The sequence below is a fragment of the Spinacia oleracea genome, chromosome 4 (assembly GCF_020520425.1).
Source record: "Spinacia oleracea cultivar Varoflay chromosome 4, BTI_SOV_V1, whole genome shotgun sequence".
Lineage (NCBI taxonomy): Eukaryota > Viridiplantae > Streptophyta > Magnoliopsida > Caryophyllales > Amaranthaceae > Spinacia > Spinacia oleracea.
In genome coordinates this window covers 16316787-16460965 of record NC_079490.1, presented here as the reverse complement: position 1 = coordinate 16460965, position 144179 = coordinate 16316787, and the positions used below count along the sequence as shown (strand labels likewise).

General features: G+C 38.7%; 5 protein-coding genes, 2 long non-coding RNA genes, 3 other non-coding genes and 1 pseudogene across 12 annotated transcripts in view; 7 read left to right on the top strand and 4 right to left on the bottom strand.

The window, feature by feature from the left end:
* Positions 1–32941: 32941 nt before the first annotated feature.
* LOC130460357 (small nucleolar RNA R71) lies at positions 32942–33048 on the top strand. Its single transcript, XR_008920244.1, has one exon. It is a non-coding gene; the product is annotated as a small nucleolar RNA R71 (small nucleolar RNA).
* Positions 33049–70103: 37055 nt separating this feature from the next.
* Positions 70104–74577, top strand: LOC110787175 (uncharacterized). 2 transcript variants are annotated; one of them, XR_008919730.1, is made up of 6 exons: positions 70104–70507; positions 70579–70638; positions 71125–71331; positions 72992–73137; positions 73989–74169; positions 74311–74577. It is a non-coding gene; the product is annotated as an uncharacterized lncRNA (long non-coding RNA). The 2 variants fall into 2 exon arrangements; XR_008919729.1 differs by having other exon boundaries at positions 70105–70638.
* Positions 74578–76877: 2300 nt separating this feature from the next.
* On the bottom strand, positions 76878–82677 carry LOC130471357 (uncharacterized; annotated as a pseudogene).
* Positions 82678–84608: 1931 nt separating this feature from the next.
* LOC130460553 (small nucleolar RNA SNOR75) lies at positions 84609–84692 on the bottom strand. The gene has a single exon (XR_008920409.1). It is a non-coding gene; the product is annotated as a small nucleolar RNA SNOR75 (small nucleolar RNA).
* An 825-nt stretch (positions 84693–85517) lies between these two features.
* Positions 85518–86793, top strand: LOC130471356 (uncharacterized). The gene is made up of 5 exons (XM_056841419.1): positions 85518–85962; positions 86045–86095; positions 86247–86345; positions 86455–86514; positions 86683–86793. The coding sequence occupies exons 1-5, from the start codon at positions 85708–85710 to the stop codon at positions 86791–86793; spliced, it is 576 nt and encodes a 191-aa protein (XP_056697397.1). The 5' UTR covers positions 85518–85707.
* Positions 86794–107047: 20254 nt separating this feature from the next.
* On the top strand, positions 107048–107153 carry LOC130460460 (small nucleolar RNA R71). Its single transcript, XR_008920325.1, has one exon. It is a non-coding gene; the product is annotated as a small nucleolar RNA R71 (small nucleolar RNA).
* Positions 107154–117762: 10609 nt separating this feature from the next.
* LOC130472525 (uncharacterized) lies at positions 117763–121727 on the top strand. Its single transcript, XR_008933015.1, has 3 exons — positions 117763–118216; positions 121123–121173; positions 121259–121727. It is a non-coding gene; the product is annotated as an uncharacterized lncRNA (long non-coding RNA).
* Positions 121728–122312: 585 nt separating this feature from the next.
* LOC110799510 (uncharacterized) lies at positions 122313–123210 on the top strand. The gene is made up of 3 exons (XM_022004776.2): positions 122313–122334; positions 122448–122869; positions 122938–123210. Exons 1-3 carry the CDS (start codon positions 122313–122315, stop codon positions 123208–123210), a joined length of 717 nt encoding a protein of 238 aa, XP_021860468.2.
* Positions 123211–123458: 248 nt separating this feature from the next.
* Positions 123459–124116, top strand: LOC130471355 (uncharacterized). Its single transcript, XM_056841418.1, has 2 exons — positions 123459–123681; positions 123824–124116. The coding sequence occupies exons 1-2, from the start codon at positions 123459–123461 to the stop codon at positions 124114–124116; spliced, it is 516 nt and encodes a 171-aa protein (XP_056697396.1).
* A 4441-nt stretch (positions 124117–128557) lies between these two features.
* On the bottom strand, positions 128558–133808 carry LOC110799517 (calmodulin-binding protein 60 B). Its single transcript, XM_022004786.2, has 6 exons — positions 133597–133808; positions 132260–132329; positions 130977–131029; positions 129734–130227; positions 129363–129523; positions 128558–129249 (listed from the first exon to the last, which is right to left on the bottom strand). The coding sequence occupies exons 1-6, from the start codon at positions 133692–133694 to the stop codon at positions 128887–128889; spliced, it is 1239 nt and encodes a 412-aa protein (XP_021860478.2). The 5' UTR covers positions 133695–133808; the 3' UTR covers positions 128558–128886.
* Positions 133809–141087: 7279 nt separating this feature from the next.
* LOC110799516 (calmodulin-binding protein 60 B) overlaps positions 141088–144179 on the bottom strand; it is a 6731-nt gene continuing 3639 nt past the window's right edge. For both annotated transcript variants that reach the window (XM_056827082.1, XM_022004785.2), the window contains 5 exons: positions 143175–143671; positions 142922–143082; positions 142631–142834; positions 142371–142539; positions 141088–141803 (listed from right to left, as the gene is read on the bottom strand). In XM_056827082.1, the coding sequence (XP_056683060.1) occupies positions 141310–141803; positions 142371–142539; positions 142631–142834; positions 142922–143082; positions 143175–143671 (1525 nt within the window). In that variant the 3' untranslated portion in view covers positions 141088–141309. The remainder of the gene's footprint in view (positions 141804–142370; positions 142540–142630; positions 142835–142921; positions 143083–143174; positions 143672–144179) is intronic.

The window sequence follows — 144179 nt, the reverse complement described above, 5'->3', positions numbered from 1 at the left end:
CCTCGATAAGACCATGGACTCCTTGACGATTCTTGTTGATGATGTGGACATTGATACGGTCTGTCCTCCACATCAGGAGAATGCCACCAGCAGTTCCCTCCGGCTCGACCAAATACCAAGAGTCAAACGGCAGGTTGCCCATAATCCTATCGGTTTTTGCTCGACCATCTTGGGTTTCAGAAATGATAACTAGGTCTGGTTTGTGGGTTGATCAGGTGGCGGAAGTTTGGGTTGAAGGACTTCCTCCCTATCCCTCTAGCGTTCCAGTAGATGACTGACATGTTATACGGCAGTTGGGGTTGGCGTTTCATCGCCTTGACTTTTGCCGTTTGAGCCTCCCACCTTGGATCGATCTCTTCGTGAGTTATTAGACATACCCACTTGTCCCTTTGAGGAATCACCCGAATCGTTGTAACCCTTAGGTTTATTTTTCCTCTTACCTCTTCCCAGTTCACTTGGAGAGTGATTTGTTTTAGCATCGGTAAGATTGACATGGCCATCAGGGAATTGGTGTTGCATGCAGCCATCACCTTGATCGGAGCGTTTCTCAGTTGAGCAAATTGCCTCCACTTTGGGAGGAGAGGGTAAGGGTCGATCCAAGGTCCCAGGTTGTGAAGGAGATCGATTTCCTCTCGTTCTACTTCGACCTCTTTCTTGAGCAGCCACTCCATAAAGATTCCCATCACCGGAGGTAGGTGATCTCGTCGTAGAGTTGAGGGAGGTGAGCCACTTCGAAGTCTTCCTCCCCTGTATACATTAGAAGGTCGTCCACTTCCGGCGGAGCACTTTTCGGGTTGAGGATCAACTGCTTGACTTCTTGTAGTGATAGTTCTTGGAGTTGGAATTGGCATGGTAGTAGGTAGAAAGTTTTGTGGAGGTTGATTTCTGGTTTCAGAGGTAAGGCCGGACGACGGAGGAGCACTAGTGGTTCCGACCCCATTCTTGGTGGTTTTGGTGGTGAGGCTGACAATGTGGTGGAGGATGTGCTCCCGGTTGAGGATTGTGGTGATGTGGTTTGGTGGGATTTCATGGTGTTGATTTATGTTTTTGAGAGTGTCTTGGGAAGCTAAGGTTATTTGAGTGTGGTTTGAATTTGTGGTTGGGTTCCGTGTATTATCATCATTACGGGGTAGTGTAAAGGTTGGTTTTAGAGGTAAGGTTGTATCAGTGGTAGTGTTGGGTTTCGAGGGTGGTTGTGGGTTGCGTGTCATGGATTGGGTGGGAGAAAGCATTTCAATCTGCTGTTCATCTTCCAACTCCCTAGATTCTAGGGATTCAAGGACAGAAAAGGGGTTAAAGGTAGGTTCTTGTTAGGTTATGATACATATGACAATTCATAAATCATGCGGAAAAACCATAAAGCCATGAAAGCATATTATTTACACATAATCATTTAGCATAGTTTAGATGCATACACTTTGTTGCATGCCTTCCCTAGCTGCGCCCGAACCGAACAAGAACAAGTCTTTAGGACTCCAAGTGTCGTCCCTCCGTAGATAGTCCACAGCACGTCCGGATCCGCCTTAAGCTTGACCAACTAGGATCGCCCTTAAGGTACTTAGAATTTTCGGCACATATAGGCAATTGTATGACTGAATTTTTGCTCTCAAAAATCACTTTGAATACTTGAATACTCGATTTAAATTGTGAGCATTGATCACCTATTTCTAGGGCATGGGTATCGGATATTAGAATCCTACTAGGAAACGATTTAGTGAATCTGAATTAATCTAAAATTCAATCACTTAATTTATCTAGTAGATTTAGGAAATCAAACTTATACGAATCCTAACCGATCAAGGTTTCGTACGCAAGCACAAACACACACGCAGGCGCAGCAGCCCACGAGGGGCGCCATGCGCGCGCGCGCGCTGAGCCCAGGCCCAGCAAGTGCTCGCAGCCCACGAGGGGCGCGCGCCTGCTGGCCTTGCTCTCGCGTTTGGGCTTTGCTTGCTTTGGTCGCGCGCGGGCTTTGCTAGGCGTTGGGCCTAGCTTCGTGCTAGGCCTTGCGTCTAGCAAGCTCGTCCGATGTTTATTCGTACGATACGCTTCCGATTAAATTCCCGGTTCCGGAATTCATTTCCGATACGAACAATATTTAATATTTCCGATTCCGGAATCAATTTCCGTTTCAAACAAATATTTAATATTTCCGTTTCCGGAATTATTTTCCGATTCCGATAATATTTCCGATTCTGACAATATTTCCGTTTTCGGCAATATTTCCGATTCCGGCAATATTTCCATTTCCGATAATATTTTCCGATACGTACCATGTTTCCGTTTCCGGCAACATCTACGACTTGGATAATATTTATATTTCCGATACGATCCATATTTCCGTTTCCGGCAATATCATCGTTTCCGGAGTATTCATTTCTTGCCTGTGACGATCTCAGCTCCCACTGAAACCAAGATCCGTCGATTCCGAATATCCATAGATGGAGTATTTAATGCCATTAAATACTTGATCCGTTTACGTACTATTTGTGTGACCCTACGGGTTCAGTCAAGAGTAAGCTGTGGATTAATATAATTAATTCCACTTGAACTGAAGCGGCCTCTAGTCAGGCATTCAGTTCACTTGATCTCACTGAATTATTAACTTGTTAATTAATACTGAACCGCATTTATTAGACTTAACATTGAATGCATACTTGGCCCAATGGCATTATTTCCTTCAGTCTCCCACTTGTCCTTAGGGACAAGTGTGCATTTCCGAATTCCTTTGTCGCTCGATGCTTGCTCTTGAACATAAGGTAAGAGTTGTCATCCTTATTATGTTCAGAGGTGTTCCTCGGTTTCAGAGTTCAACTTATCAAATAAACAGATAATCATAGCCTATGATTCATCCGAGCACGGCCATGCATTTCACAGTTTCTAGCTCTCCGAGTGGCCTTGTACAACTTTTAAGCATCTCATCCCGATTTATGGGAGGACAATCCCAATCTTGCGATCTTGAGATTAGACTTCGTTTGATAGGTGATTACCTGAGCGTTGCCTTTATAGCCTCCTTTTACGATGCGACGGTTGGTCAACGTCAAAGCAACCAGTTCTCAAACATGTAATCTCAAATCACTCAGGTATTGAGGATTTAGTGTCTAATAATTTTAATGAAATTTACTTATGACAGATTTTCATCTCTTACAGTAAAGTTTCATAGGTCTTGTCCGATACTAGTCTTCCCAAAGTAAGTATCTATGCAAATGATTATGACATTGCCATGTCCACATAGTTCAAGAAACAGAACTACTAGTCATCTTGCATTCTAGTCGTCTAACGTTTTCTATGCGTCCAATTTTATAGAAAACTCCGACTAGGGACCATTTTCAACCTTTGACATTCAAGTTCACTTGATAGACATTTCTTAGTCACAGGACTGGTCCTGACAGTCTATCTTGAATACATCGTCAAATTGAAGGGACTCATCATTTAATAAACCACAAATTAAATGGAAAAAATGAATTCTTTTCATTTATTGTGAATGATTAACAAATAATGTTTTACAAAGATTTAAACTCTAAAACTTTAAAACATTAAACAGGGATATCAAAGCCATTCTCCAATATGCTTGATTCCCATAGCTGCAGTGTGCGAGTTGTGCTTCGCCTGCGGCAGAGGTTTAGTCAATGGATCTGATATGTTGTCATCAGTTCCAATCTTGTTTATCTCGACTTCTTTTCTTTCAACGAACTCTCGTAGAAGGTGAAATCTACGAAGTACATGCTTGACTCTCTGGTGGTGTCTAGGCTCCTTTGCCTGTGCAATAGCTCCGTTATTATCACAATACAGGGCTATTGGTCCTTTAATGGAGGGGACAACACCAAGTTCACCTATGAACTTCCTTAGCCATATAGCTTCCTTTGCTGCTTCATATGCAGCAATGTACTCCGCTTCAGTTGTAGAATCCGCAATGGTGCTTTGCTTAGCACTTTTCCAGCTTACTGCACCCCCGTTGAGGCAGAAGACAAACCCAGACTGTGATCTGAAATCATCTTTGTCGGTTTGGAAACTTGCGTCCGTATAGCCTTTAACAATTAATTCATCATCTCCACCATAGACCAGGAAGTCATCTTTGTGCCTTTTCAGGTACTTCAGAATATTCTTGGCAGAAGTCCAATGCGCCTCTCCTAGGTCTGACTGGTATCTGCTCGTAGCACTGAGTGCGTACGCAACATCCGGGCGTGTACATATCATAGCATACATTATTGAACCAATCAATGATGCATGTGGAATCCCATTCATTCGTCTACGCTCATCAAGTGTTTTTGGGCACTGAGTCTTGCTTAGAGTTATTCCATGAGACATGGGTAGGTAGCCTCGCTTGGAGTCTGCCATCTTGAACCTATCAAGCACCTTATTGATATAAGTGCTTTGACTAAGTCCAATCATCTTTTTAGATCTATCTCTGTAAATCTTGATGCCCAATATGTACTGTGCTTCTCCTAGATCTTTCATCGAAAAACATTTCCCAAGCCAAATCTTGACAGAGTTCAACATAGGAATGTCATTTCCGATAAGTAATATGTCGTCGACATATAATACTAGGAAAGCAATTTTGCTCCCACTGACCTTCTTGTATACACAAGATTCGTCTGCGTTCTTGATGAAACCAAAGTCACTTACTGCTTCATCAAAACGTATATTCCAGCTCCTGGATGCCTGCTTCAATCCGTAGATTGACTTCTTTAGCTTGCATACCTTTTTAGCATTCTTTGGATCCTCAAAACCTTCAGGCTGTGTCATAAACACAGTTTCTGTTAAAACGCCGTTTAAGAAAGCAGTTTTGACATCCATCTGCCATATTTCGTAATCGTAATATGCAGCGATTGCTAACATTATCCGAATAGACTTTAGCATTGCAACTGGTGAAAAGGTTTCATCGTAATCCACACCGTGGACTTGCCTGTAACCTTTTACAACCAATCTAGCTTTGAAAACTTCAAGTTTCCCATCCTTGTCTTTTTTCAGTTTGAAAACCCATTTGCTTCCAATGGCTTGGTAGCCATCTGGCAAATCGACCAAATCCCATACTTGGTTTTCAGACATGGAGTCTAATTCAGATTGCATGGCTTCTTGCCATTGCTTGGAGCTAGGGCTCGTCATAGCTTGTTTGTAAGTCGCAGGTTCATCACTTTCAAGTAATAGGACGTCATAGCTCTCGTTCGTCAAAATACCTAAGTACCTTTCCGGTTGAGATCTATATCTTTGCGACCTACGCGGGGTAACATTTCTATTTTGACCATGATTCTCACCAGATTCTTCTAAAGATCTCTGAGTTTCATCCTGAATGTCATCTTGAGCATTTTCTAGAGTTTGTTGTTTGACTCGAATTTCTTCGAGGTCTACTTTTCTCCCACTTGTCATTTTGGAAATGTGATCTTTCTCCAAAAAGACACCATCTCGAGCAACAAACACCTTGTTCTCAGATGTATTGTAGAAGTAATACCCCTTTGTTTCCTTTGGATAGCCCACAAGGATACATTTGTCTGATTTTGGATGAAGTTTGTCTGAAATTAATCGTTTGACGTATACTTCACATCCCCAAATCTTAAGAAAAGACACATTTGGAGGCTTTCCAAACCATAATTCATATGGAGTCTTTTCGACAGCTTTAGACGGAGCTCTATTTATAGTGAGTGCAGCTGTATTTAGTGCATGTCCCCAAAATTCTAATGGAAGTTTGGCCTGACCCATCATTGACCTGACCATGTCTAGCAAGGTTCTGTTCCTCCGTTCCGACACACCGTTCCATTGTGGTGTTCCAGGAGGAGTCAATTCTGATAGAATTCCACATTCTTTCAGATGGTCATCAAATTCATAGCTCAGATATTCACCGCCTCTATCAGACCGCAGTGCCTTAATCTTCTTGCCTAATTGATTCCCTACTTCACTCTGAAATTCCTTGAATTTGTCAAAGAATTCAGACTTATGCTTCATTAGGTAGACATAACCATATCTACTGAAGTCATCAGTGAAAGTGATAAAGTAGCTGAAACCACCTCTAGCATTTGTACTCATTGGTCCACATACATCTGTATGGATTAAACCCAATAGTTCATTTGCTCTTTCTCCAACTTTAGAGAAAGGTTGCTTTGTCATTTTGCCAAGTAAACATGATTCGCATTTACCATAATCCTCTAAGTCAAATGGTTCTAGAATTCCTTCCTTTTGAAGTCTTTCTAAGCGTTTCAAGTTTATATGGCCTAATCGACAATGCCACAGATAGGTGAGATCTGAATCATCCTTTTTGGCCTTTTTGGTATTTATGTTATATACTTGTTTGTCGTGATCTAATAAATAAAGTCCATTGACTAATCTAGCAGATCCATAAAACATCTCTTTAAAATAAAACGAACAACTATTGTCTTTTATTAAAAAGGAAAATCCCTTAGCATCTAAGCAAGAAACTGAAATGATGTTTTTAGTAAGACTTGGAACATGGAAACATTCTTCCAGTTCCAAAACTAGCCCGGAGGGCAACGACAAATAATAAGTTCCTACAGCTAATGCAACAATCCGTGCTCCATTTCCCACTCGTAGGTCGACTTCACCCTTGCTTAACTTTCTACTTCTTCTTAGTCCCTGTGGATTGGAACATAAGTGTGAGCCACAACCTGTATCTAATACCCAAGAAGTTGAATTAGCAAGTATACAGTCTATAACGAAAATACCTGAAGATGGAACGACTGTTCCGTTCTTCTGATCTTCCTTTAGCTTTGGACATTCTCTTTTGTAATGGCCTATTCCATCACAATAAAGACAGCTTGATGTGGACTTGTCCTGCTTTGATTTAGCATCGCCCTTGGACTTTCCACTTTTCTTGAACGGTCTCCTTCTAGCCTTGAGTAAATCTTTGGCTTCACAGTCCAGTATTATTTCAGCCTTTCTGACAAGGTGAACAAATTCTGCAACTGTTTCTTCTCTTGGTTCACTTAGGTATAGTTGCTTGAAGCGACCAAACCCACTGTGTAGTGAATTGAGCAAGATAGAGACTGCCATCCTTTCGCTTATTGGTGTTCCTAGTAGACTTAGGCGATCAAAGTATGAACGCATAAGATCCACATGGAACCTCAGTGGGACGCCTACCCTCTGTTTAGTGCGAAGGAGCTGAACATGTGTTTCTTGGACTTCCATCCTATAACACATGTTGGGAGAACTAACCTTTAGACCAGACATTGATTCAATCAACTCATGGACGTTCAGGTCCCTGTCCTCCGTGCTTCCACGATAGATATCCCTCAGATTCTTGATGAGCGTAAAAGGTTCATAGGCTACAAACCTTCTAGCCCAATCATCAGGGATATTGTTCAGCATGAGACTCATAACCTTTTTGAGATCCGCATCCCAGGCGTAAAATCTCTCAGGGGTCATGTCTCTGGCGTAGTAGCTTGGCATGGGATGTGATAGTACATACTCAAGTCCATTGAGTTTGACTATTCCAACTAGCTTAGCTTCCCATTCAAGAAAATTTGCCAGGTTCAGCTTGACCATAAGCTCAGAACCCATGATGATGTTTTGATTGTTGTTTGCCATATTTAAAACTACAATTGAAAAGAATAAACAAATAAATAACCATTCACAGTTTCTCTTAATAAACTTAAATTCTAGCATACATGCATAATTCAATGTTCATTAAGCATTTTATTCAAGTTATGTGTTCCGGCAGGTGTGAATAAAATGATTCCAAGATCCTAAAATCATTGAAGAACTAAGCACAGTTTGTCGACTTAATCCTAAAACATCTTAGGTAAGCAAAAGCCTTTTGCTAATAGTCTAGAAACTACTCTTGGTTGATAGGTACGTCTAAGAACTTATTAGGTAAACCTATCGATTTTGCCACGACATAAAAGGACTCCTTACTTATATCGTTGAGTTTCACCAAAACTAACATGTACTCACAATTATTTGTGTACCTTGCCCCTTTAGGACCAATAAGTAACACCTCGCTGAGCGAAAACTATTACTAGATTGATGTAAAGGATATCCAAGCAAGTGTATATTTTGGCATGGCACCTTTTAACTCAATTTTTAAGTTTGGAACTTAAGGCTCTTACTATGTTGGTTAGATTTTAAGTGAACTAAAATCCTTAATCATGCAACATAATCAAGCTTTGATCTCATGCATTTTAAGACATATTTAAAAGCAATAAATAACTTAAAACATGCATAAGATAAATGTGATCTAGTATGGCCCGACTTCATCTTGAAGCTTTAACTTCAAAGTCCGTCTTGAAAATCTCCGTGGGAGGCACCATTTTCTTCAAATAGGATAAGCTATAATTAAAACTAATTACAACTATTTGATGGTACGCAGACCATATTTGAATTGAAAAACAACTTTGGTACTTTAGACCAATTACATTCAAATTAATGGTACGCAGACCATATTTTCTATCCTATTTGGGCCATACTAGTCACTTCATAACCTGCAAAACAGTACATATACAATATATACCATTCACCCATTCATTATCATGAATGACCCACATAGCTGGTTAGTAAAACACATTATGCATCATATAAACATTTGCAGCAATTAATCAAGGGCACCAATAATCTACAAATTATTCAGTCCTTATTAATTCTAATCAAGTTGTTTTAACCTTAAGGATTTGTAGACCTAATCAAGAGTTTATGACTAAAAAGGGCTCCCACTTAAACCAATAAATTCATATGCTTTACTAATTTTAAACATAAAAATGTATTTCTAGTCTAACCGGAAACATACAAATTTAATTAAAATTTAAAGCTCATATAAATTTATAATTGAATCCAAAATTTTAATTTAATTTCAGTCGTATTTAAATTAATTCATGATTTTAATTTTAGTAAAATAATTAGAATAAAATTTATTCTAATTACAATATTCAAAATTAAAATCCAAGAAAATAATTTAAATTATCAATTTTAAAATTAATTAAAATTACGTAAACTGAAAATTTCAAATTAAAAATTTCAAAATGATCTAATCGCAACGCAACAATCCCACGCATCGCACGCCCATGGGCCACACGCACACAGCCATCGCTAGCCATGTGCGCGCAGCCCATGCGCTGCGTCGCATCGCTGCTGCTCACCATCGCAAGGCATCACGCGAGCTGGTGCTCGCTGCGCGCACCAGCGCTCGACGCACGAGCATGCTGCCGCAGCCCATCGCTGGGCGCAGCGCTCGTCGCACGTCGCAACAAGCAAGCTGCTTGCCATCGCTGGCCGCAGTGCTCGTCGCACGTCGCAACAAGCACGCTGCACGCCATCGCTGGGCGCAGCGCTTGTCGCACGCACAATAGCGCTCGCTGCGCGCGAGCGATCGATGCGAGGCAGTGCGCGCTGTGGCGCAGCTCGCTTGCTGCCCACACGCGACTGCTCGTTCCTTGCTCTCGCCCTCGCCCATTCGCCCATCGCACACAGCCCACGACACAAGGCAGAGCTGCTGCCTTGTGCTCGTGCACCATGGCCTTGCTCATTGCATTCGTACCGCATGGGCGACGAGCTCCCTTGGTCGTCGTCACATGCCCGCACTATACAACACCCCTTAAGGGTAACACGTAGCGTCCATTGCTTTGTGCGTGCAAGTTATATGAGCGAATCGCATAAAATTTAAAATTTATATTCAAAATTAATGACAAATTATTAAATAATATTAATTTCATAATTTTAGGGCGAAAAATCGAAAATTTATTATTCAATTGATTTCCGATTAACATGGATTCAAGTCTAGGTCATAAAAATTTAAAATTTAACATAAATTTACAATTTTTATGGTGGTTTTTAATCATAGGTATCTAATTAAATTATAACTAATTATGAAAATCAAATTAATTCTAAATTATTCCAATTTTCAACAAATTAATCATAATTACAAATTAGATTGCATAATTAACAAGGCTAGGCATTCAAACTTGTTAAACATATACAGTAGGTCAATCAAAAATTCAAGATTTATCAACAAGAATCGCAAATATTAAATTTAACATCTTAAATTTACGAAATTTTGCATTCGAAAAACTAAAACCTCCGAAAAGTCATAGTTAGGCTTCGAATTTGAGAATTCTGGGTTCGGCCGAAAAATAATAATTTTGTCAAAATTTTAGAATGCCTTTTACATGCGGAATTTACACAAAAATCACTCGATTTGGATGAGTAACGAAGAAACTGCCGAAAAACTGCGTACGTATAATTAAATAAACGCAATTTGCAATTAATTAACAATTACGAAAATTAATCACCCCTTTTAATTCTTGCAAATTTGTAATATTTAACCATGTTCATGCAATTTAGATTATGAAAATAATAAGAGGCTCGTGATACCACTGTTAGGTTATGATACATATGACAATTCATAAATCATGCGGAAAAACCATAAAGCCAGGAAAGCATATTATTTACACATAATCATTTAGCATAGTTTAGACGCATACACTTTCTTGCGTGCCTTCCCTAGCTGTGCCCGAACCGAACAAGAACAAGTCTTTAGGACTCCAAGTGTCGTCCCTCCGTAGATAGTCCACAGCACGTCCGGATCCGCCTTAAGCTTGACCAACTAGGATCGCCCTTAAGGTACTTAGAATTTTCGGCACATATAGGCAATTGTATGACTGAATTTTTACTCTCAAAAATCACTTTGAATACTTGAATACTCGATTTAAATTGTGAGAATTGATCACCTATTTATAGGGCATGGGTATCGGATATTAGAATCCTACTAGGAAACGATTTAGTGAATCTGAATTAATCTAAAATTCAATCACTTAATTTATCTAGTAGATTTAGGAAATCAATCTTATACGAATCCTAACCGATCAAGGTTTCGTACGCAAGCACAAACACACACGCAGGCGCAGCAGCCCACGAGGGGCGCCATGCGCGCGCGCGCTCTAAGCCCAGGCCCAGCAAGTGCTCGCAGCCCACGAGGGGCGCGCGCCTGCTGGCCTTGCTCTCGCGTTTGGGCTTTGCTTGCTTTGGTCGCGCGCGGGCTTTGCTAGGCGTTGGGCCTAGCTTCGTGCTAGGCCTTGCGTCTAGCAAGCTCGTCCGATGTTTATTCGTATGATACGCTTCCGATTAAATTCCCGGTTCCGGAATTCATTTCCGATACGAACAATATTTAATATTTCCGATTCCGGAATCAATTTCCGTTTCGAACAAATATTTAATATTTCCGTTTCCGGAATTATTTTCCGATTCCGATAATATTTCCGATTCTGACAATATTTCCGTTTCCCGGAACCAAGTCACTTTTTGTAGAAAGAGATGATTTCACTCTTAATATGATCAGGATCCTCACCCACAACCTGTCTTGTTTCAAAGCAAGAGAGCTATTAGGGCTTCCCTTGAGACTGCTCACAACCCCCTCTTTCCTTTGACCAAGGGGTTCTCTAACCAACCTGTCAAGATAGCTGTCTTCCAGATGCAATATTTCCGATTCCGGCAATATTTCCATTTCCGATAATATTTTCCGATACGTACCATGTTTCCGTTTCCGGCAACATCTACGACTTGGATAATATTTATATTTCCGATACGATCCATATTTCCGTTTCCGGCAATATCATCGTTTCCGGAGTATTCATTTCTTGCCTGTGACGATCTCAGCTCCCACTGAAACAAAGATCCGTCGATTCCGAATATCCATAGATGGAGTATTTAATGCCATTAAATACTTGATCCGTTTACGTACTATTTGTGTGACCCTACGGGTTCAGTCAAGAGTAAGCTGTGGATTAATATAATTAATTCCACTTGAACTGAAGCGGCCTCTAGTCAGGCATTCAGCTCACTTGATCTCACTGAATTATTAACTTGTTAATTAATACTGAACCGCATTTATTAGACTTAACATTGAATGCATACTTGGACCTAGGGCATTATTTCCTTCAGTTCCATGGGTAATCCTTCTTTTTGCACGTTTCTTGATGACTCTTTAGGTTCCCCATAGCTTTCTTTTTCTGCAAATGACGGCTCATGGGTTTTCTTTGGGGTCCACCTATGATTAATCATATTTTTGCTCTGCCCTCCCCTAATTACTTCTTGATTATTGCTAAACCGTCTTCCCTTTTTCCCAATCATCTCCCATGATTCATCTTCATTTCTCAATCCATGTTTGTCATAGTTGATTTTTTGAGTTTGCACTTTTTGGTTGACTCCTTCGTTGTTTTTTGAACACGTGTCGTTTGCATGACCAAACACATTGCATTTTTGACAGAACCAAGCCCCTGTTGAATAAACAAAGGGTTGATAAGTTCCTCCTAGCCAGATCCCCTTTGCTGGTGGTGTATTGATGAATTAAAAAGTGATACCGCAAGTGCACGGTGTCTGTTGTTAGCAGATACTTAGCAAATACGGGTCGATCCCACAGGGAGACAAGTTCTATTAGTTTTTGCCCAATTATACGAACTATTTCAATAACGAAAGTTGATTTTGGATATTATTAACTAATGAAACTAAAGCAATAATGTAAATGAGAATTTATCGATGAATTAAAGGTCTAGGGCGTCTGTTCGGTTCACCATGCTTATACCAATCCAAGAACACAAATCAATTCGGAAATGACTAAACTAAGCCGAGTAATTAAAGTACATGCTAATCCTACGGTCGGGTCTTAACACTTTCAATTCAACATATGCAGTACGGTCGCTAACATAATCAGAATTGCCAATTGCACTAAGCCTCTAAAAATACGATCTTTCGATTCTAATTCCTATTGGCTAGATAATCAACTCATGAAATTGGCCGATAACATGAATCAACAATTAAAACAAATCAATTGGAATTACTCAAGCAATTATCTATAAATTAACAAACTTTAATGCATAACAATCATGGTATAAACATGGCTTCCCTTACTTAGCCCTAGAATAAAACTACTCGCTCATAATTGAATTAACAAGCATGAAATAAATAATAAAAACGAGATTCATAATCAAAGAACGAATTAATCTAAGAAACGAAAATAATAAGAAAGAATTAAATCAAAAGAAATTATGAAAAATACCTTAGATTGATGAATTGAATTATGGAAAAACTAGGGTTCAACAATGGAAAACGAGAGAATAGAAAATAACGTGAAAAGCGTTCTCAGGATTGAAAAAACGTTCATGAGATAAAGCATAAGGGAATACATTAATTCCCTTAAGGTATTTTAGTGCTTCCTAAATTCTAAACAAAAAAGGAAAAAAGTAATAATTACATAAGTTATCATTTAATTGAACGATCACGAGAAACGACGCAAAGAACCCGCGTGGAAGTAGCTGGGCGGAGAAACCAGCGGGCCCGCTGGTGGGTCGCTGGTTTTCGCGCCCAAGGGGAAGATTGGGCCATCATTTTGGGCTTCGGGCGAATCGGATAGTCGAGCCATCTTGTTTATGTCATAACTCTTGTTCTACAATGCCTATAAGGACGTGTGACCTGTCGTTGGAAAGCCCTTGAAGTCTACTTTCTAGGCCAATAAAAATCGCCTCATTTCGACACGTAGAACTTGAGATATCATCAAAAGAGTGAACGCTTGTCCGTTTTGATGCTTAGAAAAATAGCGTTAGCTTCGTTGTTGACTCAAAATTATCCCTAGAGATATGCAATGATCCTCGAGTCAACATTCCATCCGTTCATCATCTAAATCAACTCATAACACTCCGAAAGCATCCAAATGACCGTAAAATCGCCTGAAACATTAAGAAAACACAAACGGGGCGTAATTGAGTACGACAACGATAACTTATGCAAATGTGATCCTAAATGCAACTAAAATGATATAAATGCCTAATAATGCAACCTAAATACGCCTAAAATACCCTATATAAATATGACTCATCAAATTCCCCCAAGCTAGACTGTTGCTTGTCCCCAAGCAACACTAAACCAAAGATAGAGAAACGAGATGCACATGACTTTCATAAGACCATGGTAAGACCAACCCAACTCTCGAGCAAACAATCAAACAGAGTTATTGAGACAGAAAACTAGCTCGGATACAAATAGAACCACAAAGCATCATTATCCACAATTGAAACAACCAAGCTTAGCCACAAACTATTCTCAATCAAGTTAGTCGTCGCCGCATAACTTGTAGAATATAAATATATGATGCAACATGGGGTAAGATGACAATAGCAAGAAAGGATTTTCATTCAATCACAAAACAAACATGCCGATCAAGAGGTCTTTATAATAAGCTTGTAATGGGGCTAGGTGAAAAGGAAGGGTAGGGTATAATTTGGGAAAAAGTGAGAGTAAGGTCCAACTTGGGGAGCAAATGTGAACTATATGCGTCGGCGTGATAATGCCGAAAATCCAACTCCATCGAACCATGAAACCCGAACAATCAACCAAGTTATATATAACCAAGGGGAAAAACATAATATAATGTCAATGATCTTTGTTCAATCCCCTTTCCTTGCCTTCAAACTATATACAAAATCGAAAAACATATTTTTGATTTTTCTTTGATTTTTATATTTTTTTTTTCCTTTTTTTTCTTTTTTTTTTTTTGAAAATGAATCTAAAGAATGAAATCGAAAGTACATAAATAAATCTAATGCTAACTGTTACAAGCTTGGGTGCCAACAATAATATACACCATTTCCGAACCACAAATCCAAACATAGCCTCGAACCACGAACTATTGGCTTAGTGTGCCAATCAATCAACATCAATGAAACCATTACGAACACCAAAGCTCCCCCAAGCTAGACTCGGGACAAGTAACCAACGGGGCTAATAGGGCTCAATTTTGTGGAGTTAAAACAATAAACGGACAAGGCTACAACTGTTAGGTTATGATACATATGACAAAACATAAATCATACGGAAAAACCATAAAGCCAGGAAACATATTATTTACACATAATCATTTAGCATAGTTTAGATGCATACACTTTGTAGCGTGCCTTCCCTAGCTGCGCCCGAACCGAACAAGAACAAGTCTTTAGGACTCCAAGTGTCGTCCCTCCGTAGATAGTCCACAGCACGTCCGGATCCGCCTTAAGCTTGACCAACTAGAATCGCCCTTAAGGTTACTAGGAATTTCGGCTATTTTTGGGTTGCAAGTGTTTGGCTAATTTTGCTTAAAAACCTTACCTTTGAATACTTCAATTGTGTCTATAACTTGTGACCCTAGGCACCTATTTATAGAGATATGGAAAAGGAATTATAATCCTACTAGGATGTGGATTTATTAATTAGAATCCTATTTGAACTCTAAATAATAAATTTAATCTATTAGGATTAGGATTTAATCAATGCACGAATTCCGATAGGATTAGGATTCGTTACGAACACGAGCGTCGCATGACCACGAGCATCGCACCACCCGCGCAGGCCTTGCGGCCCACACGAGCAGTCGCTATTCGCAGCCCACGAGCACGCTCAGCGCGCGCGCCAACGGCCTTGCTGGGCCTGGCGAGGCTGTGCCAGCTCCGTGTTGGGCGCTCGGCTTGCTGGGCGCGGGCCTGGCTTCGTGCTGGGCCTTCGTCTAGCAAGCCTCGTCCGATGCTAATTCGTACGATGCGCTTCCGATTAAATTCCCGGTTCCGGAATTCATTTCCGATACGAACAACATTTAATATTTCCGATTCCGGAATTAATTTCCGTTTCGAACAAATATTTAATATTTCCGTTTCCGGAATTATTTTCCGATTCCGATAATATTTCCGATTCTGACAATATTTCCGTTTCCGGCAATATTTCCGATTCCGGCAATATTTCCATTTCCGATAATATTTTCCGATACGTACCATGTTTCCGTTTCCGGCAACATCTACGACTTGGATAATATTTATATTTCCGATACGATCCATATTTCCGTTTCCGGCAATATCATCGTTTCCGGAGTATTCATTTCTTGCTTGTGACGATCTCAGCTCCCACTGAAACCAAGATCCGTCGATTCCGAATATCCATAGATGGAATATTTAATGCCATTAAATACTTGATCCGTTTACGTACTATTTGTGTGACCCTACGGGTTCAGTCAAGAGTAAGCTGTGGATTAATATCATTAATTCCACTTGAACTGAAGCGGCCTCTAGCTAGGCATTCAGCTCACTTGATCTCACTGAATTATTAACTTGTCAATTAATACTGAACCGCATTTATTAGACTTAATATTAAATGCATACTTGGACCAAGGGGCACTATTTCCTTCAACAACATGGGTATGAAAGGCAGCAACTGATGTTTCTAAATTCGTCTGAAGGCTTCCAAAGAGAATGGCCTCTGTCATACGCGGCATGCGTGAGTTGCAACTAAACTACTAATGAATCTCAAGCCAAAATCATACGATAACAAGTCACATCAATCACACAAACACATAGTAAGGTGACCTACAAGATAATTGGCTAGCTATTCTTGACACGAGACCAACATCTTACCGCATACCATTCAATTGGTTCACACAATGCCAAGCAGTTATCAATGTATAGCATGCCCGACTGAATTTCAGAATCATAACTAAGTTCAAAAGAAGCTCAAGAGAGTCAAATAAAGCACGAACATAGTTTGAAAGTCAATTGCACAATGCAGGGTATAAAGACATATGAATGCAAGTAAAAATGCAACTAAATTGAACAATAACAATAGGAAAGCAGTACATTTTTTTCTTTGCACGTAAACTCCCATCCCTAATGGATGGTACAAAGCGTACAACACCTAAAAAAAACAATAAAACTATACTAGAAAGCAATAAAGATAGATATCCCTCCCCCAAGCTAAACAAAACACAGTGCCCTCACTGTGAAAATAGCAACAATATAACTCAAACATGGGAGAGAGATGGAAAGTGCTCACTCGTGATGAGCCTCGTTTGCCGAGTACCACTCGATAGGACTGTCGATAGTAGAAGCGGTGTGGCCAGAAGCTTCAAACTGACGACGCAAAGAGCCAATCTCTAGGATGTGGTGGATTTGGGTGAGAGCTGGTTGGTTTAGTTGCTTTCATGATGCAACAACCACGATTTAAAGTACTCCAATCAACCAAGACGGTGCATACTTCAAGATTCAACGATCAATCCCAATGAGCAATCCAATCAATAACAATATTCGCTCAATGCTAATAATTCAAACTCAACAACCAACGAGCGTTAACCAATCACAACAAATAATTCATATAATATTCACCAACAACGAAACAATTCGAGTTCAACAACCAATATTGATATCAAATTCCAATTTTTCTTTTCAAAATATGATTCAAGTGAATAAAGTTTAGGAAAATTGAAATTTTAATACCTCTTTGTGTACCACCAAACCAGAATTTGCAAACTCACTTGAATGGGCCCAATATTACATAATTTGCCAAAGTCCAAAAGAATCAAGAATCCCAAATTGATTTCAAAAGTGAAGGTTTGTGAGGGGGTCGAAAAAGCACGAGGCTAATGCGTGACCTTGTCCCTCGTGGGTGTGACGTTTCTTTTTGTCAAATCAAGTGTAATTGGATTTCCTGTGAGTTTACACCCAATTGACTAGTAATATAGGAGTCGCCATTCAGTTTTTAACGATAATGAGAAAAACTGACAAAACCCGGTTATCGTGACATAAAGGGAGTGCAATTATGTTTGACCACGACGGCCGTAGGTTCCCTTGTGATCCCTGGTGTGGGGATCTCTCAACATACACCCGCAAGGTAGAGATTGAGGGTTCGGGGGACTGTAACTACCGAGAGGAGTACTCGCTCTTCGATAACTCCAGAGGCAGGATATCTTTACTAGCTCAGCATAAATAATTGAAGGGACATGCGTTAGCTATTAAACTAATCTGAGTTGATTTTAACAATATGCAACATATAGTACTAGATCGAACGCGATTATCTGATTTAGATTGTTTTAAGGGACCTAGCATGATAATCCAATTTCCCAACATATTATCTTTGTTAGGCGTGATAGAACAATCAGATTTAATTAGTTTAACAGTTCATAAAAAGGGTGAGGAAAGCAATTAAATCATGGAAAAGGGACACATTACGACGCACCCTTGAGAGGTGCGTCACGGTTCTCTGAAAACTAACCACTTTGACTTTGCTATTTCTCCTTTTATTTAACGAATCTCAGGTTATGGGACAGGATACGTTCTGTTCGATTTATGGATCGATTGCGACAGAACGCGTGATCAGTTTTTGCAGCGTGAGGCTTAGGCTTAGGGGTTTAGAGTCAATACTCAGAATAATAATTGTGTGTTGTCCTTTTTTCACGTCGAACTTGGGCTATATTTATAGAAAAAAGTTCGTGGAAAGATAGAATTTGTAGAGCTCTAATCCACAAGGAATTAGGAAAGAATACGTCCCAGGTAATTTCAGCGCCCAGGCCTGGGCGCCGAAGATTTCGGCGCCCAGAGCCAGGCGTTGAAAATAGGATCTGGGCTGTTTTCTTAGTCAGATTCGGATTCCTAGAATCCGGAGTGTTTGAGACTTAATCGAGTCTTTTAGTACGTATTAACCTTGTGACGGAATGCGTCTGGGCCCGTTACGAACTCTAGGCTCGTTAGGATTTTAATTAATACGTGACTCTTATTTTCGAATCATACTAAGAATAGGATTCTCTCGTAATCTCTATCTCATTTAGGATTTATGTTGGAGTGCCACACCTAATTCTGACAGGTTTCTATCTTTTATGACTTGCCACTTTTAACAACTACCCATTACGGCAGTTACTATTTTTAGCAGGTTTCCATAAATAGTAGGTTTCTATAAATAGCAGGTTTCGGGTGAAATGAAAAGGGGTGATCGAGATTCGTTATTTTATAGGAGATGCGTTGTCAAGTGGAGATTTATGCTCTCATCATCGAACCTTCCCTTTCGGGAATGGGGACAAAAGTAGGTGTCTACAGTTAGCCCCCACTTTGACTGAGTCTTGGAGTAAGACGATGGTCAAAGTATTAGACGGAGTGCGCCACACAAGTCATGGTGACCCGCTTTTGCGAGGGTCTCACGAGCCCCCGAGTGATAACATTTGATTTAAGGGTCATCACTTGAAGTGTCGACATATCCCTCACGTGTCATTGGGATTTGTCAACGGATAGTATAGAAACTTCCTCACTTTGTCATTGGAAGGATCTAAAGGTGCGTAGAAACTCCCTCACTTTGTCATTGGGAGTAGCTACAGATGTTTTCGAAATCAAAGCTATAGAGTGTAATTGGGCCTGGCCAAGCCCAATCACGAGGTAAAAATGTTTTTAAAGATTCTCATTTTCAGGGTTAGCTAAACGAGAAAACCCCCTTGTTTTTATGGGACGTAAAACGAAGGAAAATCCAGCACATCGTTCTTTCTTGGAAAAAACGGAAAACCATTCTTTTAAATTTTGGAAAAAGGGAAAGCTACTCACATCGTTCTTTTTTGGAAAAAACGGAAAAGAAAAAGTTATCGCTGCAGCGACTAAGGACCTGCGCGGTTAGTGACGCAGACCCCGCCGGCTAAAGATGGCGAGCCTGTCCGCTAAGGGTGGACACCCCGTCCGATAGAAGTGGACGAATCTGTTTTTGAAATTTGAAAATAAGGACCTACGCGGTTTGTGACGTAGACCCCGCCGGCTGAAGATGGCGAACCTGTCCGCTAAGGGTGGACACCCCGTCCGATAGAAGTGGACGAATCTGTTTTGAAATTTGTTTTGTGTTTATTTTTTGAAAATAAGGACCTACGTGGTTTGCGCCGTAGACCCCGCCGGCTGAAGATGGCGAGCCTGTTTCATTTTTTTTTTTTTTTTTTTGAAGACTCTATTTTTCGAAAACAGAGGATCTGCACGGCTAGTGACGCAGACCCCGCCCGCTGAGGGTGGGCGAACCCTGTCCGCTGAGGGTGGATGTCCCCGAATTCGTTTTTCGTTTTGGAACTCGCGTGGTTCGTGACGTGATCTTGCCAACTGAGATGGGCAAGTTTCCTATTTTTTCATCGTGATTTCTTTTTTGAGAACTTCCTTTGTTCATTCTTGCAAGAGCGAATTCTTTCGAGGGATGCTCGAATTTAGTTGTAACCTGAACGTGGGTTGACAACGAGTTTAGACGGACCTTTGTCTTGTGACCGTCTGCTTTCGTGGTTTTTGAGCTAGTCTCTACGGCTCGATTTTTGCCACCACTTGGTCTTTGATCAGAGGACCATGTACAAGTGTCAATGACGACCCTTTTTCTGAGGTCGAACCTGTTCTTTTGAGATCATCCAAACATGGGACGGCGTATAGCGTAGTCCGGGAATGTGATTTCGATTGCGCACTCTTTGTTGGAGTATACTTTTCGCGAGCCCCCAAGCACTTGGGCTTTGTTGGTCATTTTTCGCATATTTCATAACGTCTTTTAATCATGTTTGGGGTCGTGCTCGTATCTGCGAGCGACCTTTCATAGTGGTGTGCTATTTTGGCGAAGTCATGGCGTGCGACTTCAGTCTTCGGGCGACAAGGTTTAATATCATCCGGTTTAGCTTGGCCCGGATTAATCTTTTGACAGACAAACATTTTTTATTTGAGAAACCAACGACTCAACAACATTTTTTGGTGTTTAGAAGAATGACCTAGATATTTCATATTTGTTTTGAAAAGTGTACATATATGTTCCTTGAGACAAGTCTAAGTTTCGACCAAGTTTTACCATTCATTTTTGCTATTTGGGAGCTTAAAGGTGCTTTTGGGCTTGATCTTAATTGCAATAGGGCCTCGTGTCTAGCAACACGGTTTTAAGTCTTTTCCTGTTCCGCGTTTTGTGAAATCTGGGCCTTGGGCTGCGTTTTCGGCGCCCAAGGCTGGGCGTTAATTATTTCGGCGCCCAGCTTCGGGCGCTGAAAGTCCTTTCCTGGCGAATTTTGACTTTCGGATTTCTTAACGCGTTTCCGAATGGGATCAGGATGTCACTTGATGCGTTCAGCTATATATAGGGGCTAGATACGTCCCTATTTTCCATCACTCTCAATTCCCTTCTTTCTTTGCTGTGTTTTAGTTACTCCTTGTTTTCGTCATGTCGATTCCTACTTTCTCACTCCAACGGGCTGTTAGGCGTTGGCTACGGGCCCTTACTCCTACAGAAAAGGCTTTGTTGAAAGAATACCACTTAGAGGCACTTTTAGGCTTACAACAAATTAATATTGACTATAATTTTCTGCATGCAGCCCTAAGCTTTTGGGATTCCGATCATCATGTTTTTGTCTTTCGGAGCAACGAAATATGTCCTTTTCCAGATGAATTTGCTGCGATCCTTGGTTATCCTACTAATGCTACCCCTGCCACTCCTGGCACTATTAAAGAGGGTAAAACAACCATAGGGGCTTTCCTAGGACTAGATGCTAACATGCTTGCTGAAATTGTTGTAGGTGATGAGGTTAATTTGGCAAAACTTGTAAAACATCACTTTAGGCCTAGTAAGAATATGACCAAACAGAAATTGAATATTCGATCCCTTGTATTTTGCTTGTTGAATCATTATTTGCTGCCGAATAACAATGGTGAGTTCGGTGACATAAGGTTGATCCCCTTGATTAGCCAGATGGAAAGTTGCTATTCTATTATGCCGTTGGTTGTTGCCGAGACTTTGCTGAGTGCGGATGAGCTGAAGAAGGATGCCAAATCTGAATATTTTAAGGGAAGCCCCCTATTACTGCAGGTAATCGATTTTTTTTCTTTGCGCGCGTATATGTTTTTTTTGCATATATATTTTTTATTCGTCCTGCCCTGAGGCTGAGTTTCAGCGCCCAGGGCTGGGCGCTGGAATTTTCGGCGCCTGGTCCTGGGCGTTGAAACCGCGCCCCAGGAACCGTTTTCTTTTTATTATTTTTTTTTGATCGTACCCGTTTTTTGCAGATTTGGCTCGTGGAACGGCTTAGGATCTTGGAAACTCCTGCCGATCCTAAACATTATCGCCCTATAGCCTTGGGTAACCGAAAATATTTGCACCGAGGCCAGGACGAGGCCGAGTGGGCCTCCTTTTTTACTCATGGTATCTGTTCTATTAAGTGGGTGGTACCGTGGTGGGGTTTGACTACTATGACGGGGGGTTCTGATGTATCGGTTTATGTTTCCTTGTTGGGGCTATCTCGGCCCATTTATATTTTCCCTTACCGAGTCATGCGTCAATACGGTTTAAGGCAGACTATCCCCTTTTCTGATACGGTACCACCTAAAGTAGCGGCCTTTTCACAAGCACGGGTTCAAGCGTGGGCTAAGTATTATGATGGTCTCCCGCGTTGGGCCGTAGCTACAAATGACTTTGTGGGTCTTTCTGAAAACTACAAGTTGTGGATGAGCTCCGATGACAAGGCTGTGAGGACCGAGGCTCGAAATGGGGAGCCGGCTGAGCTTTTGATACCTCGCATTCCGGTCAGATATGAGGGCCGTGATTCTGCCAATCCTCGCACCCATGGTATTAAGACTGTGAAAGCTCGTCTTGATCGAAAGAGAAAGGAAGTTCCTCCCCGTCCCAGTTTTAGGCCTAAAAAGGTGCCTAACATGAAGGGGCCTGCTGTTGTTAAAAGAAGTGCAGGCTCTCGCGGAGATCGTCGCCGGAACAATGTATGGGTTAGGAAGGCTCAGCCGCCTGTAGAAACAGTGGCTAGTCTAGTTGATGATAATAATTCTTCTCCCACCATTGTCTGTGCCCTTGAGGCTGAGCGGGCTATAACTGAGAATGTTTCTGAAGCCTTGGCATCTTTGGAAGTTAGTGTCCAGGAGCCGGTTCTTATGGAGATTGATATAGGGGCAGCGTAGAAGACTTTGGGGGTGGATCCTGCGAACATTGCCCTCTACAAGACTTTATTTGATGATCCGGAAGAACTAGAGTAGTGTAGTTCTTGCTACGGTGTAGGTGCCCTTTATTTATTTCAGTTGTGTTTGTTTTTTCATTTCTTAGCACTTTGTTTTCCTTCTTATTATTTTTCAATAAAGGCGTATTTTATTTTTCATTTTCATTTTTTGTTTCTCCTCTTTTTTATATTTTTATATGTCTAACACTTTTTGCACAATTTATATATGTTTTTTTTTATTGGACCGAATCCTTGGTAAGGATTGCCTACGTATCTTGTCAGAATCAGGTCGCGCGTAGTTCTAGCTAGAATAAATTCTAAGATGCCGGATTTTAATAGATATGCCCTGAGGTGGAAGCATATTACTTAACCGGTCAAATGAGTGAAGTATTATCATTATTTTCGTCTGCCGTTTTTTTTTTTTGCCGTAAGTCGCGTAAAAAATGAAATTCGACTATTTTTTGTATGGCTATATTTTTTTGGTGAGCCTATTTGGATACATGCTGTACCCCCCAAGTGTTCGTTATTTTTCCGTTATGTGCGGATAAAATGACGAGCACTTCTAAAAAAGTTTAGGCAGGCAGAGAGTTTCAACGCCCAGGCTGGGGCGTCAAAGATTTCGGCGCCCAGCCCTGGGCGCTGAAAATGATTTATGGCGGTCGTTTTTGACGTTTTGCTTCACGTGTTCTTGCATTTATTTCTTTTTCTTCGTTTTAGTGCTTTGCTTTTCACTTGTATAAAAATTGATTTTGAGGCTGTTTCGGAGGCTTTTTGGACTGTTAGCGTGAGACGCATTTTTGTCCGGATTAATTTTTTCTATTCGTGACTTGAAACGGCTTTGAAAATGGAGTTAGGGTGCGGGAGTTATGAAGATCTTTGTGTAGACTTTTGGGTGGGTTGAGGTGCGTGTCGTTTTTGAAGGGTATGGTGGGGTTACATTTTATTAATTCCCTTTTTAAGCAACATTTGCATTTGTTTTGGATTTTGTTTTCCTTCGATTTCTTCGGGTTGCATGGATTGACTTTTATGACCTTTATGTTTTGGGGATATGAAGGGGATGGTATGGTTCATTTTGTGGGTTTTGGGAATTGGTTCCCATGGCACGATTTCAAGACCGAGTGGGCCTCGTTTGTTGGGCCTAGAGTGGGCCGCCTCTTTATTTTTGTATTTTGCAAGTACATTTGGTGCTTACTTAGTGTTAGAATAAAATTTTTAGGAGAAATATTACGCCTTTATTAATTTGGAAAGTAAGGAAAACACACTGAAATAAAATTGACCTATATTCTAAGGGGTCTTAAGACTATCTAAAGTCTTTATTATTTTTTTCTACCAATCTAAAGAACTACTAGGCGCTTTTTACTAAGGTGCTCTATGTGGCTCAAGCCTTGGGTTTAGTCTCGTAAAACATTGGTCCTTCACCGGTACTCATCTTGAATTCTATTCCTTTTGCATTGACCCATTGATATGTCTTCACCCATCCGTTCTCGATCTCTTCTAGTGTTGATGCAGGAGCGATTAACCGGGTTGGATCGAAACCTTCATCTTGTAAAGCTAGGGTAGTCATCACAGTCTCGTCCTCCATAGGCCTCGATTTGTTAAACAATGTCCATAGAGCCTGGTTGTCCAATATTTCAGCTGTTTTAGTCTTGGTGAGGTGGGGTGCCTCATCCAAGGTGTGGCAGTCATGGAAGATTTCAAACCCTGGTTTTAGCAAGCCATCCTGAACGAAGGGTTCAGGGAAATCACAGCATGGGTGTCCTTCTCCTTCCCGAACGAACATCCCGTTAAGGGTTCTTTGATACGGGGGAAGGAGGGTGGTTTGTTTGGCCTTGTTAAGGCGTAGCCCAGACAGGCGGTCAGCAATATCTTCCTCCGTTGGTTCATAGCCTAAGCCAAAGGGAGTAGATTTGTTGGGTAAAGGATGGAATGTGCATTCCTTCTTCCTTATGCCCAATGGGGTCCCAGGGAAATAACCTTGAGCTAACAGCATTCTAGGGATGACTCGGGATGCGTGCGGGTCTAGGAATGCTGGATCATAGTCTTCGATGAACTGGATTGCTTCTTCCATTTGAAACTCGTAAAGGTCGTCTGCAGTTTCGGCCGTTCCAACCATAGTACAACTGACATCGAGAGGAGGGGCGCGGATTTCTAGTATTACCCCCGTTATGGTTAAGTTTAACCATTTGGTGCAAGGTAGAAGCCACACCTCCTAAGTCATGAAGCCAAGGTCGCCCCAAGAGGAGGTTGAAAGTGGGCTTGTTGTCGATTATTTGAAACTCCGTGGTGCGTGCCACAGGCCCGGTTTGTATGGTAAGGTTGATTTTTCCCAACACAGGCCTTCGGGAGTTATCATAAGCTCGTACCCCTTGCGTGGAGGTTTGGAAGTCATCGTTTCCTAGCCCCAAGCAATGGGCGGTTCGCAATGGGCAAACATTAACCGCCGAACCGTTATCTACGAGCGTTAGGGGGATGTTTTGTCCTTTGCATCCAACTACTAGATAGAGGGCTTTATTGTGAGCACCCCCCTCTTTGGGCAAGTCTTTGTCAGTGAAAACTATGGCCTTTTCTCCGGCATCTCTCGTGACGTGGTTAACCAATGAGTCAGGTGTGATATCTGTAGGTACTGAAATGAGGTCGAGTGAGCAAATAAGCTTTTCGCGATGTTCCTTTGAAGTACACATGAGATCCCAGATGGTAATTTCGGCTTTGGTTGTTTTTAGTTGTTTCAAGAGAGGATTTTCAATGACTTCCGCGACGGTGGTGTGCCGTCCATTCTCAGGAGTTTGCCTAACTGGGATATCTTCCATAGGAGGTGGGCGAATATCCGGTTGGTATATCCTTCCGGATCGGGTGAGGTTGTCGACCTCGGGCTCCTGAGGGGTGGTGTCAATGAGAGCATACCCGGGCCAAGTTTCAGTAAAGAGGTCCTGGCCCGACACTTGAGATAGGTAAATATCTTCAGCATCATCATCCCACACACCGCACACTTCTCTCTCGATTCGATCCATAGGGAACACAGCGAGTGGTGCACCTTGAGGTGTAATGTACACCGTAGGGTCGAAGTTCTCATTTTCTGGTTGGTCGAGAGAGATGTGACAAGAGCCGAGTGGGCTCTTGTTTTTGTTGGGTTTGCCAGCGTTAGGGAGAGGTATAACTTCATCCTCTATCATGTCCTGGATTGTATTTTTTAGGTTCCAGCAGTTTTCGGTGTCATACCCATTTCCTTGATGGAATTTGCAATAAGTACCTTCGACCCAATATTTTCTCTTTACAGGAGGGTCACGGGTGGGGCCTATAGGTCTCAACTTTCCTTGATTGTTTAGTCTTTCGAAGGCTTGTACCAAAGTCGACCCGAGTGGGGCAAACTTTCGGTCTCAGACCCATCTTCCAGGGCTTCTTCGGGCGGGAGTCTCCTCTACGGCATGGACTTCTTGGGCTTGGGATGTGTTGCCCCTGTTGTAGGTGTTGCTTTTGTATGCGGGTTTACTTTGTATTGTTTTTGCGAGATCATCCTCGATCTTTATTCCCACATCATAAACTCTTTTGAAAGTGTCAAGTCCCAGGTACCTAAGGTGTTGTCTGTAAGCCGGGTCCAGGTTGTCAATGAATTTTTGGACCAATTCTGTTTCGGGAGGCCTATTGATTAGTTGGGCCGCCTGATCCCTCCATCTAGCAAAGTAGGTTGTGAAACCCTCATTTTTCTTTTAAAAGAGAACTTCCAGCTCGCGCATGGTGACTCGAAAATCCATGTTCGACGAGTATTGCTTGATGAAGACATTGACAAAGTCTTCCCAAGTGGGGAAGAGCTTAGGGTCCTGGTGATAGTACCATTTGAGCGGCACAGGTTCCAAGGACAAAGGAAAGCCAGGTAAATACATGGACTTGTCCACGCCTTTCAAGTTCATGGCATTCACAAAGCTCAATAGATGATCACGGGGATTGTCCGTGGCTTTAAACTTTGGTAAGTCAGATGAACTAAACTTTTCTGGTAGTTTTCCAGGAAAAGGTTCAGGATCGAGGGAGAAGTACTTGCTCCCCATGGTTTGCTGTAGGACCATTTTTTCAATCCTCTTCTCGTTATCGAGGTCATTTTTGGCTTGTGCAGCCGCTAAGGCTTCGTTTTCCATTTTCAGTTGGCCCATGAGTTGGGTCATTTGAGCCATCTGGTCTCGGAATTCTTCGATGGACATGTTTGAGGGTGCGAATCGAGGTTGGGGAAGCGGAGATCCTTGAAATGAGGGATGACGGACGGAGCTTAGAGTCACTAAACCTGGTGTTGGCGATGTATCTTTGAGACGTACTAACCTTTGATTTCCCGATCGGCACCAAGTGGCAGGACCAGTCCTATGCATAAGATAAGCTAAAGTTTAGGCCCCAAAGTTTCAAGCATTACTTAGTCTAGACTTTGACTCTCTCTATTGGTTTTTCGCTCTTTCTTTTGTTGGTACACTTTTAGTTCTTTCTTTTGGTCATTCTTTGGATTTTCGAAACACTTGCCCATTTTGACATTCATAGTTATTGGCATGTTCGGTTTTGGTGCCGAGCATTGTCGTCGTAGGAGGCCTAACAACGACACAAAGAGTTATTTATTTTTTACGAGTCGCTTTTAGAAACGAGTGCTTTTTCTTACGCCCTCGTAGAATTTTTTTTTTTTACGAACGGTTTTTTGGGCTACGTATTATCCTTTTGCGCGGGGACCGAGGCTGCTGCGCCTGACCAGAAGGCCAAGCAGCAACTTCAGCGCCCAGCGTAGGGCGTGAGAAATTCTGGCGCCCAACCAGGGGCATTGAAAATGCGTCCCTGGCTGGTTCTCGTTTTCTGTTTGCGTCTACTTTTGTTTATGCGACTTGGCTGGTGCTTGCCTAATAACGTCCTTTACGCGTTGTGCAGCGTTTGTGGGATTCGTTACTGGCCATCCCGGGCGTCGCTTATTTTTGTGGTGATCGTTCGGGTTTGCGGAACACGTATCTTGGTATAACTCTTTGGCCAGTTTGGTTTATGAATGTTTGGGCAATTTTTTAAGGTCGTTGGTTTGCTAACTTTGTTTTTCACACACAATCACATATTTCGCTACACATAACTAACATTACATCATGAAGCAATAATAATATGTCACGTAGTTTATGATAGGCTTCTATGGGTAGTTTTTGCGCCTGGCTTGGTACCGCTTCTATCGCAGATCCAACACATGCCCCGGTCGAGGTAGTGTCTTCAACAGACGAATTTCGCCCAAGAGGCCAATCACGATGTAAGCCAAGGGGGCATGCACCAATGAGAGGGACCTAATGGGCGAGCGATTGGGTTTGGGACGGGTGTACTACTAGCGAAAAGTGCTGAGTGGACAACATTCGAAGCATATGCACCCCCCGGTTGGCGATGGGTATCCTTAGTCCCAACTCCCGAGATGAAACATCCAAGGGAGCCAAGATTCGTTATGCGGTTCTGTCCGTTCACATTAATATGCTGATTTTCAGGTCGTCCCAACTTGATGGGGAAATAAACGCGGGATAGGATCGTTTCACCCTTCGGCTATTTTGATTACCTACAAGCACGAGTATTTCCTTCACTATCCCCAGTGAAGTCGCCACTGTGAGGGGGTCGAAAAAGCACGAGGCTAATGCGTGGCCTTGTCCCTCGTGGGTGTGACGTTTCTTTTTGTCAAATCAAGTGTAATTGGATTTCCTGTGAGTTTACACCCAATTGACTAGTAATATAGGAGTCGCCATTCAGTTTTTAACGACAATGAGAAAAACTGACAAAACCCGGTTATCGTGACATAAAGGGAGTGCAATTATGTTTGACCACGACGGCCGTAGGTTCCCTTGTGATCTCTGGTGTGGGGATCTCTCAACATACACCCGCAAGGTAGAGATTGAGGGTTCGGGGGACTGTAACTACCGAGAGGAGTACTCGCTGTTCGATAACTCCAGAGGCAGGATATCCTTACTAGCTCAGCATAAATAATTGAAGGGACATGCGTTAGCTATTAAACTAATCTGAGTTGATTTTAACAATATGCAACATATAGTACTAGATCGAACGCGATTATCTGATTTAGATTGTTTTAAGGGACCTAGCATGATAATCCAATTTCCCAACATATTATCTTTGTTAGGCGTGATAGAACAATCAGATTTAATTAGTTTAACAGTTCATAAAAAGGGCGAGGAAAGCAATTAAATCATGGAAAAGGGACACATTACGACGCACCCTTGAGAGGTGCGTCACGGTTCTCTGAAAACTAACCACTTTGACTTTGCTATTTCTCCTTTTATTTAACGAATCTCAGGTTATGGGACAGGATACGTTCTGTTCGATTTATGGATCGATTGCGACAGAACGCGTGATCAGTTTTTGCAGCGTGAGGCTTAGGCTTAGGGGTTTAGAGTCAATACTCAGAATAATAATTGTGTGTTGTCCTTTTTTCACGTCGAACTTGGGCTATATTTATAGAAAAGAGTTCGTGGAAAGATAGAATTTGTAGAGCTCTAATCCACGAGGAATTAGGAAAGAATACGTCCCAGGTAATTTCAGCGCCCAGGCCTGGGCGCCGAAGATTTCGGCGCCCAGAGCCAGGCGTTGAAAATAGGATCTGGGCTGTTTTCTTAGTCAGATTCGGATTCCTAGAATCCGGAGTGTTTGAGACTTAATCGAGTCTTTTAGTGCGTATTAACCTTGTGACGGAATGCGTCTAGGACCGTTACGAACTCTAGGCTCGTTAGGATTTTAATTAATACGTGACTCTTATTTTCGAATCATACTAGGAATAGGATTCTCTCGTAATCTCTATCTCATTTAGGATTTATGTTGGAGTGCAACACCTAATTCTGACAGGTTTCTATCTTTTATGACTTGCCACTTTTAACAACTACCCATTACGGCAGTTACTATTTTTACCAGGTTTCCATAAATAGCAGGTTTCGGGTGAAATGAAAAGGGGTGATCGAGATTCGTTATTTTATAGGAGATGCGTTGTCAAGTGGAGATTTATGCTCTCATCATCGAACCTTCCCTTTCGGGAATGGGGACAAAAGTAGGTGTCTACAAGGTTTCAAATTATTGGACAAAAGAATGGTGAAGGATGGAGATTGGAGAGGTGAAGAGGGGGGTGGTGGTGCGCTGACCGCCAGTACAGAGCCGGCGGCCGTCGATGGCGGTTCGCGCGGGTGTACTGGGCGTGAGTGGAGGGCGTGCAGTGGTTGTTGCGCGGGTGAGAGAGATTGGAGGGAGGGTGTTGTTGCAGGTGGAGGGCCGCCGTTCTCCAGTGGTGCAGTTGGCGCGCCGGCGGTTGGTGAAGGAAGAGGCGAGGGATGGTGGCAGGAGGGAGATGGCTGGCGTCGGTGGGGGCTGGTGTTGGATGTGGAGGCTGCAGTGGGAGATTGCGAGGGAGAAGAGTGGTGCTGCAGCGTGAGTGAGGTAGAGCCTAACACGAGGGGGGGGGGGGGTAGGGCGGCGGTGGGGGTTCGGTGCCGGCGGAACTTCCGGTGAGGTAATGGGTCGACTGTGGTGGCTGGACGACGGTAGGGGGAAGTTTGAAGGAGGGTGTCAGTAGGTTGTTTGCGAAGGAACGCTGAGAGGAACTTCTTCTTTTTTCTTTTTTTTTTAAATTTGAAAAAGCTATGGGCGGTAAATCCAGCGTGACCGCTGGAAGGCCAGCGGGCAAGGCAGAGACATCAGCTTGCGAGGGGAAAACGTCCAGCGAGCCCGCTGGCTGGGCGTTGGATTATGCATTGGGTGCAAAGCAAGCGTGAGAGCTGGCCAACGCAATTGCTGGCCCATCGCTGGAATTCGCTTGCTCACGAGCTTCTCGCTGTATGGATGATGCAATTTGCAAGCTCACAAGATTTGTTTATGCATCGGGATTTCCGGAATTAAAATAAAAATTGAATTCAAGTGAACTCGAAAATAAAATATTTTTGTGCTTTTTTTTCCCAATAAATTAACCAAATGAAAAATAATAAATTAAAATAGAAAAAAGATAAAGTGAAATAGAAAAAAATGAAAAAAAATTGAAATGAGAAAGAGTTAGAAATCGGGTTGCCTCCCGATAAGCGCTCGTTTTAAGTCATTAGCTTGACTCCAAACCTCAAAAATCAAGCGTCGATGGGTGGATCGGAGAGATAGATCGTCTCCAATTTTCCGATGAACGTTTTTTCAGTGTATAGCTTCAACCGTTGGTCGTTCACTTTGAACTTTGTGCCATGGAGTACCGAACTTCTTGCTCCAACTGTTGGACTAGCATCAACTACATCACCAGGGTCATCATCACCTGCAAACCCTTTCAAACCAAGTGCATTATTTGAAGAGTTTCTAGAATAAGAATGAGGCAACTTAGCATTAGGGGCAATCAAAGAACAAGACACTTCTTGCATTGGACTTTTCATCTCATGAGACAAGCTAAAGGTCACCTTGTCATCCCCTACAGTCAAGGTTAGCTTCCTTTTCTTAACATCAATAACTGCCCCCGCAGTATGAAGGAATGGCCTACCTAAGATTATTGGAATCTGATTTTCCTCTGCTATGTCAAGCACAACAAAGTCTACGGGAATATAGAATTTACCTACTCTCACGGGGACGTCTTCTAAAACACCTAAGGGGTATTTAATAGAATGGTCGGCCATTTGCAGAGTAATGGTGGTACATTTCAATTCTCCCATGTTCAACTTTTTATAAATAGAGAGGGGAATGACGGACACACTAGCGCCTAAATCACATAGAGCCTTATCAATAAATAAAGCACCTATATGACAAGGGATGGAGAAACTATCGGGGTCCTTTAATTTAGGGGGAGACTTGTTTTGTAACATAGCACTACACTCCTCAGTTAGAGCCACTCTCTCTACACCACCAAGATCCCTTTTCTTAGTGATTAATTCCTTCAAATATTTTGCATACATAGGAATCCGAGATATTAAATCAATGAAAGGAATCGTTACCTCAAGATTCTTAATCATAGCCAAGAACTTACCGAACTGTTGATCAACTTTCGTTTTCTGCATTCTGTGAGGATATGGTAGTGTAGGTGCAAAAGGGGGAGAATCAGTAACCTTCTCCTTGCCGCTTTCCATCTTTTCTATTTCATTCTCAACACCCGGGGTTTCAACCCCTACATCCACAGTCTTAATTTCAACATATGCCTCTTCACCAGACTGATGATCACCCTTTGACTTATATTGTCGATGTGGAAATGGCAGTCGAGGAACAAAAGGGCGAGAATCATCAATAACCTTCTCCTTGACTCTTTCCTTAGTCCTTCTAGCCTCCTCTCTCCCCTTTTCAATATCTACAAAATCAGTAGGTACCAAGGGGGCATCATATGTAGTACCACTCCGAAGAACTATGGCACAAGCACTCTCTCTAGTGTGATTTTGAGATGAAGTAGATTGCCTTGGAAGTTTTCCCGGTTGCCTTTTTGACAAAGTATCAGCGAGTTGAGCAACTTGGTTCTCCAACATTCTATTTTGATTCTTCAACTCCTTTATGCTTTCATCGTGGTTCTTTTGAGCAATCTATGAGGTCTTCTGCATATTCGCTATGAGCTTATACAGATCACCCATGTTAGGCTCTAGAGTAGCATTGATCTGAGGAGGTTGTTGTTGATAGCCTTGGTGTGGAGGTCTATTAAACCCTGGGGGAGCATTATGTGAGGCTCCTTGTGGGAATGGAGGCCTAGCAACATGTGGATGAGGTGGATGGAACTGTGGTTGTGACCATTGTTGCTGGGGTTGAGGCTTTTGAACATTGTTGCTCCGATATGAGGAATTTGGATGATTCCTCCAACCTGGATTGTATGAGTTAGAATATGGGTCATCAGGTTGCCTCTGTTGAAAAGCATTCACTTGTTCCATTTGCGTGGTATCTTGCGGACTATAAGAGCACTCATGACCAAAGTGACCTTGGATGCCACAAACTTCGCAGTAAGAAGTTGTCACTGGAGCTACACTAGACATAGCATTGATACTCATTGGGGGAGTACCAGACAGAGGGGACTTCAAAGCATCGATCTTTAGGTTCAAGGTTGCCACTTGTGAGGACAATAGAGCATAAGCATCAACGTCTATCTTGCCCCTTTTAGATGTGGTTCTGGTGGTGCTATAGTGATTGGCAGCAAGATTGGCAAGGAAATCATAACCTGCATCCACTTCTTTGTGAAGAAAAACACCCCCAGCAGCAGAATCAACCGTGTTCTTTGTTTCATCTTGAAAACCATGGTAGAAAATCTGAACCAAGAACCATTTTTCAATGTTATGGTGCGGACACGACCGCTGCAAATCCTTGAATCTATCCCATGCTTCTCGAAGTGACTCTCCATGTTCTTGCGTGAATGTAGTCAACTTGTGTCTTATTTCAGCAGTCTTGGTGGGGGGAAAGAATTCTTCTAGAAAGGCTTGTGAAATAGCACTCCACTCTGTCTCCTTGACATCGTTCAACCATGTTTGAGCCTTATCACGAAGGCTAAAACCAAACAACATTACTTTCAATTGGTCTTGAGTGACCCCTTGATGCTTGATAGTGCCACATAGTTGGTTGAACCTCAACAGATGGTTGGTGGGTTCCTTAGATTGATGGCCACCATATTGATTTTGTGAGACCATGGAGATTAGAGTTGGCTTGATCTCAAAGTTGACTGCTTCGATAGTTGGCATCGTAAGCCCAGTCGGAACACTGCTTGAGGAAGGAACCCCATATGATTTCAAGGATTTAGACATCGTGTGACTCGGTGGAGTTTGTGAGTCTTGAACCCCTGACTGCTTCTTCTTTTGTTGTTTCTTTTTGAGTTGTCGAAGAGTCTTACCAAGATCGTGATCGGGTGGAACTAAGGTACCCGTTCTAGCAGACCTGGGCATAAACAACAGACAAGAAAACGCAGTGAAATTTGCCTCAATTGGAACTAAAAGTTCCAATGAGACAATGGAAACAGTTCAAGTAATCAAACTAAAACTAATAGAATCTAGCCGTCTCCCCGGCAACGGCGCCAAAAACTTGATGAATTAAAAAGTGATACCGCAAGTGCACGGTGTCCGTTGTTAGCAGATACTTAGCAAATACGGGTCGATCCCACAGGGAGACAAGTTCTATTAGTTTTTGCCCAATTATACGAACTATTTCAATAACGAAAGTTGATTTTGGATATTATTAACTAATGAAACTAAAGCAATAATGTAAATGAGAATTTATCGATGAATTAAAGGTCTAGGGCGTCTGTTCGGTTCACCATGCTTATACCAATCCAAGAACACAAATCAATTCGGAAATGAATAAACTAAGCCGAGTAATTAAAGTACATGCTAATCCTACGGTCGGGTCTTAACACTTTCAATTCAACATATCCAGTACGGTCGCTAACATAATCAGAATTGCCAATTGCACTAAGCCTCTAAAAATACGATCTTTCGATTCTAATTCCTATTAGCTAGATAATCAACTCATGAAATTGGCCTATAACATGAATCAACAATTAAAACAAATCAATTGGAATTACTCAAGCAATGATCTATAAATTAACAAACTTTAATGCATAACAATCATGGTATAAACATGGCTTCCCTTACTTAGCCCTAGAATAAAACTACTTGCTCATAATTGAATTAACAAGCATGAAATAAATAATAAAAACGAGATTCATAATCAAAGAACGAATTAATCTAAGAAACGAAAATAATAAGAAAGAATTAAATCAAAAGAAATTATGAAAAATACCTTAGATTGATGAATTGAATTATGGAAAAACTAGGGTTCAACAATGGAAAACGAGAGAATAGAAAATAACGTGAAAAGCGTTCTCTGGATTGAAAAAACGTTCACGAAAGATAAAGCATAAGGGAATACATTAATTCCCTTGAGGTATTTTAGTGCTTCCTGAATTCTAAACAAAAAAGGAAAAAAAATAATAATTACATAAGTTATCATTTAATTGAACGATCACGAGAAACGACGCAACGAACCAGCGTGGAAGTAGCTGGGCGGAGAAACCAGCGGGCCCGCTGGTGGGTCGCTGGTTTTCGCGCCCAAGGGGAAGATTGGGCCATCATTTTGGGCTTCGGGCGAATCGGATAGTCGAGCCATCTTGTTTATGTCATAACTCTTGTTCTACAATGCCTATAAGGACGTGTGACCTGTCGTTGGAAAGCTCTTGAAGTCTATTTTCTAGGCCAATAAAAATCGCCTCATTTTGACATGTAGAACTTGAGATATCATCAAAAGAGTGAACGCTTGTCCGTTTTGATGCTTAGAAAAATAACGTTTAGCTTCGTTGTTGACTCAAAATTATCCCTAGAGATATGCAATATTCCTCGAGTCAACATTCCATCCGTTCATCATCCAAATCAACTCATAACACTCCGAAAGCATCCAAATGACCGTAAAATCACCTGAAACATTAAGAAAACACAAGCGGGGCGTAATAGAGTACGACAACGATAATTTATGCAAATGTGATCCTAAATGCAACTAAAATGATATAAATGCCTAATAATGCAACCTAAATGCGCCTAAAATACCCTATACAAATATGACTCATCATGTATCCTTCAATACAAGCACACACAAGCTTGCAAATCTTCGAGCTTCACCTCTAAGCGAGTGTGTGTCCACCGGCCTTAATTAGGGTACCCAGTTGTTGATCAATGTCTTCTAACATTTCCTTTGTATAGAATTCCAGTGGTAGCTCTGGTAAGGTGACCCAAATTGGTCCCATGTTGACTTTGGCCAAGGATGGTCTAAAGGACGGTTCCCATGTTCTCGTCCATAGGAGGGCCCCCATAACGAATCATGGACCATTTGCGAGAACATTACTCCTAGTTTCTGCTGATAATCCATGCATTGCGTAGAAGCCCTTCCCTAGTGCGAGAAGTTCCACTTTTGACTGTATTTTCCAAATTCTCTGCATTTCCTTACGTGGGAACTCCTTTTCGAAGGACTTCCCTATCACTTTGACAACGACTGAACTTACCCATGGTTTGGATATCTCCTCATATTTCTCTTTTGAAACTGGCAAGAATAGGTCATCCCCTAGGGTTGTTGGTGGAGTAAGGTAATGATGGTGAGTGATTTGGTGGTTGTGTAAGGGCTAGGGTAAGGGGGTGCTCCAGAGAAACAATGTCTCTAAAGCTCTTCTTTGCACCATTGTTAGGAAGAGGGTTTTGAGGGGTTGAAGGTGAGGCTAGTCGGCTACTATGGGGTGCATTGGTGGGGGGTTTTGGTTGAGTGAGGTTTGTGGACAGCGTTGGCGGTTAACTCTTTCCCCTTGGTCGTGCCGGTTGATGCTGCTGGACAGAGTGCAAGGTCCCTGTCAATATGGCCTTGAGGGCGGTGTTGGTTTGAGTTGGAGAGAATTTCTCTCCAACCTCTCTCTCTGACATCTCTCATATTTTCAATTTATCATATCCCATATTAACATAGTTAGGGTAAGAAAAAAGGGTCTTTATTAGGTCTCTACTTGGGTTTGTTATTTACTTATTTTACTTGAAGTCTTGAACCCCCCTAACAACATTCTTTGTTTTTTGTGGATGGAAGATTGGAAGCTAATGAACCCTCTTAATATTTGTTTTTGGTTTTAATGGAAGTTAATGACCCCCTAACTTTGTTTTCACTATTTGCCTTGTTTTAACAACCAGATGTGTTAATCGAGTTGAGCAAATCCTACTCGACTCGAGTTGACTTTGACGTGGCAAGATTTTAACTCGAACTTGACTAGTTGACTTGAGGTCGATCTTAACAAGTACCTTCAGCTTAATTTGATAAGCTCTTATCTTGTGAACGGCTCATTAATTAGTTCCTTTTATAATTTGATAATTTCTCAAGTTTTTGTTTCTGTGTAGTTATTGAAATTAATTTGGTACTCCTACATGGTAACTTAAAGAGTCTAAGGTCTTCTAATAAATCTATTCGACATAAAGGACACAAAAAACATACACAGATGCAAATATTCTTGGGGACAATCTCATTTCATGGCGCTAGCGGTCATACTCAATTACTCATCACAGCCAAAAACTGAGTTAGGGCGCTCGCTTTAGATAGTGGGTATTTTGAAGTAATAACCCAAATGGTCATCATGACCAAATGGAAAGGATATTGCTTATAATCACCCTATCCTTCAGAACTAATCCTAACAAGAAGAACATAAGTTCCAATAAGACCCAAACCATGACCTAACCTAAGTAGGTTAAGGGCCAAAAGAACAAGATCAAATCCCCAAAAGCTTGTACTTCGTATATACTAGCAAACACTTGTTAACATCGGGAAACATAGAGCATATTTGTTTCATGTATCAAAACATACCGAGTCTTATACAATACAACAACAACAACAACAACAACAACAACAACAAAGCCTTAGTCCCAGAATATTTTGGGGTCGGCTAACATGAATCATCGTAGAAGATCGTCATTGTCACCAATCGAGTCTTATACAATCATTAAAAAAAAAGTTAGTAGGAAAATAACTGAACAGAAAAGGAAAGGTCGATTTCAACTCCTCTCTTCCCTGCCTCCTGTCCTTCTAAATATTCAAGGCCAGGGTAACACGCTGAAACTTTTGCTTTTTGATAGCAGTTTCATCATGCTTAAACAACATCCTCTACACCATTTTTGGATGTGTGATCTCTGAAGCATTAACACTCACACCAGGGATTGAGGAGAGCATCCCTGTGCCTTCTTCCCTCATTAGTTGGTCAGGAATCCAACTTGAGGTCTGCCCGTTGAGCGTAGTGGAGGAAGATGATGGCATAGAGTAACCTATATAAGGAAGGTGGACATCATTAGGTAAGCTTGTATATGTGTCTTCGAGCAAGGAATTGTCGAAAGCCGTGGATTGGTCAACCAGCTGATGGCTATGCTTCCCTGCATGAAACTGTGACATTTGAAGCATTTGTTCATCTGTATGGACAAACACATTTATATAAGATAATATCAATACAGAGTTTCCAATATTTTTCCTTAAAACACAAAAAGTAATCAAAAGACGGTGTTTAGAAGTTTCTCAAATAGGAAGTTTTAGGAATAGAAATACACTGAGTCATGACACACTAAAACTGACATTGTAACCAAGATATGAGTTGATGCTCCTTACCATTTACATAAAGTTGCTGCAGGTTCGAGCATGGAGCGGTAATTGGGTTGATAGCAATATCAATAGGGTTGTTAATTTGGGCCAAATTATTCGGATTTGTGCAAGCATCATCTCCTGAAAAGCAGGAAGTAGCATGTTGAATGATCTTCTTCCACTTGTTTGGTGACACTTTGACAATCTACATTGACACAGAACAAAGCAGATAATAATCTTCAGAATCAACTCTGTAGTAAGAATTCAAGATTTTAACACCAGGATATAGAGAAATAGTAAATCTTACACTGCGAAGTAAGGATTCATTGTTGTGATACTGTGTGATGAAATCCTTCACTTTATAAATCTGATTTTCTTCCAATCTTTTGCAGATCTTCCCATCTTTTGCTACACAGCACAAACGCCAAACTTCATCGTCTAGAGATGGAATGTCGTGCTTCTTATAGACTGCAGAACATGTAATCATCAGTCATTAATACGAAGTATATCTTAAATAGTACTCCGTACACCGCTTTACGTTATGCAGATATACAGGGTGAACATCGTGATCTTATGACACTTAGCATAGCAACAAACCAACAACCTTATTGAAAGCAACAATTAAGTTATAAATCCATCATTAATTAACAAGATTTTGAACAGTTCAAATTATGCATTCTTTCGTTAACTAGTCTGAACTGATTAAGGGATTGCTACTTGCTTGTGTCATTCAAATAAATGACTAGCTGTATAAAAAAACACTTGCAGAACTGTGAAGATCTATCTCCCATTACCAGATCATAAAAGCTTAGTGCAAATCCTATTTAGTACTGACCATAGTTTGAGAAAGTATAGGCACCACACAGAGTAGCAATGGCTTTATGGAAATGCAATATAAAAGAGGAAGGGGAAGTACTTACTCTCCCCACGACGATCTTTCACTTGAAAAGGAGTACTCACTGCTTCCCTCACTTGGTCTTCTTCGGCTACAACTTTAGCCCCCAACCTAAACCTCTTGGTTCTTCCCCAACTGGAATTATCCGTGAAGCAAACATTATCAACAAAACCAATCCCATTTTGCAAAGCAATCACACATTGCCCAACCAACAATGATCCTTTATTATTTCTCTTCGATACCATATGTGTACAGAAGTCCCTCGTTGTCCATTCCTCTAGTTGCTCAGCCTTGAAATGACCCTAAAGAACCACAATTTCAACCTTTTTTGATGATAAGGGACCATCTTTAATTGGATGTCCAGAAACTGCATCAAGTAACAGTATTTTCACAGGTGAAGGCCCCTCAGCTTCTATCCTGTTTCCAGTAAAAAGTGTACGAGGTAACTCTCCCTCAAACTGCAGCTTAAATTGTCTGGATTCAGATGGATCAATCCTACTTGGGAATGACCTATGACATAATGAAGTGAATTTAGAGCCACATTATACACCAAAACTGTAATATAAATAACTTAAGGAGTAAAAACAGAATGAAGTCAAGGATACTTTAACCCAAACTGACTAAATGGCCTAATAGCTTCTAATTTTACAAACTGTCACCTGGTATCATAAGAGTGCAAAATAACACCAGAAAGGCAGAAAGAAAATGATGTTCATCCCTAAGTCGCTATCGTTACCATTAAAATCCTGGGTTAATGGCTAACAATTACATTCATTCTTATTCAGTTTAGGAACCGATAGTGTTTAATGGAAGTATAGATGATACAGGTTGGCCCTGAGATGGCAACACATCACAAACCGAACACAAAGTAAGCGGGTTAGTGTTGATAATTTTGAGCTAAACAATGAGTAACCCATTTAGTGATTTAATTAAAAAGTCTAGAGTAATAAACTGTAATTTTATCTGTGAATGTATTAATATACTGAAATGCCAAGGAACAACTTGAATTAAATCAACGACACAACAAAATCAGACACTGAAAACAGTGAAAAGTTGGTTTACTTGTTTAAGAATTTCTCAAAATATGTAATTAAGCATGTTATATAGGTCAACCCCTCAAACTCATTCAATTAAATAGGCCGAATTAGAGTCGATTGACAACAATTTTTCCCCGTTTCATTGAATGGTGGATTAGTGTCAAGAATTATCAACAAAGAGAAATAAACTGACCTGGGATTGGAAATGAAATTGAAAAGGGGAGAGCGTTGAACAGCATCGTCTACTCCCTCTCGGGCCTATTCATAACAAATTCAACCTGTTTGGGCTCCCAATTGATTCTCAATTGGGCCACTAAGTCTAAAGCCCAATGGCTCTAAACAACAGCATCAAACCTACCAATGGCTAGTCAGATATCCATTAAGGCCTAAGGCCCAATAGCAATAAATGACCTATGGGAATTTATTATGAAAACACTATAAATAGGCCGCCAAGGCTCACACCTCAAGGTACGTCCAATTTATCGCCTTAAGACTACTCTTCTAGAGAACTTCTCTCTAGAATCCGAGCATCGTTCTTACTTAGGCATCGGAGGGGCTTTCCTCGGAAACACCCCCGAGGCTAGTGACTTTGCTCTTGTGCAGGTGAATTCGGACTCAACTCATTCAATCAAGCAAGATCTTCAACACACACGAAAGGGCCTTCATTAGAAGCCCATTGTTTCCATCTTTACAACACCGGAACAATTTGGCGCCGTCTGTGGGGAAGAACACTTCAAAGCCTTTGAAAGACATTAACCACCTCTTTCTGCAAAATGGTTAATGATGTTGTCAACAACAATGATGACGATATGATAGTGCGGTCAGATTCGGAATCTGACGAAGAGGAGCACCCTCAATCGGTGGCGAGGTCACAGCCAAGCAGAGCTACGACCGCCACAAACGCAGGACCTCCGATTCCAACTAGGGAAGAGCTCACTGCGGTCATGACCATCATGCAAAACTTCCTCTTCAATGAGAAGCAGCAAGGATTGGCAAAAGACCGCAGAGAGGAGAGGAGGACCAGGCGAAGGCTGAACGAGCCGCCTAGTGTAGAGGTGTCCAGACCCGAACGAGAGCTCCCTCCCTTGACAGGAACACACCTGACGTCGAGATGGATGGAAAGCACGTGGGACACCCAAAAAAGGGCACAACAACAACCAGACTGGTTTGCAAGACCATCGCCTACTCCAACAGCTCTCCAAAGCGAATCGACTACTCATAACACTCGGATCCGAAGCTCGGTGCTCAGCAGGTTGAGGCCCTCGGTCCACTCAAGGTTAAGACCTTCGATCCATACGAGACTCGGGGTAGGCGAATCAAGCAGATCTGGCGAACGACCCAAGGTCAGTAGCCGAGAAAGAAGAAGAGACAGGAGGCATGATCGAACCCCTAGCCCCCATCGTACGCCCGAACGTTCTAATCACAGAACCTCGGCGAACGAAGGCATCAGGGCTAGACTCGGGAAAAGAATCATGACTCCCACGTCATCCCCTTTCTCGGACGAGCTGATCATGGAAGAAATTTCGAAGGTGAGGCTGCCAGCACACCTGACATATAGCGGAATCACAGATCCGAGGGATCATGTCATCTCCTACGAACAGAAAATGTTCTTGAGCCCCTACTCCGAAGCATGTTGGTGTAAATATTTCCCAACCACGCTAACCGGAGTGGCGGGAGAGTGGTTTAGATCGCTGCCGAAGGGATCGATCAAAAGCTGGAAGAAGCTGAAAAAGAGATTCTGCACACAGTTCGTGAGCAACAATCGCCCCGAGCGAACCACAGCAGAACTGACCTCAATCCAACAAGAAAGAGACGAAAGTCTAAGAGAATTCATGGCCAGATTCATGAAGGAATCAACAAACATACCAAACTTGCAGCCAGACGTGGCCATCTTCGCCTTGAAGCACGCGCTCCAGGAAGGGAAATTCCGTGACAAGCTCTCGATGAAAAACCCCTCCAAAATAGCCGACGTGCTCCAAATGGCTGATGCATTCATCAGAACCGAAGAGTTTAACAAAGCTGCTGCAAGGTTGAAAGGATCCGAGAGACACGAAAAATGTCCAGAGCAAGCCCGAGGGCAGCTCAAGGAAAGGGAAGGAGAAAGTAGGAGTTAGAGAAATGAGCCCGAAGAAAGACGGGAGAAGGGGTGAACTTGAACCCAAGTACACTAACTACACTCCACTAACTCTGCCCCGAAAGGAAATCTTTAGCCTCAACAGAAATGATGAAAAGTGGAAACTACCTGGGAAGCTCAAGTCCAACCCAGCTCGGAGAAACAAGAACAAATGGTGCGAGTTTCATGATGACTTCGGTCACCACACCGAAGAATGCAACTCGCTGAAAGACAACATTGAGGACCTCGTTCGCCGAGGTTATCTGAAGCAATACTTGTTAGACCGAAGGGAGGAAAAAGAAAAAGCCGCAAGTGGCAAACAACACGAGCAACCCCAGAAAAGGGTCTACGAAACAACAGGGCACAAGAAGAATGACATCCTAGTGGTGTTCGGGGGACAGAAGTCTGGCCAGGCCAGCAAGAAACACCTAAGAGCTCTCACCCATCGAGTCAACTTCAGCGCAGTGGGAGACAACCAACCATGCCCCCCGAACATGACCATCACTGCCGATGATTGCTTCGGAGTCCAGTACAAACATGACGATCCTTTAGTCATTTCCATGGACCTCAATAACCACAACGTACACCGAGTGTTGGTCGACGGAGGAAGTGCCGTCAACATCATCTTCAGAAACTGCTTCGAGCAACTGATCCTCGAGGAGTCAGAGGAAGCATTGACGAAAGTCAGTTACCCCCTGATCGGATTCAACGGATCCGCAGCTATCCCTCGAGGAAAGATCACCCTACCAGTCACAGTGGGCGAAGGCCAAGCAGCAAAAACCCTTCGGGACGAATTTTTGGTGATGGACTGCGACTCCGTATACAACGTAATCATGGGAAGAACCATGATTCACAAGATGCAAGCAGTCCCCTCCACATACCATCAGCTGATGATATACGTCTCGGACGCAGGATTCGCCGAACGAATTAGAGGTGATCAAGAGGTTGCAAGAAGAACCTGCCACACCGCCGTCCGAAAGCCCAAATTAGGAGACGGTTCCGAGGCGGAGAAAGATGCTCCAGGAGAGGAGAACGAGGCAAAAAGGAGAAAGGCAGGCACGAGCAGCTTATCTCCTGCAGAGGTCGATGCCCGTCCCGAAACCCTATCTCCCGAACCAGATCAAGAAATGGAGGATATCTTCCTCGAGGAGGGTTCAGACAGGAGCGTCCGAATAGGCAAGAGCCTAAGCTCGGGGCTCCGAATCGATTTGATCCAACTGCTCAGGGATCACAAAGACATTTTCGCATGGTCAGCAGCAGATATGCCAGGGATAAATCCGAAGCTGATTTGTCACAAGCTGGACGTCAACGCTGAAGCTCGGCCAATCAAACAAAAGAAGAGGAATTACTCCTCGGAGAAAAACAGAGCCATCGCCGAAGAGGTGAAAAAGTTGCAGGAAGCCGGATTCATCGAGCCATGCATGTACCCAAAATGGTTGGCCAACGTGGTGATGGTCAAGAAAGCAAACGGCTCTTGGCGAATGTGCGTGGATTTCACAGATCTGAACCGAGCCTGCCCCAAAGACTGCTATCCCCTGCCGAGGATAGATCAATTGGTTGACTTCACCAGCGGCCATGCACTACTCAGCTTCATGGATGCCTTTTCAGGTTACCATCAAGTGTTCATGCACCCCGACGACAGGGCGAAGACAGCATTCATCACGAGCGCAGGAGTGTTCAACTACAAAATGATGCCCTTCGGCTTGAAAAATGCTGGCGCTACCTACCAGAGGCTAGTTGATCACGTCTTCACCGACCAGAAAGGGAGGAACGTCGAGGTCTATGTGGATGACTCCATCGTAAAAAGCATTAAGGAGGAAGACCATGTCAAAGACTTGGCAGAGACCTTCGGAAATCTGAGGAAATACAGCATGAAGCTGAACCCAAAAAAATGTGTCTTCGGGGTGAAGTCAGGGAAGTTCCTCGGATTCATGGTGAGCGAAAGAGGAATCGATGCGAACCCGGACAAAGTCCAAGCAGCGTTGGATCTACCCGAGCCGAGGACCAAGAGAGACGTGCAGAGGCTAACCGGCAGGTTAGCCGCACTAACAAGGTTCATATCAAAAGCCTCGGACAAGGGAGCCCCTTTCTTCAAAGCACTAAAACCAAAGAGCCTCCCCGGGGGAGAAGCAGAACCAGTCAAGAAAAAGGGGGTCCCGAGGAAGGTGGACCCCGAGCTGATATGGGAGCAGGAGCAAAAAGAGGCTTTTCAGCAACTCAGAGCCCACCTAGCTCAACTGCCGACACTGGCTAGACCAAAGGAGGGGGAAACCCTGTATCTATATGTCGCAGTCAGCCCTGGAACCGTCAGCGCAGTGCTTCTTCGGGAAGAAGAGAAGAAGCAACAGCCAATCTACTTCACCAGCCGAATACTCACAGGCGCCGAAACTCGGTACCCGCTCATCGAGAAAGTTGCATATGCAGTGGTGGTAGCTGCACGAAAACTGAGGCCATACTTCGACTCCCATCAGATCACAGTACTGACCGACCAACCACTCGAGAAAGTACTCGACAAAATAGAGAGGTCAGGATGATTGGCTGCCTGGGCCTTTGAACTATCAGAGTTCGGCATCAAATATCAGCCCAGGACCGCCATCAAGGCACAGGCGTTGGCAGACTTCTTGGCCGAGTGCTCATACCAAGAAATGTTGGATGATACGAAAAGCACTTGGGAGGTCTTCACTGACGGATCTTCCACAGTAAACGGCTCAGGAGCAGGAGTTGTATTAATCCCCCCAACGGGGAAAAGCATAGAGTATGCATTGAAGTTCGGATTCAAAGCAACTAACAACGAGGCCGAATATGAGGCCGCAATCGCAGGGATAGAGCTTTGCTTATCCCTGGAGGCCGAGCATGTTTGCCTCAAAACCGATTCCCAGCTTGTAGCCAACCAGATCCGAGGGGAGTATGAGGCCAAGTGGCCCAGCATGACAGCTTACTTAGCGAAAATTAAATCCTTAACGTCAAAGTTAAGATCCTTTGAAGTCATTCTCATCCCCCGAGGACAAAACACGCAAGCAGACGCACTGTCAAAGCTCGCAAGCTCAACACTCATCGACCTAAACAGGTCGGTCCACGTGGAAGTTCACAAAGAGAGAAGCATTAACTTGCCACTCCCCACAGTATGCAGTTTACGTACCGAACCCAGCTGGATGGACGCAGTAATTGCATACAAAGAAAGGGGAGAACTTCCCGAAGATAAGCTACAGGCGAGAAAGCTGAAAAGATTCAACAAGTGGTTCATCATCGACGCCGAAGGAGAGCTCATGAGGAAATCATTCTCCGCTCCACTGCTAAAATGTGTGGGTCCAGCAGACGCTGACTATATCCTAAGAGAAATCCACCTCGGAATATGCGGAAACCACATCGGAGGCAGGACATTGGCACACAAAGCCCTTCGGGCCGGATACTGGTGGCCCACTATGGTTTCCGAGGCAAAGCAGATGGCAAGGAAATGCGAGAAATGCCAAAAGTTCGCACCAGCTATCCATCAACCAGCTCAAACCTTACAATCAACACTGTATCCCTTACCATTCGCACAGTGGGGGTTAGACATCATTGGTCCCTTCCCCTCAGCTACGAACCAGAAAAAGTGGTTGATTGTAGGAGTAGACTATTTTAGCAAATGGATCGAAGCCGAAGCTGTCTCCTCCATCACCGAACCTCAGGTCCGCAAGTTCATATGGCAGAACATCATCACAAGGTTCGGCATACCAAGACTGATGGTCTTCGACCACGGGAAACAGTTCGACAACACCCCGCTGCAAAAATGGTGCAAACAGTTCGGCATACACCTAGCTTACTCGGCAGTTTGCCACCCACAAAGCAACGGGCAAGCTGAAGCTGCAAACAAACTCATCCTCAACGCACTCAAGAAAAGAGTCGAGGATGACAAAAACAAGTGGCTGGAAGAGCTACCCGGAACGTTATGGTCCCTTCGGACCACCGAGAAAGAAGCTACTGGGCAAACACCGTTCCACCTTGTATACGGATCCGAGGCTGTCATCCTTGTGGAAATCGGAACAGAAAGCTTGAGGATCCAGGCATACAACAGGTATGATGGACTCCAAGGAGAAAGCAACAACCAACTTCTGTCCGAAGCTCTCGACCTACTAGATGAAGCTCGGAACGATGCAAGGACACTCAACGCAGCTTATTTGCAGAGGGTCAACAAGCATTACAATCGAAGAGTCAACGCCAGACCCCTAAAAGTCGGCGATCTAGTACTCAGAAACGCCGCCTCGGTTCAGAAAGGACGGATCCATGGCAAACTCTCAGCCACCTGGGAAGGACCATACATCATCCATTCCGAAAAAAGGCCAGGCACGTTTATGCTGAAATAGTTAGATGGAACAATCTTGAAGAACAATTGGAATACCGATGTTCTCAAGAATTATTTTGTATGATCTCTGTCTGTAAACCAAGTAAGTTGTTTAATGAGAAGAGGAAAGCCGTTTGGCGCCATGTGTTTCATTAAACCTATCTCTATATTTCAAATTCATTGTCCTTTTATATATACATGCAGCCTGGGATCTGATCAATCCGAGACTAAAAGCAGGTTGACTTTGCCCATTCCTTGATAAAATGCAAGAAATGACCAAATCATACACTTCGGGGAATCGTCTAGAATCCTCGGATTCGCGATACCCAGATAAACCTTGTTCGCAACAAACAGTCGCTCGAATCAAGTTATAAAACTTCGGCTCAGATCCACGGATCGCCAAAGTCATAACTAAGAGGCAGACTAGCGATCTCTTGCCCAGGTTTCCGAACCACAAGAGATCGGAAGAACAATTCAGACCTCTGAGCAGATCGACGGATTTGAAGAGTCTGGAAATTAAAGAGTCTCTTAGCAGATCTACGGATTTGAAGAACTCGCAAGACTAAAGAGTCTCTTAGCAGATCTACGGATTTGAAGAACTCGCAAGATTAAAGAGTCTCTTAGCAGATCTACGGATTTGAAGAACTCGCAAAATTAAAGAGTCTCTTAGCAGATCTACGGATTTGAAGAACTCGCAAGATTAAAGAGTCTCTTAGCAGATCTACGGATTTGAAGAACTCGCAAAATTAAAGAGTCTCTTAGCAGATCTACGGATTTGAAGAACTCGCAAAATTAAAGAGTCTCTTAGCAGATCTATGGATTTGAAGAACTCGCAAAACTGAAGAGTCTCTTAGTAGATCTACAGATCAAAGGATCCCTCAGCAAGTCCACAAAGAAAAGCTCGAGAGTTACAAGTTCAAAGGCAGACTTAAAACTTCGGAAAGCACAAAAAAAAATTGAAAAGAGACAGCTAAGTAACGAACATTCATTTTTTATTCAATATTCGGGGGAAGTACAAATACATCAAACCAACTCGGGACACACCCGAGGACCCTCAAAAATTGAAAAGAAAATGAAACAGTTAAAATCGGCAGCCATCAACAGATAATACCGGCCTACCGAAGTACTAAAAAGCAAAAAGAAACAAGTACAACGCAGCGCCGAGGCAAAAGGGGGAAAGGCAAGCACACATTCGGAAGTCCTCAACTGGAACCGACCGACTCTGAAGAAGACGACTGCCCGAATCCCTAACTCTTGGGAGTCTCAGGAGCAGCCCCTAGGGGAGCATCCTTCGAAGAACCCCCGGCAGTAGTGTCACCTTCCGAATCCGCCTTCTGGGCCAGAGCCACTGCAAGAGCAGCTTGGCGTTCGGCTTCAGCTTCGTCTCGGTCAGCCTGGCATTCCACCAAGTAATCCTGGGCCCGCATCCAGAGAGGAACTTTCTCATTCCAAGGGAAATGAGGCATGTGCTTCGCAAACATGCGCCGAGCACCCAGGATACCATTCCAATACTGCTCTCTACACTGATCAACAGTATAGAGGTCAGCTCGCTCTTGCTCCAACTTCCGAATGGTCTCATCCTTCTCTCGGATCGTCAGCTTAAGAACAGGCACCTTGTCAGCTTGGTTCTGAATCATCTCCCGATTCTTGACGAACTGCTGAAGCCTCACCTCCGCATCCTTACTCTTCTTATCAGCCGCCTCAAATTTAGACGTCATCTCCATGAGAAGTCTGTCTTTTTCTTCAAGTTCGCTCGCAAACTTGGCGGCCATATCCTTCTTCTCCTTGTCGAAGGAAGCTATTTTTTCAGCATCCTCTTCGACTCGGAAGGTAAGCTTACCAACCTCGGCCCCGATCTGCTCAGCGGTAGCTCTAGCCTCGCGACTGTACTTAAGGTACAACTGCTTGACTTCCACAAGCTCGGAGAGGAGCTGCCCAGCCTTCTGGTCCAAGATAGGAATATCACGAGCATAAGCCTCCTGATATCTCCTCAATTGTCTCTCCTCAACCGAGCTACACTCGGAAGCGAACGAGGACCAGAAGACAGCCTGGGAGCGAAAGAAAGATGAGAAAGAGTAGGAAAAACATAAGACAAAGACACAAATCAAAGAGCAATCCAACACTTACCTCATTCAGGTAGTACTGGGCCATCATAGCCGGATTCCTCTCTTCAGCTCCAGGAACCCTCCACTGCGGATTGGCCCGAAAAAGATTCTCCCGAGCAGCTTCGGGACCCACTAAAGATCCCACATGAGCCAGGGGATTCTCTCCCAAAACCGGAGCCCTAGCAAACCGAGCCATCGCCTCCCTTACTTCCTCGGGGATCCGTTTCAGCGGAACATCCGAGCAAGGGTCAGCATGGATCAACCTGTCCAGGGCCCAAGTCGAAGTAGACCCCAAAGTTGAATGACGCCTTTTTCTCGTCAGACCCTGTTCGGGCTGCTCCTCTTCAGCAGAGAGAACATCCTTCTCAGCCTCGGGAATCTCAACATCGGGGCCTGTGAGATCCACCATCTCCTTATCTGGACTTCTTTCTCTTTCGAGAGGAACGTCAGCAGATTCCTTCTTCTCCTCGGCCACGATAGGGACATCCGAGCCAGGAACAGAGTCGTTTTCAATCGCCTCCATCACCTTGGTGATATCCTGGACCTCGATCCCTAAAGCAGTAGACGGCTTCAGCGGAGAAGGGATGGTATATTCCTCGGCCAGCGGTTGATCCACGGGTGGTAGTTCCGCAACCACCACGCTCTTTAACTTCTGCCCTGGCAAGGGCATGAAGTGAAGAAGGTTCTTAGGAGGAGGCATGTCTTCCGAAGCCGTTTCCTACCAAACAAGCGTTCAAAGATCAGCTTCGGAAAAGAAAAAAAAACGGACTACAAGAAAGGTCCTAAGTCAGAGCAAATACCTTCTCCAAGGACTGAGAAACCTCCGCCTTCTTCAGATGCGCAGAAGACTTCAGAAGAGTGCTACCCTTCCTTTTCCTTTGATCCTAAGAAAAGGAGACAAAGGATCAGTAAATTCAGAAGAAGATAAAGGAAAATAAAGGAAAAAGGCGAAGTACCCGGTTCCTAGATAAAGAGATATCTATCCGAGCCGGGGATGAAACCGAAGGAACGGCACGCGGCACAGCGTCAGTCGCAGGACCCTAGAAAGATGGTCCAGGACCAAGACGTTAGCCGACGGCCAACCAAAGAGAAAGAAAAGACAAAAAAAACCGAGCCGATAGAAACACTCACCGGATCCGAAGTTGTCCTCAAAACAGGAAGCACGACCTTCACTGGAACAGCTTCGGGAGAGGAGGCAGAATCCCACGGATCAGCTCGAACTTCGGATATCCGAGCAACACCCGAAGGAGACAACACGTAATCCTTCAGGCGAGGATTACGAGGATTCTCTTTCCCGAACTTGTAATCAGGAGCCGAGTCGTGAATAGTTTTCAGATCCAAAGAAATGCCCAAAATCTCAGGATCAAGGCAGCTAAAGCCGTACTCTGCAAAAACAAAGTACAAAACAATCAGTAAAACGAAGGAAAAAAGAGGAGGACAAACTCACTGAAACACGGTCCCAGCCGAAAGACACCTACCCCTGTCAAAAATCCTGCTGAGACCGGCAACAGCAAGAATGTCCTCCCGCAAGATGTAGTTAAGGTTCGGGAGCCAGCTAGACGGCAGTTTATAATTATCCTCCCGAGCCAAGAACCAATGGAGGAGATCCACGTAGTGTTGATGGTTCCGATCCGGAGCAGCCACGCCCCCCATGTCAGGATCAGGAGTCACAAACCACTTTGGAGGGCGATAAAAATTGGGGTGCTTCGGATCCGTCGGCACGCGAACAAGCAACCACTCCGTCTTCCATTTATGGTCAGAGCTAAGGTAAGGGTATGCCGTAATATAGTCCGGCTCCCCTCTCCTTCGGGACTTTTTGTTGATGATGGTCCACCAACCATACCCATCACCCTTGGAAGCATGGTTGAAAGACAGATCGTGGAGATCCCGAAAAACGGAGACAGAGCAGGGAAAGTTAACGAAGTCGCACACCCATCTAAATCCGATGATGTGCCTCATAGACTTGGGTGTAAGTTGGGCCAAACTGATGTTGTACGACACCAGGAGCTCGGAAATGAACGGATCCAAGGGAAAGCGGAGACCGTTCTCCAAGTGATGAGTGTACACAGAGATGAACCCCCTCGGCGGATGAGTCACCCGAGGACGCTCCTGATCGGGAAGTTCACACCAGTACCCCAACGCATGCTGGATTCCGTATAGCTCCTCGGCCCTCCGATGGTAGTTCCCCAGCTTCGCCTCCCCTAACCAGTCACCACTAACCGATTTCTCCAACGGACCATCGATCTTGGTGGTCTCATGCAAGATCGGGGCATACTTGCCCTTCGGATCAGCTTCTGTCCAATGAACTGGAAACTCAGGGTAAGGACGGCGTACACCCGAAGAACCAGCTTTCTTACTAGAAGTAGCGCGTTCAGACACGCCAAACCCGCCAACATCACCATCTTTGAAAGCGTCCCAACCAGTCGAACGTTTCTCCACCGGCCTCTCCGAAGGCCAACCCCTTGAAGTTTTCTGTACCCTTCCCGAAGGCACATCCTCCCTCTTACTAGAGGAGCCAACGACGAACTTACTTTTGCCCTTATTCTTTGCCATGGTCGCGAATTCTCGGTCTAGGGTTTAGATTGAGGAGTAGAAGAAAGAACGAAGAAGTAAGGAGAATTCAGAAACAAATTACCTTTTTCCGAAGCGGAATTCGCCTACAAAACGAACGACACAAGTTCTCGAAGTCTAAAGCTGGCTGAATTTCGTAGATCTGAAGAAACTCGAAAACCGCGATCGCCGGAAAAGAGAGGAAGTTTGTCTAAAAGAGAGAGAAAGTAAAGTTTGAAGGAAGTTTAGCGCCCAGTATTTATAGAAAAGGGAAGCGTATCAACTTCTTTTCAATCCACGATCTCCACGACACAATGCAAATCCCAACACTTGTCATCAATGCAAATCATCCCTTTTCAAAAAAGAGAGGGAACTTTTGGACTTCTGACAACTGGAAACCCACCCATTTAATTCTAAATGGACCGGGTCTGGGGGGCATGTTGTTTGGGCTCCCAATTGATTCTCAATTGGGCCACTAAGTCTAAAGCCCAATGGCTCTAAACAACAGCATCAAACCTACCAATGGCTAGTCAGTCATCCATTAAGGCCCAAGGCCCAATAGCAATAAATGACCTATGGGCATTTATTATGCAAACACTATAAATAGGCCGCCAAGGCTCACACCTCAAGGTACGTCCAATTTATCGCCTTAAGACTACTCTTCTAGAGAACTTCTCTCTAGAATCCGAGCATCGTTCTTACTTAGGCATCGGAGGGGCTTTCCTCGGAAACACCCCCGAGGCTAGTGACTTTGCTCTTGTGCAGGTGAATTCGGACTCAACTCATTCAATCAAGCAAGATCTTCAACACACACGAAAGGGCCTTCATTAGAAGCCCATTGTTTCCATCTTTACAACACCGGAACACAACCATTTAACCAAACAATAATAAATATCTTTCCAACCAAGTTAGACATATTTGAGTATGACAACAGCTCAATTAAAAATATACACCAGGTGGAAAATTTTGTATCTTATTTCTCGGTGGTCTCGAGTTCTAAGCTTTATACTCCATCCGTGCCCATATTTATAGTTCCGTTGGATAAAAAACACGTATTTTAATAAAAATGAGCTTTTGAGCCTGTTCAAAGAACGGGCGATTGTATATTGGTTGTTTAGATATTTTTTGAACTTTTAATTAGTTAGTACTTGTGATTTTTGGTAACATATGAATTAAATAGAGGTGTAATTTAAAGATTGAAAAAATATTAAAAGTTATAATGATGAATAAACATTGGATGTTAAAGTGGTGGAGTGGAAGAGACTAATGAGTATAATATACTATTAATAACTTGATGTTGAATAAGAAAAATGGAGTGGAAAAGACTAATGAGTATAATAGACTATTAATAACTTGATGTTGAATAAGAAAAATGGAGTGGAAGAGGCAATAGAAGTTGTAAAACATAGAAACAATAAAGAAAAATTGAAAAAACAACAAAACAAAATGATGGATAAAAGGAGATATGCCACATGGCTTCTAATAATGAGATGCCACATGGCTTCTAATAACTTATGGTTTTCCTTTTTAAATACTAGGTATAGACTAGGTATAGACTAGGTATAGATGAAACCATATTCTTATTTACATGGGGTGTACGATAAATATTGTACACCAAAGTTAAAGTTGACGTAAAATGCTTAAAGTTGTCTATTTTGTAGTGATAATTTTTTCATTTTTATAAAAAATTAATCACTAATAATGTATAAAATTAATTATTTAACCCTTTAAAATGTTTATCTATTAACTTTTTTTCAATAATATAAAAGTTAGAGAAAAGTGGGTAAAAGTTAGAGAAATCTGGGTAAAAGTTATGTTGGTGTACAATAAATTTACTGTACACCTTGTGCATGCAAGACCTTTTGTAGATGAACTATAGTACATCGTAAAGTGGAATAAAGTACAAATGATGATTGAGTTACATGAAAAAGTGGAATAAATTATATGATACTCCTGTTAGGTTATGATACATATGATATTACATAAATCATGCGGAAACAACCATTAACCCAGGAATACATATTATTTACACATAATCATATAGCATAATTTAGATGCATACTCTTTGTTGCGTGCCCTCCCTAGCTGCGCCCGAACCGAACAAGAACAAGTCTTTAGGACTCCAAGTGTCGTCCCTCCGTAGATAGTCCACAGCACGTCCGGATCCGCCTTAAGATTGACCAACTAGAATCGCCCTTAAGGTACTAGAATTTTCGGCACTTTTGAGCAAGATGTGTGATTGAATTTTTCTCTCAAAAACTCACTTTGAATACTTTTTAAACTCGTTATAAATTGTGAACCCAGGCCACATATTTATAGGGGTATGGAAAGGGAATTGGAATCCTATTCAGATACAAATTAATTAAACCTAGAATCCTACAAGAACTCTAATTAATTAATTTATCTAATAGAATTAGGAATTTAATCATTAACCGAACTCTGCATGTTTTAGGAATCGTGCATGAACACAAACACTCACGCACACACACAGGGCAGCCACGATGGGCCGCCCATGCGCGTGCGTGCGAGCAGCAGCCCACGCAGCGAGGCCTACGCGAGCTACAAGCCCACGTAGCTCCTGCGCGCGCTGCGCGCGCTGTGCGCGCTGCCTCGGCCTGCTGGGCCTGGCCTTGCGCTGGGCCTGGCGTGGCCTTGGCTGTTCGTGTGGCGCGCTTGGCTTGCTGGGCGATGGCCTGGCTTCGTGCTGGGCCCTCGTCCGGCAGGCCTCGTCCGATGCTTATTCGTACGATACGCTTCCGATTAAATTTCCGATTCCGGAATTCATTTCCGATACGAACAATATTTAATATTTCCGATTCCGGAATTAATTTCCGTTTTGAACAAATATTTAATATTTCCGTTTCCGGAATTATTTTCCGATTCCGATAATATTTCCGATTCTGACAATATTTCCGTTTCCGGCAATATTTCCGATTCTGGCAATATTTCCATTTCCGATAATATTTTCCGATACGTACCATGTTTCCGTTTCCGGCAACATCTACGACTTGGATAATATTTATATTTCCGATAAGATCCATATTTCCGTTTCCGGTAATATCATCGTTTCCGAAGTATTCATTTCTTGCCTGTGACGATCTCAGCTCCCACTGAAACCAAGATCCGTCGATTCCGAATATTCATAGATGGAGTATCTAAAGCCATTAGATACTTGATCCGTTTACGTACTATTTGTGTGACCCTACGGGTTCAGTCAAGAGTAAGCTGTGGATTAATATCATTAATTCCACTTGAACTGAAGCGGCCTCTAGCTAAGCATTCAGCTCACTTGATCTCACTGAATTATTAACTTGTTAATTAATACTGAACCGCATTTATTAGACTTATCATAGAATGCATACTTGGACCAAGGGCATTATTTCCTTCAGTCTCCCACTTGTCCTTAGGGACAAGTGTGCATTTCCTAATTCCTTTGTCGCTCGATGCTTGCTCTTGAACATAAGGTAAGAGTTGTCATCCTTATTATGTCCAGAGGTGTTCCTCGGTTTCAGAGTTCAACTGATCAAATAAACAGATAATCATAGCCTATGATTCATCCGAGCACGGCCATGCATTTCACAGTTTCTAGCTCTCCGAGTGGCCTTGTACAACTTTTAAGCATCTCATCCCGATTTATGGGAGGACAATCCCAATCTTGCGATCTTGAGATTAGACTTCGTTTGATAGGTGATTACCTGAGCGTTGCCTTTATAGCCTCCTTTTACGGTGCGACGGTTGGTCAACGTCAAAGCAACCAGTTCTCAAACAAGTAATCTCAAATCACTCAGGTATTGAGGATTTAGTGTCTAATAATTTAATGAAATTTACTTATGACAGACTTTCATCTCTTACAGTAAAGTTTCATAGGTCTTGTCCGATACTAGTCTTCCCAAAGTAAGTATCTATGCAAATGATTATGACATTGCCATGTCCACATAGTTCAAGAAACAAAACTACTAGTCATCTTGCATTCTAATCGTCTAACGTTTTCTATGCGTCCAGTTTTATAGAAAACTCCGATTAGGGACCATTTTCAACCTTTGACATTCAAGTTCACTTGATAGACATTTCTTAGTCACAGGACTGGTCCTGACAGTCTATCTTGAATATATCGTCAAATTGAAGGGACTCATCATTTAATAAACCACAAATTAAATGGAAAAATGAATTCTTTTCATTTATTGTGAATGATTAACCAATAATGTTTTACAAAGATTTAAACTCTAAAACTTTAAAACATTAAACAGAGACATCAAAGCCATTCTCCAATATGCTTGATTCCCATAGCTGCAGTGTGCGAGTTGTGCTTCGCCTGCGGCAGAGGTTTAGTTAATGGATCTGATATGTTGTCATCAGTTCCAATCTTGCTTATCTCGACTTCTTTTCTTTCAACGAACTCTCGTAGAAGGTGAAATCTACGAAGTACATGCTTGACTCTCTGGTGGTGTCTAGGCTCTTTTGCCTGTGCAATAGCCCCGTTATTGTCACAATACAGGGCTATTGGTCCTTTAATGGAGGGGACTACACCAAGTTCACCTATGAACTTCCTTAGCCATATAGCTTCCTTTGCTGCTTCATGTGCAGCAATGTACTCCGCTTCAGTTGTAGAATCCGCAATGGTGCTTTGCTTAGCACTTTTCCAGCTTACTGCTCCTCCGTTGAGGCAGAAGACAAACCCAGACTGTGATCTGAAATCATCTTTGTCGGTTTGGAAACTTGCGTCCGTATAGCCTTTAACAATTAATTCATCATCTCCACCATAGACCAGGAAGTCATCTTTGTGCCTTTTCAGGTACTTCAGAATATTCTTGGCAGCAGTCCAATGCGCCTCTCCTGGGTCTGACTGGTATCTGCTCGTAGCACTGAGTGCGTACGCAACATCCGGGCGTGTACATATCATAGCATACATTATTGAACCAATCAATGATGCATATGGAATCCCATTCATTCGTCTACGCTCATCAAGTGTTTTTGGGCACTGAGTCTTGCTTAGAGTCATTCCATGAGACATGGGTAGGTAGCCTCGCTTGGAGTCCGCCATCTTGAACCTATCAAGCACCTTATTGATATAAGTGCTTTGACTAAGTCCAATCATCCTTTTAGACCTATCTCTGTAAATCTTGATGCCCAATATGTACTGTGCTTCTCCTAGATCCTTCATCGAAAAACATTTCCCAAGCCAAATCTTGACAGAGTTCAACATAGGAATGTCATTTCCGATAAGTAATATGTCGTCGACATATAATACTAGGAAGGCAATTTTGCTCCCACTGACCTTCTTGTATACACAAGATTCGTCTGCGTTCTTGATGAAACCAAAGTCACTGACTGCTTCATCAAAACGTATATTCCAGCTCCTGGATGCCTGCTTCAATCCGTAGATTGACTTCTTTAGCTTGCATACCTTTTTAGCATTCTTTGGATCCTCAAAACCTTCAGGCTGTGTCATAAACACAGTTTCTGTTAAAACGCCGTTTAAGAAAGCAGTTTTGACATCCATCTGCCATATTTCGTAATCGTAATATGCAGCGATTGCTAAAATTATCCGAATAGACTTTAGCATTGCAACTGGTGAAAAGGTTTCATCGTAATCCACACCGTGGACTTGCCTGTAACCTTTTGCAACCAATCTAGCTTTGAAAACTTCAAGTTTCCCATCCTTGTCCTTTTTCAGTTTGAAAACCCATTTGCTTCCAATGGCTTGGTAGCCATCTGGCAAATCGACCAAATCCCATACTTGGTTTTCAGACATGGAGTCTAATTCAGATTGTATGGCTTCTTGCCATTGCTTGGAGCTAGGGCTCGTCATAGCTTTTTTGTAAGTCGCAGGTTCATCACCTTCAAGTAATAGAACGTCATAGCTCTCGTTCGTCAAAATACCTAAGTACCTTTCCGGTTGAGATCTATATCTTTGCGATCAACGCGGGGTAACATTTCTAGATTGACCATGATTCTCACCAGATTCTTCTAAAGATCTCTGAGTTTCATCCTGAATGTCATCTTGAGCATTCTCTAGAGTTTGTTGTTCGACTCGAATTTCTTCGAGGTCTACTTTTCTCCCACTTGTCATTTTGGAAATGTGATCCTTCTCCAAAAAGACACCATCTCGAGCAACAAACACCTTGTTCTCAGATGTATTGTAGAAGTAATACCCCTTTGTTTCCTTTGGATAGCCCACAAGGATACATTTGTCAGATTTTGGATGAAGTTTGTCTGAAATTAATCGTTTGACGTATACTTCACATCCCCAAATCTTAAGAAAAGACACATTTGGAGGCTTTCCAAACCATAATTCGTATGGAGTCTTTTCGACAGCTTTAGACGGAGCTCTATTTATAGTGAGTGCAGTTGTATTTAGTGCATGTCCCCAAAATTCTAATGGAAGTTCGGCCTGACCCATCATTGACCTGACCATGTCTAGCAAGGTTCTGTTCCTTCGTTCCGACACACCATTCCATTGTGGTGTTCCAGGAGGAGTCAATTCTGATAGAATTCCATATTCTTTCAGATGGTCATCAAATTCATAGCTCAGATATTCACCGCCTCTATCAGACCGCAGTGCCTTAATCTTCTTGCCTAATTGATTCTCTACTTCACTCTGAAATTCCTTGAATTTGTCAAAGGATTCAGACTTATGCTTCATTAGGTAGACATAACCATACCTACTGAAGTCATCAGTGAAAGTGATAAAGTAGCTGAAACCACCTCTAGCATTTGTACTCATTGGTCCACATACATCTGTATGGATTAAACCCAATAGTTCATTTGCTCTTTCTCCAACTTTAGAGAAAGGTTGCTTTGTCATTTTGCCAAGTAAACATGATTCGCATTTACCATAATCCTCTAAGTCAAATGGTTCTAGAATTCCTTCCTTTTGAAGTCTTTCTAAGCGTTTCAAGTTTATATGGCCTAATCGACAATGCCACAGATAGGTGAGATCTGAATCATTCTTTTTGGCCTTTTTTGTATTTATGTTATATACTTGTTTGTCGTGATCTAATAAATAAAGTCCATTGACTAATCTAGCAGATCCATAAAACATCTCTTTAAAATAAAACGAACAACTATTGTCTTTTATTAAAAAGGAAAATCCCTTAGCATCTAAGCAAGAAACTGAAATGATGTTTTTAGTAAGACTTGGAACATGGAAACATTCTTCCAGTTCCAAAACTAGCCCGGAGGGCAACGACAAATAGTAAGTTCCTACAGCTAATGCAGCAATCCGTGCTCCATTTCCCACTCGTAGGTCGACTTCACCCTTGCTTAACTTTCTACTTCTTCTTAGTCCCTGTGGATTGGAACATAAGTGTGAGCCACAACCTGTATCTAATACCCAAGAAGTTGAATTAGCAAGTATACAGTCTATAACGAAAATACCTGAAGATGGAACGACTGTTCCGTTCTTCTGATCTTCCTTTAGCTTCAAGCAATCTCTCTTCCAATGCCCCTTCTTCTTGCAGTAGAAGCATTCAGATTCAGAAGTGGGTTGACTGACCTTCCTCTTTACAGATTTGGCGCCAGTTTGCTTAGTTGGGCTGGCCTTGTTGCCACCTTTCTTAGCATTCCTCTTCTTTCCAGATTTCTTGAACTTGCCCCCACGCACCATAAGCACATCCTGCTTATCACTTTTGAGCGTCTTTTCAGCGGTCTTCAGCATACCGTGAAGCTCAGTGAGCGTTTTGTCCAGACTATTCATACTGTAGTTCAGTTTGAACTGATCATACCCGCTATGAAGAGAATGGAGGATGGTGTCTATAGCCATTTCCTGAGAAAATTGCTGATCCAGCCGACTCATATTCTCAATGAGTCCAATCATTTTGAGAACATGTGGACTTACGGGCTCGCCTTTCTTAAGCTTGGTCTCAAGAATTTGCCTATGAGTCTCGAATCTTTCGACTCGAGCCAGATCTTGGAACATGTTCTTCAACTCACTGATGATTGTGAAAGCATCTGAGTTGATGAACGTTTTCTGCAGATCCGCACTCATGGTGGCGAGCATTAGACATTTCACATCCTTGTTGGCATCAATCCAACGATTGAGGGCTGCCTGAGTGACCCCGTCGCCTGCAGCTTCGGGCATCGCCTCATCTAGGACATACTCCTTTTCTTCCTGCATAAGAACTATTTGCAAGTTCCTTTGCCAGTCAAGGAAGTTTTTCTTGTTCAACTTCTCCTTTCCGAGAATTGATCGAATGTTGAATGAATTGTTGTTTGCCATATTAAAAACTACAATTGAAAAGAATAAACAAATAAATAACCATTCACAGTTTCTCTTAATAAACTTAAATTCTAGCATACATGCATAATTCAATGTTTATTAAGCATTTTATTCAAGTTATGTGTTCCGGCAGGTGTGAATAAAATGATTCCAAGATCCTAAAATCATTGAAGAACTAAGCACAGTTTGTCGACTTAATCCTAGAACATCTTAGGTAAGCAAAAGCCTTTTGCTAATAGTCTAGAAACTACTCTTGGTTGATAGGTACGTCTAAGAACTTATTAGGTAAACCTATCGATTTTGCCACGACATAAAAGGACTCCTTACTTATATCGTTGAGTTTCACCAAAACTAACATGTACTCACAATTATTTGTGTACCTTGCCCCTTTAGGACCAATAAGTAACACCTCGCTGAGCGAAAACTATTACTAGATTGATGTAAAGGATATCCAAGCAAGTGTATATTTTGGCATGGCACCTTTTAACTCAATTTTTAAGTTTGGAACTTAAGGCTCTTACTATGTTGGTTAGATTTTAAGTGAACTAAAATCCTTAATCATGCAACATAATCAAGCTTTTGATCTCATGCATTTTAAGACATATTTAAAAGCAATAAATAACTTAAAACATGCATAAGATAAATGTGATCTAGTATGGCCCGACTTCATCTTGAAGCTTTGACTTCAAAGTCCGTCTTGAAAATCTCCGTGGGAGGCACCATTTTCTTCAAATAGGATAAGCTATAACTAATTACAACTATTTGATGGTTCGCAGACCATATTTGAATTGAAAAATAACTTTGGTACTTTAGACCAATTACATTCAAATTAATGGTACGCAGACCATATTTTCTATCCTATTTGGGCCATACTAGTCACTTCATAACCTGCAAAACAGTACATATACAATATATACCATTCACCCATTCATTATCATGAATGGCCCACTTAGCTGGTTAGTAAAACACATCATGCATCACGTAAATATTTGCAGCAATTAATCAAGGGCACCAATAATCTACCAATTATTCAGTCCTTATTAATTCTAATCAAGTTGTTTTAACCTTAAGGATTTGTAGACCTAATCAAGAGTTTATGACTAAAAAGCGCTCCCACTTAAACCAATAAATTCATATGCTTTACTAATTTTAAACATAAAAATGTATTTCTAGTCTAACCGGAAACATACAATTTTAATTAAAATTTAAAGCTCATATAAATTTATAATTGAATCCAAAAAGTTTAATTTAATTTCAGTCGTTATTTAAATTAATTCATAATTTTAATTTTAGTAAAATAATTAGAATAAATAAAATTTATTATAATTACAATATTCAAAATTAAAATCCAAGAAAATAATTTAAATTATTAATTTTAAAATTAATTAAAATTACATGAACTGAAATTTTCAAATTAAACATTCAAAACGATCTAATCGTAACGCAAACACCCTACGCATTGCACGCCCATGGGCCGCACGCATACAGCCATTGCTGGACATATGCGCGCAGCTCATGCGCTCGTCGCATAGCTGCTGCTCTACCAATCGCAAGCCATCGCACGCTGTAGTGCTCGCTGCGCGCGCGCCAGTGCTCGTCGCACGCGAGCCATCGCTCGCAGTGCGAGCTCGCCAGCGCTCGCTGTGCGCGCGAGCCATTGCTAGCTGTGCGCGCGAGCCATTGCTCGCTGTGCGCGCGAGCCATCGCTCGCTGGGCGCGCGACATCGCTCGCTGTGCGTGCGAGCAACGCTGGGCGCAGCGCTCGTGGCACGCGAGCTTGCGCTCGCTGCGCGCGAGGCTGCGCGCTCTTGCGCGAGGCAGTGCGCGTTGTGGCGCAGCTCGCTTGCTGTCCACACGCGACTGCCTTGGCTTGCGTTTCGCCCATGCCCATTTGTTCATAGCTCGTGGCACACGACACAAGGCAGGGCTGCTGCCTTGTGCTCGTGCACTACGCCCTTGCTCATTGCATTCGTGCCGCACGGGCGACGAGCTCCCTTGCTCGTCGTCGCATGCCCGCACTATACAACACCCCTTAAGGGTAACACGAAGCGTCCATTGCTTTGTGCGTGCAAGTTTTATGAACGAATCGCATAAAAATTTAAAATTTATATTTAAAATTAATGACAAATTAATAAATAATATTAATTTCATAATTTTAGGGCGAAAAATCGAAAATTTATTATTCAATTGATTTCCGATTTACATGGATTCAAGTCTAGGTCATAAAAATTTAAAATTTATCATAAATTTACAATTTTTATGGTGGTTTTTAATCATAGGTTTCTAATTAAATTATAATTAATTATGAAAATCAAATTAATTCTAAATTATTCTAATTTTCAACAAATTAATCATAATTACAAATTAGATTGCATAATTAACAAGGCTAGGCATTCAAACTTGTTAAACATATACAGTAGGTCAATCAAAAATTCAAGATTTATCAACAAGAATCGCAAATATTTAATTTAACATCTTAAATTTACAAAATTTTGCATTCGAAAAACTAAAACCTTCGAAAAGTCATAGTTAGGCTTCGAATTTGAGAATTCTGGGTTCGGCAGAAAAGTACTATTTTTGTCAAAATTTTAGAATGCCTTTTACATGCGGAATTGACACAAAAATCACTCGATTTGGATGAGTAACGAAGAAACTGCCGAAAAACTGCGTACGTATAATTAAATAAACGCAATTTGCAATTAATTAACAATTACGAAAATTAATCACCCCTTTTAATTCTTGCAAATTTGTAATATTTAACCATGTTTATGCAAATTAGATTATGAAAATAATAAGGGGCTCGTGATACCACTGTTAGGCTATGATACATATGATATTACATAAATCATGCGGAAACAACCATTAACCCAGGAATACATATTATTTACACATAATCATATAGCATAATTTAGATGCATACTCTTTGTTGCGTGCCCTCCCTAGCTGCGCCCGAACCGAACAAGAACAAGTCTTTAGGACTCCAAGTGTCGTCCCTCCGTAGATAGTCCACAGCACGTCCGGATCCGCCTTAAGATTGACCAACTAGAATCGCCCTTAAGGTACTAGAATTTTCGGCACTTTTGAGCAAGATGTGTGATTGAATTTTTCTCTCAAAAACTCACTTTGAATACTTTTTAAACTCGTTATAAATTGTGAACCCAGGCCACATATTTATAGGGGTATGGAAAGGGAATTGGAATCCTATTCAGATACAAATTAATTAAACCTAGAATCCTACAAGAACTCTAATTAATTAATTTATCTAATAGAATTAGGAATTTAATCATTAACCGAACTCTGCATGTTTTAGGAATCGTGCATGAACACAAACACTCACGCACACACACACGGCAGCCACGATGGGCCGCCCATGCGCGTGCGTGCGAGCAGCAGCCCACGCAGCGAGGCCTACGCGAGCTACAAGCCCACGTAGCTCCTGCGCGCGCTGCGCGCGCTGTGCGCGCTGCCTCGGCCTGCTGGGCCTGGCCTTGCGCTGGGCCTGGCGTGGCCTTGGCTGTTCGTGTGGCGCGCTTGGCTTGCTGGGCGATGGCCTGGCTTCGTGCTGGGCCCTCGTCCGGCAGGCCTCGTCCGATGCTTATTCGTACGATACGCTTCCGATTAAATTTCCGATTCCGGAATTCATTTCCGATACGAACAATATTTAATATTTCCGATTCCGGAATTAATTTCCGTTTTGAACAAATATTTAATATTTCCGTTTCCGGAATTATTTTCCGATTCCGATAATATTTCCGATTCTGACAATATTTCCGTTTCCGGCAATATTTCCGATTCTGGCAATATTTCCATTTCCGATAATATTTTCCGATACGTACCATGTTTCCGTTTCCGGCAACATCTACGACTTGGATAATATTTATATTTCCGATACGATCCATATTTCCGTTTCCGGTAATATCATCGTTTCCGGAGTATTCATTTCTTGCCTGTGACGATCTCAGCTCCCACTGAAACCAAGATCCATCGATTCCGAATATTCATAGATGGAGTATCTAAAGCCATTAGATACTTGATCCGTTTACGTACTATTTGTGTGACCCTACGGGTTCAGTCAAGAGTAAGCTGTGGATTGATATCATTAATTCCACTTGAACTGAAGCGGCCTCTAGCTAGGCATTCAGCTCACTTGATCTCACTGAATTATTAACTTGTTAATTAATACTGAACCGCATTTATTAGACTTATCATAGAATGCATACTTGGACCAAGGGCATTATTTCCTTCAACACCCTCCGTCTCTTTTTGTTCTTTACGTTTTCCTTTTTGGGTATTTTAAAATGTTCTTTACATTTCCTTTTATATTATCACATAAATGATTTAGTATTCTATCAAAATTTATGCCCAATTATTATTTTAACCAATTAAATTTATTGGGTCACTTAATCTCTCACACTTTTCCATTGGGACATTAAAATTTTCTCATTTTTCAATATCAGAATTTTGATAAAAGTGAAAACATTATAAATAAACGTAATTTATCTTGTTTAAATAAAAAAATTGAGGAATCTCGATGCAAATTAATTAATCGTTAAAACGCGTGAAAAATACCAAACGTAGAGAACAAAGAGAGACGGAGGGAGTAGAATCTAATATATATATATATATATATATATATATATATATATATATATATATATATATATATATATATATATATATATATATATATATATATATAGGAGGCATATTTGCTGAAATATTAGAGCACCACCTAGGATTACTAATGGTTTCGGCCAATGAAAAAGAAGATTTCTAATTTATTTTTGAATTAAAAAAATCGAGTACCACGTAGATATTTAAATAGGTGTCACGTAGATATTTTAATTAAGTAATTGCTAATACATACAACTCCATCTAAAACAAACACTCTAATAATTAAAAAATAAATGTAAAATAAAATAAAATAAAATTCAATCCAAAATCAAACATTAATCCAACATTAGAGCGCCACGTAGGAAATATAATGGTTTCGGCCAATGAAAAATAAGATTTCAAAATTAATTTTGAATTAAAAAAAGTTGAGTGTGCCACATAGATATTTTTATTAATTAATTATTAATATTATGCATATACAATTTCATCCAAAATCAAACACTCTCATAATTAAAAAAAAAAAAATCTAACATGAAATACAATCCAAAATCAAAAATTAATCTAATCTAATATGTAAAATTGGTATATATATGAGTTTTATTTTAACTTAACAATTTAATAGAATCCGTGCATCGCACGGGCTAAAATCTAGTATAGTATATAGAAAAGTGCAATATAGTACGGAGTACATAGGTGGGGTTTTCAATGCATTTTTAATTAATATAGTACATGAGAAAATGGGGACCTTAATAGCCAAAATTAGAAACATGACTATAATTTTGGGACGTCAGATTTGGAAAACATGACTATAATTTTTGGGCGGAGGGAGTAATAAACATTCTTATTGTCGTTCATAATGTTTATAGTTCCCGTCAAAAAAATATTTTTAATTGAGTGGGTAACGTGGCAGGTTTGTATTACATGTTATGCCACGTGACACACACTTATTATCAGTAAGCATGTTTATTTTAAGTTTTTAACCAAGTATAGAAAATCTGAAAAGTACTTTGAAATTTAGGTCGAGCATAACCCATCCAGGCTCGTGGACTGGGTCGTGCATGAGCCTTACGTTCCAGGCGCGGCCTACTCGAGCAGAGGTCCACTTGCCTAGCATGGCCAGTGTCAAGCTCTAGGCAAATCCGATCTAAACCAATCATATATAAATCCAATTTAGCAAAGATTAAAATTTGTGAGAAATATTTGCCGTATTTTCTCATTAAGCGTAATGTCACTATACAACAGTTTAGGGTTTAGCTAGGGTTGGTAATGTAAATTACAAAATATAATAGAATAGAATGTGTACATATAATCTATCAAAATCATACTTCGTATACCACTGTATTTAAAAATAAAAGGGCAAGAGTATAATATTGGCCGGTAGCATAGGGGTATATTCAACGACGCCTAGACTCATTCAAACATTATCCACATAATAAATGAAAAAAAGCACAAAGAAAGAAAAGAGTTGTACCATTTTCCGAAATATGTTCTCCAAGTGGGAAGAATATTTTTGCAGCCATGACTTGTCTTTGAACAAATATCTGGTACGCAAGTTTCAAGGCCCCGTCAAATATATTTAAAACCAAATATAAGTAACGAAACTATGTCAACTTAAAGTACTCTATATATGCTAATATTTAATTCAGTTAGTTGTCGCATTAGTATATTTAAAGTTAAATTTGGGCCGAGGGAGTACAAGATGGAAAACTTACTTAGTGAACATAAGACAGTGATTTGTATGTTTAGTTGGTGATCATCATGGTTGTCATTGTTGTTGTCCTCACCAACACCACCACTCAAACCCCTCTTTGGCGCCATACGGTTAACCAATGTGTTCTTTGTAGAGAGAATGAAATGATGAGAAAAAGGCTGAAAATGAGTTAGTTAAAAGGGTTAAAATGAGAGTATTTATAGTGACAAATATAAGAAGAAACAAAAACATAGAAATGAGGAATGAGGTGAGAAGCAACATCTGGGAAGCAGTGGTGAAATGTGTAGGATTAATCAGCTGAATGCATCCAGATTCCAGAAGTACGTGTAAGGTTATACCAACGTAATTACTCGTAATATGTATATACTCCGTACGATGGTGATTAGCGATTTAGCGTATGAAGAACATTCATTCAAGTATGTAACGACAAAATGAGTGTTATTCCTCACCCAGTTACACGTGAGTTTTTGGGTTTCTTACTTTCTTACTTTACTGCCTACTGAACCCCTTTGATTAGATGGAAGTTACAATGACCCCTCTAGTGGAAGCTGTAATTTAGTTGTGTTAGAATGTTAGATAATGCCTTAATAGTTATTTTGGATTAGGGTTATTTGTTTTGGGCTTATTTCTGGGCTTTTCCGCATCTGTCTAGAGAGTAATATATAAAATCTCTAGGTCATAACCTAGTTGTATTTTCCTCCCCTCTGCCCGTGGACGTAGCTAACACATTGTTAGTGAACCATAAATTCTCTGCGTTATTTATTGCGTTATCTATTCTTTCTTTGCATCCGCTATAACAAGTTGCCACACGACTTTGTTGAATGATAGATTCAAGTCTTGTATTGGTGTGGTATATATGAATTTAATAGGTAGAAAAAATAAATGTTGAAACCAAAAATTTATGAATAATTAATAGTCATATATTATGTTAGCGGATTATAGATCACATGGAAAAATAGTTGCGTCGAGGTATGAATGCCACTGACTTGGAAGCAAATTTCGCCACTATCGATACAGGCTGTAACGAATTTCAATTCTCCCCGCAGGTTAACACAACTCTCCTTCAAATTCGTGCACCAAACTTAAAAGGTGTAACTGCTCAAGAACTGCGCGCTCAGATCTATATTAGGATTTAGGATTTGTGTTTTTGGTATATTTGTTTTGGGTTAATAATTTTGTGTATATGTATTTTGACGGAAATTCGGCAAAGTATATACTCCTCGACAACCCCGGGCCCCTAACCAAAGCTTATCAATAAGGAAAGATAGGATTTTTAAAGAATTATATTAGCTTCCAAACTTCTACCAAATATCTCGTAGGAATAGGAAACCAACTTTGCACTAATTACTTTGCATTAGATTTCTCACAATCAGCAAAGTTCACGACTTGGCTACGGGAACAAGGTATGGCCACAACTTGGCTGCGGACTCCATTGACATTGCAAAAGGAAGTTTGATGTTATACGAAATACTTAACCTTTTGCATTACAACCTACATTTCCCCACTAATGCCAAAAATACGAGAATTAGAGATACTTAGCAGTAAATTGTAGACTTAGTACTCAAATGTTAGTACCCTAAGGTTTAAAGTAACACAAAGTGGAGTGGGGTGTTCAATGATCTAGAGAGTGTCCAAAGGATTGAACTCCCAGACTACTAAAGTGAACAGACAACACGTACCTTGCCATAAGAGCTTGAGCAATTCCTCGATAAATAACATGGTCGCTATCTTGGGATTCTTAGTGAACGCTCTAGAGAGATATACCATCACTCATAGAAGGAGGTCATCCCTTCGCATTCACTGCAGGTGTTCCACGAACATTAAGAACATTTAAGTTCAACCTTCCATCTATACAACTCACCGGCCATCTCACAACACCACTAACTCGAGTGGCCTATGTTTGGGTGGCTAGTTATATAAATCTTCTCATGACACCATTAACTCGAATGTTCTCGGTCTATGAGGTTAAGCAAAGAAACCATTGTATCTACAAGAACATCTCATGACATATCTTAGACAAGTGACCTCGGTCTATGAGGCTAGATACAAGAGAACCAACCAGAATATCTCATCCTCAATAACACGAGTGACCTCGGTCTATGAGGCTAATCATAAATATCAGTGTTCACGTTAAACTATCTCGTGACTCAGTCCAATAGGGAGGCCAATCAGGTCTATGAAGCTAACACATAAAGCAATGTATCCACCAGAACTTCTCACGACACCATCCAAACAGGAGGTCTAGGTCTGTTAGGCCAAACAAATGCAGAGCCTTAAGCTTTAACTCGTCATCACCCCGTAAGGGATGGATCAATGCATGAATTTTATAACTCATTGCCCTCAACGGGTTAGACACAAACAAATAGTGGTTCATGTTTCATATGAATATTTGAGTGGTTATTCACTTGTCTAGCATCTATACTCCACGAGGAGTACCACGCTCACTGCTAGCTCTCGTCTCACACTATAGTGTTTTGACCTTAAGAAAGCTCATAATTTCTGGCTGCACATTCAAGGCAGTGAATTAAATTATAGAGAATCGGAGGAATTACCAACCCCCACATCGAACTATCATGCAATAATTATCGCAACCACTTGACTTCTCGACTAGCAAGATCCACCAATAACAAATCATCTTTGTAGTGGAACTTCAATACTCATTTTCTTTGCAGACTTCAAAGAGAAGTATAAAAGAGTCATCGCCCGGTCTATCCGAATACGTGACATAAAAACCAGTGAAAGTCGACGTATCATAGAGGGAACCTATGTTGTCCAGTATGAAATGACAAATCTGTCCCCAACCGAGCGCGAACCCAAACTCCAAAACCCAACCACAATCACTATCACTGTCAACGAAAAGAATTTTTTTCGAGGTGCCCGAGTCACTCCGTCAGACCGTTCATGAATATGAGAACTCCTAGGTGATAAATCACGACCACTCAAACATGAATGTTGGAAATCAACTAGCAAGTTTACTTCACTGCAAAGGCATCATCTAGTCAAGAAAAAAAAAATCAAGTATTAGAATCTCAAACTCCTAGCACACACAACTTTTTGAGACATACCTTCTCAGTCTCTTTTAACACCAGTTGGATAGAGTCGCAATAAACTTTATTGACTAGTATACACGATAGATGACTTACAACATAACTTCTCTACACAAAGAGATTGATTTTAGATGTACTTTACCAATTCATTGTTCTTACCACCAACAATCAGATCGAACTCAATCAATCAACAATTTGGCATGAATGATTCAACTTTAGTCTGATCTAAAGCTTCATGTGTATACTTAGTGCAACACCATCTGATTAGTCAATCAACATATACACATTTATTACGACCATTAATACGCAAGCCAAAGAAACAAGCTAGACAAGTTTAATGAGACTACTCATGCTATTGCTCATGACCTGCATGTACTTCTCAATTCCTCACCCAACACTTTCCTTACTAGTAAACAATGAACTCAGAATTTCACTATGTACACTTTATTATCTAAGGTGCCACATAAGAATAAAAATTGAAAATTCTATTTGATTCTCAATTGTAATGATATTGCATATATACCCAAATTAGACAAACTTAGGCCCCGTTTAGTTCACCTAATTTCTCTTGATCTGATCTGGTCTGATCTAAGCTGAACTTATTTTTTCTGATCCGAACTTATTTTTTCTGATCTGATCTGGTCTGATCTGATCTGATCTGATCTAATTTTTCAGAATTAAGTTTAAACAAAAATCTACATTTATTAATATTAAACGACTTACGTGTAAAACAAATATTACACGAATTTATAATATTGTTATTATTTATTTGACTTTGCTCATGATTTATCTATTCCTTATATTAGATAAATCTAGACATGATCTAGATAGATCAGTTATGATCTAGACATATCAGTTCTAATATGGATATGATTTGTACACAATGGTTCTGATTTGGAGATGATATCACTAGTAGAAAAAACCCTTATTGCAGCGGGCTTTTAGACCCCTGTTGCAGCGTACATCGTATGCTGCAACTGGGGGGCCTGCAACAAGTCTGAACTTGTTGCAGCGTACAACGTTCGCTGCAAAAAGTACTTTTTTGCAGCGTACATATGCATGTACGCTGCAACAAGTGTCAAAATTTTGGCAAAAATAGTGACTTGTTGCAGCGTACAAAGAAGTGTACGCTGCAAAAAACTCCACTTGTTGCTGCGTACATCTATTTGTACGCTGCAACAAGTCTGAAAATTTGCCAAAATTTAGACCCTTGTTGCAGCGTACACATATATATGTACGCTGCAACAAAGCACTTTTGGCGGGAAAATTCTAATTTTGTTTAGGGACTTTGCACCAAATATAGAAACCTGTCATAACAATAATAGAATATCACAACCTGTATAACAAATATATAAACAATAACTGTAGTTTTGTATATATTCCAAAACCAAAGTGCACGTACTAATACATTTAAATATATGTACGTTCCAATTTCAACGTACGCATACATTTTAATACAAAATATTGTTCTATAACATCTAAGCCAACTCGATCAAACGCGCTCAGGCCAATAATAAATACTTTCTGGTAAAAAACTTAGCCCATTGCTCACGAACCACCACTAGTAGAAAAAACCCCTGTTGCAACCCCCTTGTTGCAGCGTACAAGTATTAATACGCTTCAACAACCAGTCGGTCAACGCGGGTCAAACCCTTTAAAGGGTTGTTGCAGCGTACAAATTAATTGCCCCCTGCAAAAGAGATTTTTGCAGCGTACATAGTAAAATCCCCCTGCAATAGACCTTTTATTTTGCAGCGTACATGGTAAAAGCCCCCTGCAATAACATATTTGTAATTTTTTTCGCTGCAACTTTAACTCAGACCAAACATTTCTACCTCAAACCTCATGACCAATTTCGCAGCGAATATCCCACTCTCATTACTCCCTTCTTCTTCTCTCGGCTTACCCTGCGTCTCGCCGGTGGTTCTCACCAGTGGTCGTCGCCGCGTGGTCTCGCCCGTCGCCGGTGGTACTCTAGCAAGAGTCTATTTAATTTCCTCACCTCTCACCGGTGGTTCCCTGCTCGAAAAACCCCCGCAAAAGGTATTCCCTGCTCGAAAAAACAACCGGCGAAGTGATTCCCTGCTCGGAAAACTAAGCTTCTTTGCTCGGCCGGTTCGCGAACCCTGTTCTCCGTCAATCCTCGCTGCGGCAAGTAACTTTCTCCCCTGTCCCTTTTTATTTTCGTTTTCAAAATTAGGGTTTGTTCATTTTTCATTTTTGCAGAGAAAGCCAAAGAAATTGTTGGCTGACAAGATTAGGAGAAAATACATACGTTTATCTCGGGTGGGTTATGATTTCTTTTGTTTTAAATGATGAAATTTTGCAAATTCTTGAATCTTGATCTTCGTATGTAATTTAAACAGAGATATATCAATTAATTTGATTTTCTTGATGAGAAAAATATTGTAATAATCCCTGATTAAGGAAATATAATTTTGTTCATGCTAGAAAAATTCACTCAAAGATAAATGTTGAACATCCGACTACCGTAAAAGTGATGTAAAATCGAATGTTTCTGGTGGTTTCATCTTGGTTAGTACCTCAAATCATGTTTTAGGCTCTTTCATTAGGCAAATGTGAAAAACTACTCCCTCCATTCTTGAATGTCAGTCCTTTTTTGAATCTAAAGCAATCCAATTTAAGTAATTTCATGTTTCATGTTTTAGGCCTTTTCATTAGCCAAATGTGACAAACTATATATTATTCTGATGAAATTAATATGCTTATTTTGAGGTGTTTTCTTACTTGGTTCATTTGGTGGAGTCACAGAGACTTCCTCCACCCTTTTGAAGGGCGCATATACCAGTAAAAAACCGTACTGTTATAATACTCGAGACAGATACTGGAGAACAATACGAAGCCAATTATCTGCCTCAATATCGTGGACTCAGTGGTGGGTGGAAAAGGTTTGCCATAGTTCTGAAATTGGAAGGAGATACTGTTGTTTTTCAACTAGTTGAACCTGCCAAATTTAAGGTAGTTTTTGATAAAACTTTGTTATCTTTAGTTTGCATTTATTTTCTTCTTGGTCCTGCACATTGAAGTGTTCTTTAATACTAGTATATGTTATTGTTCATGGACTGACTGATATAAGGATAAGGGTAAATGTTAGGATTCTGCTTTACTTCGGGGGAATTCAATTGATCAAGTTTATATTTTGAAATCAGCCATACTTTGATACGTTAAAACAAAAATTGATATGTTTCAGCTAGGCCAGGCTTACTATTATCTGTCATTTTTTATTCCTTGCAGAATTCTTTATGGTCATCTAATAGTTCTATTCCACTTTCAAGTAATTATATGAATACAAATGATTTCGTGCAGTGGGTTATAGATGTGGATGTTAGCATATTGTTGTTAAGGGGTAGACCGAAGCTTGAAAATAGTGGCCAAGCAATCCAACGCAACTTTTATTCTTAACTTTGAGTGAATATGCATTCCTAACTTAAGCGTAACTGACAACATCGAGGGTTGTTGATTGAGCGAAAAGTCTTTTCAATTCCTAATTTTTATCCGTCCCAAACACATGTCTTAGCATAAACATCTGAACCACCTTTCAGCTAGCTGCACTTTGATTTAGCGTTTGAGGTATTGTCGTATTTATGCCTTTCCAAAGTTTCAGCTTTCATAATACTAGTCCCATAGTCTGGCTAGTATTATTATTTTCAGTTTTTCAAGGTCTTGTAGTGATCACTGATTCACTGCAAACTGGATATTGATTATTTATATACTGTATTAGATGAACTGCAGTTTCATGTTCGAGAGGGGTTCAAATCACTCTCTGATCAGTGGTTCCACACTTCCAACTCTCCTATGTAGTACTTATGCAATATATGCCGAGAAGCTACCTCTAGGATAGGTCTTTCTAGTAGTATGTTACAATGGTGTATTGGTGACCGGAATTATAAAATTATAATTGCTTCCACTAGAGCATTGATAGTCCTAGGAAACTACGTTGAGCAGCTTGGTATTGTGCGTACCGTAGAGACCCAGATGAATACAACGTTTCCTGGTATCTAGCAATCACTTTCTTTTTGGTTTAGATACTTGTGCTGCTGTCTCCTATATTCTCTGATAAATTGACGGGTTTTTTCCTTTGAGAGACTTGAGTTTTAGACCCTCATCCCCTGTAACTAAAAGCTGAAATGAGTCCAGTTTTGAGATTGAAATTAAAATGCGCTTGACTATGTAAGAGATGCAGATGATGGAGCAAGTCTTTTTTGGAAAAAGTATAATTGGTGTTCAGTGTAAGTTAGAGAAGAACCAGAGTGATGGCCAGGGACTCAGTTACAAGCCAAGCCCAGAATTTGTCTTGCGGACTCTTGCCTTTATGGGTTTTGTTTGAGATGAGAGGAGGGTGGACATACTAATTTCAATCTATTTACGCACATCTAAGGCTCATGCCACAAACTTTTATGTTAAAAGGAATTTCATGGATAAAACCGTTCCACTGTTTTTTTTCCTGTTAAAGTTAAAAAAAATCAGACAACTGTTGATTTGATATTCCTCTGTACTCTAGTTCTGTTGTGATAAATTCACTTCTCCAACTCTTTGTTTGTGTAAATGTAGTCTGACATATCTTCCCGTGCCTCTACTTACTATGTGATCTATTCTATCTTCTTGTATCTGTCCACAGTCTACCTCTTCTAGAATCAAATCACTAAACTAGTTGAAGCTGAGGATAAAAGCTGCTAATGAAGCTGAGGCGGCTTGCCAACGGCGTCTCTCTGTTGCTGAGGCTGAAATAGCTGATTTAAGATCCAAATTGGATACTACTGAAAGGTTTGGACTTGGTTGAGTTTACTTCAGGCCTTGGTTATTTTGTGCTTTTGGATTCACTTTTAAATACTAGGAGCTAGGCAATTGTTTTATAGAGGTATGGTAGGCAAGCACTTTTCGTAAAGGTATTCCATTGTATGTTTATTTTGTTTGAAGAAAGGGTTTTGTATCAGTAAACTAAACTTGTATGCTCTTGCTGGGCAGGGAAAACTGACCCAGAAAACTACACCCCAGTCATAATGCCATCAGGGTCTCACCCCCCCCCTCCCCGCCCACCCCACCCCCCCCACTCCCACACACACACACACACATGTAGATTTGGTCCAACTCATCATCCAATTCTTACTCGAACCACTTCTATTTGCTTTATTTGAGTCACTTCTTCCACAAAGCTTTTGATTTCCCAACATTGCATCATTAGTTGACAAGTGATCGTTGCGAGGATTAGAAGCTTCGATAGACATTGTGTACTTTATAGTAGTTTTTAACAATGTTAACTAGCTTGGGTATAGGTGATAGGTATCTGTATATGTTTTCTGTGGCTCATTAGTTTGGATTTATCACTAGTTAGGGTGGAGTTGTGGGAACATGACAATTCAAGAATTAAGTATTTATAAAGAGTTATAACAACCTGTAAGTCTGTAACTTATTTTGTTCAGAAAATAGGACCCAAATTTCAATCTTATAAACAGGTTTGCTGTCAAATGTTTTGTGAAGCTGTTGAGATCCACATATATGAATATCCCTTATACCTAAGAAGTGACAGGGAGAGAGGGATCACCCTCTTAATGGTTGTTTGAATAACATATTCGCTCCATGTATGTAGATCACCAAATGTATTAACTTCTATGCAGCATGGAAGGCAAGCATTCGTTTCTGTGCCTAGCACTTTTCCTGTGCCTGGAGAAGAACTGATGTTTTGATGATTGTAAGAGGGGCAAGGAGAAGCTTGTTTGTGATGCTGCTCAAGTACTGCTTTATTTCGGAGTTGAACAAATCATCTATGTTTCTGAAATGACGCACTGCTAAATAAAGGTTTTTCTTCTTAACTATACCACTTCAAAGCACTATTTGTAATAGCTATTAGGACATTGTTATTAGTTGCTTGAATGTTAAAGTGTGATATTTAATTTGAATTTAATCTAATGCTTAGTTGAAATTTCTGTTTTTGTAAAGGTCTACACTCCGAGGAATGCGCCTATACTAGTGAGGAAATTGATGTGGTTCGTGAGCAACGGGCTAAGTGTTTTACCCGCAAGTATTTACTATTGGCTTGAGCGCGCTTGATCGAGGTGGTTTAGTTGTTATAGAACAATCGTTTACATTAAAATGTATGCGTACATTGAAATTGGAACGTATATTTGAATGTAGTACGTGCACTTTGGTTTTGGGATATATATATATGTATACAAAACACCAGTTATTATTTTTTATATTTGTTGATCTACAGGTTGCGATATTTTATTTATTGTTGTTGACAGGTTCCTATATTTGGTGTAAGACACCCTAGGTATAGATAAATAAAACTAAAATTTTCCCGCCAAAAGCACAGCTTTGTTGCAGGGGGCATATACTTGTTCGCTGCAACAAGTGTGTAAAATTAGGCAAAAATCAAGACTTGTTGCAGCGTACAAAATGATGTACGCTGCAACAGACTGGTTTGTTGCAGTGGGCTTTTATTTGTACGCTGCAACAGACTGGTTTGTTGCAGCGGGCTTTTATTTGTACGCTGCAACAGACTGGTTTGTTGCAGCGTACAAATAAAAGCCCGCTGCAACAAACCAGTCTGTTGCAGCGTACATCATTTTGTACGCTGCAACAAGTCTTGATTTTTGCCTAATTTTACACACTTGTTGCAGCGTACATGCAAATGTACGCTGCAAAAAGGTACTTTTCGCAGCGTACATTGTACGCTGCAACAAGTCAATACTTGTTGCAGGCCCCCAAGTTGCAGCATACGATGTACGCTGCAACAGGGGTCTAAAAGCCCGCTGCAACAAGGGTTTTTTCTACTAGTGCACATCAATTTCCTCACTAGCATAAGGCGCATTCCTGTAGTATAGACCTTCAAAAACAAAAATTTGATGGGAGCATTAGATTAAATGTCATTTTAGTCTAAATATGAACTATAACGACCCAATGAGCCTTAAATGTGCATAAATAGATTGAAATGAGTATTTGAAAACTTTAAAAATAAGCATATTAAACATGTAATAAGTTTGAAATAAGTCATTAGGTTCTTTAGTTCACATTTGGGAACGAAAATGTCATTTTAGTCTAAATATGACCTATAACGACCCAATGAGCCTTAAATGTGCGTAAATAGATTGGAAAGGGTCTTGGAAACTTAAAACTAAGAATATTAATCATGTAAAGGGTTTAAAATGAGTCTTTAGGTTCTTTAGTTCAAGGTTAGGAGCGAAAATGTCTCATTTTAGCCTAAATATGACCTATAACGACCAAACAAGTCTCAAATGTGCATAATAGATCGGATTGAGTCTTGAAAAGTTAAAAATAATCATATGAATCATGTAATAAGTTTGAAATTAGTTTTTAAGTTCGTTAGATCAAAGTTGGGAGCGAAAATGTCATTTTAGCCTAAATATGACCTATAACGGCCAAAGAAGTCTCGAATGTGCATAAATAGATTGGAGTAAGTCTTGGAAAGTTAAAAATAATCATATAAAACATTTAATATGTTTAAAATGAGTCCTAAGGTTCTTTATTTCATATTTGGGAGCAAAAAAGCCTCATTTTAGCCTAATATGACCTATAACGACCAATTAAACAAGCCTTAAATTTGCATAAGTAGATTGGAATGAGTGTTAGAAAGTTAAAAATATTCATATTAAACATATAATAAGTATAAAATGAGTCCTTAGGTTCTTTAGTTCAAAGTTGGGAGCGAAAATGCTTCATTTTAGCCTAAATATGACCTATAACGACCAAACAAGTCTCAAATGTGCATAATAGATCGGATTGAGTCTTGAAAAGTTAAAAATAATCATATGAATCATGTAATAAGTTTGAAATTAGTTTTTAAGTTCGTTAGATCAAAGTTGGGAGCGAAAAATGTCATTTTAGCCTAAATATGACCTATAACGGCCAAAGAAGTCTCGAATGTGCATAAATAGATTGGAGTAAGTCTTGGAAAGTTAAAACTAATCATATAAAACATTTAATATGTTTAAAATGAGTCCTAGGGTTCTTTATTTCATATTTGGGAGCAAAAAAGCCTCATTTTAGCCTAATATGACCTATAACGACCAAACAAGCCTTAAATTTGCATAAGTAGATTGGAATGAGTGTTAGAAAGTTAAAAATATTCATATTAAACATGTAATAAGTATAAAATGAGTCCTTAGGTTCTTTGTTCAAAGTTGGGAGCGAAAATGCTTCATTTTAGCCTAAATATGACCTATAACGACCAAACAAGTCTCAAATGTGCATAATAGATCGGATTGAGTCTTGAAAAGTTAAAAATAATCATATGAATCATGTAATAAGTTTGAAATTAGTTTTTAAGTTCGTTAGATCAAAGTTGGGAGCGAAAATGTCATTTTAGCCTAAATATGACCTATAACGGCCAAAGAAGTCTCGAATGTGCATAAATAGATTGGAGTAAGTCTTGGAAAGTTAAAACTAATCATATAAAACATTTAATATGTTTAAAATGAGTCCTAAGGTTCTTTATTTCATATTTGGGAGCAAAAAAGCCTCATTTTAGCCTAATATGACCTATAACGACCAAACAAGCCTTATAGCAATTCAAAAATTGAAGAGACCATAAAGGAAGCAAAGGTTGTTACCAGGATGGCAGGTTTCCCTGTAACTAGTAGTTCAGTACAAGTCATCGATCCAGCCCTAGAAACAATAAGATCTGCAGCTCCATATCCCATGTCCATAGAACGCAAAAACCTTATAAAAAACGAAAATTATGTTCAGATCATGTACGGGAAAAAAAGAACAATCAGATGGACTTTACTGATCCTAAAGATGATAGTAAAAGTTTTGAGACACACACGCAAGCATATATATATATCTGAAACAGACAAAAGAGGTTTACGGATAATGATTTCGTGTTCAAAATCAACACAAAAAGTCAAGTACAAAATTGACAGTTGAAGCAGGCTTGTAAACCAAAGAAAAGATTTGGATCAACAACATTGACTTCCAGGAACAGAATTGGGTACTGAATAAAAGATAAAACATATACTCCCTTCATTCTATAACATAGGGGATTATCACACATTTTGATGAGGCCCATGTGATAAGGAGAGGAAGGGTGACAACTGACAACCACAAACCCCAAAAGGAATGTGACAATCATTTCATTTCAAAACAGCTAAAAAGGCCATTGTTAAAATTAATCAAGTATTCAAGAGCTGAGGGAATAAACTTGCTTCTGGGATAGGTTATTCTCTAGTCACCACTTATTAGTTATTATATGAATTTCTTTACAGGATAACAGTGAATTGGAACACGAGCAAAGATGCTCTAACCTAACGTAACAATGACTTATTATCTATGGTGAAGATAGGACACTTGTGGTACAGCAGTGCCAAAATATCCTCTCCAAGGAACCAAAATCTTATGCATTTGGTGTACAAGCTTGGCATGTAGCCTGCGGATTTATATTGACAAATTGTAATTTATAAATCAACATAGGCTAGGATTATCTATAGTTATATGAAGCAATTGAAGAGGAGTAAAACTACTCAGCTAGTTAGCAACTTAGTACAGTATGACAATAGCTTTCTCATAAATAAACATCAATGGAACATTGGAACAGCTATAATGGTGAGTTAAAATGGAATGGGAATCGAAAACTCACGGTGCCAATACCAATCGTGGATGGTTTCGAACAAGGCTCTCCATCTCATTGAATGATTCAACACCAGTCTCTCAAATTATATGCAAATTTGGCCGCTGCTCCAACATCTGAAAATAAATATTGAATAGAGCAATGTTCATAGAATTAGCCCCAAAGGATCCCCCAAGCACCAGCAGCACCACCGCCTCCGATTCTGATACCTTAGCCAACCTAGGGAAAAAATACGTCCTTGCCACGGCTTTTGACACAAACTTCTTTATTAACAACCTAACCGGATTCCCACTCACCACAATCTTCTTCTTTTCAGTAGGAAACCGGTCAACAGATGAATTATAAGCTACCAAAAAAATCAAACCCTAACAATCAATATCGGAAAAAAATGTATTAATTAACACAAAAAATAAGAATAATTTATGTAATCAAACCCTAAAAATACGAAATTGGGGGAAAAATCAAGAATTGACTGAAAGCAAACCCTAAAAATACGAAATTAGGGAAAAACAGACACAAAAAGTTGGAAAACTATACCTCCTCAAACAGATTCGCGCAAGAGAGAGTAAGAGATCGAAATACTTGGGACTGTGACGGCGAGAACAGAACGCGATGGGGGAGATGAGGCGAGAACACAGACCCACCGGCGAAGACAGCGACGCAGGGCCGAGCAACACCTGAGTTCGACGGCTGAGTTCGAAGGCCAGATGCTTGGAGAGAAGGAGTTGAGAGAGCGCTGGAAAATAAAATTTTGAGATATTTTGTTAAGTGAAAAAGCTATTGACGAAATAACGTTATTGCAGCAAAAAATTTTGAAACGCGGACTTGTTGCAGGGGGCAATAGCATGTACGCTGCGATAAAGTCGGGTTGTTGCTGCGGGCTTTTATTTTGTACGCTGCAACAAACACATTTGCTGCGAACATTTAAAATGTACGCTGCGATAACCCTTTAAAGGGTTTGACCCGCGTTGACCGACTGGTTGTTGAAGCGTATTTATACATGTACGCTGCAACAAGGGGGCTGCAACAGGGGTTTTTTCTACTAGTGTATGTACAAATTTGGTTCTGATATGGACATGATCAGTACAGATCTGGACATATGGGACATAATCTTGACGTACAATATGGGTTTTGATGTGGACATGATCTTGAAAAATCACTACAGATTTAGACATGATCTAGATAGATCGATATGAATATATGGGTTCTGATATACACGTATGGGTTCTGATATGGACAGTCGATTTTGATCTGGACATGATCTGTGTATATCAACTCTGATTTGGACATGATCTGTGTATATCAATTCTGATTTGGACATGATCTACACAGATCAATACTGATCTAGACATGATTTGTACAGACCAGTTCTGATCTGGACATGATCTGTACAGATCAGTTCTGATATGGACATGATCTGTATAGATCAGTTCTAATCTGGACATCATCAGTTATGATATGGACATCATCAGTTCTGATCTGGACATGATCTTTACAAATTAGTTATGATCTGGACATGATCTGTATAGATTAGTTCTGATGGGGTCATGATCTTTACAGATCAGTTCAATTCTGATCTGGTCATGATCTGTACAACTCAATTCTGATATGGACATGATCTTTGTAGATCAATTCTAATCTGAACAAAATCCGTACAGAGACGATATGTGGACCAGTTATAATCTGGACATATCGATTCTAACCTGGACATGATATGTACAAATCGGTTCTGATCTGAACATTTGATTCCGTAAGGATCGGACATGATTTGTAAGGATCGGTTCTGATCTAGAAAAGATCTTTGCAGATCTGAACATGATCTAGACATGATCTGTACAAATCAGTTATTATCTAGATATTATATGATCATACCATTTCTGGTCTAGACATATAATGGTTCCGATCTATAAAAATCAGTTTTGATATGGACATGACCTGATCATATCGTTTCTGATCTGGATCGACTTAATGGTTTTAATTTGGACATGATGAATTTGAATGTTTTGTTAATGTGTTTTATGCCTTAAATAATAGATTTTAATTGCACCAACTACAACATTCTTTTTCTATTAAAGCAATAATAGTAGCTAGTAAAATAATAATAACAATAATAATAATAATGATAATGATAATAATAATATTAATAATAATAAAAATGATAAAAATGTATACCAATAATCATAAATATAATCATTATAATAAATATGATCTGATTGAATCTGAAATAAGTAATAAGGTCGTGAAATAAGGTGAACTAAACAGGACCTTAGTCATAGTTGAGAAAAGTACATGGTCAACGCATAAGCTATAGTGAATCCTCTAAAAACATAAGTTGCCCTTTTACAAGCTCTTATCTTTTAACTAACACCTGAAAGAAACTTAGTAGTCAACCCTGCTAAGATTGGGGAAGTCTGAGCTAACATATCCAAGGTACAATAGATCTTAATTAAAAACTCATAATCACCTTTGAATACAACATTCTTCCAACTAGTTCCAACTATATGACCACTTAAGATGATTCATGAAAGTTATCCATTATTTCTCGAAGATACCCCCATGAACCTCATTGGTACCTCATAACTTCTTTAAAACAAACAAGAAAGAGTATGGACTCCACTAGTTGTGCTCTTGCCTTTGCTACACCCTAGCAAACTGACTCATCCAGCACATTAGAAATGACTGGAAGCATTGAGTGTATAAAGATACCTTTATTATATCCCTGTAAGATTTTTAATCAAATAATAACTTCACGAGATTCACAATTAGTGATATCATTCAATTCAAATAAATGAAAAGACATCCAGTATCCAAATCAGCTTATACAATATCCATAATGTTACAAGTATATCACAAGTACACATACTAGGTTAGTTGTGGCCCACAATAAAGTTAAAGGTCTCACCTTAGTTGTATACCCCACAGTTTCAAGAACTAGTGAAAGTACCTGGCCTTAAAGCATACAAGTGATTTGACTAGATAAACTCTAGTAAAACCATTCTCAGCTTCATGAAGAGCTGAATCACTGCTACCTCCATACATTGGGAACTTACACAAATTTGTGAACTCATTATCTTTACCAAGCCACCAAGTATCGTCTCCTATACAAAATACTCACAAAAGCAAGCCAAACCAGCTTACTATAGTCTCATACTTAAATCGCCTCCATATTGCATAATAATTCACCCAAAAAAAAAAAAATTATCATGCATAAAACAGAGAACATAATAAACATATTATGTATGGTTAAAGTTTGAAAATAAATCCTAACACTTATAAAAGAGAGAAGTTGCTCTTACTATTCCCACAATAGTGATTTGTCTGTTTTACCCTCCATTTTCTTCTTCAATTTTTTTTGGCATTTTCCTTATATACAGTAAAACCTCCAATATGCCCTTTCCTTTTGTTTTTCTCCTCCCGTTATGTTGCTAATGAGTTCCTCTTCCTCGGTTCCTCCTACGAACTTCTTTCTCTCTCCTCACTTATGTTTCTTCATGCTTTACTCTCTCCTTCCCGCATCTATGCTCTCAGCCTCTCACCCTATGTCTTGTATAGGTAAGTTGTTCAAATTTATTCTTTTTCTTGTGAAATTTATACAAGTTGTTCCATGCTTAGTTAGTGATTGATTTTTTTCGACGAATTTAATTTTGGATTAAGGTTTTCTTTTTGTAATTTTGGGTTTTAATTTGAAATTGACTTTGGGTGATTTTATATCAGATCACTGTTTTTCATGCTCAGGAAGGGGTTTGTTAGGTTGGAGAACTACTCTACTGAGAAATTTTTAGAACTGGAGGATGATAAACAACGAAAATGGTGATTCTTTAAGAGAATGTCAGTTCATTTTCAGAAAATTTGATTTTTTAGGGGTTCTTTCATGTAATCTTCTCTGAATTTCTGCATTTTTTAGGTCTTGGTACGCGATTTTTAAAATGTTGCTTGTCGTTGTTTTCTTGTGAATTTGTTTCCTTCTTTCAGTTTTTTGCTTTTTTTTTTTGTTTTCTTCCTTTCGAATTTTTGAAATATTGGTGTTTGTTTCTTTGGTAATATATTACTCGGTTTTACATGTTTTGCTAAGCGTAGTATTTCAGTTGAAGTTTCTTCTTGTAACTTCTTGTGACTCAAATTTGTTTACGGAATATTGTTAATTACTCGTAAACAATAATTCATAAATAAAAAAGATACAAATAAAAAATGACTTGTAGTAACAATTAAAAAGTATTATTGAGAACATACGATCCACTAGTAGAAAAAACCCCTGTTGCAACCCCCTTGTTGCAGCATACATGTATTAATACGCTTCAACAACTTGTAGGTCAACGTGTGTCAAACCCTATAAAGGGTTGTTGCAGCATACCAAGTAAAAGCCCCCTGCAATAGACCTTTTATTTTGCAGCGTACAAGGTAAAAGCCCCCTGCAATAGCTTTTTGTAAAAAAAATTCGCTGCAAAGTAATTCATGTATTAAGACTAACATGCATTTCGTTTCAAACCTCAAGCAAATTCGAAATCCAAACCCGCGCTCACTCCTTCTTCTACCCTCAGCTTTCCCGGCCAGTCGTCGTCGTCGCGCCGCTCGGTCTCGCCAATCGTCGTCGCCGGTGGTACTCCTCCTTCGCCGGTCCTCCTTCTTCGATCTATTTCCTTGCCTCCTAGCCTCCTCACCGGTTGTCCCCTGCTCGAAAAACCTCCATCCCTGCTCGAAAAACCACCGGTGAAGTCCATCTTTGCTCGAAAAAATTACCTACTTTCCTCGGCTGGTGAATTCCATCTTGTTCTCCGTCAATCCTCGCCGCGGCAGGTATATTTCTTCCCTCTTCCTCTTCATTTTCGTATACAGAATTAGGGTTTGTTCTTTTTTTTTTGTGGCAAGTTGTTTAATTCCCCGAATCGTGTATTGCGTGTGAATTGTCATGATGATTGATGTAGTTTTCTGGAATTCGGTTTTAGTTTATACGACGATTGATTACATCATCTGATGTTGTTGCGAATTCGGGAATTATGTGATTTCAATTCGTTTGGCTGTGATGTTGAATGTGTATTTCTCGGTTGATTTTTGGAGGGTGAAGTTTATTTCTACAAAGATTTAATCGTTGAGTGTGGAAAATAATGCTCTATGTTTTGTATATGAGATGATATGTCAGAGAATCTCCCTGGTCTGTTATCTCTAACTTACAAGCAGAGGCTACAAAAAGTAATTTGAAGTTTTGAACATACTGACTTGCAATATGCACAGGATGCCACATTAATGAAACAGGGCAGCAAAGCAAGATATTGGTTTATATCTTTAGTCGGTTGTTCGTTATTTATGTTTCAGAGATACGAAGATATGTTTTAGGAGTTGTACATTGATTTGATCTGTCTGACTTAATTCCTAGGGTCTCGAGCTAAAGGCAATAAGTTGTAAGGAAGAATAGGAGATCTGGAGATGGCTGGAGTGCAATTAAGAACTAAAGCACTTTGAAGTTAATGTTAAAAATAGATTCTAAAGTAAATACGGTCAATGAAATATTTGACTTAAACATTTTCTCTTTACGTTGTCTTGTGTGAACTACTCTGGTGCTTCCTGTAATGACGATCCTTAATTTAGCTTGTGTTTCAGTAGATAGTATACCTTGTCAGTGGGTACTCCCTCCGTAATTACAATGGTTGTCTTCCTTTCTATACAATGGCATGTTTTAAGTTTAATTTTTTAAGGAAAATTTGCCAATTACTGCCTAGGTCTTTAGTGACTTTGTGAATTACTACCTAGCTTGTTAAAAGTTGTCAATGACTACCTAGGTGTTTAGTTATTGTTGTCAATTGCTACCTTAACCCATATTATAGTCAATGAGTCACTAATCCTATCATAATCAACCATTAATCCCTTATTTGAATTAAATTAAAAAAGGCCAAACCTAATTAAATCTAGAAAATCCAAAATACCCAAAAACAAATCCCCAAAAAACCATTTCAATTGGAAAATAAAAGGGAGTAAAATGCAGCTAAGAAAAGCTGAGAAATTCCGAGTTAATCTTAGTGATTCGAAAATTTTTCCAATCAAATGGCATTTTCGTAAATATTTTGCTTGAAAAGTGTAGGTGGTATAATATTACGTGTTGACTGTATATTTGTGTTTGTTGACTGCATATTACTCGGTGTTGATTGTATACAACTTATCGTTGACTGTATATTTTATGATGGTGGATTAATTACTAAACTGCAATATTGGTTATTGGTAAGTGATTGACTGTATATTTATAGTTGTGGATTGATTATTAGTAGAAGTTTATTGTACATTGCGAGTTGTTGACTGTATATTATATAGTTTTGATATATTATGAAAATACAATTATGACCGTACATGTGGCTCATATTTGATGACGTGTCACCCACATTTAATGGCATTTTCGTAATAAAATCATGAATTATTTACGAAAATGCCATTTGATTGGAAAAATTTTCAAATCACTGAGATTAACTCGGAAAGGCTTGAAAAATAATCATTAATGGCATAACACCATTCTCATTTACTCGAGGAGAGTGTCATTGATTTATCAGCATAACTATTTTTGCTTCCCATTAAAGCTAACTCAAACATAGCTTTTCACAAACAAAACTACAAATTAATTCAAAAAAAATCAAAGAAAAAGAGGGGAAGATAATGAGATGTGGATTTCTATCGGATTACTGCCTCGTTTTGTCGTCACGATATTTAAGAATGGATCGGACTCGTCATCTATTTTGTATCATCACCCGGAAATCATCCTTCAAGACATTTGCGAAATCAAAACAGATTTGTAACCGGAAAAAGACATGTAAATTGAACGACGACGACAGCAACAGAAACAACAATGAACAACCCATTTTCTAGAAAAATAAATTCAAAAGATTCTGAAATTAAAACCGATTTGTAAAAAGAAAACAGGTGAAATTCCAAAGCAATGACAACAAATACAGTAGCAGCAACAAGTATGGTGGCGAGAGAGAGGAGCAGCAAAAGTTTAATGTTTTGGGTATTTTCTGATTTAATTAGTTTTGGAAAAAAAAAATTATGTTATATTTATATTAAGTAATTAAAATAAGTCAACGATATTGTTAATGACTAATTGGTCGGAATATGGGTTAAGGTAGTAATTGACAACGATATCTAACCACCTAAATAATAATTGACAACTTTTAACAAGCTAGGTAGTAATTCGCAAAGTTACTAAAAACCTAGGTAGTAATTGGCAAATTTTCCATTTTTTAATTATCAATTTTAATTGTATTGAATCTGATATTTTGATGCACTGCTCATCTGGAAGCTTTTCCCACTAGTTCTTTTCCACATATTTATAATGGCATGTAGGGAGTATGATATTTGTCGAGAGATTACTTGTTTTATGTTCTGCTAGTAAGTTAGGTGTCTTACCTTTGATTTCGTGCTAAACTGGTGTACCTGAGTTTATCCAATTGTATGCATTTCCATGTCAGAAACAAACTCCTCAAAGTAGTTTGGTTGATAAAGATTTCTAGCTAATTGTTCAGCTTGTGCACCCGATGCTGATAAAGCTCCAGTTGTCCAAGTTTATTACTGAGTCAATTTTTTTTATCTATATTTTCTTAGTGTGTCTTAGCATATGATGTTTCGATTCATTTTGTTTTTTTTTTTATCATGTTTTAGGAGATTATTTTGTCTACATATTGTAATTAAATGTTTTATTGTTGTTAACTATTATTTCTTTGAAGTTTTGTTGATTGTAGTCTAAAGTAGAGCTAAGTAATTCTGTGTAAATGTGTAATTGTCCAAGACAGAAAGTAACCTTTTTGTGGTTTGCTTGTTGCAGCCAGAAGGAATCTATAGCTGAACTGAAAACACAGCTAGATGAAGAGCGTGACCAAAGAATAGAAGAGCGAGAAAAGGCTGTTGCAGATCTGAAAGCTTCAATACAAAGGGTTCAGTCCGAGGCTGAAGAAGAATTAAAACGAACATCAGATGCTGCTTCGAGGCGAGAAAGAGAACAACAAGAAGTTATCGGTAAACTTCAGGTACCAACCATTACTTTTTTATGACCTTTAATTCATCTGTAGATTCAGCGTAGGTGGTGAATTTGTTTTATTTTATTATCAGGAATCAGAAAGAGAGAGTTCATCACTGGTTGAGAATCTGAGATCCAAATTGGTATGGGCCTTTCTTATGTCTGCTTTTTCAATAAGAGAAAAAGGCCATAACACTTTATTATCTTTGTTTGGGCCTTTTTTGTTATGGGGTTGGGGGCGGGGGGAGTTGCATCAGTTACATCTAGCGTTACTTAAAATTTGTCTCATAACAGGAAGACACTAGACAGAAATTGGTCTTCTCTGACAACAGAGTTTGCCAGCTTGAGGCTCAAGTGTTAGTCGAACAACAGTCTTCTGCTGTCAAAACATCAGTATGTATTTTTGTGCTATATCCAACTTCAGTTTTCAATTTAATGCTAATTGCTTATGACATTTTCTTTTCCATAGCTGATTACTTTCCCTTTTGCACTTCTTATTTAGCGAATGGAAGAACTTGAAAGTGAAACGAGAAGAATGAGGAAAGATCTTGACAAAGAAAAGGTACAAGGGGAAACTTCTTTTTATCTCCTTTTCTTTCTCTTCCTATTTTCTCCTGCTACAAGAAGAACTTGTTGATTGTAGTCTAAAGTAGGGCTAAGAAATTCTGTGTAAATGCGTAATTGTCCAAGACAGAAAGTAACCTTTTTGTGGTTTGCTTGTTGCGGCTAGAAGGCATCTATAGCTGAGTTGAAGACGCAGCTGGATGAAGAGCGTGACCAAAGAAGAGAAGAGCGAGAAAAGGCTGTTGCAGATCTGAAAGCTTATATACAAAGGGTTTAGTCCGAGGCTGAAGAAGAAGTAAAACGAGCATCAGATGCTGCTTTGAGGCGAGAAAGAGAACAACAATCTATTTATGCACATTAGGCATTTTCGCTCCTAACTTTGAACTAACGAACCTAAAAACTCATTTAAAACTTACTACATGATTCATATGATTAGTGTTAACTTTCCAAGACTCAATCCAATCTATTTATGCACATTTGAGACTTGTTTGGCCGCTATAGGTTATATTTAGGCTAAAATGACATTTTCGCTCACAACTTTGAACTAAGGAACTTAAGAACTCATTTTAAACTTATTAAATGATCCATATGATTAGTTTTAACTTATCAAGACTCAATCCAATCTATTTATGCACATTTGAGACTTGTTTGGCCATTATAGGTCATATTTAGGCTAAAATGACATTTTCGCTCCCAACTTTGAACTAACGAACCTAAGAACTCATTTGAAACTTACTACAAGATTCATATGATTAGTTTTAAGTTTCCAAGACTCAATCCAATCTATTTATGCACATTTGAGACTTGTTTGGCCATTATAGGCCATATTTAGGCTAAAATAACATTTTCCCTCCCAACTTTGAAGTAACGAACCTAAGGACTCACTTCCAACTTATTACATGATTAATATGCTTAGTTTTAAAGTTTTCAATACTCATTCCAATATATGTATGCATATTTAAGGCTCATTGGGTCGTTATAGGTCATAGTTAGACTAAAATGAGGCAGTTTCGCTCCCAACTATGAAATAACGAACCTAAAAACTCATTTCAAACTTACTACATGATTCATATGATTAGTGTTAACTTTCCAAGACTCAATACTTTTTTTTTCTGCACATTTGAGACTTGTTTGGCCGTTATATGTCATATTTAGGCTAAAATGACATTTTCCCTCACAACTTTGAATTAACGAACTTAAGAACTCATTTCAAACTTATTACATGATTCATATGATTCGTTTTTACTTCCTAAGACTAAATCCAATCTATTTATGCACATTTGAGACTTGTTTGGTCGTTATAGGTCATATTTAGGCTAAAATGAGACATTTTCGCTACCAACTTTGAACTAAAGACCCTAAAGACTCATTTTAAACCCTTTACATGATTAATATGCTTTTTTATAAGTTTTCAAGACTCGTTCCAATCTATTTACGCACATTTAAGGCTCATTGAGTCGTTATAGGTCATATTTAGACTAAAGTGACATTTTCGTTCCCCACTTTGAACTAAAGAACCTAAGGAATCATTTCAAACTTATTAGATGAATAATATTCTTAGTTTTAAAGTTTTCAATACTCATTCCAATATATTTATGCACATTTAAGGCTCATTGGGTCGTTATAGGTCATATTTAGACTAAAATGACATTTAATCTAATGCTCCCATCAAATTTTTGTTTTTGAAAGTCTATACTCCGAGGAATGCGCCTTATGCTAGCGAGGAAATTGATGTGGTCCGTGAGCAATGGGCTAAGTTTTTTACCAGCAAGTATTTATTATTAGCCTGAGCGCGCTTGATCGAGTTGGTTTAGATGTTATAGAACAATCTTTTATATGAAAATGTAGGCGTATGTTGAAATTTGAACGTACATATATTTAAATGTAGTACGTGCACTTTGGTTTTGGGATACATAGTATACAAAACACCAGTTATTGTTTTTATATTTGTTATACAGGTTGCGATATTCTATTATTGTTGTTGACAGGTTTCTATATTTGGTGCAAGACACTTTAGGTATTGCTAAATAAAACTAAAATTTCCCGCCAAAAGTGTTTTGTTGCAGCGTACATATATATGTATATGCTGCAACAAGGGTGTAAAGTTAGGCCAAAATCATGACCTGTTGTAGCGTACAAATGGTTGTTCGTTGTAACATGCTATGTCTTTTTCAGCGTACACCCATTTGTACGCTGAAACAGGTCATGATTTTGGCCTAATTTTACATACTTGTTACAGCGTACATATATATGTACGCTATAACAAAGAACTTTTCGCAGCGAACAATGTACGCTGCAACAAGTTCAGATTTGTTGCAGGCCCCCCAGTTGCAGCATACGATGTACGCTGCAACAGGGGTCTAAAAGCCCGCTGCAACAAGAGTTTTTTCTACCAGTATTTGAGATGCAACTTATTTGAATGTTACTGCCCTTTCAACTTTCGAGTTTGTTGGTCGTAGAATTGTGGTTTTAATTAAAATTATATTCAAATATATTTTGTTAAATAAGGGCACACACCCCTAGAATTATTGAAAACAAAAAAATGATTCATGAAACTACATTTTTTCTAAGTATGTTCAAATTTCTAATAAATTAGTCATGTAACTAAAACCGAAATTATTTATTTACATCTATTCAAATTTTTTTTACCAAACATTTTATTCAGTATATATATTTATTTATAGTTTTATAATAAAAGTATAATTTATTTAGAGTTTTATAATAAAAATAGATTTTTTATTAGTTACAACTATAACTATATATAGATTATAGATGTATGTTGTTTTATAATGAAGTATTGAAAATGCTATATACATTATTGACATAACATTGTTGTTGATACTTATCGTTGGTGCCATTTCCATAAAACAAACTTCATTTCTGCTACTCGACTTTTGAAACTTAATATTTTCACATCCAAGAGTACAAACATTTCAAGTTCTCCTGACTTTCTCTCCAAGTTTTTCTCTCGGATCATGTTAAGCTAACGTGAGCCGTGGCCATGGCACGAAAAACTGGTTCGAAATCTCAGGGGAGCAAGCATGGACATGGTAGAGGGAAGCTCGCAGGACCATCTTCGGATTCTCAGGCACTTCGTACACGATCGATTGATGAAATTTTGGGGGTGGAGGCACTTGATTTTGGATTGGAAAATGAGGTTTTCACGCCGAAATCGGGGTTGCAGCAGCTTCAACTACGATCTGAAGTTAGGCAATCATTCAATGAATTTATGCAGGTTATTCATGGTTCAGCTGCTCAGATGAAAGATCGATAGAATGTCGATATAGGTACGATTACTGTACCCATTTTACAGCAGTTTGAAGAGGTTGTTATGAGTGATAATGATGATGATGTGATTAATGCTGAACCCATTTCTGAATCTGTTGAGAATACTACCCCTGTTAGAATAGAACTTGATGATATACAGGAGGAAATTGATTTTTGGAACTCATCTGTTGTGTGCTCTGTTGTTGGTGCAAATCCCCCAATTCATGTGATGGAGGGTTTTATTTGAAGAATTTGGGGAAACTTGAAAGTAGATAAAGTTGTGATGGTGAAGAAGGGTGTCTATTTGGTTAGATTTACTACAATGGAATCAAGGGATAAAGTGCTTGCTGGGCATTTCTTCTTTGACAGTAAACCATTAGTTTTGAAGCCATGGAGAGTAGACATGGATATGGAGAAGGAAGAGGTGAAAATGGTGCTTATTTGGGTTCAGTTGCAGCTGCATTTTAAATACTGGGGGGGAGAAGTCCTTATTCAAAATAGTGAATCAGTTGGGTAAGCCTCTTAAGAGAGATTATGCTACTACATGTAGAGACAAAATTAAGTATGCTAGGGTAATGGTGGAGGTTCAAATGGATCAGGCTCTACCTGATCAACTCTCTTTCATGGATGAACATGGGGAGATGGTTGGTGTGCCAGTACACTATGAATAGAGACCTGCATTGTATACTAGGTGCAAGTTGGTTGGTCATGTGGAAGCAGATTGTAGACAGACTAAGACTAAGAGAGTGTGGGGTTCAGAAGCAACCAGTAAGCACTTTACCTGTGCCAGCTGCTGAAGTGGAACCAGTGGTGGATCAAGAAGGATTTCAGAGGGCTCTCAGACCTATCAGGGTTAGAACATCTAGTGTTCAACCTGAAGGAAATAATGCCCTTGGTCCAAGTATGTATTCAATGTTAAGTCTAATAAATGCGGTTCAGTATTAATTAACAAGTTAATAATTCAGTGAGATCAAGTGAGCTGAATGCCTAGCTAGAGGCCGCTTCAGTTCAAGTGGAATTAATGATATTAATCCACAACTTACTCTTGACTGAACCCGTAGGGTCACACAAATAGTACGTAAACGGATCAAGTATTTAATGGCATTAAATACTCCAACTATGGATATTCGGAATCGACGGATCTTGGTTTCAGTGGGAGCTGAGATCGTCACAGGCAAGAAATGAATACTCCGGAAACGATGATATTGCCGGAAACGGAAATATGGATCGTATCGGAAATATAAATATTATCCAAGTCGTAGATGTTGCCGGAAACGGAAATATGGTACGTATCGGAAAATATTATCGGAAATGGAAATATTGCCAGAATCGGAAATATTGCCGGAAACGGAAATATTGTCAGAATCGGAAATATTATCGGAATCGGAAAATAATTCCGGAAACGGAAATATTAAATATTTGTTCGAAACGGAAATTGATTCCGGAATCGGAAATATTAAATATTGTTCGTATCGGAAATGAATTCCGGAATCGGGAATTTAATCGGAAGCGTATCGTACGAATTAGCATCGGACGAGGCCCGCTAGACGAAGGCTCAGCACGAAGCCAGGCCGTCGCCCAGCGAGCCAACGCGCACCATCGCACGCCAAGCCTCGACCAGGCCCAGCGCAAGGCCAGACCCAGCCAAGGCCTTGGGCGCGCGCGCGAGAGCACAGCAGTGGGCCGAGCGCTGTGCGCCTAGCGTGGGCCGCATGGCTTGCGCGGGTGTACGGTGCTCCCACTAAACTTCAGACACATTCCTTGACTAAAAGTGCCGAAAATCTTTAGTACCTTAAGGGCGATTCTAGTTGGTCAATCTTAAGGCGGATCCGGACGTGTTGTGGACTATCTACGGAGGGACGACACTTGGAGTCCTAAAGACTTGTTCTTGTTCGGTTCGGGCGCAGCTAGGGAAGGCACGCAACAAAGAGTATGCATCTAAATTATGCTATATGATTATGTGTAAATAATATGTATTCCTGGCTAAATGGTTTTTCCGCATGATTTATGAATTGTCATATATATCATAACCTAACAGTGGTATCACGAGCCTCTTATTATTTTCATAATCTAAATTGCATGAACATGGTTAAATATTACAAATTTGCAAGAATTAAAAGGGGTGATTAATTTTCGTAATTGTTAATTAATTGCAAATTGCGTTTATTTAATTATGCGTACGCAGTTTTTCGGCAGTTTCTTCGTTACTCATCCAAATCGAGTGATTTTTGTGTCAATTCCGCATGTAAAAGGCATTCTAAAATTTTGACAAAAATATTAATTTTCTGCCGAACCCAGAATTCTCAAATTCGAAGCCTCACTATGACTTTTCGAAGGTTTTAGTTTTTCGAATGCAAAATTTCGTAAATTTAAGATGTTAAATTAAATATTTGCGATTCTTGTTGATAAATCTTGAATTTTTGATTGACCTACTGTATATGTTTAACAAGTTTGAATGCCTAGCTTTGTTAATTATGCAATCTAATTTGTAATTATGATTAATTAGTTGAAAATTAGAATAATTTAGAATTAATTTGATTTTCATAATTAATTATAATTTAATTAGAAACCTATGATTAAAAACCACCATAAAAATTGTAAATTTATGATAAATTTTAAATTTTTATGACCCAGGCTTGAATCCATGATAATCGGAAATCAATTGAATAATAAATTTTCGATTTTTTCGCCCTAAAATTATGAAATTAATATTAATTTATTAATTTGTCATTAATTTTAAATATAAATTTTAAATTTTTATGCGATTCGTTCATATAACTTGCACGCACAAAGCAATGGACGCTTCGTGTTACCCTTAAGGGGTGTTGTATAGTGCGGGCATGCGACGACGAGCAAGGGAGCTCGTCGCCCGTGCGGCACGAATGCAATGAGCAAGGGCATGGTGCACGAGCACAAGGCAGCAGCCCTGCCTTGTTTCGTGAGCCACGAGCTATGGACGAATGGGCATGGGCGAAGGCAAGGCACGGCAGTCGCGTGTGGGCAGCAAGCGAGCTGCGCCACAACGCGCACTGCCTCGCGCAAGCGCGCGCAGCCTCGAGCGCAGCGAGCGCAGCCTCGCGCGCAGCGAGCGCAAGCTCGCGTGCCACGAGCGCTGCGCCCAGCAACGATCGCGCGCAGCGAGCAATTGCTCGCGCACAGCGAGCGATGGCTCGCGTGCATCGAGCGCTGGAGCGCGCGCAGCAAGCGCTGGCGAGCGCGCACAGCGAGCGATGGCTCGCGTGCATCGAGTGCTGGCGCGCGCGCAACGAGCACCACTTGTGCGATGGCTTGCGATGGAAGATGCAGCAGCTATGCGACGAGCGCATGGGCTGCGCGCACATGGCCAGCGATGGCTGTGTGCGTGTGGCCCATGGGCGTGCGATGCGTATGGTGTTTGCGTTACGATTAGATCGTTTTGAATGTTTAATTTGAAATTTTCAGTTCACATAATTTTAATTAATTTTAAAATTAATAATTTAAATTATTTTCTTGGATTTTAATTTTGAATATTGTAATTATAATAAATTTTATTTATTCTAATTATTTTACTAAAATTAAAATCATGAATTAATTTAAATACGACTGAAATCAAATTAAAAAAATTTTGGATTCAATTATAAATTTATATGAGCTTTAAATTTTAATTAAATTTGTATGTTTCCGGTTAGACTTGAAATACATTTTTATGTTTAAAATTAGTAAAGCATATGAATTTATTGGTTTAAGTGGGAGCGCTTTTTAGTCATAAACTCTTGATTAGGTCTACAAATCCTTAAGGTTAAAACAACTTGATTAGAATTAATAAGGACTGAATAATTGGTAGATTATTGGTGCCCTTGATTAATTGCTGCAAATGTTTACGTGATGCATAATGTGTTATACTAACCAGCTATGTGGGCCATTCATGATAATGAATGGGTGAATGGTATATATTGTATATGTACTGTTTTGCAGGTTATGAAGTGACTAGTATGGCCCAAATAGGATAGAAAATATGGTCTGCGTACCATTAATTTGAATGTAATTGGTCTAAAGTACCAAAGTCGTTTTTCAATTCAAATATGGTCTGCGTACCATCAAATAGTTGTAATTAGTTTTAATTATAGCTTATCCTATTTGAAGAAAATGGTGCCTCCCACGGAGATTTTCAAGACGGACTTTGAAGTTAAAGCTTCAAGATGAAGTCGGGCCATACTAGATCACATTTATCTTATGCATGTTTTAAGTTATTTATTGCTTTTAAATATGTCTTAAAATGCATGAGATCAAAAGCTTGATTATGTTGCATGATTAAGGATTTTAGTTCACTTAAAATCTAACCAACATAGTAAGAGCTTTAAAGTTCCAAACTTAAAAATTGAGTTATAAGGTGCCATGCCAAAATATACACTTGCTTGGATATCCTTTACATCAATCTAGTAATAGTTTTCGCTCAGCGAGGTGTTACTTATTGGTCCTAAAGGGGCAAGGTACACAAATAATTGTGAGTACATGTTAGTTTTGGTGAAACTCAACGATATAAGTAAGGAGTCCTTTTATGTCGTGGCAAAATCGATAGGTTTACCTAATAAGTTCTTAGACGTACCTATCAACCAAGAATAGTTTCTAGACTATTAGCAAAAGGCTTTTGCTTACCTAAGATGTTTTAGGATTAAGTCGACAAACTGTGCTTAGTTCTTCAATGATTTTAGGATCTTGGAATCATTTTATTCACACCTGCCGGAACAATAAATTCGAATAAAATGCTAATAACTTGTTTGAATTGCATGATTGCTTTAATTTCAAGTTATTATTCATGATAAATGTTTAGACTTTGCATGCTTCAATATATGTTTTAATTATTGTTTATAATTAAATATCTTGCACTGCAGTAAATCCTTTTAGAAAGGTAACAGTAAATTTCCTCGATTGGTAGTGAATCCAAGAACGATTCACGGAAATGAGAGAAAGTGAGCAATTTAAAATGTACGTTTCTTATAGAGACTTTTATGGTTGTTTTCGAACATCAAAGTCGAATGGCAAACCAATTGGTGCTTGTGAATTCAAAATACACTGTAGTTTTGAGATCATAAAGCATTGAGTTTAATACGCTCAGCTTTACCAATGGTTAACAACCTAATATCTTTGTCCATTTAATTCTCGAATGAGTCTAGTCCCTAGACATTCGAATAGATCGATGCTTAGAGAACTTTAGAAGCTTCTGGTAAGATCATCTAGTTGAAACAAAATATTCAACATAAATTAAAATGGTAAAGAACCTTGTTGGGGTGACATTGGACATGTATAACAAAGTATAAAAGTCAACACTAAAGAATTCAATTCTTAAGACTATAAGAAAGGGTACAAGAAATAGGAAAACAAAGGAACAAATGAAAGGAATTTATAATTCCGTTTCTACCTATAAGTTTATGTTTAAAGAGAAGTGACATAGCAATCAAACTTCATTGGTATCATATACCGCTTGAGGTTCTTACTTCGGTAATAACTCAAACAATGGAAGCTAGGATACACTAATGACCTACAAGTGGGAAATGAAGCATGGCAATGCTACATTAGTTGTAGGGTCATCTAGTTTGTTTTAAGTCCTTTCAAAGGCTGGAACTTAATGGCTATTCTGTTCCATAATCAACATACCTAAATTTCTGTTTTCAAACACAGAAAGACTCACATTCAAGAAAAACAAAAACAATGTTTGTTTGTTTATTTGAATGAAATGGTCAATTACAGGTTGAGTCAACATGCTTGATTAAAACAAACAACTCTTTAAAGAACTTTACTAGGTTCAAATCAACCCCTTGATTTGAGTTCCACTAATCTTTGGCATTGTTGCTTAGACCATATCAACAAGTTAACATTCAAAAGCTCTATTTTGATGGACTTTTGAAAGTTGATTGATTTCTAGATCATGTTAAGACAACAAGTCTTACTTGTTGAAAGTAACAAAAGATATGAACTATTGTTAGAACGCCTAGACAATAGAGTTCAAAGCTAAAGAAAGATTTTATGACTTTATTATTTCACATGGATTTGAGTGAATATAGGTTTATTTACTCAAATGTGATATAAGTTGAATCTATTTGGCTAGTTCAAAGATTCAGAAGTATAAAATCCACTTGGCAAGAAATCATAAAGATCTAGGTTAGATCATGTTGATGATTACTTGAGACCAAATATGATCATCAATGATTGTGTGTTGTAATTTCACAATCTAGGTCCATAAGATATGGCATATCTTAGTTGGAATAATCGAAGTCAATTAGTACTTGATTCGATCAATGATGGATCATAAAGACTTTTCCTATAATTTCTAAAACAAAATGCTCAACTACCACCAAACTAAACTAAATTCGTCAAAGCTATAGAAAAGTAATTTCAGAATAACTTTTCATAAAATATATCTAGAGAGTTGCTAAACTCAGTGGGAGCTTAGTGTTTGTTATTCAACAAACTAAGGCCCAAGTCTAGATATATGTTTCATTGTGATTTATTCAAATGAGACACAAGGGTATTGTTTCTACCACGAATTTTTGAGAACATAATGTTTGTTTGCTCGAAATAATGTCCTTTTGGAGATTCGTTTCCAAAATGACAAGTGGGAGAAAATAGACCTCGAAAGTTTTCGAGGCGAACAACAAACATAAACGGACATTCAGGAGGCTTTTCGAAGTGATTCAGAAAATCCGAACTTATTCTTTAAGGACTTTAGAAGTGGCTTTAAAGAATAGACATCTCTTAGAAGACTTTACAAGTGCTTCAAGGAGAACAGAATATTCAAAGGACTTTCAAGTGGCTATTGATATTCTATTGTTTGATGTTCTATACCCAAGTAGGCATAGAGTTCAAGTCACTGAAACTATGAGATTCTTCTATTAAATAGTGAAGAATCATGGAGTTCAGGTCACTGAAGCTATGCGATTCTTCTATTGAGATAGTGAAGAAACCTACAACTTGCAGTCAAACTATTATCATGTAGATTAATGAGTTTGTGACTTGTAAGAAAGCTATGACGAAATATAGATTCCCTAAAATGGTTAGAGGCCATATACAGACTATATGTTTAATTGGTTAAAGACCATAAAACATATTTGCAAGAATAGTTTCACACCTATTGGTTGCAAGTTTGTTTTAAAGGATAAAAACCATCAAACATTGAATTGTGTTCACACACAAAGCTAGATTAGTTGCTAAAAGTTACAAGCAAATTCACCGTGTGGATTGTGTTGAAACCTCATGCATAATCGTAATGCTCAAGTCTATATTCAAGCAATGATTGCATATTGGTACATGTAGCAATTGGATGACAAAACGTATTCCTCAATCAAATGTTGGAATAAACTATGTACATGGTATGTCATAGGATTTGTGGATCCAAATAAATGCTTGAAAAAGAAAGCTAGCTTATAAAATCTAAGTACAGATTTAAGCAAGCAATTGGGAATTAGAAATGTATTTTAGTGAAGCTAATAAGTATTTTAGTTTCATAAAATGTACATGATTCTTATAGATATATAAGAAGTTTAGTGGGAGTACGTAAAACTTAATTGGTCCTATGTGTATCACACACATATCTCTCTATTGTGAAATAACATTCAAATGCTAAATACTTAGATTTGAGATTATTCATCAATGATGGACCAAGGCGAAACTTAGTACATACTGGGTATTAAGATCTATTTACAAAGATCTTATGATATTGTTTAGTAATGGCATTTACTAAATCAAACACGAAAGACTCCATTGGAGATATTCGACCCATGTGAATAAATCTAAGTAAAGAATGTTTGAACTATGTATAAGCATTTACTAAGTTAAAACATCAAAGGATCTAAGTGAGATTCTTCACCTATATTTTATGTCAAAGAATTTAGCTGGATTCAGTATCTACTGAAATTGAATGAGCTAAAGTTACATGAATAGAATTCAATTGGGAATTATTATGCAAAAGAATTTATCATGTATGATATAATATGAGGATCGCCAAAAACGTATCGTATGACTTTAGGCATGACGAACATATACCAATCTCTATTGATCTAAGTGAAGATCAACTAGATTGAGATCAAGAATACTTATGGTACTTGAAAAGGTACATAGGAATAGTTCTTGATTCAAGGAAATAAAGATATGCTAAATATTGATGCTACACACTGGCAAAGGATCAAGAAAGACCCTTTGGAGTTAACCATTGATAAGGACGAGCTATAGAGCATCGTGTTTTGAAAATGGCAACATGGGTTGGAGACCATGAGTTGTTGTGTGGGAAATTAAAATAATAATTTCTATGTTCTAAGATATAGTTGGAGAATCTTCCACATATCTATGAACTGCCTGGATAGGTAAATCCAAACAAAAGCATCACTAGCAACCTATACAGTTGAAGTAAAAGTAATTATTGCCTAAGAAGCAATAAAACAGGGTTGTTTAAAGTTCTTCACTGAACTTGGGTAGATCACCTATCGGCTGGCTTGATGGTTCTTCATTGAAAAATGCGTAGAACCACTCTTGAAGCAAGAAAAACGTCTGCTAACTTGATGGTTCTTCATTGCAAAATGAGTAAAACCACCATCGAAGCAAGAAAAGACTAGATCACAAAATAAACATACTCAAAAGATCTTGTCATCATATCTCGAAGAACATTCGATGAAAAGGATATTAAGATTGGCAAAGCATGATAACTAAACCTATGCAACAAGTGAGAAGCAACACTCACATTGTAGCACTGGGAATCAAGCATAGCTTTGAATTCCATGAAATGTTTTAAAGATGGGTTAGAGGCCCATGGTTGTAAAACGTTGGGGTTGAACATTTATCATATATGAAATATATTTTTCATATTCCATTTAATCTTGGTTTAGTATTAAATGATGAGTCCCTTCAATTTGACGATATATTCAAGATAGACTGTCAGGACCAGTCCTGTGACTAAGAAATGTCTATCAAGTGAACTTGAACGTCAAAGGTTGAAAATGGTCCCTAGTCGGAGTTTTCTATAAAATTGGACGCATAGAAAACGTTAGACGATTAGAATGCAAGATGACTAGTAGTTCTGTTTCTTGAACTATGTGGACATGGCAATGTCATAATCATTTGCATAGATACTTACTTGGGGAAGACTAGTATCGGACAAGACCTATGAAACTTTACTGTAAGAGATGAAAATCTGTCATAAGTAAATTTCATTAAAATTATTAGACACTAAATCCTCAATACCTGAGTGATTTGAGATTACTTGTTTGAGAACTGGTTGCTTTGACGTTGACCAACCGTCGCACCGTAAAAGGAGGCTATAAAGGCAACGCTCAGGTAATCACCTATCAAACGAAGTCTAATCTCAAGATCGCAAGATTGGGATTGTCCTCCCATAAATCGGGATGAGATGCTTAAAAGTTGTACAAGGCCACTCGGAGAGCTAGAAACTGTGAAATGCATGGCCGTGCTCGGATGAATCATAGGCTATGATTATCTGTTTATTTGATCAGTTGAACTCTGAAACCGAGGAACACCTCTGGACATAATAAGGATGACAAATCTTACCTTATGTTCAAGAGCAAGCATTGAGCGACAAAGGAATTAGGAAATGCACACTTGTCCCTAAGGACAAGTGGGAGACTGAAGGAAATAATGCCTTTGGTCCAAGTATGCATTCAATGTTAAGTCTAATAAATGCGGTTCAGTATTAATTAACAAGTTAATAATTCAGTGAGATCAATTGAGCTGAATGCCTAGCTAGAGGCCGCTTCAGTTCAAGTGGAATTAATGATATTAATCCACAGCTTACTCTTGACTGAACCCGTAGGGTCACACAAATAGTACGTAAACGGATCAAGTATTTAATGGCATTAAATACTCCAACTATGGATATTCGGAATCGACGGATCTTGGTTTCAGTGGGAGCTGAGATCGTCACAGGCAAGAAATGAATACTCCGGAAACGATGATATTGCCGGAAACGGAAATATGGATCGTATCGGAAATATAAATATTATCCAAGTCGTAGATGTTGCCGGAAACGGAAACATGGTACGTATCGGAAAATATTATCAGAAATGGAAATATTGCCAGAATCGGAAATATTGCCGGAAACGGAAATATTGTCAGAATCGGAAATATTATCGGAATCGGAAAATAATTCCGGAAACGGAAATATTAAATATTTGTTCGAAACGGAAATTGATTCCGGAATCGGAAATATTAAATATTGTTCGTATCGGAAATGAATTCCGGAATCGGGAATTTAATCGGAAGCGTATCGTACGAATTAGCATCGGACGAGGCCCGCTAGACGAAGGCCCAGCACGAAGCCAGGCCGTCGCCCAGCGAGCCAACGCGCACCATCGCACGCTAAGCCTCGACCAGGCCCAGCGCAAGGCCAGGCCCAGCCAAGGCCTTGGGCGCGCGCGCGAGAGCACAGCAGTGGGCCGAGCGCTGTGCGCCTAGCGTGGGCCGCATGCCTTGCGCGGGTGTACGGTGCTCGTGCAATGCTTGTGCGGGAATCTTGAAGCAATCGGGATTCAAAGTGTGATTAAATCCTAAAACTATTAGATAATGATTATTTAATTAGAGTCCTAGTAGGGTTATAATTAAATAAATTAGTATCCTAATAGGATTCCAAAACCCTTTCCATAACTCTATAATTAGAGAAAATTCAGACACATTCCTTGACTAAAAGTGCCGAAAATTATAGAACCTTAAGGGCGATTCTAGTTGGTCAATCTTAAGGCGGATCCGGACGTGTTGTGGACTATCTATGGAGGGATGACACTTGGAGTCCTAAAGACTTGTTCTTGTTCGGTTCGGGCGCAGCTAGGGAAGGCACGCTACAAAGTGTATGCATCTAAATTATGCTATATGATTATGTGCAATTAATAAGTATCCTGGCATCTAGGTTTTTCCGCATGATTTATGTTTTCATATGTATCATAACCTAACAGTGGTATCACGAGTCTATTATTATTTGCATAATCTATAAATTGCTTAACATGGTTAAATTTTACAAATTTGCAAAGAATTAAAAAGGGGTGATTAATTTTTGTAATTATTAATTAATTGCAAATTGCGTTTATTTAAGTATATGTACGCAGGTTTTCGGCAGTTTCTTCGTTACTCAACAAAATCGAGTGATTTTTGTGTCAATTCCGCATGTAAAAGGCATTCTAAAATTTTGACAAAAATATTAATTTTCGGCCGAAACGAGAATTCCCAAATTCGAAGCCTAACTATGACTTTTTGGAGGTTTTGGTTTTTCGAACGCAAAAGTTTGTAGATTTAAGATGTTAAATTGAATATTTGCGATTCGTGTTGATAAATCTTGAATTTTTTATTGACCTACAGTATATGTTTAACAAATTTGAATGCCTAGACTTGTTAATTATACAACCTAATTTGTAATTATGATTAATTTGTTGAAAATCGAATAATTTAGAATTGATTTGATTTTCATAACTAATTAATGATTTAATTAGGTACCCATGATTAAAAACCACCATAGAAGTTGTTAATTTATGATAAATTTTAAATTTTTATGACCTAGATTTGAATCCATGTTAATCGAAAATTAATTGATTAATAAATTTTTGATTTTTCGCCCTAAAATTATGAAATTAATATGATTTATTAATTTGTCATTAATTTTGAATTAAAAATCTTAAATTTTATGAAAATCGCCCATAAAACTTGCACGGACAAAGCAATGGACGTTACGTGTTACCCTTAAGGGGTGTTGTATAGTGCGGGCACGCGACGTGACAGGCTAAATCGTACTCCTATCAAAGATAAACCTAACGTTCACCAACTAAAAATATAGCAAGGGAAGCAGGGATCGTATCCACAGGGAAACAGGCGTTCTTTCTACTATTAAATTACTAATCTAGACTACTGGTAACAAGAGTTTGGATTGGGTTGTGTATTAAACTAAAGCAAATAATCAAATCGGAAAATAACAATATTAAAGGAATTTAGGGCAGCGGTTCACCATAAATGCAGACCGGGATTGGACAACGAACAATGACAATCAATTAACAATCATAACTAGGAAAACATGCATCTCTCGAATCTTATGAATTCCTTAGGATAGAACAACTAGCGGGCTCTCGCTACGTACTAGAAATAATTCCTATCTAATAGCCACAAACCAAAAACATCAGATTTACACCTCTCGGCGCATAATCCAAGGTTAATCAAACTCAAATCAAAATAGTCCGGCCGAACAGAATTGACGAGCAATAATAATAAGCTATATAAATTATAATCAATCAATCAATAATCAAGTCCACATATAATCCCAATCATGCATTCATGGATCCCCTAAACCCTAGAAATTAAACTACTCACTCATGATAATAAATAACAAAGCAATTATCATAATGGAAAACATGATTAAAGCAAAAAAATAAATTAAGGTAGGAAATAATACCGAATTGAAGAACAAATAAAATAATAAAGCTTGGATCTTTACTTGAAATTAAAAACTAAGTATTTGAATAATTGAAGAGAAAACTAGAAATAAACTAAGTATTGAAAACTAGAATAAAAAAGATGTCACTAAAAATATAAGGGGCTAGTATTTATAGTTTGCTCAAAATAGAGCCCAAAATCGGAAATAAAATCTCGCGAAATACGCTGGAGGTTGGCGTCGCCCGATCGGGATGTGCTCGATAGTCGGCCTGATCGGGCGAAATTCTTAAAATAGTGGACTATAGTCATTTTTGTACATCATTTGAAGTTGTAGAACTTGAGTTATGCTTAAAATAGTGGACTATAGTCATTTTTGTACTTCCTTCGTTATTCGCTTTGCTTCAAAACTCTTCAAACTTAATGTTTGTGCTCTCGAAAGTACATAATCTCTTGTATTGATTCAAATGAGTAGGAAATGCACAAAAATATACTAATTCCTACAATGATGAACCTGAAACTACAAACACACTACAAGGAGCACATTAGTACTAAAAATCGCTCCGAAGAGCTCATTTGAGATCAAAAAGTACTAAGGGACGGGGGTAAAAACTCTACATAAAACACACATATCAAACTCCCCCAAGCTAGATCCTTGCTTGTCCCTAAGCAAGAAAATAATCGATGAATACAAGACCAACTTCACCCCCACCATATTTCAAAATGAAAAACATAATTCAAGGCATGAGCATGCATCAATGTCAACCAATCAAATCCACCCAACCACAAATCCTCCCTAACAATCGTCACGCAAAGCGAACGACAAGTGCACAATGGAATTGAAGACTAGTGCTCACACACTCATCACTCATTTATGTGGCGGGTAAAAGATGTACCCGTTCGCTCTCCTCCCAACATATAAGTGAACAATGCCCTCCCAAACTCACAACACTCGTGTGTCTAGAAAAACATACACTCAACCTAGTAGTCGACTTGAAATGTGTCATGTCATAACTTGCATTGATAAACAACTATTTTCACATAATTACGACTCTATGCACAAAGGTGGAAGGTCTTCAAAGCTTGTAATGTTAGGCTTAGGTAAGGGTGCGGTAAATTTGGGTATAATGTGAGCTTTAAAGCCTTGGCTTTGGGGAGCATAAATCCTAAAAACAACCGTGATCAATCAACATAATGACCATAATCTCCCACTCAACACATGACAAAACAACAAATAGCCAACACCATACTTTCTTGCCTTTTTTCACAATTGTAACCAATCACTCATAAGGATATGAATTTGCAGAACTTGATTGAAACAACACTTTGAACTTTTTATGAGAGTAATAGATTTTTCTCTTTCTTTTCTTTTTCAATCTCTCTTTATTTTTCTTTCTTTTTTAGCAACCTTCACATTTGTTTTGTTCTTTCAACTCTTTTCATTTTTAACTCATTTTCAACAACAAACATGATAAGACGAACTCCATTTTCAATACCCACTTTGTGCTCAAAATGTAGCACACTACAACTCCCTCACCTCACTACTATTAGCTCCCCCAAGCTAGGCTTGGGACTAGTAACCAATGGGGTTTTTCATGGGCTTGTAATATGGCTAGTCACCGAATAAAAGGGCACAAGCAACAACATGGGTTGAAAAGGAGGGGACAAATGTATCTAATTTCATCTGAAGGCTACCTAAATAGAAAAATGCCTTCGTCCTCCACAATGTGCATGTATATGAGTAATAAAACACTACTAATAGTTGCAAATCAATACTCAAAATCAATAACACACCAGGAAGCTATCACACATCCTAACCAAATCAACTAGTCAAGCGCCAAGTCCACAAATAGTTAGTCGGAGTTGACTCATGTTAAGGCATCAAAGCAATCGAATATCAAATCATGGCTAACACATCTACATTGCCCATCATCAAATACCAAGAATCAAAACAATTTTCGTTCAAGGGGCACAGGGAAGCATGATATTGTATTCATCGGAACGTATTTTTGTGTTTTTTTTTTCAAAGCAATAAACTACTCTGGAAAACATTAAACACACCAAAATAAACACACAAAAATAAGTAAATGCAAAAAATAAAAGGAAAAACATACCTAATATGTACAAGTGAGTGAAACACCCCCCCAAGCTAAATCAGACAATGTCCTCATTGGCTCAAGGGGTATCATGAGGAAAGTAAGCAACCCGTGGCTTATTTGTCGCTGATTCGCAAATCGCCCGATCGGGCAGTAGATCGCCCGATCGGGCAGCAGATCGCCCGATCGGGCGAATTTCGAACCTTTTTGTTGAATCTGTGCGCGCCCGATCGGGCGCACCTCGCCCGTTCCGGATCGGGCGAAATGCAATGCCTTGTTTTATTGACTTTTCTCAGCCTAGAATCCTTCCTTGACCTTTCTACGACGTCATCATTAACCGCCCGATCGGGCGGAATTTCGCCCGATCGGGCATTTCACTCGCCTTTTGTGTCGATCGGGCCACTTTCGCCCGGTCGGGCGATTTCCCAAATTTTTCTTTGTATCGACACGCGCCCGATCGGGCGCTCTTCGCCCGATCCGGGTCGGGCGAAATGCAAGCTGCTCCGTTTGGCTTTGATTCAACTTTTTCGAGCTTGGGGCCTTAGACCTGCATAACATTAAACACCAAAACTGTAAAATACACTCATCTCGCCTCTCCAATACCAAGGACTACACTGAATCACACACTTGATCAAAAATTATACTAAAACACACAAAACGAAAGCATAAAGTACACTACGGAAAGCAATAAATGGATAGTTAAGTACTCATCCCCTATTAGATTGGTGTAATGTCCCCATTACACAATCTCAGTTTATGCACAGACAACAAAAGGAAGGGGATGAGAGCCACGACAACTCATCGAATGGGGGCACCAAAGATGGTGCCATCTGGTGTCAAATCAATTGCCTTGGATGAGCTATGTGGCGCGGGGGGTGACAAACCACGACCCCGATCATGAATGCGATGCCCACCGTTCACCAAACTTTCGGCCTTTTGGGTCTGAGCATCATCAACCTGTGCCTTCTTTCGAACCCATGTTAAGGGGTTCACACTCCGGTCACCTCCACCTGCAAAATAATTTGAAACATGCGCTTTCTCCGAGGAGTTATTAGAGTTAGTATGAGTCAATTCAGTATTAAAATAATCATTAGAAACATTGACTCCAAAACATGACTCTTCTACCATCGGGCTTCTAGCAACTTGGGTTAAATTGAAAGTGACTTTGTCATCCCCCGCATTTAAAGTCAATTTGCCATTCTTGACATCTATAATTGCCCTTGCAGTGTGTAGGAAGGGTCGACCTAAAATAATAGGAATTTGCCTATCCTCTTCCATGTCTAAAACAAAAAAATCAACAGGAATAAAAAATTTACCTACTCTAACAGGCACATTTTCTAAAACACCTAGGGGGTATTTTACAGATCTATCAGCCATTTGCAGAGTTATGTTGGTAACTTTTAAATCACCCATGTTCAACTTAGTACATACAGACAGGGGCATGACACTAACACTGGCACCTAAATCACATAAGGCTTTGTCAATAAAAAGGTTGCCAATATTACACGGGATAGAGAAACTCCCGGGGTCCTTCAACTTGGGTGGAGACTTACTTTGTAGTAAGGCACTGCACTCTTCAGTAAATGCAATAGTCTCCACCTCACTAAATGCTCTCTTCCTAGTCAAGATGTCTTTCATGTATTTAGCATATGCAGGTACTTGAGTAATTAATTCAGTGCAAGGGACCGTTACCTGCAGATTCTTTACCACTTCTAAGAACTTACCAAACTGCTTGTCTAGCTTGTTCTTTAGCTGACGATGAGGGAAGGGAAGTTTGAGAGGTGGAACTTGTATCTCAACTTTCTTCTCAACCCTTGTGTCAGCTTCCTTATCCTTGACCACCTTCTCACTTTCTCTTGGCACAACACCACTTACAGATACTTCAACCCCTTCCTCTATAGTCATAGGTGGCCCATCATACTCATATCCACTCCGCAAAGTGACAGCATTTACAGACTCTTTGGTCACAGACTGTGAAGGGAGTTGACCCTTGGGTCTCTCTGCGAGAGTAGTAGCCATTTGTGCCACTGTTTATCCATGATCTTGTTATGAGCAGTGAGGGCATCGATTTTGGCATCCTTTTCGCTCAGAGACTTCTGCAATTCAAACATCATATTCCGCATCTCAACAAGCATGGGATCAGGCTGTGTGGGTTGAGGCTGTGGAGGAAAGCCAGGTGGTCCACTAGGCTGCGGGTTGTAGTTACTTCGCGGTTGGTAGGGCTGCTGTGGTGGTGGTTGGTAAGGTTGTCGTGGTGGTGGAGGGTGTTGAATCTGGTGGGGGTTCTGAACATTAATACTCCTATATGATAATAGGGGGTTGTTTTTATACCCCTCATTGTATGAGTTGGAGTACGGATTGTTCTGCTTGTAGGCCTAGAATGCATTGCATTGTTCAATAGAGCTCCTACATTCTGGTGCATAATGACCTTGTATCCCACAACTATTACAGACATTGGCCAACTGAGCACTCATTGCGACGACACTAGCTTGTTGGGTGGCTTGGGAAGATGCGTTTTGCATATTATCCAGCTTGTGATGTAGGGCAGTTAGCTGAGCAGTAAGCTATTCAATAGAGTTCATCTCATGCTTAACACCACGATCGGCAAAACCTCTAGGATTCCCATATTGGGCACTATGGATGGCTATCTCCTCAATCACCTCTAAAGCTCTAGGCACCTCCAGTTGCATAAATCTCCCACTGGCAGCTGAATCCAAAAGACACCTAGACTCATTACCCAGACCATTATAGAACTGCTGAACTAGGAACCAGTCCTCCAAACCATGGTGTGGGCAGTCTCTTTGCAAGTCCTTGAATCTTTCCCAAACCTCGAACAAACTCCATCTGCTTGTTGAGAGATACCTAATATCTGTCCCCTTAGACGAGTTGTCTTCTCAGGTGGGAAATATTTAACATAGAATGCAAGGGCCAAAAAATGCCAATCGGTGATTTTCATAATTGCGCGGTTGAGACTATTAATCCATAGCTTTGCCTTCCCACTCAATGAAAATGGAAAGAGTATCTCCATAGTCTGCTCCGGTGTTAAATTCTTCTGCTTAATGGTGGCACAATACTGAATGAAAGACTGAATATGGAGATTAGGATCTTCACCCTTTTCCCCACCGAATTGGTGTCTCTCGATCATGTTTATCAGCTGGGGTTCGATCTTGAAATTCTCGACCGCAATGGAAGGCATGATTGCCTTGGGGAGCATAGACAGACTTGGTTTAGAGTAGTCTGTAAGCCTTGGCACAAGTGGGGTGGCTGTGGTGGTGCTTGGTCACCCATCTCTGAATCTGTATGGAATAGATTGCTAATCAGATAGTCGGATTCAGAGTCAGAATAGTCTCTCAACTGTTTAACGAATCTACGCCGTCTACGAAAGGTCCGTTCAGGTTGAGGATCGAACGAAGTCAGATCGCTGGTATGGACAGTCCTGGGCATAAACAAGCAAAAACTAGAAAAAATTCGTGAGATCCGGTCTCAAGGAACGGGAGTCCCTTGAGAAGTAACAAACAATAATCTAGAAAAACAATTAATAACAGAAAATAAAACCGTTTTTCCGGCAACGGCGCCAAAATTTGACAGGCTAAATCGTACTCCTATCAAAGATAAACCTAACGTTCACAAACTAAATATATAGCAAGGGAAGCAGGGATCGTATCCACAGGGAAACAGGCGTTCTTTCTACTATTAAATTACTAATCTAGACTACTGGTAACAAGAGTTTGGATTGGGTTGTGTATTAAACTAAAGCAAATAATCAAATCGGAAAATAACAATATTAAAGGAATCTAGGGCAGCGGTTCACCATAAATGCTGACCGGGATTGGACAACGAACAATGACAATCAATTAACAATCATAACTAGGAAAACATGCATCTCTCGAATCTTATGAATTCCTTAGGATAGAACAACTAGCGGGCTCTCGCTACGTACTAGAAATAATTCCTATCTAATAGCCACATACCAAAAACATCAGATTTATACCTCTCGGTGCATAATCCAAGCTTAATCAAACTCAAATCAAAATAGTCCGGCCGAACAGAATTGACGAGCAATAATAATAAGCTATAGAAATTATAATCAATCAATCAATAATCAAGTCCACATATAATCCCAATCATGCATTCATGGATCCCCTAAACCCTAGAAATTAAACTACTCCCTCATGATAATAAATAACAAAGCAATTAGCATAATGGAAAACATGATTAAAGCAACAAAATAAATTAAGGTAGGAAATAATACCGAATTGAAGAACAAATAAAATAATAAAGCTTTGATCTTTACTTGAAATTAAAAACTAAGTATTTGAATAATTGGAGAGAAAACTAGAAATAAACTAAGTATTGAAAACTAGAATAAAAAAGATGTCACTAAAAATATAAGGGGCTAGTATTTATAGTTTGCCCAAAATAGAGCCCAAAATCGGAAATAAAATCTCGCGAAATACGCTGGAGGTTGGCGTCGCCCGATCGGGCGATGTGCTCGATAGTCGGCCTGATCAGGCGAAATTCCGCCCGATCGGGCGAAGCCCGCCCGATCGGGCGCGTGTTGAAACTGCACGATCCTCTATCTTCAAAACTTCATATCTCTTTCGTTATTCGTCGGAATTAGGCGAGTGACCACTTGTTGGAAAGATATTGAAGTCTAGAATCCAACCCAATTAGAATTATATCATTTGGAGTTGTAGAACTTGAGTTATGCTTAAAATAGTGGACTATAGTCATTTTTGTACTTCCTTCGTTATTCGCTTTGCTTCAAAACTCTTCAAACTTAATGTTTGTGCTCTCGAAAGTACATAATCTCTTATATTGATTCAAATGAGTAGGAAATTCACAAAAATATACTAATTCCTACAATGATGAACCTGAAACTACAAACACACTACAAGGAGCACATTAGTACTAAAAATCGCTCCGAAGAGCTCATTTGAGATCAAAAAGTACTAAGGGACGGGGGTAAAAACTCTACATAAAACACACATATCACGACGACGAGCAAGGGAGCTCGTCGCCCGTGCAGTACAATGCAGCGAGCAAGGGCCATGGCGCACGAGTACAAGGCAGCACGCTGCCCTTGTGTCGAGTGCCGTGTGCAGCATGGGCGAGAGCAATGGGCAAGCACATGCGACGAGCAAGATGCGTGTGGGCAGCGATGAGCTGCGCCACGATGCACCAGGCTCGCCGAGAGCTAGGCAGCCACGACACAACACAAGGTTGCGCACAGCGTAGCCATCATGGTTGTGTGTATGCGTGGCATATGGCTGTGTGTGCGGTGTGGCTGTGCAAGCCGTGTGCAACGATCAATGGCACGGGGCATGGGGCCTCGTAGCTCGATGGGGCTTGGGCGCAAGCCCAAGTGCCTCGTCTTGCGACGATTGATACGTTTTGATTTTAATTTTGAATTTTCAGTTCAGAAATAATTTTAATTAATTTTAAAATTAATAATTTAAATTGTTTTCTCGGAATTTAATTTTGAATATTATAATTATTATAAATTTTAATTTATACTAATTATTTTACAAAAATTAAAACCTTGAATTAATTTAAATTCGTTTAATTCAACTGAAAATAAATTAAGTGGATTCAATTATGAATTTATATGAGCTTTCAATTTTAATTAAATTTGTATGTTTCCGGTTAGACTAGAAATACATTTTTATGTTTAAAATAAGTAAAGCATATGAATTTATTGGTTTAAGTGGGAGCGTTTTAGTCATAAACTCTTGATTAGGTCTACAAATCCTTTAAGGTTAAACAACTTGATTAGAATTAATAAGGACTAAATAATTGGTAGATTATTGGTGCCCTTGATTAATTGCTGCAAATATTTATGTGATGCATAACATGTTTTACTAACCAGCTATGTGGGCCATTCATGATAATGAATGGGTGAATGGTATATATTGTATATGTACTGTTTTGCAGGTTATGAAGTGACTAGTATGGCCCAAATAGGATAGAAAATATGGTCTGCGTACCATTATTTTGAATGTAATTGGTCTAATGCACCAAAGTTTGTTTTTCAATTCAAATATGTTCTGCGTACCATCAAATAGTTGTAATTAGTTTAATTATAGCTTATCCTATTTGAAGAAAATGGCGCCTCCCATGGTGAAATTCAAGACGGAGTTTCCAATCCATTTTCAAGACGGACTTTGAAATGGAAGCTTCAAGATGAAGTCGGGCCATACTAGATCACATTTATCTTATGCATGCTTTAACTTATTTATTGTTTTAAATATATCTTAATTATGCATGAGATTATGGCTTGATTATGTTGCATGATTAAGGATTATAGTTCACTTAAAATCTAACCAACATAGTAAGATCCTTAAGTTCCAAACTTTAAAATTGAGTTAAAAGGTGCCATGCCAAAATAACACTTACTTGGATAACCTTTACATCAATCTAGTAATAGTTTTACGCTCAGCGAGATGTTACTTATTGATCCTAAAGGGGTAAGGTACACAAACAATTGTGAGTACATGTTAGTTTTGGTGACACTCAACGATATAAGTAAGGAGTCCTTTTATGTCGTGGCAAAATTGATAGGTTTACCTAATAAGTTCTTAGACGTACCTATTAACCAAGAGTAGTTTCTAGACTATTAGCAAAAGGCTTTTGCTTACCTAAAAGATTTTAGAATTAAGTCTAAATACATAATGTGCTTAATTCTTCAATGGTTTTAGGGTCTTGGAATCATTTTATTCACACCTGCCGGAACACATAAAAATGCTTAATGAACATTAAATTATGCATGTATGCTAGAATTTAAGTTTATTAAGAGAAACTGTGAATGGTTATTTATTTGTTTATTCTTTTTCATTGTAGTTTTAACTATGGCAAACAAAAATTCATTCAACATCCGATCAATTCTCGAAAAGGAGAAGTTGAACGGGAAAAACTTCCTTGACTGGCAAAGGAACTTGCAAATAGTTCTTATGCAGGAAGAAAAGGAGTATATCCTGGAAGAGGCGATGCCCGAATCCGCAGGCGACGGGGTCACTCAGGCAGCCCTCAATCGTTGGATTGATGCCAACAAGGATGTGAAATGTCTAATGCTTGCAACCATGAGTGCAGATCTACAGAAAACATTCATCAACTCAGATGCTTTCACAATCATCAGTGAGTTGAAGAACATGTTCCAAGATCTGGCTCGAGTCGAAAGATTCGAGACTCATAGGCAAATTCTTGAGACCAAGCTTAAGAAAGGCGAGCCCGTAAGTCCACATGTTCTCAAAATGATTGGACTCATTGAGAATATGAGTCGGCTGGATCAGCAATTCTCTCAGGAAATGGCTATAGACACCATCCTCCATTATCTTCATAGCGGGTATGATCAGTTCAAGCTGAACTACAGTATGAATAGTCTGGACAAAACGCTCACTGAGCTTCACGGTATGCTGAAGACCGCTGAAAAAACGCTCAAATGTGATAAGCAAGATGTGCTTATGGTGCGTGAGGGCAACTTCAAGAAATCTGGAAAGAAGAGGAATGCTAAGAAACATGGCAAGAAGGCCCGCCCGACTAAGCAATCTGGCGCCAAGTCTGAAAAGAGGAAGGTCAGTCAACCCACTTCTGAGTCCGAGTGCTTCTACTGTAAGAAGAAGGGGCACTGGAAAAGAGATTGCTTGAAGCTTAAGGAAGATCAGAAGAACGGAACAGTCGTTCCATCTTCAGGTATTTTCGTTATAGATTGTATACTTGCTAATTCAACTTCTTGGGTATTAGATACAGGTTGTGGCTCACACTTATGTTCCAATCCACAGGGACTAAGAAGAAGTAGAAGGTTAAGCAAGGGAGAAGTCGACCTACGAGTGGGAAATGGAGCACGGATTGCTGCATTAGCTGTAGGAACTTATTATTTTTCGTTGCCCTCTGGGCTAGTTTTGGAACTAGAAGAGTGTTTCCATGTTCCAAGTCTTACTAAAAACATCATTTCTATTTCTTGCTTAGATGCTAAGGGATTTTCCTTTTTAATAAAAGACAATAGTTGTTCGCTTTATTTTAAAGAGATGTTTTATGGATCTGCTAGATTAGTCAACGGACTTTATTGATTAGATCACGACAAAGAAGTTTATAACATAAATACCAAAAAGGCCAAAAAGGATGATTCAGATCTCACCTATCTGTGGCATTGTCGATTGGGCCATATTAACTTGAAACGCATAGAAAGACTTCAAAAGGAAGGAATTCTAGAACCATTTGACTTAGAGGATTATGGTAAGTGCGAATCATGTTTACTTGGCAAAATGACAAAGAAACCTTTCTCTAAAGTTGGAGAAAGAGCAACTGAACTATTGGGTTTAATCCATACAGATGTATGTGGACCAATGAGTATAAATGCTAGAGGTGGTTTCAGCTTCTTTATCACTTTCACTGATGACTTCAGTAGATATGGTTATGTCTACCTAATGAAGCATAAGTCTGAATCCTTTGACAAATTCAAGGAATTTCAGAGTGAAGTAGAGAATCAATTAGGCAAGAAGATTAAGGCACTGCGGTCTGATAGAGGCGGTGAATATCTGAGCTATGAATTTGATGACCATCTGAAAGAATGTGGAATTCAATCAGAATTGACTCCTCCTGGAACACCACAATGGAACGGTGTGTCGGAATGGAGGAATAGAACCTTGCTAGACATGGTTAGATCAATGATGGGTCAGGCCGAACTTCCAATAGAATTTTGGGGACATGCACTAAATACAGCTGCACTCACTATAAATAGAGCTCCGTCTAAAGCTGTTGAAAAGACTCCATATGAGTTATGGTTTGGAAAGCCTCCAAATGTGTGTTTTCTTAAGATTTGGGGATGTGAAGTATACGTGAAACGATTAATTTCAGACAAACTTCATCCAAAATCTGACAAATGTATCCTTGTGGGATATCCAAAAGAAACAAAGGGGTATTACTTCTACAATACATCTGAGAACAAGGTGTTTTTTGCTCGAGATGGTATCTTTTTGGAAAAGGATCACATTTCCAAAATGACAAGTGGGAGAAAAGTAGACCTCGAAGAAATTCGAGTCGAACAACAAAATCTAGAGAATGCTCAAGATGACATTCAGGATGAAACTCAGAGATCTTTAGAAGTATCTGGTGAGAATCATGGACCATCTAGAAATGTAACCCCGCGTAGATCACAGAGATATAGATCTCAACCGGAAAGGTACTTAGGTATTTTGACAAACGAGAGCTATAACGTTCTATTACTTGAAAGTGATGAACCTGCGACTTACAAACAGGCTATGACGAGCCCTAGCTCCAAGCAATGGCAAGAAGCCATGTAATCTAAACTAGAATCCATGTCTGAAAACCAAGTATGGGATTTGGTCGATTTGCCAGATGGCTACCAAGCCATTGGAAGCAAATGGGTTTTCAAACTGAAAAAGGACAAGGATGGAAAACTTGAAGTTTTCAAAGCTAGATTGGTTGCAAAAGGTTACAGGCAAGTCCACGCTGTGGATTACGATGAAACCATTTCACCAGTTGCAATGCTAAAGTCTATTCGGATAATGTTAGCAATCGCTGCATATTATAATTACGAAATATGGCAGATGGATGTCAAAACCTCTTTCTTAAACGGCATTTTAACATAAACTATGTTTATGACACAGCCTGAGGGTTTTGAGGATCTAAAGAATGCTAAAAAGGTATGCAAGCTAAAGAAATCAATCTACGGATTGAAGCAAGCATCAAGGAGCTGGAATATACATTTTGATGAAGCAGTCAGTGACTTTGGTTTCATCAAGAACGCAAACGAATCTTGTGTATACAAGAAGGTCAGTGGGAGCAAAATTTCTTTTCTAGTATTATATGTCGACGACATATTACTTATCGAAAATGACATTCCTATGTTGAACTCTGTCAAGATTTGGCTTGGGAAATGTTTTTCGATGAAGGATCTAGGAGAAGCACAGTACATACTGGGCATCAAGATTTACAGAGACAGATCTAAAAGGATGATTGGACTTAGTCAAAGCACTTATATCAATAAGGTGCTTGAAAGGTTCAAGATGGCAGACTCCAAGCGAGGCTACCTACCCATCTCTCATGGAATGACTCTAAGCAAGACTCAGTGCCCAAAAACACTTGATGAGCGTAGACGAATGAATGGGATTCCATATGCATCGTTGATTGGTTCAATAATATATTCTATGATATGTACACGCCCGGATGTTGCGTATGCACTCAGTGCTACGAGCAGATACCAGTCAGACCCATGAGAGGCACATTGGACTACTGTCAAGAACATTCTGAAGTACGTGAAAAGGCACAAAGATGACTTCCTGGTCTATGGTGGAGATGATGAATTAATTGTTAAAGGCTATACGGACGCAAGTTTCCAAACCGACAAAGATGATTTCATATCACAGTCTGGGTTTGTCTTCTGCCTCAACGGAGGAGCAGTAAGCTGGAAACGTGCTAAGCAAAGCACCATTGCGGATTCTACAACTGAAGCGGAGTACATTGCTGCACATGAAGCAGCAAAGGAAGCTATATGGCTAAGGAAGTTCATAGGTGAACTTGGTGTAGTCCCCTCCATTAAAGGACCCATAACCCTATATTGTGATAATAACGGAGCTATTGCACAGGCAAAGGAGCCTAGACACCACCAAAGAGTCAAGCATGTACTTCGTAGATTTCACCTTCTACGAGAGTTCGTTGAAAGAAAAGAAGTCGAGATAAGCAAAATTGGAACTGATGACAACATCTCAGATCCATTGACTAAACCTCTGCCGCAGGCGAAGCACAACTCGCACACTGCAGCTATGGGAATCAAGCATATTGGAGAATGGCTTTGATGTCCTTGTTTAATGTTTTAAAGTTTTAGAGTTTAATACTTTGTAAAAACATTATTGGTTAATCATTCACAATAAATGAATAGAATTCATTTTTCCATTTAATTTATGGTTTATTAAATGATGAGTCCCTTCAATTTGACGAAATATTCAAGATGGACTGTCAGGACCAGTCCCGTGACTAAGAATTGTCTATCAAGTGAACTTGAATGTCAAAAGTTGAAAATGGTCCCTGGTTGGAGTTTTCTATAAAGATGGACGCATAGAAAACGTTAGACGACTAGAATGCAAGATGACTAGCAATTCTGTTTCTTGAACTATGTGGACATGGCAATGTCGTAATCATTTGCATAGATACTTACTTGGGGAAGACTAGTATCGGACAGACCTATGAAACTTTACTGTAAGAGATAAAAATCTGTCATAAGTAAATTTCATTAAAATTATTAGACACTAATCCTCAATACCTGAGTGATTTGAGATTACTTGTTTGAGAACTGGTTACTTTGATGTTGTCAACCGTCGCACCGTAAAAGGAGGCTATAAAGGAAACGCTCAGGTAATCACCTATCAAACGAAGTCTAATCTCAAGATCGCAAGATTGGGATTGTCTTCCCATAAATCGGGATGAGATGCTGAAAATTTGTACAAGGCCACTAGGAGAGCTAAAAACTGTAAAATGCATGGCCGTGCTTAGATGAATCATAGGCTATGATTATCTGTTTATTTGATTAGTTGACCTCAAAAATCGAGAAACACCTCTGGACATAATAAGGATGACAACTCTTACCTTATGTTCAAGAGCAAGCACCGAGTGACAAAGGAATTAGGAAATGCACACTTGTCCCTAAGGACAAGTGGGAGACTGAAGGAAATAATGCCCTTGGTCCAAGTATGCATTTAATGTTAAGTCTAATAAATGCAGTTCAGTATTAATTAAACAAGTTAATAATTCAGTGAGATCAAGTGAGCTGAATGCCTAGCTAGAGGCCGCTTCAGTTCAAGTGGAATTAATGATATTAATCCACAGCTTACTCTTGACTGAACCCGTAGGGTCACATAAATAGTACGTAAACGGATCAAGTATTTAATGGCATTAAATACTCCATCTATGGATATTCGGAATCGACGGATCTTGGTTTCAGTGGGAGCTGAGATCGTCAAAGGCAAGAAATGAATACTCCAGAAACGATGATATTGCCGGAAACGGAAATATGGATCGTATCGGAAATATAAATATTATCTAAATCGTAGATGTTGCCGGAAACGGAAACATGGTACGTATCGGAAAAAATTATCGGAAATGAAAATATTGCCGGAATCGAAAATATTGCCGGGAACGGAAATATTGTCAGAATCGGAAATATTATCGGAATCCGAAAATAATTCTGGAAACGGAAATATTAAATATTTGTTCGAAACGGAAATTAATTCCGGAATCGTAAATGTTAAATATTGTTCGTATCGGAAATAAATTCCGGAATCGGGAATTTAATCGGAAGCGTATCGTACGAATTAGCATCAGACGAGACTTGCTGGACGAAGGCCCAGCACGAAGCCAGGCCCTCGCCCAGCAAGCCATACGCATCAACACACACGCCAAAGCCTCGCCAGGCCCAGCGCAAGGCCAGGCCCAGCAAGGTATGGCGCGCGCGGAACGTCGTGGGCTGCGACGGACATGGGCTGCGAGCAAGTGCAGCTCGCGTGGGCCGCGAGGCTTGCGCGGGCTGTGCTTGTGCTCGTGCTCGTGTGCGGTTGTGTGCAATACGAATCCTAAAGCTATTAGAATTCGTTCTATGATTAAATCCTAATCCTAGTAGATATAATTTATTTAATAGAGTTCTAACAGGATTCTAATTAAACTAATTGGTATTCTAATAGGATTCTAAGGCCTTTTCCATAACTCTATAAATATGTGCCTAGGGTCACAAATTTATATACAAGTTTCAAGTATTCAAAGCTAGGATTTTTAAGCTGAAAATCAGCCATAAACACTTGCCTATTTAGCCGAAAATTATAGAACCTTAAGGGAGATTCTAGTTGGTCAATCTTAAGGCGGATCCGGACGTGCTATGGACTATCTACGGAGGGACGACACTTGGAGTCCTAAAGACTTGTTCTTGTTCGGTTCGGGCGCAGCTAGGGAAGGCACACTACAAAGTGTATGCATCTAAATTATGCTATATGATTATGTGCAATTAATATGTATCCTGGCATCTAGGTTTTTCCTCATGATTTATGGTGGAAGAATTGTTGTTGCCTGGAAGCCTGGTTGTTTTACAATGAACATTGTTGCTGTAACAAGCCAGCTTATCCATTGTCATGTTACCCCTGTTAGTGGCATGACTAGTTTTTTCTGTACTTTTGTTTATGCCTTTAATGATAGTTCCCAGAGAAAAGAGTTATGGAAAACTTTTATGGAATTGAACACTCATGATCCATGGCTATTAGGTGGGGATTTTAATTGTGTGATGGGGGTTGAAGAAGAGGCATGCTGAAATTACTGATATTAATACCTGCACTACTAGAAAATGTGCATTTAACGACAATTAACTAACGACGGACTCGACATTCAGTCGTGAAAAGCATGATTGCACTACAACTTCACGACCAAAATATAAGTTCGTCGTAATAGGTGGAAAAAAAAGAAAAGAAAAAAAAATAAACTTATTGTTTGTCGTTATTTCCCATTCTCTACAGCGCCACTTTTTATTTTCGAAGGCTGCCCTCATTTTTCACTCATCTCTAACCTAAAATCTTGAACGACGGCGGTCCTCGAGTGCTTCAATTCTTAAATTCTTTTTATTTCTTCCTCTCTCTCGCTATGGAATTTTCATGGACGAGAAGTTTATTCTTTGATCTTAACTTCTTCATCAAGTTTCAGCAGATTACAATAATTTAAATGGCAATTTCTATCTTTTCTCTACTGCCAATTTTTTTATCCGTTGAATTCGGATCATTTTTACAAATAAATTTCGTTTCTTCATTGGAGGCAATACTGCAAAAATTGATCCAATTCTTCAATTTTCGCTCAACTTTGAAGCTTCTCCTGAATAGTTGGTTGGGGCTTCCAGGTTTGGCAATGTTTGGATTTGAAGGCTGGAGAATTGTCTTGTGAATTTGGGGAATTTGATCAGTATGTTTCTCTTTCTTGCTTTACTGTTTGCTTATGTAAATTATGTTTCTCAGTGTTTTTTTTTCATTTAAGACCGAGTTTTAGGAAATTTAAATCTTCGTTTGCAAATTCTTGTTCAAGGCAACTGATTCATACAATTTAATTCGCTATTTATTTGTCTAGCTTGTAATTGTTAATTGGTAAGTCTGTATTGCGATTTGTGAATTGCGAGTTGCATGTTTCGATTAGTGCTTCTTTTTCAATTGTTTAATTTATATCGTATATGCTTAATTTTAGAACTCAGGAATTCGTACTCTTGATTGTAGGGGCACTTGGAATTTATGATTTGTATTCTCTGAATTTTGGATTTGTTATATTAGATGTGAAATATTAATTCAGTAACAGATCAACCTTTATATATAATGTTGATAATTACTTATGGCATCAATCCTGTGAAGTGCCGTCACGGTAAGAATTTAATTAGATATGTAACTTTCAGTTTGGGCCTGCTTATAAATCATGTGAATTACTGTTCTTAACTTGTTGGCCTAGAGTGGTGTCAAATCTTTTGTTAGCGACTGAGAGTATTTATATCACTTGGTTCTTATATTAGATATATTCCTATTCAGGTTTGAGATCAAACTTAGTTTTCTTCATTTGAAATAAGGTGTTCTGGTTTAAATTAAGGGTTTTGATGCTGTGTGTAAATGTAGTCCAAGTGAACTTCTGAAACCATTCTTCTCTTCAAGCACTCTTCATCTCCATTCCCACAAATCTCCAATCCCATCAATTCCTGATATTCATTCAAAAAGAATAACATGAATCAGGTTTTTGTTTTTTGTTTTTTCCTGACGGAAATATATGTTTCAAAGTTGTAAACTATATGAAATTAAAAAATAAAAATGGCTTATATTAGAAGCTTACATCCATGGAGTCTTTGTCTTGTAACTTTGGTATCGATTTTTGGTCATCTGCTGGTTTTTTTATAAAGACTTATAAGATAATGATATGGCATCTTGTCCCGCCCAGTAATTCGCTTCTCAAGGTCTTTAAGGGACTCTTCTGCTTTTCCAAGCATCCCTAACTTGATATAAACAGAAGCTACAGTGCTGAAACTAGTCTAATTAGGAACAACTGTTGGTTCCAACTTCATTTCTTCAAAAACTTGCTCCATATTTTCAGCAGAACCGTAGGGTGCAGATAGCCAAATATTGTGGGAGTATAATTCAAGCCGGATTCTTTTCTGCTTCATTTCAGAAACCAGCTTCTCAACTTGGTCAGGTAAATATTCGGTTGTCTTTAAGTGTGTCAGGTAACCTCACAAAATAATCTTCCGCACTCGAAACTCCATGAACTTTGGCAATTAGGTCTAGTTGGATAGTTGTGTGACTGCTGGTTATTCTGAACCTCTCTATTCTGTTACTCATCCATTCATAGACCTAGAGATACCAAAAATTCATTTAGTTACAGTTAGCCTGTCAAAGTTTCTAAACATTTGAATAAATTTTATAATTTTTCAGTTACAGTACTTGTGTTTCACGGACAAGTTCAAAACGTTTTAGTTAATCAAGCAACTAAACTTAGGAGATGGGTCGTGTTGTTGTTTGTTCAAGTTGCTGTCATTTTTTTTTTTTTGCCAGGTATTATATATATAATGGTAGAAAATCCATTTTTAGAAAGAATGGAGTTTACATGTCTTTTATGGGGCGTTTGGTGTCTCCAGCATCCAAAACCCATCAGTGAGTAGGTTGGCCAAGAATATGGCAACTCAACTGCAACATATCAGTTATTGCTTAATAAGTCTAATAATCCCAACTGCAACATATTAGTTAGATGAGCAGATAATAGGTTTAATCCTGCTTTTAAATAGATGAGCAGATAAAGAAACCTTAATAGGTCTAATCATCCCAATTGCAACATATCAGTTATCATTCCTTGTATTTCCTACAACTTTAGCAATCATTCCAACTGCAACATATCAGACCAAGCCAAACCAACTCATAATAGGAAACCAACACTCAAAATTCAAATTACCCTATGCTTTGCTTGTTAACAGTCTGAATACAATACAACAAACTGCAGCCTCCAAAACCCATCTAAACTTCATCAATTACTGAACTAACCAAGAACCAAAGCAGCACTCACTAGGGGCCAACACTCCAGCTTCTGATCATTCTGCTACAGAACTGCAAGAACTCAGAAAATACACTCGAGCTGAAACAAGGCAGCCCAATAGGAGGCAACATATCAGACCAGGCCAAACCAACACTCAAAATTCAAATTACCCTATACTTTGCTTGTTAACAATCTGAATACAATACAGCAAACTGCAGCCTCCAAAACCCATCTGAACTTCATCATTTACTGAACCAACCCAGAACAAAAGCATCACTCACTAGGGGCCAACACTCCAACTTCTGATCATTCTGCCACAGAACTGCAAGAACTCAGAAAGTACACCCGAGCTGAAAAATCCAAGCCCAAAATTACCTCCCATTTCTCAAGCCATACACCTATAAAATCCAGGTCCGATCAAGTCAACATATCAAGTGTTGCTTCTGATATGATTAAACAGGTACACTCGTTTATCAAGCGTTTAACTTTTGGAAACAAGTTGAGAAAATGAGTTTAACATAGTTTTAACTTAAATGTCAAGCATTTGTAATGTAATCTGAGCGTGCCGACTTTTCCATGAATATGTGATTTCTTGAAGTTTCTTTTCCATGTTTTTTACAGCTTTTGAATGAAAATATACGAATTAGAAAAAGTGAGAGGTGCCCTGTTGGGGTGCGGGATTTGTTGGATATGTCAAAAACAGAATATTATCCGATCTTGACATTTAACTAGTAGATTAGAACTTTGACAATTGGCCTTTAATTCGAGCCACCCATGTATGATACTAATTGAGATGGTTACATGTGTTGTAGGAGGAAATTCAGAAAATAATGGAAGAAGAACCAACACTTTCCCATGTACAGGTACTTTTTCTTCATTTATATGTTTTTTGGTTTTATTTTTACTTTCCCATGCCATGATATTTAACTTTTTTGCTTCTTTATATAGGTAGCACAAAAGGTGTTTAAGTCGAAGTCTCGTGATCGGGTTTTGGGTTTTGGGTTTTGGAGGAGGAATAACACTTAAAGAATTATCAGGACCACAACCTAGTAGGGTGGAACTTCAATCTAAGTTGAATGAGGCAAACAAACAAATAAATCATGTTCTTACCAATCACGTGGATACGGTACAGGAAGAAAACAATGCACTTAAGAGTCGCATGAGTTCAGTTGAAGAAGAGCTTAATGAGCTTAAAGCATTTAAAGAAGTGTTCTTACAACGCTTTTCAAAAGATGGCACTCCAAGATAGAATACTTCAATTAGTTAGATTTTTATTTTGTTCTTTTAGATTAAACAAGAATTACTTATCTTTTTTTAGAATTTAACGACAAGGGGATGTGATTTTTGATTTAACATAACTTGAAATTCTATTGTCAAAAATATTTTGAGTAATGAAATTTTAATTTGTTTATAGTTATCTATATTGTTGGACAGGGAAAATGTGGTGCTTTGAAAAGCGCAAATAATATTATTATGATTGCAATATTAACGACAGAATAGTTGGTCGTTATTGCCAAAATTCCAATTTTTGGCCTGTTGGAAAGGACATTTTACAAGGGATATGTTGGTCGTTATTGCTTAATTGATCATAGTAAATAAGCATTTAACGACGAAATACAGTTTCGTTGTTAATCATTAACGACGGATTATTGTTTCGTCGTTAACTTTTAACGATGAAGTTTTAACTTCGTCGTTAATTATTAACGACGAATTATGATTTCATCGTTAAAAGTTAACGACGAAATCATAATCCGTCGTTAATAGTTAACGACAAACGGATAATCCGTCGTTAATACTTAACGACGAAAAGGTAATTCGTCGTTAAGAAACATTAATTATTAACGACGAACATCGTCGTTAAAGCCAATAACGACGGAACCTGTTACAACGAACATCATGGCCGTCGTTAAAGATTTTAACGACGAAAATTAAGGCTTTTAACGACGAAATTGTTCGTCGTTAAATGTCCTTTTTCTAGTAGTGTTGTATGCATGGATGTAGTATGGAAGATATCAAAAGTGTTGGTAATCTGTATACTTGGAACAACAAGCAATGCGGGGCTGCTAGAGTTTTTTCTAAGTTGGATAGTGTTCTGTATAATCCAGCTTGGCAAAGTGCTTATTATATTGTTCTGCAGAAGCCTGTTTCTTGACTGAGGGTGAGTTTGATCATTCACCTGGGTTGATCACTGTGTATCCAAGACACACAGGAGGTAGGAAACCATTTAGATATTTCACTATGTGGAAGTCCTCTCCAGATTTTGCTGGAATTGTGCAACATCAATGGAATCAACAGGTTCATGGAAGTAAGATGTATAGTGTTGTTACCAGATTGAAGAAAGTTAAGCAGGCTCTTAGAGAGCTTAATAAAAAGGGATTCTCGGATAATCAGGCAAGTGATTTAAAAGCCTATCATGCTATGATAGCTGCACAGGAAGCCATGCATTTAGATCCTGCTAATCAGGAGCTTGCTGATTTGGAGTTAGTGGCTATTGAGAATTACAGAATACAGAATCAAGCTTATGTGGATTTTTTGAAACAAAAAGCCAAGATAGACTGGGTAAAGTTGGTGATGAGAATACTGCTTTGTTTCATCAAAGTATAAGGAGTAGAAATGTTCAAAACCAGGTGTGTAGCATTCATGGTATGGATGGGGTTTGGAGGGACACACCTGATTCTGTTTCTGCAGCTTTTTTAGAATATTATGTTGATTTGGTGGGGAAGAATCAGGAGCATAGGGCACCAGCGATAAGGCAAGTTGTTCGAGAGGGTCCTCTGGTTTCTGAACATCATAGAACTATCCTAAGTGCCAGTTACACTATAGAAGAGGTGAAACAAGCTTTATTTTCTATTCCTGGTGTGAAAGCACCTGGACCTGATGGGTTTGGATGTGCTAAATAATGGAAAATTGCTAAAGGATCTTAATCATACTGTCATAACTCTTTTCCCTAAGACTAAATGCCCTCAGAATGTGAGTGATTACAGACCAATTTCTTGCTGTAATACATTATATAAGTGTATTACAAAGGTGATTTGTGGGAGGTTGACGCATATCCTGCCTGATTTGATCTTAGAGAACCAAGGGGGATTTGTGCATGGTAGATATATTGTCCATAACATCATGGTTGTGCAGGATTTAGTTAAGCACTATGGAAGGAAGAAATGTCAAACCAAGTTGTTTACTGAAGGTGGATATGCAGAAGGCATATGATACTGTTAACTGGAGTTTTCTTCAGGAAATGCTGGAGCAATTGGGGTTTCCTCAAAAGTTTGTTCATCTGGTAATGGAGTGTGTTACTACCCCTAAATTTTCCTTAATGATCAATGGCTCTATGCATGGCTTTTTCAAATCCAGTAGGGGGTTGAGACAGGGTGATCCTATGTCGATCACCTTTGTTGTTTGTCATTTGTATGGAGTATTTATCCAGAATACTTCATAAAATGAGCAGAATGGAGCAATTCCATTTTCACCCAAGATGCAAAGAAATCAGACTTACTCATCTGTGTTTTGCAGATGACTTGATCCTATGTTGCAAAGGAGATTATCCTTCTATCTATCTCTTGCTGCAAGCTTTTAGGCTGTTTTCTGATTCCTCTGGTTTGGTTTCCAATAAGCAGAAATCTTCAATTTTTTGTCATGGCATCCAGGACAGGGATGTAACTAGAGTGGTGGAAGCTTCTGGTTTTGCCAGGAGTTCCTTGCCATTCAAATACCTTGGTGTTCCCATTTGTTCCAAAAGAATCACAGCTGCTCAATGTGGTGTGTTAGTAGACAAGATGATAGCAAGAATTAGTGTGGAGCACTAGGAATTTGTCCTATTCAGCTAGAGTTCATTTGATCAATTATGTTCTTCTCAGCCTGCACATGTATTGGGCTCAGATTTATATCCTTCCTAAGAATGTGTTGCAGGATATTACTAGAATATGTAGAGCCTTCTTGTGGAGTGGCCAAGCTTACAACAGCAAACCAAGTAATATAGCCTGGGAAAGTGTATGTTGTGACAAGCAAGCTGGTGATTTGGGCTTCAGGAATGTCATTCTATGGAATACTGCTAGCATGGGAAAGTATGTGTGGGCAGTGGCTACTAAACAAGATAATGTTTGGATCAAGTGGATCAATTCTGTCTATATTCAGAATAGAGATTGGTGGGAGTATCAACCTAAAGCTTCTGCAAGTTGGTACTAGAGGAGAATATATGCTACTAAAGAATTGCTGAAGCAAGTTTATACTAAGGCAGAATTGTGTAGTATGAGTGTTTATTCAGTTAAGCAGGTGTATCAGAAGCTTGCAGGAGTGTATTGGGATAAACTTGTCTGGAATAGGCTTAGTCTTTCTAAGCACAGGTTCATTTGTTGGTTAGCTGTGCAGAAAAGGCTCCTTTCTACTGCAGTCCTGGCAAGGATTGGTATTAGTTCTTCTGCTGCTTGCTTGCTGTGTGGGCAGGCTGATGAAGATCATGACCATTTGTTTTTTAGTTGTCAGTATAGCAAAGCTTGTCTGGAAGAGCTTACAAGATGGTTTGGGATTCAGATTCAGGGTACTAATTTGCTGAATGTTGTTAACAGCCTAAGTCACAAAAGATGCACTAAATTCAGGAGAATGGTGTATTATGCTGGTGTTTCTGCTTTGGTCTACCTGATTTGGAGAAGTATAAATAATAGCTATTGGAATCAGTCAGTGTTTACTACTCAGAATGTAATAGCTAGTTTAAAGAAGTAGAATCTTAGTGGTTATGCCTAAGAAAGTAAGTAGGAATGATCATAGGTGGTTTGTAGAGCTGTGAGGGATGTGCCTCTAGTGTAGCTTGTGCTAGCTCATGTTGAGGGGGGCCAACCTAGTTGGTTCGTCTCTCTTGAATTAGGTTGGTGTTTGTTTGGTTGATGGATTAATAATATTATTCTTGCTTGCGTACCAAAAAAAAAATATTTTCACATCCCGCATATCCAAACTTAAATATAGCATGTTTTCTTGTAATGCGCTTGGACCATCATGTTTATTCGATTGAAGTGGATGATTCATTCTTGGTTCTAGTAAGAATTATTATAAAATAAAAAGGAAAAAATTAAAGGTGTGTAACAACCTATTCTTTTTAATCATAAAAAGATCTTGTTGAATCTAGTAAGTTATTGTAACACAATTTAACCCAACGTAACATGCAAATGAATATAATAAATAAATGCTCCATAAAATAAAATCACATAAATTAAAGACCTACACGGTTGAATAGTAATAACAATGATGGTATAAAATTATACTTCGTATATTGATATACTACATTCATTTCATAAAAAAGTTTAATTTATTATTTACACAAGTTTAAAATAAAAGTAGAAAAGTTGGTTTAATATAATAAAATATTCCTTCCGTATTTATTTAAGTACACTTGCATTTTCCGGCCGTATTTATTTAAGAGATACACTTGCCATTTTTATTAACTTATTAACCCCACCATCTAATTAAATAATACATCTAATTTACCCTATGACCCCCTATCCTATTAAACTAATAATATCATAAACACACCCCACCTGTCACCCCAAAATTACATGGTCCCTAATTGCTTATTTATTAAAATATCTACCTAACCCTACTTGTTTTATTATTTTATTTCATTCAATTTTTCTTCTTAATACCCATGCTCGGCCAAGTGTATCCCTTAAATAAATACGGAGGGAGTATGAAAAAAGTAAGAGAAATGTGTAAAAAGATAGGTAGGTGTAAGATAAAAAAAATGAATAAAGTAAAGGAAAGTGAGTGGAAAATTGTAAATATGGTGGGATAAGAAGGATAAGTAATAAATTTTAATGTCCAAAAATAGAATAAAGCAAAGTGTAAAGAACATTATCAAACAGACTAAAACAGAAAGTGTAAAGATCATTTTGAAACGGAGGTAGTAATTAATAAGGATGTATGAAATAATAAAAGAAAAAAATATACTAATACAGAGTACTCCACAAGTTATATGCCTGGCAGTCTGAGAACTCGGTGGCGAATCTTTTATATGGCATGGGTGTTCGGCTCTCTCGAGCGGAAAATTACAGTGTATTTTTATTTTGAGCGGAAATATCATTAGTAATATTTCTCTATTTGAAAAATATATATTGTTAAAAAATTTTAATTAAGAATATTTTTTTTAAAATAAATTTATTTTATTTAGTCAATGTTTATTAGAAAAATATAAAGAGAAAAAATATTATCACAATAAACTATTTGTCTAATATTAATAATAAATAAAAATATGTCAATGTCCTTAATAGTCATTTTACATATTAAACAGCTAACATTTATCAGCTAATTTACCAAACACTTTTACACAAACAGCTAATGCAACCAGCTAGTCAAATCAGCTAATATAAACAGCTAACCGCTAACAGCTAGTCAAATCAGCTAACAGCTAACCGCTCCTAACCAAACAGGGCCAATAAGTAAATGTTGGCTTATTTATTACTTCCTCCTCTTCTTTTTATTTTTTTACTTGCACCATTTTTCTTTTATGAAAGTTATATGTTAGTTGTACTGTTTTCTTTTATGATAAGTCTCATAATCACATGCTTTTTTGTGTGTTCACACACTAAATACCACTTTACCCTGAGGAAGTATAAATCAATATTTGATATGTATTTCAAAATACATATCATCCCACTAAAGGGAAAAATAGGCTAAAGACAAACACTAAAGGACAAAATCAATTTTTTTGAAAATGGCATCTGTTTTTGAAAAATGGCATCGATTTTTGAAAATGGGCATATGTTCTTTGAAAAATGACACATGTTTTAATGTTTGTCTTATCCCTATTTTGTCGTTTAGTTGGGTGATATGTATCTTGAAATACATATAAGATATTGGCCTCTCCGCCCTCCTTTACCCTGACCTTGGGTCATTTACCATTGTTACTTAATCTTCTCCCTCCTTCTCTTTTGTTTGTTATCATATGGGCAATTTTGATACTCCCTCCGTTTTTGTTTATTAGTCCCTTATGTAATATTGAACAATCCACTAAAACGACACATATATTGCCTGTGAATCTCTAAAGAATCCCACCCATGTGGATAGGAAAGAGAAAAATTAAGAAAATATGGGTAGGTGAAGTGTTTAGCGTTGTTAAATTAGAAAATAAAGGGACCATTTGCATATTTATTTGGGATGAAAAGGGAATTATAATGTGGACTAATATTCTTATCGTTGAACTAATAAGAAAAGGGACTAATTACATCATGTAATATAAAGGTTCTAAAAGGGTCTAAAAGGGTCTAATTATAAACAAGAATGGAGGGAGTAATTAATTCCTATCGTAAGAAGAATGTGAATAAACAAGAATGTAATATTCTTATCGTTGAACTAATAAGAAAAGATTCTAAAAGGGTCTAATAAAAAAACATCATAATGCGGAAAAGGGACTAATTATAAACAAGAATGGAGGGAGTAATTAATTCCTCCGTTTCAAAATAGTAGCAATAATACTCCGAGCTTTTTGTAATATTCACATAATCTACTTTGTTTATTTTTGACGGTCTATATTTTAGGAAAACATATTAATGTGGGATCTTGTTAAATTTTCTGAATGTACACTGTATTTTGTGGAAATCAATTTTTTATAATTTTTACTTATCGATAATTAAAAGTATTAATTGTTCAATTATGCATTGACAAACATGAAAAACAAAGTATTGGAATTAAAAAGAAACGGACGAAGTACATGTAAACAATTTCTTAATCTTTATACTTAACCCAAATGGTGCAACTAAAAAAGATGGAGAAAGTAATTAAAATTACTCAGAATAAGGTTACATGGTTACCTTATGGAGTAATTTTAATTTGAAGAGTTAATTTTTATTAAACAAAAATGTCTAATCATTAATAAATAAATAATTTTTACTTATATCGGGTAACTTTACATCTGTTTTGCAATATTTGACTATCTTATAAGTCAAGTACCGTAAAGCCTCAACTATACTGCGATACTTAATAGGATAGGATAAAAAAAACCTATCTTATGTACAAGAGAGTGAAGAGGGCTAAGTAATTTAGTCATTCATAGTCTTTTTCTAATCATAATCATATACTCCGTAATTGTTTGCGCATTTTATTAGTTTTACCAACACATTTGTTTACGCCTAGCTAAACACAACTGCAGAAAAATACTCGAGAATTGAAATCATAACAGCCGCAAGTATGAAAGTTCTGTAATCTTTGTCAGTATCAGAAACCACATCGTATTTGACACTAGCATAAGTAAGTAAATTAAGAGACAAACTGCACAAGATCATTGCCATGAACGACATCAGATACATATATTTCGATGAGGTTAACGAGAAGATTATGAAATCCATCAATAACCATGTGTCATTAAGGATACCAACACATGCAACTATATAGTATATACTAATGTGATTTTCCATGTAAAAAAGGAAAAACTACATTTATGTGAACAAAATGAACCAAGACTAATTACATCTGGAAACATAGGGTATATCTGTTACAACACAAAAGAACCATTATTTAGCACTTGACATGTAAAGAAAATACCAAACATTAGAGAAGAAACCCTTTTCTTTCCGGCCTACCCCTTCAAATATTTAAGGGGCAAGCCGCCTGCTGCTGACTGTAACACGGAAACTAGAGGGTTCAGAGTCGAACATATTAGGGAAAGGCGGTAGCATAGAATCTTCTAGAGACGGAAGGTAATTTCCATCCTCGCAGCATGATCCAGCTAAATAATCCATGAGTAAGGGATTGTTCAGACCCGCGGACTGATCCAGATGATGGTTATGCTCCTCTGTATGGTAAGCTTGAGGCATACAGTACTGATGCAGGTTAACAGGAACATGAACGTCCAACGGTGCTGCAGAGTCACTTGAACTTTGGCTAGTACTGCCTGAAAAGCATGAATTAGCTCTCTGGATGATTGTCTCCCACTTTCTGGGAGAAACGTTAAGAATCTGCAATATTCACAGAAAAAAGGAGTTTGGTTAGGTTAAGTATACAGAGGATTTGACAGCATACCAATCATTCAAATTTCAAAGAATAAAAAGATATAGAAAAGTTTCATTACTTGGCGGAGTAAGGACTCATTAAGGTAATACTGTGACACCAAATCCTTTACTTTGAAAATTTGATGTTCAGCCAACCTTTTGCAGATCTTCCCATCTTTTGCTATCCATGGTAAACGCCAGACTTCATCTTCTGGTGATGGAATCGAATGCTTTTGGTAATCTACACAGCATTACAGCGTCTTAGGTGTCATTATACAGGATAAATGAGTCGATAGCTGCTAACTATCAGCCAAATTTAACAATCCGCTAGTCAAATCAGCTAATATATAACACCGAATGCATTCAATTATCAGACTAATGGGAGACAATTATGGTTTGGTTAACTGAAAAGCAGTACAAGAGGAAGAAGGGTGAGTTAATTAAAACTTACTCTCTCCACGTCGATCTTTGACTTCAAAAGGACTACTTACCGCTTCCCTGACATGGTTTCCTTTGGCTTCATCTTCAACTTTAGCACCAAGCCTAAACATCTTGGTTCTTTGCCAACTGGAGTTATCTGTAAAACAGATATCACTTACAGAGCCGATCCCATTTCGCAAAGAAATTACTACATCCTGTCCAACCAACAATGGCCTTTTACCATCCCTCTCGGAAACAACATTGTTTCCCAACTCTTCTGCTGTCCAACTCTCTAGTTCCTCGGCCTTGAAATGTCCATCAAGAACAAAGATTTTGATTTTTGCTGATGACAGTGGACCGTCTGTTACTCGATGACCAGAAACCGTATCAAGAAGGAACAATTTGATAGGCGAAGGCCCTTCAGCTTCTACCTTGTTGCCAGTGAACAGTTTCTGAGGTAACTTTCCCTCGAACTGCAACTTGTACTTCCTTGAATCACATGGCTTAGCCTGGCTTGGCAATAACCTGTATTTTTAAAATTGTATTACTGATCATACTCAAATTTAAAATAGCTAGGGTTGCAAGTTGAATGATTGATAGAGAAATGAAGCGTAAAACAAGTAATCAGTACCCTGATAAAATGGTCCGGCTTAGATTTGTTCTTTTCACTTATATGGAGTAACAAAATTCGGTTAAAGAAAATTAAAGTTCATGTCAAAGATCAATAAGTCCGATATCGTTCATATAAGGACTATTAGTCCTGTTTGGCAATTAGTTGCTAGTTGTTAGCCGTTAGATGTTTGTATTTGTTGGTTTGATGTACTATCTGATTAAAGAGTTGAATTAGTTATCATCGATTTGCTGTTTGTAAAAAAAAACACGTTGACATAAAGTGATGTAGGTTGGTAAATGTTGTAACTTTAAACAATATTAGGACAAAATTGCATTGTATTCCAATTTCCTCACACATCTAATGCAAAAGCTCATATATTGAGCTTTTTCAAAATTAGACTTTTATCCCAAAACTCTCTCATGTTAGCCGACCTCAAAACATTTAGGGACTAAGACTTTGTTGTTGTTGTTGATGTTGTATCCCAAAACTCTCTCACAAACCTCTATTAACCAAACACAAGCATGCAATTTTATCACATCTAAATCACATACTTCTGTAACATGTTTAATTTCAGGACAAACAAACTCAGAAAACATTGCTATTTGACATCAATGTCGGTGATCAAAATGGCATGAAAAAACGAGGCCTCGAAAGAACTGACCTTGAAATGGAGTGGTAGGAGTGTTTTATAACCTGCTCTACTTCCTCCCTGACCTGTTCATGTTATGGTAAGAAAATCAGATTATCCAAATGGTAATATTCAAAATGACCTGAGAATTTAAGTCACAGCTGCATGATGAGTATCAAGTATCAATCAAATATATTATCAAACCTTTCTTGAAATGGCAACGGGCCAGCACGGGAATCAGGCACCTAATTGTAACAACTGCGTTATTAATACAAATTTTGTTAACCCAATATGCAGTCCATACACAAAATATCCAAACTAAACCATGATTTCTCAGAAATTATTGCACAAATAGTATGGCACAAGGTAGGTTTACGGGATACTCCCGTAGCCCAAACTAAATACATGAATAGCATATTATAGAATTATGGTCCCAAAGGACAAAAGTCCCAAGGCCTAAGGCCCAAGTCCATGACCTAATATTCCCCAAACCCGTATATACTCATTTATGGGGAAAGGTAAAAGAGACAGCTCCACTCTCTCTCTCTTCTCTCACTATTTTAATCTCACAATATGATACTAATATTGAGCGTCGGAAACCCTGATTCGGGTAGCCTCCTGGATTGAGGTTCACCTTGCAGGAACTCACCTTCACGCTCAAGATCTGAAGATCCTACCACATTACCCGATTCCGATACTGGAACAGTAGGCTTTGTGGACTGTGACCCATGGGCCATGACACATATTGGTCATCACACATACGATGCCATGGGCCATCACACGTGCTGTCCCGACCCCAGTCCTAGACAGAAGGCTCAACAAGGTCAAGAACTATATCGACCACGTCCTAATCCAGCTCTCTAGCTAGACTCTAGAGTCTTCCTACCATACGTTTGGGACTCTTTTTTCCTAGCACTTGAACAAAACATCACAACAACGTTGACTTGACCCGTTGACCGTCCTACAAAATGCTCACCTCAGAATTGATTGTTTAAGCATCTTCCCGACATGAGGCCCAATTAATTAAATATAAAAATAGTAACAAATTCAAACATAGATGCAATTTGATATCATTCGAAAGGGACACACAAATAATTAATTGATCCCAAAATAGAGCAAAATTTAGTGACAATAAATTTATTAAAAATAAAAATAGTAACAAATTCAAACATAGATGCAATTTGATATCATTCGAAAAGGACACACAAATAATTAATTGATCCCAAAAAAAGTGCAAAATTAATTACAATAAATTTAGAGATGAACCAAAAAAGAAATAAATTAAGAAAAAGGTAGATCGAGAAAAAAAAAATTACCACTTTTCGGATTGAATTCTCCAACTGGGCAGAAAATGCTTGCAACCATAACTTATCTTTGCACACACACCTATCAAATTCACCAACATCCAAACCCTATTATAATCCCATTAATTAAAAAAATAACTTTTAAAAGTATACAATTCTTAAAAACATCCTAATTAATTCCATTTTCTTGTTTTTAGGAATGCTTATGTTCTTGAGAACCCTTTAACCCTTAAAATTTGAATGATCAACTTTGCAAGCTTTTAAAAAACAAAATTAAGGTAAATAGATGGCCCCTACCATACAACTAGAACCACTCTCAGGTTAATTACTTCCTCCGTGTCTAAAAGTTCTTTACGCTTTGGAATATGTGCCCAAAATATGAAAACTTTGACTGTAAATTTTCATTATTATATACATCAAAACGCATGTAAGATCTTGTTAGATTTGTCTCGGTATGTATTTTCATAATATAACTTTTTATAATTTTTCCACATACGAAATTGATTATATTAGTAGTTAAATATTGCATTAACTGCAAATAGTAACTGTAAAGAACTTTATGAAACGGAGATAGTATGAGATTGCGGGAAGAAACTACGGGAGATTGGAGAAGGGAGAAAGTATAATCCAATAAGGAGAATCCCTTACCCAAAGTGCCTCGATGAAACCACAACCATTGTGTAAGCTTATACGTAGTAGGTTTTGAGATCGAGTTAAAACTAAGAAAATAAGCATAGTTGAAGTCGAAGCATGTCACACCGAAAAGGTGCAAGTACCCCCATTAAAAAAAAGGTTGATAAGTAAAATTATTTAATTTCTAAAAGTGTGGAACTGTGGACCCTCAACGATCATGATTGTCTTCACCCTTGGATATAACCACTACAAGAGAGAATATTATTAACAATAGGAATTCTCAACGTAAAAGATTAATTACGACGAGATAACTCATCATAAGCTGGTCATAAAAGGAGTCATGATAATAGATTAGCCCCGTTATAAAAAGCAATTGAAAGAGAATCGTCAGTAGATTTAGGATAGGTTGATTTGATGGCTCAAATACTTTATCATAAAATCCTTGACAAAAAGAACGGGTTTTGAACCCGTCGTTAATAACGTGTTATTAATGGACTTATTTTTATTGTGAACCTATTAATCAACCGTATGTTTGCCTTGTATAAACTTTAAATATATGTTCGATTTAACATTTTGTTGGATTGAGAATTTATCCAAAATTACACATGAGTAATATTAAATGTTTATTAACATTTCTTCTCTAATTAAAAAAATGTTTAATATTTCTACGTACTTTTACCTCGCTAAGCTCTTAACAAACTTCGCTAAAAACTTACTTGGTGAACTTAACACGCTGATTAGATTGTTGATTTGCTTGTAATTGTGGATTATCATTCTCCTCTTCACCGGTACAAAAACTCCTCTTCAACACCATCCAAATGAATGATTACTTCAAAAACTCAAACTTTTTTGGGAAAATAAAAATACTTCAATTCAAATAACGTTAATAAGAGTGAAAATGATTAGAGTAACCTATAAACAGCCCAAAGACGACATATTTATAATAGAAAGAATTAAGCATGAGATTAATACTTTAATTAATACAATAAGTTAAAGTAATAAGCAACCGCGTCGAAGGTTACATGGACTTCCCAAAATGTCGCCAAGTCAAGTAAACGATAATTTTTTAATAATATTATATTATAAAGTAATAATATATTAATTGATGACAATGACCATGACCAACTACTAGAAATCTTGCTTTCTTTTCAAAAGAAAGAAAATTGAAAATCCCAACTAGAATTCTAAAGTATGGTCTTGCTAATATATCATTAATTATCTAATGTATAAGTAGTTATACTTGCTAATATATAATTGATTATCTAATATAATTAAGTAGTTAATATTGATCATTGATGATGTCTTCTTAATCTAATAGAGTAATAGGCCAATAAAGTATGATATTCCTAATCTTCTTAATTTGGTAGGCGTAGCTAGTGAGATTGGGGTATTGGTAACTTATAAACGGTACGGAATTTTATCTTTTATTGGCGCAAGCGAGCAACAAGGGCATTATAAATGGAGCAGATTGAGGGGATTCATTCGTGTGATAGATTTATTATACACAAATTCTCAGTCTTTTACCATTATAAAGAATTTTAAGTATAGTCCTGGAATTGCTGACACTACTACAAATGGCGTTGTCTCTGAGCTCTTTGAGGTTGGCGCTACATACAAATAAGTGTTGGCTTAGAATTTAATCTATATACTTCCTCCGTTCATTTTTAGTTGCAACGTATTGAATTTCACGTTTCTCAACTATTTATATCTTTAATTATAGATACGCAAAATTATACTTTCTCCGTTCCGGAAATATCGTATCATGGTTGACTTTTACTCCTCTAACTATTATTTTGACTCTTAATATCTCAAATCGTGTGCAAGTAAAAATTATAAAAAAATAATATTTTGAAAATATTTATCGATACGAATCTAACATGACCCCGTATGACTAAATTTTTCTTACGTATAAACCACAAAAAATTGTCAAAGTCGTAGCGTGAATAGTGTACACTACAAGAAAAAGCAGAATGGGCGTCGAAATTAAATTTGTAGGGCGACAAAAATATAATATGTGGCACATAGCCCAGAAAAGGCGTCAAAATTTTTCCGTGGCACACAAACCACTTTTGGGCGACACATAACCAAGTTCGTCGCACATGGGGGCGTATAGACCTCGAATTTAACATCTACAGCACATATTACAGTTTTGGGCCACGAATTTCAATTCGTGGCACATAAACTTTATTTTAGGCAGCGAAGTTTTTTTTTGTCGCACAAAATAAATGATGCGATGTTTTCGGAACGTAAGAAATATATCAAACATGCATAGATGAGCAGGGGTATTTAATCGAGGCCAAGATGAATTCTTATAAGCATCAAGTATGTGACAATAGCATAACCAAGTCGATCTGTTTGGTGGAGTTAGTGGGACATACGCCTTGTAATTACTTGAAGGTTTTAATCAATTAAGTTCGAGTCATATCAATTGTATTATGTCTGAAAGTGAAGATTCTCTTATCATTATTAAAAATTAAAATAAAGTGACAATAGCATTCTACGTATTTGAATATGTAGCTAGTAATAGAAGATACTACGGGTATACTCGTAATTGTGCTATTGTACGATATTATTATGATACGGCTTACCCTAATACGGGTGTCCGGTACTCATATATATAATAATATCGTACAATAGTACAATTACAAGTATACTAGCTTTAATTAAAATGTTAACACTACAAGAAATTGTACTATTTACGACGGGAAATCCCGTCGCAAAAGGCCAATAATCGTTGATTAAAGACGGGGTTTTCTGTCGCGAACCCGTCATAAAAGGGGGCCGTCGTTAATAGAAAATCCCGTCGTTAACCCGTCGTAAAAGACATTTTGCGACGGTTATTCCCGTCATTGTTTGGTTGTTAGCCCCGTCGCAAAAGGCTTTTGCGACGGGATTTTTGACCCGTCGTAATTAGGTTGTCGTTAAAGATACAAATTCTTGTAGTGTAATAAAGTTAATACTAGTATAAATGGGTAGAATTGAGCTCATCATGTACGAATTGCGTACATAATCGAATACGGGTAATAAAATACTGAAACCCGACCAAGATACAGTGCATGGGTGCATAATAAAGTATATTCGTTCCGAGCAACGTACTAAAAAGCAACACTATAATGTTAATTAAGTACTTAATTACTATACATAACGAATTAACGATAGATAATGATATGCTTAATTCAAGCTGTAAAGTCAACACAATCAGGATTTAGGATCATCAGACATCACCTGATCACGTATTCACATACGTACAACGTTGATCAGGAAGTTAAAAACATCTTGAGTTGATGAAGTTTGTACACGTAGATAGGATTGACTAGCTTGCACCACCTTAACTAATTAATTAGCGCGCGCAAATTGCATTATAATTGCAACAAATAGACCAAACTAAAATTAATTTATAAGCTAAGTAATAGCCTACCTCAAATTTAAGTAATACCGAGTATAGTATATACTTCATATTTATACTAATAATATTAAAAGATGCTCTTATGAACATATACGTATTACGTAAGAACACCAATTTAAAAGTTAAAATACCATACTTTTTTGTTAAAATTTATACTTCCGACCATCTTAATCAATGATAACTTGCGTAGTATGTAATATCTTTCCATACAAACATATATATTTCTTTGTAGAATAAATAATAAATTAAATAAAAAAATGAAGGAATAATTACTTAATTTATAAATGTACGGTTATTACTTTCCTAGCGCCTCAAAAACAAAAAAAGTTTGAGATAATAGAGTATAATAATGACTAAGAGGATCGGAGAAGCATTAACGGAGGTTGAGTATTTAATCAATTCACTAATGTGAAAAAATGATACGAATTTGTTTTAATTTTCGGATATAGGGTTTCAGATTAATTTTAATGGTAGACGATCTTATCATTAATGATTTAAAAATAATCTGATTGAATTTATTGAATAATAGATTTAAAACATTGTTATTAATAAATTGCCGTAGAGATGAAAAAGTATTATGTGCGTACGTAACATAGCTAGGACTTGCACCACCTTAATGGCTTAATTAACAAACTATTCCTTATATCACCATTACTTAAACAATCAAACAAAGATCAGCCTACTTCCAAAAAGTATTAAATCGGATCTCATTTAATCATATATATTTATCATGATGAAGTTATTGCACTTCATCCGAATTGATCAATGACCAAGGATGTTGCATCATTGTCTGTAATTTGAGTTTCCTAATTGGAAAAGAAGAACATTAAACAATGTTAAAGTGTTAAACTATTGAGCAATGGGGTTATTTAGTTAATTGTTAATTGTAAGTTTGTCTGTAGTCTCTAGTCAAGGACTAGTCACCGATGAGTAGGTTCGACGTTGGCTACCCGTTCTGCCCGTAAAAGCCTAGCTACTTCCTGCCCAAGTATATAGTCGCAGTCTTCTTCTTCTACTGATCTCATGCGGGCCCATTGCTATGTTAGATGTTAGATTCTCATGCTACGTACTTGATTGGATCCTTCTTTCTTGGACTTTTTTATTCTATTTTTAGTGTACGGAAAACGTGTTATTCGTCGAGTTACTTCATATAGAGCGACATGTGTCGGTAGGCTCACATACCCCAACGCGTCATGTCTAGAACGGGCCAAGAAAAAAGTTAAACAGCCTTGTCAATGTTCACTAAATTAAGATGGTATTGGGCCACTCCGGTCCATGGAGTGACACTGACCGGTACAGAAAAAAGACGGTCTGACAGATCGACGATAAAGCACGCTAAAATAAGTAAAATTTGGCTTAGAAACAAGGGCATAGCTTGACTTGGTACGAGGGCACGTGGGCCTAGGTCGTGCTTGGGCCACCTTTTAAATAATTTTGCTGCGGCTAGGCACAAAAGAAGTGGGCTTAGCATGGTCGGGCCATTTAGGCCCAGACATGAGCACCATCCACCCCAAGCCCACAAGGATCATTACTATTTTTCTCTATAAATGAGGCTCATACAAAGTTTTGTACTATGTATTTTTGGTACTTCAAATGATAAACTAGAAAGTTATTTATTCGTCTGTAAATGAGCCATAAAGACAATACAAGTTACAAATAGGAGAGAAATATTTGAATTTGTAACTCATGCATAATGTCTAACCTTAACCACTAGGCCGATACTTTTTTTTTAGGCATTGATAGTTAGTTGTATTTTAGGACTTACTCGTATTTGCTTAGAAACGGATAAAACATATTCCGTACTAGATACAAAACTAATGACATTTCATTTAGTGTGATTTGCCTGGAAATCTACCCATTTGTTTAAGGTTCTCATAATCAAAAATTTATTGGCCTTAAAATCTATTCATTCTTGGGCGAAATAATCTTTCAATCTGCTACGTATCATTGGAGTTGAGCATTGCATTGACCCAATGACGGATCTTCAATATGGCTTAAGAGGGCCAAGCCCCCTAATTCCCCAATCAGAAAATTTGTCCAAAAAAGAAATTTGGTCGTGAATTTTTAGTTTTACCCTCGTCAAATTCGAGTATAACTGTGTAAATCTCATACTGCATCAGTATATTGTGTAATTATTATACTATTCTCCATTCCTTTTAATTAAACCGTTCAAGATACACCACTGCATGTCTGCATGGACCAATTAATCCTAACATGACTAGACCTGGTTATCGGGCGGGGCGGGTCAGGGTCGGTGCGGGTCAAAAGAGGGTCGGGTATTGAAAGGGTCATTTTTAGCGGGTCGATAATGGGCGGGTCAAAAGCGGGTCGCGGGTCAATAGCGGGTCATTAGTGAGCGGGTCAATAAACGAGCAATGAAAAATGAAAAACAAAAGAGCCATGTGCAAGTACAAGTAAATACGAAGCTATACACGTAATTTTTTGTATCATTACTATTTTAATTGTCAAAATAATTGTAGTATAAGTTTGACCCTATAATGACCCTGTCCAATAAAGGCCCTGTCCAATAAGAGCCCTGCCCAATAAAAGCCCTATTAACTTGACCCTAACCCTATATCCATTGGACTACCCTGTCCATTAACCAGGTCTAAACATGACGCAAGCATATTGCTGGGCCTGTTGGCCCGTCATAGCATTATCAGCATACAATTGCTAACTGCTATACCCGGGTACAGCCAACTCTGGCTGTACCCCCAAAAATGACGCGCTCATATTGTTTGTTCATTCTTGTCGACTGTTTGTTCTTTTTTATTGTACTGTTTGTTCATTCTTATTGTACTGTTAGTTCTTTCTTGTTGTACTGTTTGTTCATTTTTGTTGTACTGTTTGTTCTTTCATGTTGTTTTTTAAATTCATCATCAAATTTTCATAATTGTTGTATTTTTTGTTCTTTCTTCTAGAACTTTATGTTTTTTTAATATTGTTTGTTCTTTCTTGTCTATTTGTTTGTTTATAATAATCATATGGTTAATGTTCATAATTAAACTCTTCATTAATCTTTTATTATTTCTTTTTGTATTGTTTGTTCTTTCTTGTTGTACTGTTTGTTCTTTCTTGTTGTTTTTTAAATTCATTCATCAAACTTATTGTTGTATTGTTTGTTCTTTCATGTTTGCTTTAAAATTCATCATAAAATTGTTCATAATTGTTGTATTGTTTGTTCTTTTTTCTGGAATTTTATGTTCTTTTTTATATTGTTTGTTATTTTTTGTTATTTTTTGTTTATTTTTTTGTTCATAATAATTATCTGCTTTATTGTTTGTTCTTTCTTGTTGTATTGTGTGTTCTTTCATGTTGGCTTTAAAATTCATAATGAAATTGTTCACTTCATTGGTCTTTTATGTTTTTACAAGCGTCTATATTGTTTATTTCCCAATAAATAAATAAATGTTCATTTCCAAAATAGTAAATGTTCATTCCGAATAAATAAATAAATGTTCATTTCCGAAATAGTAAATGTTCATTTTTGTAGTTTATTTCCAAATAAATAAATAAATGTTCATTTCCAAAATAGTAAATGTTCATTCCAAATAAATAAATAAATGTTCATTTCGGAAATAGTAAATGTTCATTTTTGTACCAGTATTTGTTCTTTCTTGTTGTATTGTTTGTTTTTTCATGTTGGCTTTAAAATTCATCATAAAATTGTTCATAATTGTTGTATTGGTTGTTCTTTTTTCTGGAATTTTATGTTCTTTTTTATACTGTTTGTTCTTTTTTGTTGAATTATTTGTTCTTTCTTGTTTATTTGTTTGTTCACAATAAATATATGGTTAATGTTCATAATGAAATTGTTCACTTCATTGGTCTTTTATGTTTTTACAAGCGCCTATATTGTTTATTTCCAAATAAATAAATAAATAAATGTTCATTTCCAAAATAGTAAATGTTCATTCCAAATAACTAAATAAATGTTCTTTTTCGAAATAGTAAATGTTCATTTTTGTAGTTTATTTCCAAATAAATAAATAAATGTTCATTTCCAAAATAGTAAATGTTCATTCCAAATAAATAAATAAATAAATGTTCATTTCCGAAATAGTAAATGTTCATTTTTGTACCAGTATTTGTTCTTTCTTGTTGTATTGTTTGTTTTTTCATGTTGGCTTTAAAATTCATCATAAAATTGTTCATAATTGTTGTATTGGTTGTTCTTTTTTCTGGAATTTTATGTTCTTTTTTATATTGTTTATTCTTTTTTGTTGAATTATTTGTTCTTTCTTGTTTATTTGTTTGTTCACAATAAATATATGGTTAATGTTCATAATGAAATTATTCACTTCATTTGTCTTTTATGTTTTTACAAGCGCCTATATTGTTTATTTCCAAATAAATAAATAAATGTTCATTTCCAAAATAGTAAATGTTCATTCCAAATAACTAAATAAATGTTCTTTTTCGAAATAGTAAATGTTGATTTTTGTAGTTTATTTCCAAATAAATAAATAAATGTTCATTTCCAAAATAGTCAATGTTCATTCCAAATAAATAAATAAATGTTCATTTCCGAAATAGTAAATGTTCATTTTTGTACCAGTATATTAATATTCATTTTAAACAACACAAAACGACATCGTTTTGGATGGGGGTACAGCCAGCTTTGACTGTACCCGGGTATAGCCAAAAATTTGCGATCAGCATATCAGTGGAAATTATTTTTGAAAACTAGCGCATATGAGCAGGCCGAGTAAGGCCATATCGGCCCACATGCCAGGCCTTGCTCGTTTTCAACAGCCAAGAAAAAATGAAAATCTTACAGGGCGAAAGAACAAAGAGCAAGTCTACGACAAAATCAAGATCATATGTGCTGGTAGCAATCATAACTACAAGAGTATGTAGATGGCAATTCTGCCTTCTGCATGTTTTATTGTTCATTATACATTCATTAACGAAATTTCGACATAAACGCCACCCATTTCTATGGGAGCCGCAACTCTAACTATATACCTAGCAATTTCAAGGTTCAGAGAATGAGCAGTGTAGCATCATCTATTCACCTGCATTAATGATACCCGAAAGGAAACTGTGCTTTCCTTCTAGCAGCAACAGTTCGTCTAACAATCTTCCACATGACAGCAGCTCGGATCTTACACCACCCAGCCCTGGACTTTCCAGTGCCTGAGATATCAACTCTAATATCAGGAACCTGGGAGAAGATACCTAAATGTACATCAGGTGTTGAAGCTGCTAAAAAGTTGTCCCCTTGTCCCCAATTTGTAGTAACAGGATAAAATGGTGTGGTTTGAATATGAGAAAGCTCTCCAAACTGACAGTTTTGTGCAAATGTTGAAATTGGACTGTTATGGAACCAGTTGTATGCTTTGTCAGAGGGTTCAGCAGAGTAATCACACATCAGTAAAGAGCCTGGGGTGAACCCTTGTATCGGTTGGTTTGTCTGAGATGCTGAGTCGCCTTCCAGTAGATAGCCATCTTCAATTGTGCACGGATATGATGCTGAATCTGATAGATTGATGTCCAACTTCTTATCTGGTTCAGCTGTTCAAACATAGTAGTTATATTAGAAGCTAAAAACAAAACAATTGAGATTTAAAAGGAATAAATCCAGTTTGTATAAGCAATAAGAAATCAGGGATCAATAACAAAAAACACATACTCCTCAATTACTCATCTGCAGAAATAGTGACCTAAACTTGGACAAGAAATAAAGATTTAAACTTCCACTGCTGATCTAGCACACCCTAAGACTTGTTTCTGCATGTATGTTGCAACATTGAGCAACACAAGTACAAGTACAAGAAGGACGTCTGTGCAAGTAACAGCTCAATAAAACAGCATGTGTTATTGCACGATTATTCTAGAGATTCTCAGAATATTCATATGATCCCTGGAAAAAATCAGAACTCATCCAAAGTTATTACCTCTTAATTGGGGATTTCATTCAGTTTCTATTATCAGTTTATCACTGGATTTTACAACACCAAACTTTGTCTTACGATAAAGGTATGCAGAAATACACAACTATCTAGAACTAAGCGTATACAGAATCACCCCTCACCCCCCCCCCCCCCCCCATCCTTTCGAAGAAGTACATAGTTAGATTACCTTGATCTATAATCGAAAGAGAATCATGCTGTAATTCCAGCTTCGGACTAGAATATTGGAAATGTTCAATAGTTGGTTGCATTGAAGTAGAGATAGCTGACGGATTGATAACTGGAACCAGCTGATTCACATTCAAGAATGCTAACTGCTTCAGCTTCTCCACCAGACCCTGACAAAGATTTTACATAAAAAAAAGATCAGCCCCGAGTTATTCAGAGGAGCAAAAAACTCACTAAATGGTCCAATCTGTAATCATTCACCTTTTGGCAAATATCAAGAGCATCAACGGGCTGATAATCTTGACCTTTAAACTTCACAGCTACGACTTTGTAGACACAGTTGAACAGGAGCTGAGTACGATCCACTTCATTACAGTAACTATAGCATGTGTTGTCTAGGTGGCATTCATTAGCATGCTTCACCATTGTGTCCCATGTCCTATTAGCAACCCCTTTGCCAAGCACCTACAAAGGGTACACATAAGTTAAATCAGACTACGCAGAAACAGGATTCTCTCCAAAGTCATACACATACAGAATCCATGTTCTTACATGTCGTAAATATGACGAGTTCAAGTGATATTGCATCAAGAAATCCTTTACTGTCCTGATTCCATTTTTCTCCAATTTCATGTTCGATGCTCCTTGTTTTGATATTTTTTTTAAACGCCAAACTGGGTCATCCAAGGATGGTGTATTGTGCTTCTGATAGGCTGAAACATGTTAAAAACACACTCAAAAGCTGAGGATATGTTAGCAGTCCAAGTTAGACATCTAAGACAAAGGAAAAGAGACATGCACTTACATTCCCCACGATGGTCCAACACCGTAAAAGCATCACTGACGGCTTCCCTGATGCCAATTCCATGAGAAGCTCTTGACAAAACTCGAACCCCCAACTTGAACTTTCTACTTCTCACCCAGCTTGAATTGTCAGTGAACATGATGTTTTCAATGGTTCCAAGACCACCAACAAGTGCAAAGGAAATATCTCCAACCAACAATGGCCGTTTACCTTCTCTCTCACGCAAGATGTTCTCTTTAAACTCGCCCTCACTCCAATCTTCCCGTCCATCAGCAGCAAAATCACCATTAAGAACAAAAATCTCAACCTTCATAGAAGAGAATTGACCATGTTGGATCAGGCTCTTAGACTTTGCATCCACTAGTTTTATCCGAAGAGGGTCGTGCTCCTCGTCCTCTACCTTACTATTTGTAAAAAGTGTGTAAGGCAATTTGTTGACAAAAAGCAGCTGCAGGCTTCTTAAAGGAAATAGATCTTGCTGGAGACCAAGCGGATGTCTACAACCAATAAACAAAACATTCAGTAATTATAGAAGAAACATCAGTAACAAAAATACAGAGTCACTGAGTCAGTGGAAGTTCATAAACAAGTAATAAACTTTTCTCAATTTATAATGTCACAATTCCATCAGTTTTCTCTCTTTATATTAATAAATTCAGGCACACCCACATACACGCACGCGCTTATGCACACATACTGACACACTTACAAATACATGCATGGTTATGCTTCAATACAGAAAACAAAAAAACCCTTCAAGTCCAGTTGCTCACTGGCAATTAAACAAAACTACAGCATTTAAAATCGTACCTATATACGTTAAATCACCTGAAAAAGGCAATCCAGTTCAAAACTAAGACCAAATACCTAGGGAATGGAGCATAAAAATAGTAGCCAACTTTACTGTAATAGTCACAGAATAGATCTTTTAACAGCCATTAGAAGGTAGTTATGTGAAAAACTAATTTACCTACAGTTACACTGTACCAAAGGGTGTCTAACAAA

Excerpts from the sequence above, each read along its gene's own strand:
- LOC130471356 (XM_056841419.1), top strand. The coding sequence starts at position 85,708 with ATGTGTAATTGTCCAAGACAGAAAGTAACCTTTTTGTGGTTTGCTTGT. Across the intron at positions 86,096-86,246 it reads AGAATCTGAGATCCAAATTG|GAAGACACTAGACAGAAATT; the intron begins GTATGGGCCTTT and ends GTCTCATAACAG. Across the intron at positions 86,515-86,682 it reads AAGATCTTGACAAAGAAAAG|AAGGCATCTATAGCTGAGTT; the intron begins GTACAAGGGGAA and ends TGTTGCGGCTAG.
- LOC110799510 (XM_022004776.2), top strand. The coding sequence starts at position 122,313 with ATGGAAGATATCAAAAGTGTTG. Across the intron at positions 122,335-122,447 it reads GGAAGATATCAAAAGTGTTG|AAGCCTGTTTCTTGACTGAG; the intron begins GTAATCTGTATA and ends ATTGTTCTGCAG. Across the intron at positions 122,870-122,937 it reads AAAAAGCCAAGATAGACTGG|GTGTGTAGCATTCATGGTAT; the intron begins GTAAAGTTGGTG and ends GTTCAAAACCAG.
- LOC130471355 (XM_056841418.1), top strand. The coding sequence starts at position 123,459 with ATGGAAGGAAGAAATGTCAAACCAAGTTGTTTACTGAAGGTGGATATG. Across the intron at positions 123,682-123,823 it reads CAGTAGGGGGTTGAGACAGG|ATGACTTGATCCTATGTTGC; the intron begins GTGATCCTATGT and ends TGTGTTTTGCAG.
- LOC110799517 (XM_022004786.2), bottom strand. The coding sequence starts at position 133,694 with ATGGTGTTGAAGAGGAGTTTTTGTACCGGTGAAGAGGAGAATGATAAT. Across the intron at positions 132,330-133,596 it reads CAGCGTGTTAAGTTCACCAA|GTGTGTGTGCAAAGATAAGT; the intron begins GTAAGTTTTTAG and ends TGAATTTGATAG. Across the intron at positions 131,030-132,259 it reads AGAATTCAATCCGAAAAGTG|GTCAGGGAGGAAGTAGAGCA; the intron begins GTAATTTTTTTT and ends TAACATGAACAG.